Source organism: Salvelinus alpinus, chromosome 2 (genome assembly GCF_045679555.1).
Source record: "Salvelinus alpinus chromosome 2, SLU_Salpinus.1, whole genome shotgun sequence".
NCBI classification, from domain to species: Eukaryota; Metazoa; Chordata; class Actinopteri; order Salmoniformes; family Salmonidae; genus Salvelinus; species Salvelinus alpinus.
In genome coordinates, this window is record NC_092087.1 from 37,084,090 (window position 1) to 37,209,135 (window position 125,046).

At 43.6% G+C, this 125,046-nt stretch overlaps 2 protein-coding genes across 4 annotated transcripts in view; both read right to left on the reverse strand.

Moving 5' to 3' along the window:
* LOC139560122 (PAK4-inhibitor inka1-like) overlaps window positions 1–3,693 on the reverse strand; it is a 4,534-nt gene extending 841 nt beyond the window's left edge. Inside the window, exons 1-3 of the mRNA XM_071376649.1 lie at window positions 3,558–3,693; window positions 3,402–3,439; window positions 1–271 (exon numbers count right to left, since the gene is read on the reverse strand). The exon at window positions 1–271 is cut by the window's left edge and continues 841 nt beyond it. Of these exons, the coding sequence (XP_071232750.1) occupies window positions 1–271; window positions 3,402–3,404 (274 nt within the window). The 5' untranslated portion in view covers window positions 3,405–3,439; window positions 3,558–3,693. The remainder of the gene's footprint in view (window positions 272–3,401; window positions 3,440–3,557) is intronic.
* Window positions 3,694–19,100: 15,407 nt separating this feature from the next.
* On the reverse strand, window positions 19,101–121,625 carry LOC139542714 (guanine nucleotide-binding protein G(i) subunit alpha-2-like). 3 transcript variants are annotated; one of them, XM_071348495.1, is made up of 10 exons: window positions 121,441–121,625; window positions 120,775–120,918; window positions 37,021–37,063; window positions 34,940–35,081; window positions 30,266–30,426; window positions 22,651–22,779; window positions 20,961–21,090; window positions 20,643–20,796; window positions 20,147–20,356; window positions 19,101–19,990 (listed from the first exon to the last, which is right to left on the reverse strand). In XM_071348495.1, the coding sequence occupies exons 2-9, from the start codon at window positions 120,890–120,892 to the stop codon at window positions 20,166–20,168; spliced, it is 1,068 nt and encodes a 355-aa protein (XP_071204596.1). In that variant the 5' UTR covers window positions 120,893–120,918; window positions 121,441–121,625; the 3' UTR covers window positions 19,101–19,990; window positions 20,147–20,165. The 3 variants fall into 3 exon arrangements, with proteins under 3 accessions (XP_071204596.1, XP_071204587.1, XP_071204602.1); XM_071348486.1 differs by having other exon boundaries at window positions 120,775–121,624; XM_071348501.1 differs by lacking the exon at window positions 120,775–120,918 and having other exon boundaries at window positions 121,441–121,592.
* Window positions 121,626–125,046: the final 3,421 nt, after the last annotated feature.

A 125,046-nucleotide genomic window follows, 5' to 3' on the forward strand; every position in this document is an offset into this window, starting at 1 on the left:
GAGGACTGGCCAGACAGCAGGCTGAATCGTAGGTGCTGGCCGTACTGGCGTCAGAGATGCGCAGGCGGGTACGGCGCTCCCGCTGCAGTGCCCTCTGATAGCAGGCTCGTGCCACTGCAGAGCGGTGGACACGGGTGGGGGCAGGGGTGATGGCAGGGGCAGCAGGGGCAGCAGCAGGGCAGGTCCTTCTCAGGTGCTTCAGGTCCTGCAGGGACCTCATCATGTAGTGCATCTGGTCCCGCAGGCAATCTCCAGAGTCACGCAGACACAGCTGGGAGGGACAAGGGACGCAGTCAGACATAGGCTGGTACACACACACTTTGACACATTACTATGTTTAGATAAAGAAAACACAGTCAGTGGTTGAGTGCTATTATTTTGTGGTAGCAAAGATTTTCTATTAAGCCTGTGAATACAAAATCACACAATGCATGTTGTATGTCTAAATAAAGTCCAGCCTGCTGCAGATGTTTGATAGATGTTTGATGTTCGAACATTCTTAACAAAGTCTGAGCTGAACTCTTTCTAATAAGCACACTGCATTTGTTGGTGACTATAGTGGAGACCAGCTCTGTAGGGCAGGCTCAGACTTGAAGAGTGGGTGACTGCTGATAAGTTTCGACTGTCTGGAAGAGCTACGCCTCTTTTGTAAACTTGAACTCACACTGCCAAACGGACATAAATACTCCCCTCAAACATCCATCTGAGCGGTGAACAACACCCATGCTCTACCTGTCCTGCTCTACCTGTCCTGCTCTACCTGTCCTGCTCTACCTGCCCTGCTCCAACTGTCCTGCACCCTTCTCAGATACATAACTATCACACCACACTTGACCAGTTTTCATATGGATCCACCCAAGTTGTTTTAGCAACCACAACAAAAAGTTTAATTTTATTGTTGGACATAAAAGACTGTAAAAACACCAGCAAATCAGCTCCAAGTGATTTACATTTTGGAAATCTGTTCCAAAGTATTCCCACGCATAATAGAGAGATATATGTGATCACATACAACTGTTAGCATGGTTTGAAATAATTATGTTTTAGTCAAATATTATAAATGTTTGGGCTTCTTGCGGTCAATTTGCAGTATACAAATGATTTGTAATTATGTTCAGGCCTCCTGACCATCTGCTCAAGAAAAAATTGTGGCTGAATCTAGTTGATGATCCTTGCTCAAAGGGTGATCTGCATGGGGATTGAGGCTTCTCTGGCACATGCACAGGATGTAAGTATAACTGTGTGTGTCTCTTTAAGGGTGAGGGATGCCTACATATGGAAGTCAGCTGTGACACACTAAAGAGCATATACTCTCATTTCCTCTCCCTTTGATTCACAGGGACCAACTCCGATTGGTCCAAACCAACCAGTGAGCAGCGTCCACACTCAAAATCAAACAGGGTTGACTGAGCATAACGGTGCGCGAACCACGTACGACATTACCTCTGATTGAAAAAGGTGGCCTACAAAACAAACACAAACTGATACTTAAAAAAGTTGGATACATTTAATATAGAATAGAATAGTATAGAATAATAAGGATAGAAGAGTAAATCATGTAGTACTGACAGAAATGTTAACTTAGTTAAAAATAAAACATTGAGAGGATCCGTTAAGTCCTTTCATGACAGGGATAATACCTTTCGACAGTACCAAATAGCATGACAATATTAAGTTTCCAAAAATTTTGAAAATGTATTATACTTTAAATGTCCGGATGTCATACTAATTTCAGGTTTGACAACAGCAGATCAATTAGATATGGGGATTCACTACCGAATTGAACAAATAGCGGGAAACAACGCAATCACGCACAACGCATTCAAATAGTATTCAAAAAAATTTTTTGTATGGTTTAAATGCCAGAATGATAAAATCATTTCGGCTCTTCATCTAGTAATGAAAAGTCGATGCAGACTTTTCCACAATGCATTGGAAGAGTTGGGCTGTGAGTGATAGGCCCTAGTTCTCTTCAAGTAGACAACAACATAACTAAGATACTTAATTGCGAAGATGCCCGAAGCTTCTGCGGTGGTGTTCAAATGTAGGCTAAGTAGTTTTTGTTCTCCTTAAAATGATCAGGAGTATTGCATCATATGCTACATCTTTGAAAACAGTTTTTTTTTTGTCAAAGTGGATTTCTGTTTTCTCACTGAAAAGTGTTTCTTGTTCTTTTGGGCTTAGTCAGAGCTTTTAAACTAAATACCACCCGCATTCGGCCCCGCCACACCTACTCAGCCAATCAGGAGCTGCTACTGCGTTGCAGCCATGGAATACTGCATACTTTTGACTAAACAGTATGTCCTAAATAGTATGTGACAATGACTAAATAGTATGCAGTTTAAGTATGTAGTACAATAGTATGGGTATTCGAACTTGGCCACTGTACCTTTACCTTCCATACCTTTATGGGGGACTGATCTGACAGTGAGGTGAGAAATGTTTAGCAGACCAGAGGAGGAGAAACATGGAGCCCTCTGAGACACAGATTTATGTCTGACCATAGAGGTCACATCCAGTGAATGAACAGTTCTGTTCACGCCATAGTCCTCTCTTTCCTGTTCTGTCAGTGTGTGTGACCCTATGCCCTGTCATGCAGTGGGTAAGAGCCCAAACTCCTCTATTGTCCACTGAAGCATTTGGCCCTGTGCTAAGACCTTCTGCCTCTGTTTGCTTTCATCACAACAAAGTTAGATACAGTGGGAACTTGAGAATGCAGCCACAACACAGGTTGTGTGGTACACTCAGACACAACAGACACAAATTGCCTATAAAAGTCTGACTTATATAAAACATTATAATTTAGCTATAATAACCTTCCTGCAGGGATTGTTTTTTTGTTGCCAAAATGGACAAAGTGGTAAAATCACATCTATAGTTTCAAGAGATACTGTAGCCCTCCACAAAGGAAAATCCTCTTTACAATTACAGGAAATTATGATGCCCTTTTCATACAGTGAAAATGAAAAGTATATCTAACACTTTAGACACCCATCTGGCTCATAGATATAGAGTACATTAACTAACTGCCATGTGTTTGTTTACCCGACTCATGGCATAGCATCCCTCTGCAGATGCATTTGGGTATCTAGTCAGACATTATGCGTGATAACGCCGTCTTTGCACAGAGCATTGTTCCCTTGCAGATGTTGTCCCTATATGCTGGTATAAAACCCCATCATTTCAGGGACTGACATTTCATTTATTATCTTGAAATACAATTGACCTATTTAATTTTAAATATCGTAGGCCTATAGTTGATCTAATTCATTGCCATTTTACGCACAATTACAATTTGAGCAGACTGTGTATAAACCAATGTCAGTGCCATTTCCCACTACTGTACTGTATTGCTTGGCAATCTAATGTATGCTTAGGTTACAGAATAGAAAAATACTTACCATTTTATTTATTTCAGAGTGACCGTCACAATTAACTCCTAAAAGAGAAAATAGGAGGAGATCAATTCCTGCAAGTTTTTGTCTAAAATACAGTAAGAGCGAAATCCATCATAATTGTAGCCTATAATCCACTTGAACTAGTCTGTTAATACTCACATTTGATATGGCACGTTGCATCCAGTTTGACATGAATCCATAAAGGGTTGATATGTTCCCATAAGTAAGTCAATTTTGCGCACAGCTCTTGGTATGAATCCTCGGGACTGAAGGCGCACTGTGAAGTGTAGTGACTTTGTCTGATTCGTTTCTTTTCCAGCATGCGCTCTCCAGCCAGTTAGAGCGTTGCATCTCTGAAGCAGCCAATCCGAGTTTGAGATCTGAGCAAGTGAATTAACAAATCATCACCTCTTTACTATGCACATCTGGACATGCTGTATCATGCGCTGGACTGAATAGAAATAGATTCAGATAGTCATCGGTGGCATATATTGCATATTAAAATAGGTCAACTTGGTCATAAAAATGTAGCCTTTCATAGAGCTATGTATAAAATAATACACAATATTAAATACATGACAGATGTGTGCAAATATTTGTGTTCTTTTTTGTTGTTGTACTTAACATGCCCGTTTTTTTTATTTTATCCCTAGGGCATAGGCTACTATAATTATCCTCTGAACCCCCCACCCCACCCCCTAAAAAGTTTGGATTTATTAGGATTTTTTTTTTACATAAGTGTTTGGGGTGAGAGTAAAAGAAATAGAATATATTGTTATTTATCTTATATTGTAAATAAAATTTGTCCTTTGTAGTTGTCAGAGTCTAGGTGATGTGGGTAAGGCGGAGTCAGGCGCAGGACACAGAGATGAGTAATAATAGTAACTTTACTCAAAAATAATCTTCCAACAACAACGAAAAATCCAGAATCACATAAACGAGACAACTGACAACATTAAACACACACAAAACCATGATGGCTCCAGAGGGTTAAATAGGGAAATAATAAAAACGTAATGGGAACCAGGTGTGTACAATACAGACAAAACAAATGGAAAAAGAAATGTAGATCGGTGGAGGCTAGAAAGCCGATGACGTCGACCACCGAACGCCGCCGGAACAAGGAGAGGCACCAACTTTGGAGGAAGTCGTGACAGTACCCCCCCCCACCTTGACGCGCGGCTCCAGCAGCGCGCCGACACCGGCCTCGAGGACGACCCGGAGGACGAGGCGCAGGACGATCCGGATGGAGACGGTGAAATTCCTGCAGTAAGGAAGGATCCAGGATGTCCTCCACCGGCACCCAGCATCTCTCCTCCGGACCGTACCCCTCCCATTCCACGAGGTACCGAAGGCCCCTCACCCGACGCCTTGAGTCCATAATGGCTCGCACAGTATACGCCGGGGCCCCCTCGATGTCCAGAGGGGTGGAGGAACCGTGTTTCACCAGCCCGGTACCACCAGTGCCGGCCCCACGCACCGAGCTTCCGGCGACAGTTCCCAGTCCAGAGCTTCCGGCGACAGTTCCCAGTCCAGAGCTTCCGGCGACAGTTCCCAGTCCAGAGCTTCCGGCGACATTTCACAGTCCGGTACATCCAACGACAGTCCACAGTCCGGAACCTCCAACGACGGTCCACAGTCCGGAACCACCTACGACGGTCCACAGTCCGGAACCTCCTGAGACGGTCCACAGTCCGGAGCCTCCAGCGACGGTCTGCGGTCCAGAGCCTCCAGCGACGGTCTGCGGTCCAGAGCCTCCAGCGACGGTCTGCGGTCCAGAGCCACCTGCGAGGGTTCCCAGTCCGGAGCCTCAAGCGACGATCTACGGTCCGGAGTCCCCGGCGACGATCTACGGTCCAGAGTCCCCAGCGACAAACCACGGTCTGGTTCCTCCGGTGACGATCCACGGTCCGGAGTCCCCGACGATGATCTACGGTCCGGAGTCCCCGGCGACGATCCACGGTCCGTTGCCTCCGGCGACGTACCGCGGTCCAGTTCCTCTGGCGAAGATCCACGGTCCAGTTCCTCTGGCGAAGATCCACGATCTGGAGTACCCGGCGACGATCTACGGTCCGGTTCCTCCGGCGACGATCCACGGTCCGGAGCCACCGGCAACAACCCACGGTCCGGTTCTTCCGATGACGTATCCACGAGCAGAGTGGGTACTTCGCCCCGCACCGGAGCCGGCCCCGACTGTAGATTCCCACCCGGGACCCTTCCCTATTGAGTCAGGTTTTGCGGTCGGAGTCCGCACCTTTGGGGGTGGTACTGTCACGCCCTGACCATAGAGAGCTGTTTATTCTCTATGTTGGTTAGGTCGGGGTGTGATTAAGGGTGGGTTATCTAGGGGAATTATATATCTATGTTGGCCTGGTATGATCCCCAATCAGAGGCAGCTGTTTGTCGTTGTCTCTGATTGGGGATCATATTTAGGTAGCCATTTCCCCATTGTGCTTTGTGGGATCTTGTCTAGGCATAGTTGCCTGTGTGCACTATTTTGAGCTTCACGTTTCGTTTGTTCACTTTATTGTTTTTTTCCCTTTGAGTTTTCTATTCCAAATAAAAGGATGGAAACATACCACGCTGCGTCTTGGTCCAATCATTATGACGAGCGTGACAGATAAGCTGTTGAAAAGCTGTTGAAAAATTATTACACAGTTCTAACAACTCACTTAACTATTCCTGAGATACTCACCTTCTAGAAATAATTTGAATATCAAATTAATGTGCTAATTTTGATGGCAGCCATTTTTTTAAGAGCCAGGAAGATAAAGTTTTCAAGGGCACACATCCTGCACATGTGGTATCTTTGAAAAGCCCAGAATGTCCTCTCAACGGGAAAACATGACTTAATACAGTGGCTTTTATATCCTCAGAGATACGGTCCAAGAACTGATGTCCACTAGAGAAGACAAAAATGAATTGCTGGGTCTCAGGAGGATAAATATAGACCAGAAATGCTTTATGCATCTCTGCAGCCTGGTCTCATAGACTAGACATGACATAGTAAACGTAAATCCAGGACACTAAAATTAGTATGATGTGTTGCGTTTGGTATAGTTACATAAGACACAATGTTTCTTAAGGCAAAAACAACAGGTGGGATGTTAGTCGGGTTGGGTGTATAAAGAGAACATCTAGCAACCCAAAGGTTGTGTGTTGGAATCTCATCACGGACAACTTCATCGAATGATCTACTTTGCAACTACTTGCTAACTTTTAGATACTTTCCAACTACTAGCATGATAGCTAACCCTTTAACCTAACTCCTAACCTTAACTCTAACCCTAACCCATAACCCCTAGCCTAGCTAACATTAGCGTTAGCCACCTAGCTAACGGTAGCCACAACAAATTTGAATTCGTAACATATCATACGTTTTGCTCATTGTACAAATTGCATTTCAGAACATATTGTACTAATTGAATTTCATAACATATCATACGAATTGCAATTCGTAACATATCATTTTAAATGGATGATGGACATCCACAAATTAACACATACTATATTAAACATAGCATATCATACTAATGGGAGTGTATTGGATTTACATTTACTATGTTACATCTATCCCTGAGTCCAGGTTGGTCCCTGAGGTCACATGAGTTCAATTAGTCACAAGGATTAGTCTCTGGGAGAACCTTGCGAACCCAGCAATCCAAATGGGAAAAAGTTAAATCTTTAAAATATGTGAGGCTGCATTGTGCTCTTGCTGATGATTTTTACTTGAAGGATTGCAAATATTTTACAGTATGCCAGCAAACAGACTGGTCAAAATGAAATCAGCCCTGAAAACATTTTCAAATGTGCCCTATATTGTGGAGGCTCCAACAGAATGTCATCTACAGTATAAGTACATTATATACCATACATGTAAGTGCTTTAAAGCACCAAGTTGAAACAATATCAAATCATTTCCCATGCCCCTGTTTGGGTAAAAAGCTAAGGGATGGGGCTGGAGAAATGGAACCACTCTCAAATTCATAGACAGAGGTATGCAAGGACTGACCATCCATGATATTCAAATGATAGTTTTAACCATGTTTTCAGTCTGTATAGTGTTAGTTTACATGTCCTTTGTTTACAAACATTGGAGTAAAACAACCTTATATTTTGGGTTCTGATGGGGTACAACGGTTGCACTAAGCTCATGAAGCATTTATAAGTTATATTCTTCAAGAATCAATGGGCACATGTAATTAATTTACGTAGCAATGAATGTAGCAACTGCAGATTGCCCCTTTAAGTATATTGTGCAGCAAATATTACTGAAATGACAGATTCATTAAATATTTGAAAATTATAGCACCTGAAGGTTGCCACAGGAATAGAATTGTATAGGTCCACATATGTCGCCATCTAGTGAGATAGATGCTGTACTGTACAGAATGCCACTGAGCAGGAGATTATCATCTACTGTCAATGGGTCATCAGTACCCATTTGCAACATTCTTGTAATGTATTGTTATTCATGTCAGTGTTAAGGTGAGCAATGTACAACTGTTCACTGTTCATTGGACTAATCCGCATTTGATAGTCTACTATTCATGTGCAGATGTACACATCTCATCAACCATGATGTGACCAGACTGCGTAGAGTGCATCACACATGGCATGTCTCAACCTGCTTCTACAACTTGTTGTTTTTGGGGGGAAGTGAGTAGTTTATTCAGTCCATACATATTTTCCCATACAGTGCAAAATCAAATATATAACCTCGTTCTCCAGATGCCTGACAACTCTGTCCGGTAATGGTGTTTTACTAAGTAGACCTACTTCTAATGCAGCCTACTAAAACCAGCCCCGGCTTCCTCATTGACATCTTTATAGTGCCCATGGGGCTGATTTTATAATGATGTGGCATGTGTGTATTATTGTGTCAGTGTGAATTAAGTAATTCACAAGATGTTCCCATCTTTGCTTTTAGGGTCTTTTGTGTGTTTTTGTGAAAGGGCCTCTGCTTTCTATAAAAGGGTCCCTCTTCATAATTGAATAATGTCTCTGTCCATTAACAACTGCACACCTCAATGATAAACCTTTCTCTGTACATAATAGCAGCTGTAAATGCCTCTGCCCATACATTTTGGATCAATTATGTCTGTTTTTATCTACATGCATTAGGCCTAAGTAATTACACTGTGCCTCTTTGAGTGTGTTTTTGACCATTACTGCATTATGACGGATTGAAATGTGAATTTATTTTTGGAACATCCAGGCATGTCCTTCTCCCTGCTTGGTTTACAGAGCATATCTAATGTGTCAGTCAGTATACATGTGTTGCTATGGAGTTTTCATGTGTTGCCCAGTCTCTTTACTCAATACAACATGTTATCAGTTCATCTTGACTTTAGGATCATAAATGTGTCAAGACCAGGCAGAGTTGATATGGTCATGTACTTTACACCTGAGGAGGGGTACGTTTGTTTGGTAACCAGGGCTGAGGAACACAGAACACACAGCCTTACTAGCTCTACTAGGTCTTCCCAGTTCTACACAGTCCAGATAATCAGTTTCCCAGTTAACAACACCAGCCTTAACTTCCAACTATGGGTGTCTACAATCTCCTCTGTCTACTGCTCCTAACATCTTTTTTACAGCTTCACATTTTGACCGGTGAGTTCATTAAGAACTATCTATAACATACATCTTTGAAATCAAATTTCATTGGTCACATACACATGGTTAGCAGATGTTATTGCAAGTGTAGCGAAATGCTTGTAAAAGTTTCCTAAGGACTAGAAGCGAGGTAGCCCTCTCTGTCGACGCCATCTTACATCTTGCGTCAGTTGGAAATGTCGAATATCGAAGTATCAAAGTATGGAGGAATGGGTACTCGGGCTGGTGAAAATGTGGAAGTGTCTTCATGAATCTATTCCGATGGACAAGCTGTAGATGGACATCATAACTAAAAGCCCACCTTTCTCTATCAATTGAAAATAGGACTTCCGAAACAAGTTGAGACTATTACATTTTGTATATGTAGTGGAGATGTACCATGGAACCTGATTTTATACTGCCACAGTTGTACAATGTTGTGAAGTCAAAAGTCTGATGAGATACACTTCAAATGCTTGCAACCAAATTGATCAAGTGCTCTTATTAATTCATCTTATTCTGTGCTGTTCATGGTCCAAAGGAGCGTGTGTTTCCATAGCGACTGGTGAGTTACCTGTGTTTGTTGTCAGTAAAGGAGTTTGTGTCTAACTGTGTCTGCAGTGCTCCCCAGTGCACTGCTGTGTGCTTAAGTAATTCATCTTGTATTTCTAATACCATTGAATAAATATAATTTATTAATCCCCCTGTCTCGCTCTTTCTCCCTGAACAGTAGTCTATTACACCATGTATAATATGCCAGTATATCAGTAGCTATGCCCTACTACACTACATATTTCTATTCTGTGCAGTGGTGTATTCTGGTACTGGTACTCCCTGTATTTAGCTCAATTCTTGTGTATTTTATTTTACTCCTTGTGTAAATTACTATTTAATTTTGTATTATCTTTTAAACTCTGCATAATTGGGAAAGGTTTGTAAACAAGTATTTCACTGTAAAGTCTACACCAGTTGTATTTGGCAGATGTGATAAATACAATGTGATTTGATTTGGACAGGAGCTCTGAATGTTCTGTTTAGATTTTAGAGCTGCGTGGACTGTGCTGTGGCTCCCTCTAGGGTTCATAGGCCTCCCTGCCTCCGTGTCTGTATCGGAGAGCACCCGTCCCAGGAGTGTGGTGGTGGAGTTTCAGGTGCAGAGCTCCAGTCTTCTCCCCACAGTCAACATCCTCTCTGTCAACCCAGAGTTAGCAGTGTTTGAGACGCCCATCGTCAACCCTACTAACGTCTCTGGTATCTTCAATGTCCAGGTCGGAACAGCCAATTTTGTCAAATATCAGTTCTCAGGTATCTTTATTGTCATCTGCTTTTTATACTGATGAAGACGTAACATTTTTTTGACATTCTAACCTAACCCCAGCTTCATGTCCACAGCCCGGCTCAACCCTAGTCTCAACCCTAACCCCAGCTTCATGTCCACAGCCCGGCTCAACCCTAGTCTCAACCCTAACCCCAGCTTCATGTCCACAGCCCGGCTCAACCCTAGTCTCAACCCTAACCCCAGCTTCATGTCCACAGCCCGGCTCAACCCTAGTCTCAACCCTAACCCCAGCTTCATGTCCACAGCCCGGCTCAACCCTAGTCTCAACCCTAACCCCAGCTTCATGTCCACAGCCCGGCTCAACCCTAGTCTCAACCCTAACCCCAGCTTCATGTCCACAGCCCGGCTCAACCCTAGTCTCAACCCTAACCCCAGCTTCATGTCCACAGCCCGGCTCAACCCTAGTCTCAACCCTAACCCCAGCTTCATGTCCACAGCCCGGCTCAACCCTAGTCTCAACCCTAACCCCAGCTTCATGTCCACAGCCCGGCTCAACCCTAGTCTCAACCCTAACCCCAGCTTCATGTCCACAGCCCGGCTCAACCCTAGTCTCAACCCTAACCCCAGCTTCATGTCCACAGCCCGGCTCAACCCTAGTCTCAACCCTAACCCCAGCTTCATGTCCACAGCCCGGCTCAACCCTAGTCTCAACCCTAACCCCAGCTTCATGTCCACAGCCCGGCTCAACCCTAGTCTCAACCCTAACCCCAGCTTCATGTCCACAGCCCGGCTCAACCCTAGTCTCAACCCTAACCCCAGCTTCATGTCCACAGCCCGGCTCAACCCTAGTCTCAACCCTAACCCCAGCTTCATGTCCACAGCCCGGCTCAACCCTAGTCTCAACCCTAACCCCAGCTTCATGTCCACAGCCCGGCTCAACCCTAGTCTCAACCCTAACCCCAGCTTCATGTCCACAGCCCGGCTCAACCCTAGTCTCAACCCTAACCCCAGCTTCATGTCCACAGCCCGGCTCAACCCTAGTCTCAACCCTAACCCCAGCTTCATGTCCACAGCCCGGCTCAACCCTAGTCTCAACCCTAACCCCAGCTTCATGTCCACAGCCCGGCTCAACCCTAGTCTCAACCCTAACCCCAGCTTCATGTCCACAGCCCGGCTCAACCCTAGTCTCAACCCTAACCCCAGCTTCATGTCCACAGCCCGGCTCAACCCTAGTCTCAACCCTAACCCCAGCTTCATGTCCACAGCCCGGCTCAACCCTAGTCTCAACCCTAACCCCAGCTTCATGTCCACAGCCCGGCTCAACCCTAGTCTCAACCCTAACCCCAGCTTCATGTCCACAGCCCGGCTCAACCCTAGTCTCAACCCTAACCCCAGCTTCATGTCCACAGCCCGGCTCAACCCTAGTCTCAACCCTAACCCCAGCTTCATGTCCACAGCCCGGCTCAACCCTAGTCGCAACCCTAACCCCAGCTTCATGTCAACATCCCAGCTCAACCATAACCCTAGCCTCAGCTACAACTACAACCCTAAGCCTCAACCACAACATGTCCAGATCCCAGTTCAACCCTGACCTCTGTTTTGCACATGAACAAATGAGACATTAGTAAAGATAAATGTTTTGCATCTAATATGGTGTACATGTGTAGATAGTGTTGAGCGGTTCTCTGGATTATGAGAAGGCCAGCATGGTGAGTGTTCGTCTGGGCCTGGTCACCTCATCAGGCCATGCAGAGCAGACCTTCCATATCAGGGTGGTGGATGAGAACAACACGCCACAGTGTGAACCTCTGTTCCAGCTGCCTGGTAACACAACCTCACCTCAACCACTACACATACATTATACACTGTTTACAAGGCTATTACATGTTTATTACGGTGTTATTACTATGTTATAAGGTCAGTGTGTTGTTGAGGGACGTTGTAATGAGTAGATGGTCTGATGGGTGTTTGTGTACAGGAGTTGAGGTTCATGTCCCAGAGAACCTTCCTGTTCCTGTGACTCTCTACACTGTCCTGGCCTCCGACGCAGACCGCAATGACACACTCTCTGTAATAAACACACTACCTCCTCATTACTTTCTGATCTCAGCTGTATTACTGTACCAATACATTGCCTAATCCTATTCAGTATAGATTTAGACCAAGTGTTGACACCCGTTCTGGTTTGTGGGTTTGTGCTGCAGTTCTCTATCAGTCAGGTCTTGCCCAAATCCTCCAAAGGACAGTTCCACGTCAGTGGAGGCGGCAGCATCATCTCAAGCCAACCATTTGATTACCACACAGGGCCAAGGGTGAGGGTGTGATATTATGTATACCTTTATGTATAAAGACATGTTTTAGAAGTATGTTTTATCAGAATGATTTCCTCCTCGTGTGATGCTGTTGAACAGGAATTGATGCTGTCTGTGGTTGTGAGAGACAAACAGGGGGCTACCTGTACTGGGACAGTCAGGATCAAGGTGCTGAAAGTCTACAACCCTCCTCTGGATCTGCTGTGAGTTCAACGGAATGATGCCTTGCCTTCTTAATGTTTATCTATCACTCCCAGTCCTAAGAGGTTTCATTTATAGGGTTTATGATAGATATTGTGTTTATCAGATTTACATGTTAAAGGTGTGGTTAACCCAGATCTCTTGTCAGTCTTGTTTCCCAGGATGTGTCCATCTTTGAGAACCAAGGACCTGAGGATATTGTAGCTATCGTCAGAGCTAACCTCACCATCCCTGATGTACTCTACACTTTTGTAAAAGATTATCCCCATTTCAAGATTGGTAGAGGTTCAGATTTTCTCATTCTTATCTCACCAATATTATGTGATGAAAATCAATGTTTTTATAATATCCTCTATGCATTGAGATGCATAAATGGCTGAATCATAATTTGAGATTTCAACGTGAAACTCAATTTTCTTTGTGTAAATCCTCGACATCAGTGAATAATGATCTGTTCCCTATATACATTTAATTGTTAGGAAACTACTAATATCACTTAAATTGGTACAGGACTCTCACTAACTGGTGCAACAAATATAGCCTCAAAATATGTTCATGAGTGAGAAACAACAATACCATGCACCCACTGGTGTTCAAAAGGTTTTTGGTGCTCCAAAAATGAGGTATTATATTGTATTCTGAATTACAGTAAATTACTGGCAGCAATTGGTTACTGTAGAATTTCAGGACATGATTTGTAGAATTCCAAAAATACAGTATTTTACTTAATTCTGTGGTGGTACAGCATTCTCACTCATGGGTGCAACAAATATAGCCTCTTACAAGGCACGCCTTAATATGTTAATGAGCCAGAGACTTGTTACCCGCCCGCATTTTCCCACAATGCACCATAATTAATACCGTAAACACATTTATGATGTTTTACTGTGCATGTTACAGTATTTTACTGTTGAAATTACATAAAGGTCTTACAATGTGCTGTAACACAAATGTATGGTATTTTACTGTGCATTCTACGGTAATCTACTGTATACAGTTTATACAGTGTCATTTAGTCTATTAATACATCTGCTAACAGTGAATGATTTGCCCCCGAAGTGTTGAACTGTCTCTCTTCCTGTCTCTTATCCTATCAGAGGACGGTATCATCAGAACAGCCTATAACCTAGACCTGGAGGCGGAGCTGGCCCTGGCCCACAGTGTTCTATTGGTCAGAGCCTACAGCGTGGCAGTGGAACGCTCAGCTACCGCCACTGTCACGGTCAACGTTTTGGATCTCAATGAGTTCCCACCCTTCTGCTCCCCCTCAGTGTTTGTGTAAGTAACAGGACTCTACTGGATCACTGGCACATGACTAAAATCAGCCCTATATGTATATCTTTGATAGATTACATTAGGTCATGTCTATGGCCAGGAGTTTTCCATGACCACGACTATAACTCCCTGGGGTCCAGACCGCAGTGTCCCAAAGGCTGATTCACGGGGGGATTGGCGTAGAGAGGATATAGGGGTGTACGGTGTTAGAGTAATGGTGGTAATTAGGACAAGACAAGCACCATTAAGATGCAGTCTCCACTACAAATGAATGACCACCCAGTCTGTATGACCTACTTCATACCCACCATCATTATCACTATCCGACTACAGCCTAATTATGAATGATGATATGTATTATTGGACAGAAGTTGGAGATAATTGGGTCTGAATTACTGCTTTTAATCAGTGCAGAGAAATCCCATTTGGGTCTGGGATAAGGCTCTTATGCAGTGTGTGACATTAATTATTCTTATACATTTTAGCTAAAATAAAACAGATGTTTATAGAAATGTAGTCTAATAATCTAATTGAATTTAAACAGTTCAATCATTTCACCTTTTCTGTAAATGGTTTTGGAAATCCAAGTAGAACAGCAGTTTGCCAGATTGAACACAGACCGTGTGTCCTGTTGTGTTGTAGGCTGGAGGTGTCAGAGACCATTGAGGTGGGCAGCAGCCTGGGCTCACTGACCTGTGTTGACATTGACGTCAGTAACCAGAGTGTGTCGCTCACACTCGTCGATAACAGATTATCACTGCTCAAATTCCGCGTCAAAGACGGACAGCTCCAGGTAACCATGATAATGATTTAACAATGCATAATATTTGATGTACTATTACTATTCGAGTGTATGTCTTGATAAAGTGAGGGCTCGATTCAATCTGTCTGCCAGGTTAACAACACTCTGAACTACGACTCTGCTGAGATGGCCACCAATAACTTCCAGTATGAGGCCACCATCTTGGCTACGGACGCAGGCACCCCTCCTCTCACATGTCAGTTCACTTTGTGTTGTTCCCTGTGTGTCATGTACACAGTACACCATCATCTAATATATGTGGCAGTTTACTTCGAAGTTATAGGATGGCAGTGTAACACCGTTTCTCTCCGTATCCAGCCCAGGTGCGTGTTCTGGTCAGTGTGACCCCAGTCAATGAACATGATCCAGTGTTTCAGACTTTGTTCTTCAGTGTCCCAGAGGGCACCAGGCCTGGTACGGCAGTGGGGACGGTGGTGGCCAGAGACACAGACTGGCCCTTTGGCAACATCCGCTACTCAATCACTACAGGAGACGCCATGTTCACTATTGACCCTGAGGGAGGTGAGGCTACAGCTGAGCACACAGGGATCAGCTTAAGATTCTTAGTTAACATTTAACATCCATAAATAGGCTGCATCTCTCTCTCCAGGGGAGCTGTATCTGGGCGGAGAGCTGGACTTTGAGGAGCAGCAGGTGTATGTAGTGGGGGTTCAGGCTGAGGATTATGAGCAGGATATGGACCGTACCAACCACAAGAGAAGAACAGTGGACATCACCGTACAAGTGGAGGTGAGGAATGGACAGAGAGCTAAAGCACCATTGTACATGTATCTAGTACAGGATAACAGAGTACATACTTTCGGACATTTATCCATAGATTAAAAATGATAAAAAATTGTGAAAACTAATGATTACTCTGTATCCATTCCATCCTCTCTCTTCTCTGTCAGAATGTGAATGATAATGCTCCAGTGTGTGACCCAATCTCCTATGAGTCCACCATCTTCTCCACCTTGTCTAATAAACTCCCCATCCTCTCACTCAGCTGCGCTGATGCAGACAGCGACAGACTAACAGCTACCATCACTAATGGTACACAGTGTGTGTAACTGAGTGTATGTTTCAGTTTACACCAATATTCCCCACCACACTCTCAGGCTAAGTCAGCTAAAGATTTGTTGTTAATCAAAAGTATGTTTCCATATCGGAGCACGTGTGATTTCATTCACGACAGGTGCTGCAGTGGACCGGTTTCTGATGACCGGGTTGAGTCTCGTCTCCAAAAATGTGTTCTCCTACGTGGTGGATGGGGTTTATGACCGCACCATGTTTGAAGTCACCATCTCTGTGTCGGATGGCAGGCATCACACTGAGGCTGTGGCCTACATCTACGTAGTTCCCTGGACCACTACTGTTCCTACTACTACTACTACCACTACAGTAAGATCAGCCTTGTAGAGACATGGTACACACCCCTGTAACACAGCTACTTCATATGAAGGAAAACCTTTCACAACAGGAGACCCATAAGAGACTGTATCATCTCTTTGCTGTCCCTCCTCTAGGCTAAACCACCACACGTGGTCACAGTGATGTCAGACTACTGGGATCCAGAGCCTTGGTTTGTTGCTGTGGTGACGGTTACCGGCATCCTGCTCCTGCTGGTCACAAGTCTGCTCATCAGGGCCATTCTGAGCCGGTGATTTACCCCCCCACTCACTGACCACCTATGCCCAACTCTCTCGCTCTAGACTCTCTATAAAATAGATAAAAATAAGTCTGAAGTGATGATGTCGAGCAAGGTTGCATAACTGGTCCTTGACAACCTCTGTTCAGTTAATCCGCTCACTGTAGAGTTTACAAGATCTGCTCTCCCATGGAAGCAGCAGGGTTTTCAGCGGGGGTTAGGTTAGTGTAACAGTTCATAATAAGAATTCTATGTTTATGCCTGCAGCGTCTATGGTTGGGGACCAAAAGATGAGCCTGAACCTCCATCAAATAAGACGTGAGTACCATTAGAGAACCAAGTTTTGAATTATAAGCCATTATTAATTGTTATAAATATTTTACCACTAACTCACAACGTACTGTGTAATATGTTATCTGAGCAGGGAAGAGATCGGCAAAATGAACACAGAAGTGAGTCAAAATGGGGCCAGTGAAAATGACCAGGCAAGTTTGGATCAATGGTTTCCAATTCCATCCTGCTGAGAATAAATATGTGAAACAGCATGGGTTTACCTTTGAATGTGTTTCTCCAAGGCCTCACTAGATGGCACCCTCAGTCTGTCTAAAGTCAGCATACAAGACAACCTGCTGGTAGGTGTCCATTACCTATGGAAACTCTATGGGTTACAGTCAACATTGGGTCCAGGCTTAATAGAGATTTAACGGGTCATTTCTGTTCTCTCAGAGGTTTGATGGGAAGGCACAAGATCCAGGTAAGAGCTGGGCTTACAAACCACCAAAATGTTCCAATATTCATATTAAGCTAATCATCTTCTGGAATTTATCAAAACATATGAATTAATCCAATGTTGAGGTTTTCAGGCCTAAAATGTGAGAAGTAATTGGAAAACATGTTTTTTTGTTAGTTTCAGGGCGCAGTTACCTGTTCAACTCTTCCAGTGGTGAACGGCGTTGGTTGTAGGGGACGTCCAGTCTTACCATCAACGACCTGCACTGATTTATGTGCTGTTTATACCATCTGTAGCTGAAGAGGATTCATATGATGTGGATTCATATGATGTGTGCGATCAGGCATTTTAGCATAATTGTGATTTCAATTACAGGTCGATTTGAAGTTTGTAAGAGTGATATTGTAAAAGGTACTATTTAATACATAATCATGCTGACATGCTGTGTTGGAGGCTACTCCTTAATTACTATTCCTGTATGTGTACTCATGTAGTTCAGCATCAACAGTATACCTTATATATACAAAAGTATGTGGACACCCCTTCAAATGAGTGGATTTGGCTATTTCAGCCACACCCATTGCTGATTGGTGTATAAAATCTAGCACACAGCCATACAATGTCCATGGACACAGATTGGCAGTAGCATGGCCTTACTGAAGAGCTAAGTGACTTTTAATGTGGCACTGTCATAGGATGCCACCTTTCCAACAAGTCAGTTCATCAAATTTCTCCCCTGCTAGAGCTGCCCCAGTCAACTGTAAGTGCTGTTATTGTAAAGTGGAAACGTCTAGGAGCAACAACGGCTCAGCCGCAAAGTGGTAGACCACACAAGCTCACAGAACAGGACTGCTGAATGCTGAAGCACGTAAAAATCGTCAATCCTCGGTTGCAACACTCATTACTGAGTTCCAAACTGCCTCTGGAAGCAACATCAGCACAATAACTGTTTGTCAGGAGCTTCATGAAATGAGTTTCCATGGCCGAGCAGTCACACAAAAGTCTAAAATTACCATGCATAATGCCAAGCGTCGGCTGGAGTGGTGTAAAGCTCACCACATTTAGACTCTGGAGCACAGGAAACACGTTCTCTGTAGTGACGATTCACTCTTCACCATCTGGCAGTCCGACGGACAAATCTGGGTTTGGCGGATGCCAGGAGAACTCTACCTGCTCCAATGCATAGTGCCAACTGTAAAGATTGGTGGAAGAGGAATAATGATCTGGGGCTATTTTTCATGGTTCGGGCTAGGCCCATTAGTTAAAGTGAAGAGAAATCTTCGCTACAGCATACAATGACATTCTAGACGATTCTGTGCTTCCAAATTTGTTGCAACAGTTTGTTTCAGCATGACAATGCCCCCATGCACAAAGCGAGATCCATACAGAAATTATTTGTTGAGATCGGTGTGGAAGAACTTGACTGGCCAGCACAGAGCCCTAACCTCAACCGCATCAAACACCTTTGGGATGAATTGGAACGCCGACTGAGCCAGGCCTAATCGCCCAACATCAGTGCCGAACCTCACTAATGGCTCGTGGCTGAATGGAAGCAAGTCCCCACAGCAATGTTTCAACATCTAGTGGAATGCCGTGCCAGAAGAGCGGAGGCTGTTATAGCAGCAAAGGGAGGAGACCAACTCCATATTAATGCCCATGATTTATAAATGAGATTTTATTTTGGTCATGTAGTGTACGTTGTTTTGTCTGACTTCTGGAATAACAGTTTGTTTTGGTTTTATTACACCAACAGCTCTAACCTGATTTGAATGAAATTATCTGTTATGTTCTATGAAAAACCTGTCCATTAGTATGTGAAAATTACCTAAATAATGTGTAGGAAAACACAAGAGCAAGTAAATCAGGTGATCTTTATTTTTATTTAAATTAAATCATTATATAAGACTTTCAAAGCCTTTTAATATTGACCAAAAAACTAACCTTTCCCAATTAGATTTTGTCTTTCCTCAATCTATTTATCATTAAGATGTTGTGAGAAAAATGGAAGAAAAAAGTAGGCATACAGTCAGTCAAACAGTACTGATAAAAGCATATCTATGAATCGGCTGTAAACTTAAGTGAAGGCACAAACATACTGCAAAAGACATGGAATTGGTATTATAAAAAATTATGTTAGGTACACGCATACTTTATATCAGTTAGAATTTTTGCCATTCCTTCCCCTGGTTGTGAAGGTTTTTTGTTTTACTTTTTAATATTTTTATTTAGATTTTGTAAAAGGAATGTTAAAATATTCTGTGCAGATTACAGAGCTAATATATTTGCCATCTCGAGTCATGCAGGAAAAATATGCAGTTTGGCTATGAATGAGGAACATATGTAAACATGATAAAAAAAGCACGTCCTTTTTCCATTCATAATCTTTATCCATGCATGTTCTTCTTTTACAAAATAAGCTTTATGCGATTAAAAGTTTAATAGAATTTGCAATGCACATCAGATTTTCTAAAGTAAAATGAACACATTTATATAAAAACCTTTTCCAATGCCTCTAATAATTGAAAATAAACTAAGAAAAAACCCCAATAACAAATGTTTGATTTGTGGTCTTAGCCCAAAGAGTTAACAATATGAGCAACTGGATCAGCAATCGTTGAAATTCTGCAATGCTCTCCGAGTTCTCAGTCTCTTAGGTGCCTTTAAAAAAAGCAGAGCAAAGCCGAAATCGTGGTTGGCCAGTGCATTCCTTCACAACGTTTTTCTTCCAAACTTCCTTCTAGTCAGAGCTGTTCAAGTAATCGGAGGGAACACAGAGAGAGGGAGAGGTTAATGCATCCAAAGTTAACCTTGAAGTTTTATTCAAAACACATTAACTAGCTGGTTTCTGTGCATTTATGAACAGATCCCAGTGTGTGCTCTATTGTACATATGTAGAAGCTGACCTTGACTATTCCTCAGGCTCTAGAAGAGACCACAGTCCTTCAGGTTGTTCTTGATGATGACGTCGGTGACAGCGTCGAAGACAAACTGAACGTTCTTGGTGTCGGTGGCTTGGGTGAAGTGGCTGTAGATCTCCTTGGTGTCCTTCTTCTTGTTCAGGTCCTCAAACTTGGTCTGGATGTAGGCCTGCGCCTCCTCAAATTTGTTGGGACCTGGGCATAGGAGAGGAGGTTAAGAGGATTGTTGTGCCCATAGAATTAGAATGGTTGTGCTACTGAGTCTGTACGCGTCAGGAGAAAACTAGTATCAGGTGGAGAAGTTGATCTGTTCTACTGATGGGATTCATGGGGTTGTTGAGCTACACATCTTGCAACTAGACTCCTTTTACTGGTAAAAACGACACATCCTAGCCTGACATGAGAATTTCAGCGTAAAGCACTGCCAACTACAAGAGAACATGGAACATTCAGGGGACTCCAAGTTGTGTTGTGGTCTTACCAGAGTACTCCGGGAAGCAAATGGTCAGGGGGCTGTGTGTGATCTTCTCCTCAAACAGATCCTTCTTGTTGAGGAACAGGATGATGGAGGTCTCTGTGAACCACTTGTTGTTGCAGATGGAGTCAAACAGCTTCATGCTCTCATGCATACGGTTCTAAAGGGAGAGGGAGAGAATGAAAACAAAACATGATTTAATTCCAGTTGATCAAGACAACTCAAAATGAATGGGAGGTAATTTACTTTAGAAATAAAACTGCATTAAAAAGGGATAAGAGAGATCCAGTCAGTGGTACTTAAAACAGTCTCCTGCCTCCTCACCATCTCCTCATCCTCAGCCAGCACCAGATCGTAGGCACTCATGGCCACACAGAAGATGATGGCTGTGACTCCCTCAAAGCAGTGGATCCACTTCTTCCTCTCGGAACGCTGACCGCCCACGTCAAACATTCTGTAGGGACACAAGCAGCCAGTGAGGGTCACCCTTCTACTGCTGTTTACTAGTGGTACTGTACTGTATGCCCAACCTCAACTCTCAGAACAACCTCTAGTCTAACCCTGTATCTCCTTTGATGTGTGCATATTGTGAAGAAGTGGATAGGTGTAAACAATATGCTGCTGGCTCCACAGATTCATGGGCTTATGGGATTTACCCAATGTTTTTTTTTACACCTATCGACTCTATTGGGTCTGGAAACAGAGGAGAGGTTTTGTGCAGGGCCATTCATGTCCTCTGTATTGGGATCCATAATTACACCAATGAGAGGGAAGCACCATGATGATGTGACATTCCTGGAGGAGCCCCCACATTCCATTAAACCAGGATTGGCCCAGAGAAGGGAGGCTGAGGGTCTCTCTGTACTCATAGCACCTTCCCTGCACAGAACATGCCATTTTCCCTGGCATTTTGTCACCATTCTTGTACAGTGCAGTTGCCGTGGTTACAGGGCAGCTGGGGCTGAGTCGCTGAGGGAGCGGATCTGGGTTTGTTTGTTTGTTGTCACGATGGATCTCCGCATGACTTCTTCATGAGGACATAGCAAACCGATCGGGCACATGGGCGAAATGAGAAGATGCCTGCTGTGGAAGTGCCAGTCTCGGCTGTGGTGCCCGTTTAATCATCACCACAAGGGAGGTTGCTTTTGAAAACAGAGAATAGGAGGATATGCAGAGACAGTGGTCTGGAAGTCTTGTTTGGCAGACACCAGACAGACTGTCAGATTATTTTTTGTACTGTCAGCCCTGCTAGAAATTCTGCTGATATTTGGGTGAATTTCATATGTAATGGAGTGCTGCTATGCTATTTGTTAGTAGGCTGTGTAAGCATGCAAACACATAGGGCTGTAATGTTCAGGGCTGTAATTAGTAGTGCTCACCTCAACAGGGCTCTCATCAGCTCTAATATCACTCACTGTAGCCTGATTCCATCAGGCCAGCTAAACACTAGCTAACACTGCTGCAGGGCATGTTATTTGTGTGGGGTTGTTGGTGGTGTACAAATAGATGTATATGTATGTAGAGTATTCCCACATTCAAATGAACACAGATTTCGGAAGCCACTGCCATTGAACACATAAACCAGCCTGCAAACAGCCATGCAACCGGCCAGTCCATCAGTTTTTCACACAACTTCCCCACCATACACACAAACTGACACACACAGAGAACCAGACCAGATCAGTCAGCTGGAAATTGCCTTTTCAAAGTAACAACCAGACAAGATGGTGCCTTGGAGTGAAGAACAAAGACAGAGGAAAGAAACAGAGGTTCCTTTGCGTTTGGGCAGCGGTGCGGGCAGAGGGTTCAAAATGAACCAGATCCTGAAGCTAACTTATGAGACAGGATCAGGTTACCCATCTCACATTCACCATCAACAGACAGAAACTAAATCACTGCTTTCTGCTAGAACAATACAAATCAGAATATGGAGGAGGAATCTTTGATTCACAATAGGGAACTGGTGCACTGACACACAAGCGCACACACACCAGGGAGTCAGTGGTCCACTCACTTAAAGTGTAGGTCTTTGAAGGTGAAGTGTGTCTCCACAATGCCAGTGGTCTTCACTCTGGTCCGCAGCACGTCCTGCTGTGTGGGGATGTAGTCTGCTTTGGCTATCCTCTCCAGGTCATTCAGGTAGCTGACAGGGACAACACACACGGGTCAGAATACAGACACAGCTGTCAGATTAAAAACTAGGAGGACTTTCACCAAGTCTAGGGTCAGAGGATTTCAGGCATCTAACTCTCCACCACTGGTTTGACCACATTATTAAATGGTATTGGTGCAATCTGTTTATTTAACCTCCATCAATATAAACTCATCACTTAACAAGTACACACAAAGTAGATAAAGACCTATCATCATAAGTCTGAAGTGCCCTCTCAATGTTAGATACAATCCGCATCTGCACTCAAATCTGCCAGGAGACTCCGACAGACTGACTCTTAACCCATTTACACACACATACAGATGACAGTGGTATTAGATCATTGGGAAACCATCTGAGCCGCCTGTTGAGAGGGGAAACTATTGTGTCAGACCACTGTCCAGCCTGGTCTCAGACGATTTTGGTATTTTATTAGGATCCCCATTAGCTGTTGCAAAAGCAGCAGCTACTTTCCTGGGGTCCACACAACACATGAAACATAATACAGAACATCAAGACAAGAACAGCTACGTACAGACAAGGACAGAACTAAGTAAATGAAAAAAAAAAGGCACACGTAGCCTACACATCAATGCATACACACAAACTATCTCGGTCAAATAAGGGAGAGGCGTTGCGCCACGAGTGTTGCTTATCTGTTTTTGAAACCAGATTTGCTTTTTATTTGAGCAATATGAGATGGGAGGAAGTTCCATGCAATGAGGGCTCTATATAATACTGTACTCTTTCTTGAATTTGTTCTGGATTTGGGGACTGAATAGCATGTCAGGTGGCATGTCTGATGGGATAAGTGTATGTCAGAGCTGTGTGTAAGTTGACTACTGTATGCAAACAATTTGGGATTTAACACATTTTAAGAAACAAGAAGTGATGCAGTCAGTCTCTCCTCAACTCTTAGCCAAAAGAGACTGGCATGCATAACATTTATATCAGCCCTCTGATTACAATTAAGAGCAAAACGTGCTGCTCTGTTCTGGGCCAGCTGCAGCTTAACTAGGTCTTTCCTTGCAGCACTGGACCACACGACTGGACAATAATCAAGATTAGACAAAACTAGAGCCTGCAGAACTTGCTTTTTGGAGTGTGGTGTCAAAAAATCAGAGAATCTCTTTATTACGTCCAGACCGCTCCCCAACAACCATTGAATCTATATATATGTTTTGACCATGACAGTTTACAATCTAAGGTAACGGCAAGTAATTTAGTCACCTCAACTTGGTCAACAGCCACACCATTCATTTCCAGATTCAGCTGAGGTCTAGCGCTTAAGGAATGATTTGTACCAAATATAATGCTATTCGTTTTAGAGATGTTCAGGACCAATTTATTACTGGTCACCCATTCCAAAACAGACTGCAACTCTTTGTTAAGGGTTATAGTGACTTTATTAGCAGTAGTTGCTAATGCGTTTATGGTTGAATCGTCAGCATACATTGACACACATGCTTTGTTCAATGCCAGTGGCAGGTCAATTGGTAAACAATTAAAAATAGTAGAGGGCCTAGAAAGCTGCCCTGCGGTACACCACACTTTACATGCTTGACATTAGAGAAGCTTCCATTAAAGAAAACCCTTTGAGTTCAACAGGACAATGACCCAACACACCTCCAGGCTGTGTAAGGGCTATTTGACCAAGAATGACAGTGATGAGTGCTGCTTCAGATGACCTGGCCTCCACAAATCACCCGACCTCAACCCAATTGAGATGGTTTGGGAGTAGTTGGACCGCAGAGTGAAGGAAAAGCAGCCAAAAAGTGCTCAGCCTATGTGGGAACTACTTCAAGACTGTTGGAAAAGCATTCCAGGTGAAGCTGGTTGAGAGAATGCCAAGAGTGTGCAAAGCTGTCAAAGTAGCCACCCTTTGCCTTGAAGAATCTAAAATATGTTTTGATTTGTAAAACACTTTTTTGGTTACTACATGATTCCATACGTTTCATTTCATAGTTTTGGTGTCTTCACTATTATTCTACAATGTAGAAAATAGTACAAATAAAGAAAAACCCTTGAATGAGTAGGTGTGTCCAAACTTTTGACTGGTACTGTACGTATTGCAAATTCATATTATATTGTACGAATTACAATTCTTAACATATCATACAAAATTGGATGATGGACATCCACAAATTAACACATACCATATACCAAATGTAACATATAATACTAATTTGAGTGTCCTGGATTTTCGTTTACAATGTTACGTCTACCCGAGTCCAGGTTGTAGCATCAGATTCCTCATGTTGCATCAGCAGGACGGCCAGGAGTTAATTGAAAGATTTCATTAATTGAGATCTTCATGGCAACGGAGCTTTGCTTGTTGTCTGTTCATTTACTTAGCAGTAGGGCCCTGTGATGTAATTTTAATAGCACAGTTCTTGGCCCTCTGAGTATGATTGACTCCTATATCTGAATGTTGGAGATAGACGCTGGGAGGCTGGGCCTAGCGGGCTTCATATTTAAGATCAAATAAATGGCTTACACCCACCCAGTGGCCAGTTTAGGTACACCATCATGTTCAAGAAAATGGTAATGTGACCGTGGCTTGCTATATAAAGCAGACAGACAGGCAGAGCCATTTGGTTATGGTTCGACTGAACATTAGAATGGGAAAAACAAGTGACTTAAGTGGTATGATTGTCGGTTCCAGTATCTCAGAAACGAGCATCCTGGGCTTTTCACGCGGGACAGTGTATGTTTTACCGAGAATGGTGTTTAAAAAATAAATAAATAAAAATATATATGGCCCCAGAAGTGTACCAGAACGATACATGGCCCCAGAAGTGTACCTATGATGAAAATTACAGGCCTCATCTTTTTAAGTGGGAGAACTTGCACAATTGGTGGCTGACTAAATACTTTTTTGCCCCACTGTGTGTGTGTATATACACTGCTCAAAAAAATAAAGGGAACACTTAAACAACACAATGTAACTCCAAGTCAATCACACTTCTGTGAAATCAAACTGTCCACTTAGGAAGCAACACTGATTGACAATACATTTCACATGCTGTTGTGCAAATGGAATAGACAACAGGTGGAAATTATAGGCAATTAGCAAGACACCCCCAATAACGGAGTGGTTCTGCAGGTGGTGACCACAGACCACTTCTCAGTTCCTATGCTTCCTGGCTGATGTTTTGGTCATTTTTGAATGCTGGCGGTGCTTTCACTCTAGTGGTAGCATGAGACGGAGTCTACAACCCACACAAGTGGCTCAGGTAGCGCAGCTCATCCAGGATGGCACATCAATGCGAGCTGTGGCAAGAAGGTTTGCTGTGTCTGTCAGCGTAGTGTCCAGAGCATGGAGGCGCTACCAGGACACAGGCCAGTACATCAGGAGACGTGGAGGAGGTGAGAGTCTCTGATGAGAGTTCTTCAAACCGCTGTCTCTGATTAGAGTTCTTCAAACCGCATGCCCCACAGAGAAAGGCCTCCTTAGTTGTCTGCGATTCACATATTGAAACATTCCTTGATTTGAGATTTTTGAGAGGATACTAGTATCCAGAGCTTAATTGAATCCTGTGGGCTTACAGTTACAATTTACAAACCCAACTCCTCCACGCACTGGTTAAACATGTGTGGTTATCAGCTATATACTTAGATTAATTTGCACTGGGATTTGACCATTGGAGAGCAGGTGAGTTACAGTAGTGGAGCTGTAGAGCTGATTCTAGCCTGCTGAGAGGTGTAGCTGAGAGCTGATAGGGAATCTCCCAGTGCTCTGAGATAGATGACAGTATGGAGGCTGATATTGTTGGAGCACACAATAAGGATCTCTAAGTACAGCAGTCACAGTGCTCTGGAGAGCCCTGATGAAATAACATAAATCCTCGTCACTGCCACCTCCTCCCCAAAATCTCAGGGGCCATCGCAACAAAACGCTTACCAGAATGCCAGAGCTTTAATAAGAGTAGGGCGAGAGAGAATTAAAAAAAATAGTATTTGACTTCGTAATACAAAAGTGGGTGAGATCAATATCGCTCCTGCTACTCGTTCAATATTTAGTTGGCTGCCAGGCAATCATTTTGTGAAACACCATCCTGTCATGCCTTTTAGAGCCCATTTCCTTGGCGCTACGCAATCTCACCAATAGGCCTCGTGTCTAATGGACTGCCTTGAGAACAAATACAGCACTCTCTGCTGCAGGTGGGAATACATTAACAAGTGGTATTCCAGGCACATGGACGGTGAGTGTAACAGGAATAGGGGATGTATTGTGTTCTCTACATTTCCATATAGAGAGAATGAAGGGCCCTGTGTGCCCTGGTGATAAGGGCCTCTCACCTACACCACACGGCAGCAGCACAGAGAGCCTTGCAGCATTACTGTGCGTTTTTTCTTCAGTAGACTATCACCATAGCACTACATTAAACAGACGGAGCATGACCTTGACGCAGGGTCGTTCCACCTCAAAAAGCACAAGAAAGAGGATTGACACCCACCATCTCAGATGGTTCTGAAATCATTCCTGTAGTTAGTAACAGATATGATTAGCATTCCTGAAACATTATTTCATTAGGGGAGGGTTTGGCCGGGGGGCTTTACTTGGCTCATCGCGTTCTAGCGACTGCTTGTGGCGGGCCGGGCGCCTGCAGGCTGACTTCGGTCATCAGTTGAACACTGTTTCCTCCAACACATTGGTGCCGCTGGCAGTTGTTAAGAAGAGCGGTTAGGCAGGTCATGTTTCGGAAGACGCATGACCCGACCTACGCCTTTCCCGAGCCCGTTGGGGAGTTGCAGCGATGAGACAAGACCGTAATTGGGTCGCAAAATATTTTTTTAAGGGAATAAATCACACACAAAGATTCAATTTCCTGGACACAGACTAAGTGTAAAAGAATGACAAACTGATTTGCTTTCATGGAGGACTGGCTTGAATTGTGAGGATGACTACACAATTTATTTATTTTCATCATAACCTAAACCTATTGGCTTTCTACCCAAAGTTGAAAAGAAAATGTTGGTGATCTATTCAATAAATACAAGAGACCAGCAAAATGGATAAAAGAGTGTCAGTGGCTTCTAGCGGTCAGAACCTGGTATTTTCACACTACTTCATGGTTAATAATGCAAACAACTTCAATGACCTAATTTCTCTGAACAGGGGAAAAAAACATCTCCAGATTCACAGGGAATACATTACATAGTATGGAGAAGCAATACTCCAAGCCGCAGCTTCATACTACTTAGAGAACTGTTACTGTATACTGGTTGTTGGGGTGGGATTGTAATGGGGTGTGGAGGTCTATTGGGTGGCTTTGATATTTTTGGGAGATTCCTCATGTCTTACTCAATGGTGTTAGCAGTTGATGGTACTCTTCAATAACAGACCCCAAAGCAAAGCAGGGGGAGAAAAATAGGTTTATTCAAATAAGACAAATCATAGACGTTATACTGAGAGGTAGATGTTCATTCTCCCCTGTCCTCAGTGATTCTCTCCTCTGATTCTATCCACAGTGATTCTCTCCACAGAACAAAGGGACAGGATGTAGTGCTATAACCCAGCCCTAGCCTGTGGTTGACCAATTAGAATTCCTTGCAATAAAACTGGGCCAAAGGCCAAACCAACAAGTACCCTACTTCAGGCACAATGTATAAACAATTTGAACCAATGAGCGCTTGCAATGTAGCTATGCATCCCAGACTGAAATTCCTCCCATGTCTCTGACCCATAGATCATTAATCCCCTATTACAGAAAAAACACTATTTCCATTGATCATTAGTACCTCTTGACTTTTAGTCCTCTTGACCTTTAGTACTCTCGTCCTCTGTGTTGTGCATTTATCTTCTAAATATTCTTACAACGGTATGAAGAAGTTTGGTCCAAAATGGATGTCGGGTACTAGATTTATCAGATTTTATCTGAATCCTATAAATTAAAATGGCCAATTTGGGTGCGATCAATTAGCTTAATTTCCCTGAGAAAATTACATTCAAACAAAATAATGTTTCAGGAATGCCAATCTTACCTGTTTCGAACTACAGAAACAATTTCAGAACAATCTGATATGACATGGAACGACTCCTCAGTTAAAGGCCTCAGAGTGAAGGAGTGGCTCTGTGGAGAGGCTCCAGTCAGGGCATATAGTTGCTGGTATTACAGGCCGGCTATGCTGTGCTGTGGTCACACAGCAGCATGACTAAACCCATACGGGAAGTGACATGATACGTGTTGTTGTTCTACATAGAGGAATAAGTACAAAGGGAGTATCTATAAAGGACTATGCTGGGACACTAGCATACTGTAGCTTTACACTGTGGCACCTGTTGACTGATCGCTGTGAGAACAAGAGCATAGACAACTTCTAAAGCATTGCCATGCAAATCTGGGCCCAGAGGTAAATCGCACTGCTGGTTTCAGGGACTAACTCAGGCCTGGAACACCAGGTGAGTGGTCTCTCTGGCCAATCAATGACATCAATTAAGAGTCTGGTACAGTAGAAGAGAAAAGCAGCAGTACTGTGGACATGGAGCCAGGATTTTAATAGCCCTCGTCTAAAAGCCTCTACCAGGCATAACATGGCCTGTAACTAGCCAGGCAAACTGCCAGCAATCCCTGGAAACCCCAGAGACTTCCTCATTCAAAGCTACATTTTCCTGATGCCTCATGACAAGCAGAGAGGGAGAAGGAGTGAGGGAAAGTGGGAGAGGGGGAGTGACTGCATACAGTATGTGAGTAGTCACTGTGAAAACACACTGTCTTCAGAGATCTTGCTGCTATTCAGGGACGTTCCCACACACAGCGGGACAGGACATGACGGGATGGGACAGGACAGCTCTACTAGCATGGGTGGCTGACAACAACATATAAAACATATTGGAGGGCAGGGTACTGTGCAGGGGACTAGGCAAGTGCTAAAAAAATGACCACATTACAGTTAAGGTACACACTGTTCTCTAAACTGCTCTCTAAACAAACATGAGTCATCAGTTTCTAAACATGTTGGTTCTTTCTTTACTTCCATCATCAAAGTGGATTGATCCAATCTATTATCTCAGGAACTGGTCCTCTTCAGAAATTGATTCGAGGGAAATTAGGCATGGGAACATTCCTGGAAGTTCAGAGCTGTGCTAACCCCCATTTGAAAAGCAATTGGTTTCTCAACGAAGCGACAACACGTTGCACACGCTGCCTTGATCTTTTAATCCCCTTATGATATCGATGGGAGACTGAGGGAGGGATGGGGGGAGTTAGGGGGTCACTGTGCTGTGAAGCCATCAGTATCAGAACCTGCAGACTTACTGTGCTGCTTCTCCAAAACTCTTTGCCCTCAGATTCAGAAGGTAAATCCAGTAATATCACAGTTCGGCCTATTTAAACACAACTCAAAAAGGTGTGCGATCAAGGATAGATAGAGACCCAACAGTGACAGGGAGATGCGGCCAGTGACAAAGTAGACTATGAGCCTGGCACAGGTACGTAGCCAAGTGAGCAGAGTGTTGGTGGTCGTTACTCACTAGGCAGCAGAGTCGTTGAGCTGGTACTCGCGGGCGCGGGTGAAGCAGCCCTGCACCCCTCCGTCGGCCCACAGCCGGTGCATGGCATTGGACAGGTCATCTGGCAGGATGCCCTGCTCCTCAGCAGCTCCCGACAGGGCAAACAGCTGGCGGGCATCATCCTGGAGGGGGGAGACAGACAGACACAGGGTTAGAAATGAGTCAGACATCGTATCTAATCAACGTTAATAAACATGGCAGTGGTAACAGACAGTTAACAGAAGATGAAGATGCTTTGGGAAACCGGGCTCAGGTCTCACAAGGTCAATAAGACTGAAGGAGACAAATCAGACAGTCTGAACTACAAACTGAAGAACCATTAAACACAGTAATCATCCAATTTCACTGGAGAGACTGTCCTCACTGACTCATAGCTCTCTGTGCACACACACACGTGTTCTAACCAGCCATAAAGAGTAACCACAGGGCAGAGCACCCCTATAGAAGGGTCCATTTTAACAGGGTGGACACAGGTAATAATACCTATATTAGACACAGCCAGGTCTCAGCCATGATTTACACACACAATGGGGTGGAGGGCTTTCCCCTAGCATTGGCCTACACTGACGCACACACAAACACACGTAAAAACGTGCTCACACACACACACACACACACACACACACACACACACACACACACACACACACACACACACACACACACACACACACACAGAGAGAGAGCATGAAAAGGGCTGATTACACAGCTCCCACATCAGTTTAGCGCACCGCCCACACACCCCTCTTGACCCTCCCCATGTGCCTCGATGCTTTCCAAGGAAAACTCCAGCCTCCTGAAGCTGTATGACTGGGAGGAGAGGTGTGTGCGCCTGAGCTCCATACAACTGGTTAACCGGTCTGCCCAGTCTAACCCAGTCCAGCCCTCTGCCAGCAACAAGACTGGTTAATAAGTGAAGGGGAGTGATTAGAAGAGGAATCAAAACAACTCCTCACACCAGGTGATCTCTAGGCCTCTCTAAAGTGGGTCACAGGAAATGGAGTGTGACCTTGAGTGAGTGTATTGTAACTTAAGTATGTGATAGAGGAGTTTTATGGGGACTGAAGGACGATGTACAATAACGTGTCAAAAGTATGACATTTGAGCCCACTTCCTCCCTTCGAGGGCCCTTAAGGTGTGCACAGTGAAAGAAAGAAAAAAAAGTGTGTTTTTTCTGCTTATTCCCTCTGGATTACATGATTCCTCCAACAGGGACTTCTGGAAAACCTGGGGATTTGGGGAATGTTCCTGTAATTCCGGAACACTAAGTGGGTAAAATCAAAACTAAGGCAGATACGGGTTGTTACGTTAAGTCAACGACTTTTAACAGGCAATCTAAAGAACATGTAGTAAACCAAACTATCAGGCCCGAGAGAGTAAGACAATATTACATTTTAAATAGCACACCATCTTACAGATTCCCCTGAAGAGCCGCTGCAGTAGTGAATACAGCTGATATAAAAGTACACTGCAGTGGGGGACTAGCGAGAGAGCCCTGTCCCCTCCAGCACTACACACTCACAGTGAGCAGGAATAGATGAGCAAGCTGTAGTGTGTGTGTGTGTGTGTGTGTGTGTGTGTGTGTGTGTGTGTGTGTGTGTGCGCGCGCGCGCGCGCGCGCGCTTACAGATGGGTCTGAGACAGGAAATAAGCCTACAGCCCATTCCTACTCCATTTCAGTGTGGGTGCTGCACATTGGTAGTGAATGAGATGCGTTACCCCATACAATGTAAAGCTCTTTATCAACATACTATATTCACAGACGGAGCAACTATTCACCTAAATGAAAAAAAAAAAAAAAAAAAGTATGGCAACACTATAATAAATCCAAATATATTCCTTCACAAAGCAATCTTAAGCAACGTCCCTCAGTCCAGATATTGGAACAGTTCAAGCTATGTCAGTGAGCACTTCCTCTGCAAGAGTCATTCAATCTAGAGCCATACATCTAAATACATGACTCTGCTTGTAGAACAGCATAATCCACAAAGCTCATTGTACAAGAATATTTACATCATCATTCTGAACTCATTATGTTGATCAGGTTCAGTAATATGGTGAGAGAAGTGTGTTATGTAAACGAGGGCCTGAGGGGACAGTCTTCTATCAGTAGATGTGACAGTGTACTGGCTCTGATCTCTCTCTCGCGTCACCATTTACTGTCACTAATGACATATTTAGGACTCAAACATTGGCAACTCATTATATAAAACTACATAAACAAGATGACTTTAATGTACCACCTACCTCTCCCTCATTCACGTTAGAGTAGAGACTTGTAAAACATCTTTCTCTGTTGATCGCATCCCCTCAGGCTGTGTGAAAAATCTGTCTATTTGACTTAAATCTGTGAAACAGGCTATTTGAGGCTCTCTAGACAGCTGTGGTTATGGGGTTGGAGGAGAGAAATGTATTTAAGATGGTAAATTAATTCAAGACACACTGCCAGACTTGCATAGATTTGTAGCAGTAATATGTCTTGCAGCGCTAGCTACCTCTAATAAACCAACTCTGACACATAAGAGTGGGGGAACACCCTGCTCTCTCCATACCTCATTTCCACTCGCAAGTGGTACTGGCAAGTAGTACACAATAAGGTCTTTATCTCAACACTTGATTAAATCAAATACTGGACATTTTATAGTGGACAAATTGCTCTGCTATTAGAACTTCTGATAGTTTGGTAATAAAAAGGACAGGGACATCTTCCATAAGATTCCTATCTGCATAGAGAGGATGTGTAAATCATAATTGGAGAAACATAGGGGGCATGACTAAGTTGTCTCTCACTAAGAACAATGGATTATTTGTATTGCTGTGTCATCTCTCAGTAGTGCCCACTGGCCAGACAGGCAGCTCAGCAGTGGTCTCGCTAATCTAATGACACATACATGGGCAGCAGGACTGAGTAAACATGGAACATCACTTTATGGCACTCACTCAAACAACATTCTGGGACGCTATACTACTCAAAACTCTCAACTGTCTAGGGGCTATTGGTACTTAGCACTCCAGGAAGGAGAGATTTCCCCAGTCTCACAGACAGACTAGAGCTGGACTAGAGACTAGTACATGTGCATCAGAGACTGATAAACATCTATCTCCAGGCCATCAGACAGTTAAACCGTCAACACTAGCAGGCCTCCGCCCAGTACCCTGTCCCTGAACTTTAGTCACTGTTACTAGCCGGTTACCTTGCACCTTAGAGACTGCTTTGCCCTATATACACATAGGCCACTGAACACTGGTCACTTTAATAATGTTTACATATTGTTTTACCCACTTTATATGTATATACTGTTTTCTAGTCATGGCTCATCCGATATAACCACTGCTGTACACACCTTTTTATTCATATACTGTCCATACACACAATTATATATACACACATACATATATAGCCTCTTTCTATTTTTTATTTAACCTTTATTTAACTAGGCAAGTCAGTTAAGAAAACAATCTTATTTACAATGACGGCCTAGGAACAGTGGGTTAACTGCCTTGTTCAGGGGCAGAATGACAGATTTTTACCTTGTCAGCTCGGGGATTCGATCTAGCAACCTTTCGGTTACTTTCCCAATGATCTAACCACTAGGCTACCTTCCGCTCCAAAATGGATTCCGCTCCCCCTCATCAATCTACACACAATACCCCCATAATGACAAAGCAAAAACAGGTATTGGCTGTGTGCTTAGGGTTGTCATCCTGTTGGAAGCAAAACTGTCGCCCCAGTCTGAGGTCTTGAGCGCTCTGGAGCAGGTTTTCATCAAGGATCCTTCTGTACATTGCTCTGTTCATCAATCCTGACTAGTCTCCTAGTCCCTGCTGCTGAAAATCTGCATATATTGTTTTTCAACAGGACAACAGCTCCAGGCTGTGTAAGGGCTTTTTGACCAAGAGGGTGAGTGATGGAGTGCTGCTTCAGATGACCTGACCTCAACCCAATTGAGATGGTTTGGGATGAGTTGGACAGCAGAGCGAAGGAAAAGCAGCTAACAAGTGCCCAGCATATGTGGGAACTCCTTCAAGACGGTTGGAAAAGCATTCCAGGTGAAGCTGGTTGAGAAAATGCCAAGAGTGTGCACAGCTGTCATCAAGGCAAAGGGTGGCTACTATTTGGTTACTTTTTTGGTTACTACATGATTGCATATGTCATTTCATAGTTTTGATGACGTCACTATTATTCTACAATGTAGAACATAGTAAAAATAAAGAAAAACCCTTGAACGAGTAGGTATTTTCAAACTTGTGACTGGTACTGTATTTCTTTCTGGATTATGTGCATATTGCTCTGTTTAAAAAATGATTACTGCACTGTTGGAGCTAGAAACACAAGCATTTCGCTGCACCTGCGACAACATCTGCAAATACGTGTAGCGACCAACAAACTTTAATTTGATAAGAGGGACAGAGTGGAGAAGATGGTGTTCTGAGAAGAGTGGGAGCAGTTCAAGGTCTGGCTGACCTTTGGAGCAGCAGTAGGGTGTATGAAGAGAGAACAGTGGCAGCTCTGGTGGATAGACTCAGACACTGTGTGTGTGTGTGTGTGTGTGTGTGTGTGTGTGTGTGTGTGTGTGTGTGTGTGTGTGTGTGTGTGTGTGTGTGTGTGTGTGTGTGTGTGTGTGTGTGTGTTACCGCTCTGGCTGCGTCTTCGTAGTCGATCTTGAGGTTGGCCATGGCCTTGATGATGGCCATGATGGACTGAATTGTGTTGCTGTAGACCACAGCTCTGTACTGCTTACACTCCTCTTCTGAGTAGCCATCCTCATGGATGATCCTGACAGGCACAGGAAAAAGAGAGCGAGTTGGGTCACTCAAACACATGTACAGACACACTTGCACACGCAAGCGCAGCTCTTAAATATAACAACCCAGGTGTCACTAAAAATCGATATCTTTCTCAATAACCCTCAATGTCAGTGTTAACATCTCCATGTTTGTCCATCAGAAGGCACAGTTAGCATATTAATAATTGGTTGTATTATACAGATTACGGTACTATGCATGCTTAAGTCCAGACAGACATTACTGGTTGGAGGCTTGGGAGGCAGTTCAGGTCTCTGCTGAGAGCCAGGCAGCTGGAGAACACTACAACTGAAACAAATATTGACTACAGTATGGAGGAAGAACGAAAAAGATGTTGACAGTGAAAAAGTGGCCAGGCCAAGACAGGAGCCCCTAGGCTATGCATGAAACAAATATATTTTCTGTCTATTCACAATAATGCCTCCTAGGAGAGTGAGAGGCACTGCGAATGCCAGATGGATGCTGATTGGCTGTGAGGCGTTCTCAATCGAACCTCATTATAATGCAAGGGAGCCCACTAGGAAGAAGGCCAAAACAGACTTACAGAATAAGCCCACAGAAGTGTTTCTTCTCAAGTTCAATTGAAACAAATACAGGCAATCCTATCTTAGAGCCATGCTGGCTGGGAGGAAGGATGTAGGCCAGGGAGATTTTGTTGTGTAAAGTCATGTTCAATTTAACAAAAATGTAATTCCCAAAAACATCTCATTAGATGTCATGCAGAGACAGACATTTTCCAAGAACTGGATGATATTGCAAATTAAAAATGATAATAGTCAAGGAGAACCACGGCAGATTTATATCCTGAAATCGTAGTAAAATGTTCAAATTCCGAGTAAATCTTGAAGACTTTTCCTTGTAAGTGGAGCCCTGAAGTTATTTAAACATAACACAACTACAATCATTTTCAAGTCAAAATGAAGTACTTTCTAAGGGGCAATGTAGAAAGAGATTTCATCAGGACTGTTTTAACAAAGTGTTTACACAACTATTACAACACTTGGTGTGTGTGTCGAGTGAAGAGTGTGACTGTATATATATATATAAAGGATCATTGTGTGTGCTTGCATGGATCTGTTTGCATGTGTGGGGACAGTAGGTGTGTGCGCTTCGGTATTCCAGGCAGTGACGTCTGTGTATGTGTTCATGAATGTCCGTCAGAGGAATTGAGGGTTAAAGTGTGTGTTCACTTGTGAGATTGCGGCACTATACAGAGACAACGGTGACCCCAGAGCTGCTCCTGTAAAAACCTGCATGGGGTCAAGGACAGGTGAAGGGGGTATTATAATACACCCAGACAGTTTGGCATGATAACAAACATCAAGTAGTGATGTGCTACAGAACATACAGGTCCAGATCTGCTACCAGGCTATTAACCTGTATCCTCTCTATATGTTCCAAATGATCCAGCCTGTCTAATAGGGAGCATCCTGTAAAGCGTAGACTTAAGCTAACTGCATACTCTACTGTCTGCTTGGAATATCAGTTAGCAGGGAGTTAATGCCTTAATAATGGTGAGAAAAACTCAGAGTCCATAGGTATTAATCTGCTGATGTGTGGGGGAAGATACTGCTGCCTGCCTGCGTTTGTGTGCGTACACGGCTGTCCATTCCCGGGGAGGCTTCTAACCCATACGAATGTAACGGCTGAGAAAGAAACAGGCTTCAGACTGTAGGTATAGGAAGTAGTATGGTCTGTATAGATTATAGCATGAGGGCATGGACTCTGGGAGAAAGATACATAGAGAATTCCAGGAAACTAGCTTAAGAACGTACTGTCCCGGTCTGCTTGTGTTGATAATGACAGAGTCTGGGTACGATATTGGGTTAATTGCTCATGCTTGACGGGAACAGCAGCAAAACAACTAAAACAATGAGGGGTCAGGAAGCCAGGCAGGCAGCTCTACTTACTTCATCTGTTTCACAATAGTGCTCTTCCCCGACTCTCCAGCACCTGCACACAGAACAAAAAAATGCAGGGGTTAAAAATATGCTCCCATTAGTGGATAAATGTAAACAGGCAGCCAAGTGAAGCCACATCACATCTGGACTCCTGAGTACCCCACCATCCCTCCTCATCAGGACTCAACATTGCAATTGATCTCTCCCTCTTCCTTTCGCAGAGTGAATCTGCCTGCCAGGCGCTCCCTTTCAAGTTGCAGCTTAACAGGCATGTCAATCTACAGTAGTGTATACAGAGTATAAACGGTAGTGTCGCTTTGCCTGCAAGTAGAGATGGGGAAGAAAATCAATAGTTACATGTCGCAATATTATTTTGGGATGGCATTATAAAATCGATATTTGACTCAAAGTATCGATTTGTAAAAAAAAATAAAATAAAATAAAAAAAAGTTTGGACACACCGACTCATTCAAATAAATTTTTTGGGACTGTTTTCTACATTGTAGAATAGTAGTGAAGACATCAAAACTATGAAATGACATATGGAATCATGTGGTAATCAAAAAAAGTAACCAAAAAGTAGCCACCCTTTGCCTTGATGACAGCTTTGCACACTCTTGGTATTCTCTCCACCAGCTTTATCACCTGGAATGCATGTGACAAGGTGTGCCTTGTTAAAAGTCCATGTGGAATTTCTTTCCTTCTTAATGTGTTTGAGCCAATCAGTTGTGCTATTCAGAAGATAGCCCTATTTGATAGAAGACCAAGTCCATATTATGGCAAGAACAGCTCAAATAAGCAAAGAGAAACAACAGTCCATCATTACTTAAAGACATGAAGGTCAGTCAATATGGAACATTTCAAGACCTTTGACAGTTTCCTCAAGTGCAGTCACAAAAACCATCAAGTGCTATGTTCAAACTGGCTCTCATGAGGACCGCCACAGGAAAGGAAGACCCAGAGTTACCTCTGCTGCAGAGGATAAGTTACTTAGAGTTACCAGCCTCAGAAATTGCAGCCCAAATAAATTCTTCAGAGTTCAAGTAACAGACACATCTCAACATCAACTTTTCAGAGGAGACTGCATGAATCAGGCCTTCATGGTCAAATTGCTGCAAAGAAACCACTACTAAAGGATACCAATAATAAGAAGAGACTTGCTTGGGCCAAGAAACACGAGCCATTAGATCGGTGGAAATCTGTCTTTTGATCTGACAAGTCCAAATTTGCGATTCCTGGTTCCAACCGCCGTGTCTTTGTGAGCCGCAGAGTAAGGTGAACGGATGATCTCCACATGTGTGGTTCCCACCGTGAAGCATGGAGGTGCTGGTGTGATGGTGCTTTGCTGGTGACACTGATTTATTTAGAATTCAAAGCACACTTAACCAGCATGGCTACCACAGCATTATGCAGCGTTACGCCATCCCATCTGGTTTGCGCTTAGTGGGACTATCATTGTTTTTCAACAGAACAATGACCCAACACACCTCCAGGCTGTGTAAGGGCTATTTGACCAAGGAGAGTGATGGAGTGCTGCATCAGATGACCTGGCCTCAACCCAATTGAGATGGTTTGGGATGAGTTGGACTGCAGAATGACAGACAAGCAGCCAACAAGTGCTCAGCATATGTGGGAACTCCTCCTTCAAGACTGTTGGAAAAGCATTCCTCATGAAGCTGGTTGAGAGAATGCCAAGAGTGTGAAAAGCTGTCATCAAGGCAAAAGGTGGCTACTTTGAGGAAACTAAAACATTTTGATTTGTTTAACACTTTTTGGTTACTACATGATTTCATACGTGTTATTTCATAGTTTTGATGTCTTCACTGTATGTGTACATGCGCACACACTAAAATATAAACGCAATATGTAAATTGTTGGTCCAATGTGTCATGAGCTGAAATAAAATATCCCAGTAATGTTCCATACGCACCGAAGCTTATTTCAGATTTTGTGCACAAATTTGTTTACATCCCTGTTAGTGAGCATATCTCCTTTGCCAAGATAATCTATCCACCTGACAAGTGTGGAATATCAAGAACCTAATTAAACAGCATGAACATTACATAGGTGCACCTTGTGCTGAGACCATTGAAGTGGAATGGGACAACATTCCACAGGCCACAGTCAACAGCCTGATCAACTTTATGCGAATGAGATGTGTCGTGCTGCATGAAGCAAATGGTGGTCTCACCAGATACTGACTGGTTTTCTGATCCATGCCCCTAATGTATTTTTTTTTAAGTTCTGTGACCAACAGATGCATATCTGTATTCCCACTCATGTGAAATCCATCGATTAAGGCCTTATTTATTTCAATTAACTGATTTCCTTATATGAACTGTAACTCAGTAAAATCTAAGAAATTGTTGCATGTTATGTTTATATACTGAAAAATCTATCATTTTTATTTTGCTAGGTAGCGCTAGTCGTCTGTACCTGTGCCAAAACGCTGGTATTTTTCATCCTATAGCTTGTTCTTCATATTCATAAAAAAAATAGTGCGACAAAATGTTTTCGGCACTTTTAAAATACATGACTCATTAAAACTAACTTTTTTCATGCTCTCTCGTCTCTCTGTAGCAGACGTATAGTGATCATTATGTTTGAACATCAAACCGAAACCAAATCGCAGTATCAAATCACAATGCATATAGAATCGTGAGAATCGCAAAACATAATCGGCACCTAAGTATTATGATATCGTATCGTCAGGCGTGAGTCACTCACTCATAGGGTTTCACTGAGTTTCATAACTCCTGTGCCAACAGCACTTCCTGTGTCTAAACTTCAGAGGGACGCTGTCATGTTGTAACCTTCCCTCCCCACAGCCGCTGAGGCAAGGCACTTTATCATCATTAGCCTTGAGTGAAAACGTCTGAGTGCTTTCACAAACAGGATATTCCTGTTCTTATCGGCTCCCATATTTATTTTTGCAGTCCGGCCGGTGGTGAGGTGAGCTCATCTGCCACGGATCTCTCTCTGTCTTGGAGCACTGGCGTGAGCTATAACACTAGGCCAAAAGTATTTGGACACCTGCTTGAACGTCTCATTCCAAAATCATGGGCATTAATATGGAGTTGGTCCCCTCTTTGCTGCTATAAACAGCCTCCACTCTTCTGGGAAGGCTTTTCCACTAGATGTTGGAACATTGAATGGAAGCAAGTCCCCGCAGCAGCCACAAAAATCATTAGTGAGGTTGAACACAGATGTTGGGCAATTTGGCCTGGCTCGCAGTCGGTGTTCCAATTCATCCCAAAGGTATTCAATGGGGTTGAGGTCAGGGCTTTCCACACTGATCTCAACAAACCATTTCTATATGGATCTCGCTTTGTGCACGGGGGCATTGTCATGCTGAAACAGGAAAGGGCCTTCCCCAAACTGTTGCCACAGAGTTGAAATCACAGAACTGTATACAATGTCATTGTATGCTGAAGCATTAAGATTTCCCTTCACTGGAAATAAGGGGCCTAGCCCGAACCATGAAAAACAGCCCCAGACCATTAATCCTCATCCACCAAATTTTACAGTTGGCACTATGTATTCGGGCAGGCATCCTCCAAACCCAGATTCTTCCGTCGGACTGCCAGATGGTGAATAGTGATTCATCACTCCAGAGAACATGTTCCCACCGCTCCAGAGTACACATGAACACATTCTCACGTCGAAGTGGCGCACGCATACTTGAGTTTATTTTGTATGTACACACGGTTTATACATAAGGCCCCAAGGGTAGAGGAAGAGGAGATGCATTTTACTACCAGCTGTCAACCTACTGCCTTCATGCTATTTGACTTGTGACTGGAGAAGAGGAGAGAAGGAGAGGGCAGGCTGTTCAGGAGTGATAGTGTGGCCAGCCCTGCCTCCATCATACATCACGTAGCCTTAAGCAAGACTTAGATCAGGCGCCACAGGAAACGCATTAGGGTATTTTCCACTGTAATGTAGTTGGCTGTCTGGACAAGCTGGCAGGAAGAGAACAGTAGCACTGAGTTAACTGGTCACACAGCGCATGTAAATGATCCACAAACAGCAACCATATTCTTCCACCTACAATATGAGCCACTGACATTCTACCTTCCATCACAACAGTGATGTGAATACAGAACACAGAGCAGCAAATTACAGACTGGTTTTAAATGGAGAGTTTCAGACTAACTGGCCAATCTAGGAGACATGCTCTACTCTATTTCTCATTCTTAGAGGCCACTCTCAGCATACCGCAGTGAGCAAATCACCCTGCAATGAAGCATTCACTCATCTGTTACAGTATGTGGGCTGAACTGATGAGCTCAAATGAAGACAAGGGAGGAGAAGAGGAGATGCATCTCAGGCTCCAAGTCTTGAGCGAGAGGGAACTCAGAAGGAAGTGACTCAGAGACACAGTGGAAAGTGCGTGTGTGTGAGTGTGTGCGTGTGTGTGTATGCACCCTTGAGCATCTGTGAGTGGGTGTGTGCACATGCACTCTATATGGATTCATATTTGCTCAAGTGCATGGTGAGGTTGAAGCAACAGCACATCATAAAGAAATTAAATGAGACCGTGCTTCTACACCTGCATTGCTTGCTGTTTCGGGTTTTAGGCTGCGTTTCTGTACAGCACGGAGATATCAGCTGATGTAAGAAGGGCTATATAAATACATTTGATTTGATCTTGATGTGTGAGCCTGTGTTCGGTTTGCCTGACGACTCAAACTGAATTCTGCTCTAGGTTCGCTACATACTCTAGGACACTTCAGACTGCCATCGGTGAAGTCCTTTGTGGTGACGTCTAAATGATGTGTGTTGTACAAAAGTCAATCAGCGATTGGATGATCTCTAACCAATAAGAGTAGCAAAGCGCCACTTTAGCCACTTTTCAAAACGCTGCTTTAGCCATGTATGTTCTGGCGCAACCCTTCTGTTTCTCGGACCAATCAGAATGGTTAGAATGTGTTTGCGTTCTAGAAATCATCAGGGAGGTACTGAGATCAACAGATTTCAATGTTGATTTTCCTATAGCAGGGTTCCCCAAAGCATTTTTGTGATTTACACTTTGCAAATATGTTCCAAAGTATTCCCACGTATAATAGAGAGATATAATTGATAACATACACAAACGTAAGCATGGTTTGAAATGACTTTCAGACAGATATATTTGTTTGGGCTTCGAGGTCAATTTGCTCCGCCATCCTGACCATCCGCTCAAGAAACCAAATCGTCGAGCGGCTGAATCTAGCTGATGATCCCTGTCCTCCAGGATATTCCTCCTAGCAGACAGAGCAGACAGACAGAGTACGCCACCAGAGCCCCTAGAGAGAGTGCTACAGATACAGGTATATATGTCCAGTGACCACATAGAGCCAAGCTGCAAATACACTCCCGGAGAGTTCATAGAGCTGTTAGCACAGTGGCGTGATGTGACTGAACTCTACTGTAGGCCTCTCTCTCACCACATACACCCATTTCCTCCGCTGGATCTCCCCCTCTTTCTTTCTCTCACGCTGTCTCTCTCCGCCGCATCATGTTGTTGATTGTCAATAGACATTTGGAGTTTGTCCAGTGAAGCTGAGGACATTATGAGATGTAATGACAGGAAGAGTACGACACAGAGGTTTATGGCAACAAGAGAGAAGATATTAACTGTACACACACTTATCTCCTCTAGACGGATACCTCGTGTGTGTGTGTGTGCGTGTTAGACTGCACTCTAAAAAGGTGTGCCTTATATCTATTATTTTACCCCTGAGCTATGTGAAGGTTACTTTGAAAAGCAGTACAATGCATCCCCATAAAGAGCACTACTCTCCAACACTGTGCAGAAACAATCAACGTTTTTGCTGCCTTACTTGTTTAAATAGAAAAAACAGCCAAATTGCCTATGGGGAATGACCAGTTAACCACAATATAAACTGACTCACTGGTGAAGCTTGAGGTACTTCCTACACACACGTGTGTTATCATACTGCTGAGCCATTCTCCTGCATTAATAAATGCACCCTCAGTCAGCCCGCACACACACACACACACACACAGTGTACAAACCAGCAATGCACTGGAGAGCTTTAATATTTCATGTACCTGCCAACCTGCAAAAGACCACTATGATGTTCACAGCACACATTTGCATGCCCTCTTGCAGTACAGTCATACACAAGCATGTGTGCAAGCACATGCACATAAACGCAAGCATACATGAGACTAGTGCAAACACACGTATACAGACACACACTTGACCAAAGCCATTCAGACTACAAGTGGAGCCACATAAACGTATAGAAGCCTGGTGCCATTTGCTTTTTCAACTAGAACAGGTCTTTTTGAATTCTGTAAAGTCAGCGTGGAAGAGGTGAACAAAATGATTGTTGTCTATTAACAATAACAAGCCACAGGGGTTTGGCATCCAGATTATCAACAATGACAAGCCACCGGGGTCTGACAGACAACAATAATTTTTTCACCTCTTCCACAATGACTTCATGGAATTCAAAGCTCTCCGTACCTTGGTAGCAGCTAATGGGGATCCCTAATAAATAAAAAAACAAACACACACAAAAAACTATTAAAACGCTGCCCCAGGCTTCTATCAGCACGGACTCTCAGAGCTTCTCTCGCCCTCCACTCCAGCTGGAGGAAGGCCAGGGTCAGCCCCAATAGGGACTACTCTCTCTAACGAAACAAACAGCCTTAATCACATTCTAACTATAATCACTTTTACTTATTCACTTTCACTCTACAAGGATAAAACAATCTGAGCCTAGGTCCTGACGGTCTCTTTCAACACATCAGCCTTTGAATAAAAGCAGTAATATGATGGCTGGCCGGTTGTTGGGCAGATGAAAGCTGTGCAGAGGGAAGTTATTACGAGGAGACTGATTTAGTCTTCCTGCCTTATAGCGTGACTCAGATTGGAGGATGAGTGTGTGAGTGGATATAGGGCCATTGAGAGGATGAGTGGATATAGGGCCATTGAGAGGATGAGTGGATATAGGGCCATTGAGAGGATGAGTGGATATAGGGCCATTGAGAGGATGAGTGGATATAGGGCCATTGAGAGGATGAGTGGATATAGGGCCATTGAGAGGATGAGTGGATATAGGGCCATTGAGAGAATGAGTGGATATAGGGCCATTGAGAGAATGAGTGGATATAGGGCCATTGAGAGGATGAGTGGATATAGGGCCATTGAGAGCGTCCCTCTACTGTAATAAAAGCATGATGACAGCGGCATGGGGAGACAGTGGTTGTTCTCTGTAGGTTTCTGTAACACTGATCCTGTGGTTATTATTGCTCCACACACTGTCCCGCCCCCTCATATCTGTGGCTAATTTCCCTATGGACTAGCAGAGCCCTACAGTGACAGCCTGGACACACACACACACACACACCAGGGTTTCATTTAGCTGGTAATCAACGGTTTTCGGCCGATAAAATAAATAAAAAGCCGATAAATTGTAGAAGCCCAAATTGTCCGGGGCTGCCCTGCTGCTGAGGAGAGAGAGAGAAAGCGAGAGTTGCCTTGGCCTAGGTTACTGTTGATTGCGAAGATGGAGGCCTTTTTTATTTCAAGTAAAATGAAAAGTGAAAAGCCTACATGGCAGGGCACCAGACTGCGACCATTTAGTCACCTTAGTGACCCTTTGACTTGGCTGTGAGAGTCAAAAAATGTATACGGTTGCGTCGGTGCTGGCTACACCTTCATTCACCTTGCTAAAAACTTCCTATTGGCCTCCCGAGTGGCGCAGCGGTCTAAGGCACTGCATCCCAGAGCTAGAGGCGTCACTACAGATCCGGGACCATGAGGAGGCACACAAGCCACACTAGGACCCCGCCACACTGCTCGCTTAACCCGGAAGCCAGCCGCACCGATGTGACAGAGGAAACACTGTAATGCTATACCAGAAGATTTCAGGTATATGAGGAAAATAAATACTGCCCGCTGCCAAGCAACCATTCAATGGAGGAGATAGTTGTGGTCGCATCCATTGACTAAAGCTGAGTAGAGAGGGCATTTTCCAAAAAGCGTGAAAGAGGGAAAAAGAGGGGGCAAGGGAAAAGGGCCAGCGCAGCTGAATGAGATTAGCGAGGATTTGAATGTCCGTCACACTTACCTCACGTCCCCTTCATTGATTAAACAAAAAGGATTGAGAGGAGTATGTGTGTGTGTGTGTGTGTGTGTGTGTGTGTGTGTGTGTGTAAGGGGAGGTCATTCGTCTGATGCGGGCAGAAGGGGGGGGGTCTCCTTTACTCCAGTGGGCACCCTGGCACAGGCTCCTATAAGTTGGTTGTGGTCCCTGCCTCTGCTCCAGTCCTCCCTCTCCTCCCCTGCCAAGACCCAGGAAATTGCCTCATTATCAAATCAGGCCCAGTGTGGACTCACAGGGGAGGAGAGGGAGGACTGGAGCAGAGGCAGGGACCACAAACAACATATAGGAGAATGTGCCAGAGGTGGCTGTGCCAGGGTGCCCACTGGAGTAAATGAGACCCAGCTGCAGCAGTACAGAGCCAGGTCTATGAAGGGTAGAGCGAAACAACACGGAGCATTGACATTATCACAGCAGCAAGGGAGAGCGGCAGCTCACGAATGCACAGTTCGAAGGAGTTGAGGAGCTGGGAGCTGTTCTAGAGAACATGGGTACAATACAGACAATAACACCCACCACACAGCAACAGACAAAGAAACAAAAACAGACAAGCTCACACGCACACTTAACTCAACTGTCCTGGTGGGCAAATCCATATTGTATCTTTTGCAAAAAACACGTGGGACTCCATGTCTCAGGAGAGGAACCAGAGCTGGCCGTACAAAGGAGCTGTTTATATTGTGAGGTTCCTGATAGCACACATGTCCCCTCTGAGCACCCAGCCCACAGAGCTACAACACAAACAGCATAAGGGGAGAAACTATTGATCCCTGAGGTAGAGGAAGACATAAAAAACTCTCTATATTTGACCCAAGGGAGGGAGCAGGATCTCATTAATTAAAATGCATACACTAGGTGGTTAGGGAGAGGCTGTGGCCCTTATTATAGGCCTACGTGGGACTTATTGATTAATGTTCTGTGCTTTATTAGGGCTCTGAGGAGCCTGCATAACAGTAATTGGCCGTGGACCGAGAAAACAGCAGGATGAGGGCTCAGGTCTTGGTAAATGAGGATTATATTATAAGAGCAACTGTAGCTAGAGTATAAGACAAGAAAAACATGGCCACTTGTGTTGCCATCCTGTGGTTCACTACTGTTAACAGGTTTCCGGTATTGCCAAGTGACTGCCGGTATTGCCAAGTGACTGCCGGTATTGCCAAGTGACTGCCGGTAGTGCCAAGTGACTGCCGGTAGTGCCAAGTGACTGCCGGTAGTGCCAAGTGACTGCCGGTATTGCCAAGTGACTGTCGGTATTGGTAACAGCCAGTTGCTGTCATCCAGCGTTGGATTCATTTCAGAACGTCCATATCCACAAAGTTTATAATAATAGGTAAATGCTAAGAGTTTTAATAATAGAAGGCATTGATCTGTTCAACAGCACTTCAATTGAAAAATTGTATGGTTGAGAGGAATGAGGCAAAAGGTATGGCAAATGAGTCTGGCAGCACAACAGATTGGCAAACGTACTGCAAATTGAGAAATCATGTGACTAATCTAAATAAAAAGAACAAACTATACTATGAAACAAAAATAAATTATATAGAAGAATGATAGTAAAAGCTTTGGAGCACCTTAAATGACATTTTGGGCAAAGGGCAAACTCGGCTCCATCATTCATTGAATCAGATAGCTCATTCATCACAAAACCCAAAGATATTGCCAATTACTTTAATTATTTTTTAATTGGCAAGATTAGCAAATTTAGGCATGACATGCCAGCAACAAACGCTGAAAATACACATCCAAGTATAATTGACCAAATTATGAAAGACGAGCACTGTACTTTTGAATTCAGTAAAGTGAGTGTGGATGTGGTGAGTGATGTACTGTTTAATCTTTTGTCATATATTTATGGAGGTGCCTTAATGTGTTTGGACCCCAGAAAGAGCAGCTGGGGATCCCTAATAAATACAAATCAATTCACAGGTTTGTTGAAACAAGGAATAATAGCAGTGTTGTAGTTTCAAGGCCAGTCATTCCAAGGAGACACTGTCTGTCCTGCTTGTCTGTTCAGTCTAGTGAACTTATCAAGAGCTAACACAGACAAATGGTAGAGGAAAAGTATTATATCGACACTGACCCTCAAGCTCTAAGCAGTGTTTTTCAAAGACTTTGTATACAGAACCTGCATGTACTACTACAGCTGTTCATTTTATTATTTCACCTTTACCAGGTAGGCTAGTTCAGAACAAGTTCTCATTTACAACTGCGACCTGGCCAAGATAAAGCAAAGTGACACAAACAACAACAGAGTTACACATGGAATAAACAAACATAGAGACAATAACACAATATAAAAAAATAGTCTATGTACAGTGTGTGCAAATGAGGTAAGATAAGGGAGGTAAGGCAATAAATAGGATATGGCGGCAAAATAATTACAATTTAGCAATTTAAACACTGGAGTGAGATGTGCAGAAGATGAATGTGCAAGTAGAGATACGGGGGTGCAAAGGAGCAAAAAATATATATAAAAGTATGGGGATGAGGTAGTTGGATGGGCTATTTACAGATGGGCTATGTACAGGTGCAGTGATCTGTGAGATGCTCTGACAGCTGGTGCTTAAAGTTAGTGAGGGAGATACAAGTCTCCAGCTTCAGTGATTTTTGCAATTCGTTCCAGTCATTGGCAGCAGAGAACTGGAAGGAAAGGCGGCCAAAGGAGGAATTGGCTTTGGGGGTGACCAGTGAAATATACCTGCTGGAGCGCGTGCTACGGGTGGGTGCTGCTATGGTGACCAGTGAGCTGAGAAGGCGGGGCTTTACCTAGCAAAGACTTATATGATGACCTGGAGCCAGTGGGTTTGGCGAATAATATGAAGCGAGGGCCAGCCAACAAGAGCATACAGGTCGCAGTGGTGGGTAGTATATGGGGCTTTGGTGACAAAACGGATGGCACTGTGACAGACTGCATCCAATTTATTGAGTAGAGTGTGAGGCTATTTTGTAAATGACATCGAAGTCAAGGATCGGCAGGATAGTCAGTTTTACAAGGGTATGTTTGGCAGCATGAGTGAAGGATGCTTTGTTGCGAAATAGGAAGCCGATTCTAGATTTAATTTTGAACTGGAGATGCTTAATGTGAGTCTGGAAGGAGAGTTAGTCTAACCAGACACCTAGGTATTTGTAATTGTCCACATATTCTATGTCAGAACCATCTAGAGTAGTGATGCTGGACGGGCTGGCAGGTGCGGACAGCGATCGGTTGAAGAGCATGCATTTAGTTTTACTTGCATTTAAGAGCAGTTGGAGGCCACGGAAGGAGAACTGTATATCATTGAAGCTTGTCTGGAGGTTAGTTTACACAGTGTCCAAAGGAGGGCCAGAAGTATACAGAAAGTTGTCGTCTGCGTAGAGGTGGATTAGAGAATCACCAGCAGCAAGAGCGACATCATTGTTGTATACAGAGAGAAAGAGTCGGCCCAAGAATTGAACCCTGTGGCACCCCATAGAGACTGCCAGAGATCCGGACAACAGGCCCTCCGAATTGACATACTGAACTCTATCTGAGAAGTAGTTGGTGAACCAAGCGAGGCAATCATTTGAGAAACCAAGGCGGTTGAGTCTGCCGATAAGAATGTGGTGATTGACAGAGTCGAAAGCCTTGGCCAGGTCGATGAATACAGCTGCACAGTATTGTCTCTTATCGATAGCGGTGATTATGATATCGTTTAGGACCTTGAGCGTGGCTGAGGTGCACCCATGACCAGCTCGGAAACCAGATTGCATAGCGGAGAAGGTACGGTGGGATTCGAAATAGTCGGTGATCAGGTTAACTTGGCTTTCAAAGACCTTAGAAAGGCAGGGTAGGATAGATATAGGTCTGTAGCAGTTTGGGTCTAGAGTATCTCCCCCTTTGAAAAGGGGGATGACCGCGGCAGCTTTCCAATCTTTGGGGATCTCAGATGATACGAAAGAGGTTGAACATGCTAGTAATTGGGGTTGCAACAATTTCGGCAGATCATTTTAGAAAGAGAGGGTCCAGATTGTCTAGCCCGGCTGATTAGTAGGGGTCCAGATTTTGCAGCTCTTTCAGAACATCAGCTATCTGGATTTGGGTGAAGGAGAAATGGGGGAGGCTTGGGCAAGTTGCTGTGGGGGGGTGCAGGGCTGTTGACCAGGGGAGGGGTGGCCAGGTGGAAAGCATGGCCAGCCGTAGAAAAATACTTATTGAAATTCTCAATTATTGTGGATTTAATCGGTGGTGACAGTGTTTCCTAGCCTCAGTGCAGTGGGCAGCTGGGAGGAGATGCTCTTATTCTCCATGGACTTTACAGTCTTCCAGAACTTTTTGGAGTTTGTGCTGCAGGATGAAAATGTATTTTTGAAAAATGCTAGCCTTTTCTTTCCTAACTGCCTGTGTATATTGGTTCCTAACTTCCCTGAAAAGTTGCATATTGCGGGGGTATTGGATGCTAATGCCGTACGCCACAGGATATTTTTGTGCTGGTCAAGGGCAGTCAGGATATCACATCCAACAATATGTCTAGGAAAATAGTTTTACTTCCAGAGGCAGCGATTGAGTTGTTCAGATCTTTCAGCAAAGGGGGATGTTTTGGGATCATGGAAAGTCTACCTAAAATAGACAGATTGCCCAGCTATGCCATTGATATAGCAGAGAGTTGGAAAGATGGCTGTGATCCGAGTCAGCAGGAGAGGAGCTGATAAGTCATTAGTCGTCTGTACAGAACTCTGTAGCAAACTGGGTTGAACCCTCGGTTGCCTCCTCACTTGGCACTGCTTGTGAATGAAGCCTTTTATACTAGGCTATGCCTGTGGGTGTATTAGCCTAGCATATCACTAGCACCCTGAATAATGCCTATATGTCGGTTCGTATGTTAGCGTGTAGCTAGTTCTGCTGCATGATTAGAGGGTGGTGACAATCGGAGCTGAACACCTCCACATCTCCTTCACTACCCCTGTGCTGTGACTGGTCGCATTCATTACCACTAATACAGCTCTCTGGCCTCTGTTGTTTAGTGTGACACAGCACTATACTCTATATGAATAGGTTGTGTGGTGTTAAATGTGTTTTTTGCATATACCAGTCCCCCTGAGACACCATTGGAGAGTGGGGTCACGGCCAGGGATTAGCCCTTATTGACAGCGACCCTGCAGCAATTAGGGTCAAGTGCCTTGCTCAAGGGCAGATCGACAGAGTTTTCACCTCATCTGCTTTTCAGTTACTCGCTTTAACCGCTAGGCTACCTGGCAGATTTGCTGAAACAAGGAATAATGGCAGTGTTGTACAGTAGTTTCAAGGCCAGTCGTTTCAAGGAGACACTGCCTGTCCTGCTTGTCTGTTCAGTCTAGTAAACTTATCAGGAGCTAACACAGAGAAATGGTTCTGAGGAAAAGTATTGTATCGATGCTGACCTTCCTCAAGCTCTATTTTTTTACCTTTAACTAGGCAAGTCAGTTAAGAACAAATTCTTATTTACAATGACGCCTACACCGTCCAAACCCGGACGACGCTGGGCCAATTGTACGCCGCCCTATGGGACTCCCAATCACGGCCGGTTGTGATACAGCCTGGATTCGAACCAGGGCATCTGTAGTGATGCCTCCAGCACTGAGATGCAGTGCCTTAGACCGCTGCACCACTCGGCTCTAAGCAGTGTTTTTCAAAGACTTTGTATACAGCACCTGTATGTACTACTACAGCTGTTTATCACATTCAACAATGTGTCTACTTGCCACCCTGTATATTTGTAACCCGGAGCTTTGTGGTTGGTGTGGCCAGCCGTTCGGAGTTAAGTGGTGTGCTTCCTCTTTGCCATAGCATCTCTTCCCCCTTTGTCCGACTATGCCAAGAGGATTTATAGTGGTGCTTTACATCATCATCCTCATCATCATCAATTGCTTTCTCTCATCTGTCCCTAACAGGGGGATGGATGCAGTTCCACTTGCCATTGTGTCGCCATCCTATATCCTCCTACATTCAAATGATGCCATGGTTGAGTATCTGTGCTTTCCATGGCAGGATGTTGGTGTTGGCTCTGTGTGTCTCTCTCTCCTGGTAGAACTGAGAGGGGGACAAAGGAAGCAGTGATGGGTCTCGTGCTGGCACAGAGCACAGGGACACTACTGTTGATTGTCATTTAGGCCACTGCCACCTCACATCCCCTCAGTCACATCCCCTGACTGTCTTCATCTGTGATTATCAAAGCAACCTCGCCAAGTCACTCTGCATCACTTAGTGGCAGACACAGAGGTGGACAGAACATATAGAAGATGACAAGGTCTAAGCACCGTAGCAGTTAGTAATTTACCAGTCTTGGACATGGAGCTCAATGAGATGACTTTGGGCCAGATTCCCAGACACAGATTAAGCCTAGTCCTGGACTAAAAATATACATTTTTGGTCCTGGACTGGATTTAATCTATGTCTGTAAAAACCACTCTAGAAGTTAGAAGCAGCACTATAATCTAAATGTAACTGTATGCAGTACAAGCACTCCAGCAGCTGTTGATTGTGTCGGTCTTGGTACAGATCTCCATTCTGAAGGTTTTTTTCATTTTTATAATCAGTGGGATCACATGTTTAAACAAAGAATAAATGAAAGTACAAAACATGGATGAAGTGGATTATTTACACATGCACTGTACTACTGAGAGAAAAAGAGAACAATACTTGGAAAACAGAGGCATTTCTTAATGCTGATTTTAATCATGCTTTTCTGTGATCCGGATAAACAAGTTTTCAAAATTATCCAATATACTAAATATAAGCTGGTTGTTTTGCTGCACTCATACTGTTAGGTATAGGACATTTATACTGTATTTGTTACCCTTTTTACTATTTTATACATTGTAGAATAAGAGTGAAGACATCAAAATTATAAAATAACATATGGAATCATGTAGTTACCCCCCAAAAAATTCAACAAATCAAAATATATTTGACCAAGAGGGAGGGTGATGGAGTACTGCATCAGATGATCTGGCCTCCACAATCACACAACCTCAACCCATTTGAGATGGTTTGGGATCAGTTGGAGTGAAGGGAAAACAGCCAACAAGTGCTCAGCATATGTGGGAACTCCTCCTTCAAGACTGTTGGAAAAGCATTCCTCATGAAGCTGGTTGAGAGAATGCCAAGAGTGTGCAAAGCTGTCAAAGCGAAGGGTGGCTACTTTGAAGAATCTCAAATATATTTTGATTTGTTTAACACTTTGTTACTACCTGATTCCATATGTGTTCGCAATGTTTTGATTTCTTCACTATTATACAATGTAGAAAATTGTAAAAATTAAGAAAAACCCTGGAATGAGTAGGTGTCCAAACTTTTGACTGGTACTGTACAAAGTTGGATTTCTGCATTCCACAACAGCCTTTCTACATGCCCAAACAGCTTGAGCCTAATTCTGTTGTAACTTGTAACCACATTACCTGAGTCATGTTTACTAGGCTACCCTCCAGCAAACAGGAGCTAACCTTCTCAAACTGACAATGTATTGAACATATGAACTGCTCGTCTCTCACCAGCGCATATTGTGGTATTGTGTAAATGATCGTGATGTGGGTTTTTCTCCTTACTACCCAGTCCTTTAAAAGACACTGCAATGGTTCTTCCAGTTACAATATTGACAAGATTTTTCTACTGTCTGACAGGACTACCCAGCTGAGCTCTGTTGTCCAGCTTATTGTAGTAGCAGGAGAGATTAGTTCTCCAGGGCACAGAGACAGCGGAATGAAAAGGGAATTGTTTGTCAAAGAGGCTCTAGTTTGTCAAATAATTAGCACCACAAGCCAGGAAAGCTGGATGGAGGCTGTTTTTCAATCTTCATATTTTGAGTAAGGACATAGCTGAAAACAGACTGGCATATTCAGGAGCCGCGCGGTCAGGTCTTTCCTTTGAATCCCCTATGGGATGAAAGTTCCCTTTGGTCCTATGATCTGTCTCAGAACTGAGGGTGAATGTTAGGTTCAGGTTGTAAAGAAGCCAAGGATTCAGTTTGCTGGACCGAATCCCCGAGCTGACAAGGTAAAGATCTGTCGTTCTGCCGCTAAGCACGGCAGTTAACCCACTGTTCCCCAGGCACCGAAGACGTGGATGTCGATTAAGGCAGCCAGCCGCACCTCTCTGATTCAGAGGGGTTGGGTTAAATGCGGAAGACACATTTCAGTTGAAGGCATTCAGTTGTACAACTGACTAGGTATTTCCCTTTCCAAAGGCGATCACACATCCTTTGGTTTTCACATCAGAGTAACGAGATTAGATGTGGTGAATAACGCAATATCTGACCTGCAGTGTACACCTGACCCATGGAATACCTTCTATATTATTACATACAGCAGCTACTTTAGTCTCTGTCTACCTTCTCCCCCTCCCCTACTTTTACCATGTTCAGCATTAATGCATGTCTTAATGCCTCCAGTAGTTTATAGTCTTTCAGCGTCTGACACTCACATCTAAAAGTGTGTGTGCATCCGGTTTGTGTGTGTGTGTGTAAATTGTTAGACCTCCAGCGAGTGTGTGGATGCCTGCTGAGGGAGAATATTCAGAAAACACAGCGCTTGGTGGTAAAATATGACAGCAAAATAGAAAGGCCTGTATTCACCAGCCAGCACTTTAGAGGCACAATAAATGGCCCTCAAATGAGCCAAACAGCATTTAGTCCTCTCCTGCTTCCCTACATGGGTATTGATTTAACACATCATAACCCTGGGGCTTTCTCTCCCCTTTTCCCTCCTCCCTCTGATCGTGCTTTGAAAAGCGCTGCGTTTGCAGGAGAGCCTCCAGCTGCCGCTAGCGAAAGGAGAGCTTCCCTCTGCCTTCCAGCCAGCACTGCCACACACACACACACACACACATGGCTCGAATGCAACAAAGTGGCTCATACTTCTCTTCCCTCTTTGTTGTTCCTATCTCTGTTTCTTCCACACACACACTTCCTCTTTCTTGCCCAGGCTGCGTTCCTTCCTGCCCAGAGCAGACTTTGGTCTGAAGTCACTGGAGGCGTACAGCAGCAGGTCTGTGAAGGAAAAATTCTCTCCCTGCTTCCCTCCCCTGGTTCAGTTCATTCAATTCCTTCCCAAGGCTGCAGGGAGGGAAGAAATGGAGGGAACGAGATCCTTTGTTGGATCTGTGCTGCAGTGCATAAACACACACACACACACACACACACACCAGGGTTTCCATTAGCTATCCATTACCCCCAAAAAAGCTCAGACTGGGAAAAATATTTTAACAGTCATCCATCAAGGCCTCTTTCTAGAGTTCCGACTTTCCAACCTGAAGATCACTGACATCGTGATTTGACATTGTATTTTTCTGAGTTCCCAGTTGTTTTGAATGCACCAAGATACAGAGCCTTCACGTGGAAAATCTGTCAGACAGCGCAAAAGCTGCTGCAGCATCTTCTGGAAACTCTGAAAAAATAAGAGGTAAAATCATGAGATAAGTGATCTTCAGGTCAGAAAGTCGGAGCTCTAGAAAGAGGCCCGCGTTGGAATTCCGAGTAGGATTGTTCAAAAAAAATATTCCCCAGCCGGAGTACATTTTTTTGCCAGTTGTCTTGAACGCAATGAAGTCGGAAGTAGGAGTTTCGTGTTCCCAGTTGTTTTGAACACGGCATCAAATGGCATCGGAAGACAGGCTTCATCAGCGCGTCACACACCACTGCAATGAGCTGGAGGCAGTATGCATTTTGAAAACATTGACTTCATTGTTTGAAACATGAACATTTTAACACGAGGCCTGTCTTACCTTGCTTCAAAGTAGCCCTCTAAATGTATAACAGATATTTCCTTCTCTGTCACGTGACACTGCTCGCATGTGTAGTGCCCTTTTGACAACAGTGCTTTCCTGCTAATTGCATTATGGAACGAACCTTTGCACGTAGCCTACTGTGCATTGCTGCGCTTATAATGTGAATATTTACAAACGCGTGCATGCACTAACAAACAACTAATTTGTTGTTGGGTATTACAGGGGACATCTTGTCCCCACTGTATTTGGTGGAAACACTTTACCCTGAGATAGTTGTTTATTTCCTCTAGCAGGTCTCCAGGGCCTGCGTTGGCCTGAAATGCCTGCTCCAGATGCGTCATGTTATCAGCAGCAGCTAACACACATGGCTGTTTTCACTAACAAACACTCAGCGTCCATTATAGATGTATCCTTTCCATCTGTTTCCCCTGATTAGTATTATAGGGGTTACAGCACATTGATCACTAAGTTATATAGTACTCACCGTTACACCTGAGGGCACAGAGGCAGGATAGCAGATTGAACATGAGCTGAGAAATGAGGTCTGTGTCAGTCAGGCCAAACACTCAGTATACGTAGACCTAGGAGCCAGAGTTCCTGCACTTGTGGTTACAGTCAGGAAAAACTTGGCACTTTTATGCATTACTATAAAGAGCTGAAAATATGATGCAGACAGTGAAAGTACTATTTTTAATGAACCAACGGTAGCATAGATAGTGGTGATTATATAGAAATTCAAGTGTTTGTACAGTTAGAGTACTGGTAGTTTAGTGTGGCAACCTGGAAGGAAGAATGTCTCAGCAGAGAGCGGTGTAGCCTCTTAAGGGAGTTAGACAGTCCCAGGCTAGGGAGTTAATTAGGAAGCCCACAGTGGGGTTTCTATTGTCTCAAAGTCTCTCACCCTCCTCCTTTCCCTCTCCTCTGTTTTGTTGTTCTTCCTCTCTTCTGTCTGCCAGGATTAATGGGCTGCTGTCCCATCCTCTGACTCCGATTAGCACCCTTTCTACCCACTCCCTCTCTCCTACTTCTCCCCAGTCTTTTACTCTTTCCCTACTGTCCGTTCCCCTTGCCCCCTCTTCCCCCACTTTCTGGCCTGACTTCCCCTCGCCCCGTGGATAGGAAGGCAGGTGGTGAGAGATATTACCTGCTTCACATCCTCCCCTCAGTCACTCTAATTAGACTAACACATTGTTTCCTAATTACTTAAACAGGGCCACCAGAGAAAGAGTGTGTGTGTGTGTGTGTGAGAGGGTGGGGGTATGTGTGTGGGGCAGGGTAGCTGTAGGGTAGGGCGGCCCAAGAGGAAAGGCTCTAGCCAGGGGAACAGGGAAAGATTGCTTTAGGAGAGAAATACTTCAAAACGAACTTTAAAGTACTCCATCCTTTGGGGTGATGACAAGAAAAAGTTATATTTTTCTCTCTGCCATCAAATCTAACTTACAACACTGTTGCTAAGTAGACTTGGGAAACATACCATTTATACCGTATACCGAGGTATTTCGAAATACCACCGTTATGAATTTCAATACTGTTAAAAAATAAAATTTAAAAATAAATCAATTTAAAAAGGGGGGGGGGGGGGTTTGGGGGAACCCCCACCTCGCAGGGGTGCGTGCTATGCCACTGCTTATAACTAACTATAAGTTAAGTGTAAGTTAACTATAAGTTAAAATCGAATGTGTCAAATGCATTATATCCAGCTCAGGGCTCCAGCTATGCATTTGGTTTGCTAACTTGCTAGCTAAGTGGCTAGAGGTCAAAATCAAGCTTCTTGGTTACAGCAGAGACATTCAATCTCCTCATGGATCAAGATCCCTGTTGCCTAAATTGCTTTGTGCATCAAAATAGCGCCTCTTGTTCTTCATTCGGTAATACCGTATACCCCGGTCTGGTACAGAAACAGTATGATTATATGAAAATCTGGATACCGCCCAAAACGATAGCTAAACTCTATTCCAGTTTGATATGTTGATATTCTGTAATTAATGGACAGAGATAATATACCGGCACCTCCAGCTTTAAAAATATTGAAAGAAAAGTGCAGTGAAATGGTGGAGCGCTGTCAGTGGCCATCACAAACGGGCGGGCATTAAGACAGGCAGGGGAATAGTACTGTGTCTCTGGTCCCACCAGCCTGTCAGAACACATTACCACCCAGACACTTCAGATGGGACTGTGTCCTTTGTGTGAAATGACCGCCCCCTCCAACTCCTCTTCCTTTTTGACGCGCTATGAAGTCACGACATTGCAGAAAGACTCTAGGGTCTGCTGTGTTGTACAGTAGGCTGAACAGTTCACAAGCCACACTTGTTCCACACATCTTTCTGCCTCTCCATTTTCTCTTTTTCATATCCCCTCATCTACTCTCCTTGTGTTCCTCCTCCTCCTTTCACCACCCTCCCACTACTGTCCATCTTGTGGACTTCATGAGAAGGGTGTCATGTTTTGATGCTCCAGCGCCGTGAGTGAGGAGGCCGCTACAGGGCTTCTCTGTTTTAGGAGAGGAAGCAGGTTTTTATGGGGGATCAGAAATGTACATGGCCCTCCCTGCCTTAGGCCTCTCCAGGGACTAATCCCAGCCCACTTCAGGGCCAGGGAGGGTAGTACCTTTGTCCTTCTGCTACAGAAAGGCCTATTGATCTACTTCCTGTTGATGACCATTACCGTCAGGACTCAGGAGTGTTGCATGTATAGTTATACTTCCTCTCGCGCCTGCACTCCCTGACCTTGTCACCTTGTCACCTTATCCTTTTATCATGGTTAAACCCCTGTATACATTTCCTAGGTTTAGACTCAGGGTTGGGTTAGGTGACCCTTGGGCCCTGACCTTTAAAGCAGCAGTAGTGAGATTGGGCGTATGGGTCGAAAGTGCCAGAGAGAGTGAGATGACCACAACATCCTTCATCTGGATAGAGAAACACATACGAGGGGCATGGGCCAGATGCTGCTGCTGTTCTAATGTCCTTAATTCTCAAGTACATTGACCTCCCCTACACAGGAGATTTGGGCAACATGTTCAAGGAACACCACTGAAAAACAATGACATTTCCTGTCTGGATTCTCCATATGGTTCTGTGTTAGGAAACCCCTGGACAGTTAAAAATAGCATGACTTCGCATACTTACTCCCACAAAGAACCGCTCAGCTCCACACACACAACCGTTCCCTGACCTCAGATCTCACACCAAATAGCTGGGAGCACACCAACCATCTTGGCTATTGATATTAATTTATTTAACATTTCTTAAAGTAACTGTCCAGTGTTAAGATTTCTATGAAATATGACCTATAATTAATTATAATGAGTGAAATAGTTTTCCTCCAAAAAATGGTAATGAAGTATGTTAAAAAGCAGCTTTTATTTGTTGTAATGGTGTGAGCTTATACCGGCCATAAAAAATATTATAGTAGACAGCCGATTGGCCAGCTCAACCTCCTCAGGAAATAGCAAGCATTTTCTGTCTGTTTCAGATATAGGTGGGGCTTTTGTGTTTTTTCTCCAAGTTATGCTCTGGCCACAAATATGAGTATAAGATGAGTCAACAACAGTATTTGGTTATGAGTTAAAATAATAACTTTAAAAAAAGGGAGACTTTCACTGGCCAGTTACTTTAAAAGCCATCATGTCCAAACATTCACAATCATTAAATCCAAAAATGTTGAGTCAATTGTGAGTGGACTTTTTAAAAATGTTCATTCTGTGAGATTGTTCCCTGGCTTATAGCAAGCAGCCTTTAAACAATATTTTCTTTCATGAACTAAGAGTTGAACATGTCCTCTCTCCATCGCTTTCCCTTCCCGCCTGGTCAGGGATTGGTGGACAGGTAAAGCTGCACATGAACAGCACATCAACTGACGAGGGAGTGGGGGAGAGAGAGAGGAATGGAGTAAGATGTGTTCACTGGAGGCTGCTGGTGCATGATGGGCCACTGCAAATGTACTGGTGTTGCATTATATATACACACAGCTCCATTAGCAGCCCCCTGTTCTCACACAAACACGGTCACTCTTTGATTTGAATTATGGAGCAGCGTGGCAGGGCAGGGGAGACGATCAACAGAACAGTACGACTGAGCCCGCTCCATGGAAAGAAGCATCAGAGGTATTGAGGCTAGGGTTGCAGAAGGTCGGAAACTTTCCGGTAAATTTCCGGAATTTTCCCCAAAATTTTCCATGGGAAGTTAAGCCTGGGAATTTGGCTAAAATTCATATATATATATATATAAAAAAAAAAAAAAGTTAGCTTATAACAGTGAACCTCTTTTGTGGGATACACATAAGGCAATTCTAGGTCGTGGCATATTTTGGTTGAACTATCCCCAATTCAATAGAATTGCAACCCTTTGCATGCACAGTGCATTTTTCCTTCACATGAACAGCTGATTCTCAAGATCTTGCACACTAATGAGATGCTATTGAGCCCACACTACTACACTGTCTGAGCCAAGGACTACATGCTTTCTGGTAAGTTTTGATTACAATACTGGGTGGGGTGAATATATTATATGACATACATGATTTTTTGTTAACTAGTAAATAGTAGCCTACAGCAAAGTGTGTTTAAATCATTTCTAACTTGTTACCAATTTCTGCTAGTTAGTTTTTGCTACCGTGTGGGTTTTAGCTTGCTTGAGCCTGCTAACTGGAATGTTAATTCACTTGTTTCCATACATATTTCATTTTAAAACCATTTATCTTACAAAGGATTTGTTTAATCTAACTGCTTAACTATTTATCTGTACATGGAACTGTATGTTGAAGTTTTTTTCTAATCTTCACAGGAAAATGCCACGGGCACTACCTGATGTGTGGAGACATTTCACTGCAGCTAATGTAGAAGGAAAAGCTGTGTACATTTGCAAATACTGTGCTAAATCATATGTGAAGAATGCAACAAAGATGCAGAATCATCTGGCCAAGTGCATAAAGTTCCCTCTGCGCTCACAACAAGCAACCTCCTGACAAAAGTCCCTCTACTTCTATTCGAGGTCAAAATTATGAATCAGACACCTTATCTATAGCAACAGCTCATGGTCCTCCTGGAATCAGAAGTTTTTTTTGACTCAATGGAGGAACGTAGTCAGAGAAATGCTGATGAATGTCTTACTCTAGCTGTGTATGCAACTGGTTCACCTCTTATGCGCACAGGCAATGTGTATTGGAAGAGATTTCTGAATGTTCTTCGCCTAGCATACACCCCTCCAACCAGACATGCTTGAGTTCAACAAAGTTCAAGTGAAGGTTAAGCAAATCATAGAGAAAGCACACTGTATTGCAATCATCTCTGATGGGTGGTCGAATATTCGTGGGCAAGGAATAATTATCTACATGATCTCCACCCCTCAACCAGTATTCTACAAGAGCACAGACAAGGGACAACAGACACACCGGTCTCTACATTGCAGATGAGCTGAAGGCAGTCAATGACCTTGGACCACAGAAGGTATTTGCACTGGTCACAGACAATGCTGCGTACATGAAGACTGCTTGGTCCTACCTAAAGTGGAGGGGTCCTACCCTCACATCCCACACATTGGCTGTGCTGCTCATGCATTGAATCTGCTCCTCAAGGACATCATGGCACCGAAAACAATGGATACACTCTACAAGAGAGTGTATTATATGCCACGACCTAGAAATGCCTTATGTTTCACACAGGACTGCATGGCCAAACACGACTCCAACACCATCATTAAGTTTGCCGACGACAACAGTGGTAGGTAGGCCTGATCACCGAAAACAATGAGACGGCCTATAGGAAGGAGGTCAGAGAACTGCAGTGTGGTGCCAGGACAACAACCCCTCCCTCAACGTGAGCAAGACAAAGTAGCTGATTGTGGACTACAGGAAAAGGCAGGCCGAACAAGCTCCCATTAACATCGACGGGGCTGTAGTGGAGCGGGTCGAGAGTTAAGTTCCTTGGTGTCTACATCATCAACGAACTATCATGGTCCAAACATACCAAGACAGTCATGAGCACGACAAAACCGTTCCCCCCCAGGAGACTGAAAAGATTTGGCATGGGTCACCAGACCCTTAAAAGGGTTCTATAACTGCACCATCGAGAGCATCCTGACCGGTTGCATCACTGCCTGGTATGGCAACTGCTCGGCCTCCGACCGTAGGCACTACAGAAGGTAGATCACTGGAGCCAAACTTCCTGCCATCCAGGACCTATATAATAGACGTTGTCAGAGGAAAGACCATAAAATTGTCAAAGACTCCAGTCACCAAAGTCAGACTGTTCTCCCTACTACCGTATGGCAAGTTTAGGACCAAAAGGCTCCTCAACAGCTTCTACTCACACGCCATAAGACTGCTGAACAAATAATAAAATCGCCACCAGACTATTTACATTGACCCCCCCTTCCCTTTCGTACACTGCTGCTACTTGTTGTTTATTATCTACGCAGTCACTTCATCCCTACCTACATGTAAAAATTACCTCACCTAACCTGTACCCCCACACACTGACTCGGTACTGGTACCCCCTGTATATAGCCTCAATATTGTTATTGTTATTGTGTTACTTTTTATAATTTTTTAAAACTTTACTCTATTTGGTAAATATGTTCTTAACTCTTCTTGAAATGCACTGTTGGTTAAGGGCTTGTAAGTAAGCATTTCACAGTAAGGTCTACACGATGTATTCGGCGCATGTGACAAATAAAGTTTGATTTGATCTGGGAGTGTAAATATGGATGAGTTGAGTTTGTTTTCAGCTTGCTTGAATTCAGCAACCTCCGGTGTAACCTCCCGCTGTCAACTCGTCCACGTACATTTGCTAGGGCGCATTCACACATCCACGATAATTACTCCAAACTGAAAGGCCATCGATCAAAGGACAGATGAGGCAACAGAGGCTGCCAGTGGCAACCATCAAGTAGTTTACAGCCCACCAATCAGAACCTCTCATGGCACCATCGGGGAAACTGGTTGCCTTGAAGCCCACTGAGAGAAAAAAGAAGGCGCCGGGTAATGCGCACAAGGTCATCCGAGAGTAGACATCATCCCTCACCATCTCAACTGAACTTATTCAAATGTGACATTAAAACCCAGTCACTTTTATGAGACCTTCAGTTCCCCGATGCTGTAAACTCTTTGAAGGTAGTTTGTTTGTTTGTGAAAGGGTGCCTGACCTCTGAAGCCAAACTTTGTGTATGCAAGAGTATTAAACATTCTGGCCCACTGACATCAGTGATTAGTGAAACCAAAGATTATACACGTCAGAAATTGTTGCTACTGTAATGCAAGATAGTTCCAGAAATGTGATTTGACAGAGTGCTTCCCAGTAAGTATGTTGTCTTATGTTAGGACAACATCAGAATAGAGGCTAAATCTGATGGAGGAAAAAAATAAAAAAACACATGCCTTTGAGACTGGGTGAATCCTGTCACAAATAATAAGAGCTTACCTTGCTGTTGTCCATTAGGTAGACAGGTGGCTAAACAGGAGCGGACCATGTGTTAAGAATGTTGTGTAACAGCAAACATTTTGTTGGGTTGTAAATTGTGTTATAATAGGTTTGTTTTTGGTATGCTGACCCTGCATATTATGACACTCAAAAACATGAGCTGGCGCACACCAAGAAAAAATGGTTTGTGTGGAGGTGTTGACTAACGGTGAATAAACTATAAGAGAGTGGCACAATCCTTATATAAACTCCCAGTAAGTTATTGGGTTTTTACCAACGTTTCGGCATCACTGTGCTTTCTTCAGGGTGATGTCATGAATACTTGAACCAGGTTATGTAGACAAACAGTGCAATTAGTGCAACCAATGACAATATTGAGACGTGTGTCATAATGATTAGTTATTTAGAATAAATTAAACTGGTAAAAAACAAACAATAGTTTGCCATATTAAATATATTAGGCTATTGTTATCATATAGAAACATATTTAATATTGTACATAATATTAGCATCAACATACATTGTTGAATTCAATTTCACATATTTAATTGTTACGCATTTCATATTTGTTACAGCTTTTGGTTCAACCTTAATGCATAAGCATCATCAACAGGGGGAACATACTGGTGTACGCTAATAAGCTGTAGAAGGAATATGTCAAATTATAAGACTTGTTCATAAAATTATTTTATGAACTGAGATCAAAGTCAATATTCAGACCAATAGGGGTCAATGTTTTCAGACAGGATATCCAGGAAGCCTCCCTTTGTAGTAGTAGGATCTCGATGTTACCTCTCCTAGGTAGAGTAACATGCTAAATGCCTGTGTATTTGAGGGAGGAGGTTGGATGGTTAGCTTCAACAAAGTGAGCTGCTACTGGATAGTCAATGTTCTTACACCTGATTTGATCTGCGGTGTTCAGCTATGCGTTGTTTTAATTGTCTTTTCGTTTGTCCTACGTAGGCTTTTCCACATGAACAGGTGATGAGGTAGATGTTTACTCCCTTGGTGTTGCATGGGTATATTCTGACAGTCAGAAGGCTTAGTGTGAGGAGATATCATCTCTTCACCAGACAGAGACCATGTCCGTCACTGTCAACAGTCAGGACGGAGGTCACAGAGGTTAAGGACACATCTGTGTGTTTTCATAAAGACTGAGTGAAGGAATTACGAAAGACCACACACACTTAGAACTTCTCACTTCCTCCATATATATAATCCTCCTTTATAACCACTCTGCTTTTTCATGGCCATTGTGGCAGGAAAGTGCAATTCAACTTTTTTATATAAAAAAATACAGCTGTAAGAGCAGGGCATTGATTAAAACACTCCCTGCAGATTCCGTTCAGGTCTTCCTTATTAATGACTGAAATGGCTCAGTCAAGGCAGATAAATACACTCTTGAAAACAACACAGCCACCAACAGGAAGTTCCTATTACAATGTGTTTTACAGCAGTAGCTGGGCCCCGTCTAAGCTGGCCACTTCACCAGTACAGTCCCGAATGCCTTAATGACAGATCTGTCACTCAATCGGACCGCTGTTCCTCCATCATCGTCATTCCTATTATTTCTCAGATGAAAATCGGCTAGCTGGAGCTAGGCGTTTATTTTTTACCCCGTCAAAGTAGTGTGTGACATTGGGCATGACATTGGGAGCGGTTTAAAAGCTGCGCAGCAGCCAGCGTTCACTGCTGTATGGCAGGGAGAGGGGGAGCAGGACTGCAGGATTAAACTCATGGATAATGAAAAAGTAAAATGGTCTATTTTTAGACGAGACACTCAGCATGCCCACACAGTGTGGCCCTCTGAAACAGGAAAGGTGTACTGCCAGCGCTCAACATAACTGTCAGCTCACAAACTCTCATACTGACTGGAGAAATAACAGAGGGACGAGGTCCGGTGAAAAACTATTCAAAATGTCCACAGTTGAGTGAGAGGACCTGTGATATGTATAAAAAAAAAGGCTTGCTTGTTTACAGAAAGACTACATCAGAAAAGCCTCCATCGCTGTAGCCCAAGACAACACTGAAATGGACTAGAGATACTTTTTCAATAACAGGCTGTCACCATGAAATGAAATGGAGCTATACGGAAAAAAAGATCAAGCTGTCTTACGGATCTGACCGAGGTCATGTACAAGTGATAATTCATCCATTCGATACTCTTCAGAAGCAAACACAACAAGAGTCTTGAGCCTAACCAATGCATTCTGTGAAGTGCACATTCATGATGACAATGTAGCATACACTAGACTGAGGCTTGAGATGCTGATGAGCCATACAGTGTGAAATCAATTTGTTTGAAGAGTACAGGGGCACTTGAGAATGATCACAAGAGGAGCCCAAAGAGAGCAGTCAACCACAAGGAACTGACAGGTAGTTGATTTTCTACTCCATGTTGTCATGGTAACCCCTTCCCGTAAAGTCTGCTAGAAAAAAAACACCGGAAATGAAAAGAGTAGGGAGTGGGATCAAGGGGAGTGAGGATTTTTTCATCTCCCTCAGAGTACACAGGACTGAGCCAGCTCACTAAAACCTTTCCCTGAATGAAATAGTTAATTGTTGAGACGTGTCATGAAAGCAGAGGTGTTAAACTAGCTGTCAGTTGTTTCTCTTCTCTCTACAGTATAGTCCTATCTATCCTCTGGTGCTGTTTCCATGCGTTTTAGTGTGAGTGGGTTTGAAACCCTCTATGACTCCATCATGTGTCATGTTCAGGAGGATGCAATTGCACATTCGGAAAGTATCAGACCCCTTGACATTTTTCCACATTGTTACGTTACAGCCTTATTCTGAAATGTATTAAAATTACCCCCCCTAAATTTCGAGTCTCTATAGCAAAGGGTCTAAATACTTATGTAAATAAGGTATCTGTTTTTTTAAATAATTAATACATTTGCTAAATTACTAAAAAACTGTTTTTTGCTTTTATTCATTCTGGGCTATTGTGTGTAGATTGCTGAGGGGAAAAAAATATTTGATCCATTTCAGAATAAGGCTGTAACGTAACAAAAGGAAAGGGGCCTGAAAACGTTCCGAATGCACTGTATATCCCTTAGTCTAAATTTAGTGAAATATGTTCTGAACTATCTGAACTTTCTAGGATGTTGTGCCCTTCTGAAATTGACTGTGACTTAAGCACACATTATGACCACTTTGTTACACTGAATATCTAGGAACCATATAGCTGTATAAGCATACAACATACTGATGTCATAGTGGTTAATCTGACTAATACAATTAGCATGAGAAAATAGCTTCCTCTCAGTTCACAATCTCAATGAGGACGGTTACATGCACACAATAATAAGATTGTGGATAGTCAGACTAATATAGTTTGTTGAAAACTTTTACATGCTATACAAGAAAAACGATTTCCCTAATAAGCCTGTTTATATGAACACATCTGAAATCAGGCTACTGATGGGACTTTTGATAAATGCAGAAATCACCAATCCAAATAAACGCTCTACCACAGTGACCATGTTATTTCTTCGAAGACTATTTGATTCACGTCACTCACGCATGGAGCATGCCACAGCTCTTCAGCATACACAGTCATGCCTGTTGACCATTACAAGATCTGATCTGTATGCGACTGCAGTGAAGACAGCAGGATGGTGTGACTGTAGCATTATTCCCAGACAGTTGGAGTCTCCCCTGCCTGCTCCATTAGAAGTGCTGGAGGTTGAGAATAGAAGGTCCATTCCATCACAATGTGAGCATGTGAGGCCCTGCCTGGAAACCAGGGAGAGGCTCCAATCCAGCTCAGTCTCGCTCTACCGGGCTCCCCAGTTTTGCCTCGCTCTACCCCACCCCAAGGCCAGACCGCTCTTCCTGCCCCATCTACTCTCCCGCGTTGGTCCCAGGCCAAGTCTTGGCTTCACAACCACAGCAGTAACTCATCCATCTGCTCCACTCCCACCCAGTTTCACTGGTTTAACTGCCCAGTACTAAACCCCTGACATCCAAACTGTGAAACAACACATTCCAAAGGCAACACACCCTCTCACAGCAGACAGAAATTCCATTTAATTTCACCCAAAGGCTGTGGTTTAAGCTATAAAACTGCACCTTTATTTCAGCTTCTCAGACTCAGAGTTTGGTTCGGGAACTTTGTGAGTGGTGTCTGAGACAGTCTCCTGGCTGGTGTTTTCCTGGTCATTAGTTGCTGTATAAGTGCCCTCTGGGGCCCGGAGACGGCTCAGGCTCAGTGGATGGGGTAATAAAGTAGAGTGAAAAACAACTTCAGTAGCAAGTTAGTGTTTACGGAGGAGCCGCCGTTACTGATCCCTCCAGACCACTGGAGTACCACCATCAGGGATCCATTAATCAGAGGAGAGCGAGCGCGCGCGAGCGCGAGAAAGAGCGAGCGGGAGAAAGAGCTAGCGGGAGAAAGCAGGAGAAAGCGCAAGCGGGAGCAAGCAGGAGAAAGCGCAAGCGCGAGCGGGAGAAAGCGCAAGCGCGAGCGGGAGAAAGCGCAAGCGCGAGCGGGAGAAAGCGCAAGCGCGAGAAAGCGCAAGCGGGAGAAAGCGCAAGCGGGAGAAAGCGGGAGAAAGCGCAAGCGGGAGAAAGCGCAAGCGGGAGAAAGCGGGAGAAAGCGCAAGCGGGAGAAAGCGGGAGAAAGCGCAAGCGGGAGAAAGCGCAAGCGGGAGAAAGCGCAAGCGGGAGAAAGCGCAAGCGGGAGAAAGCGGGAGAAAGCGCAAGCGGGAGAAAGCGGGAGAAAGCGCAAGCGGGAGAAAGCGCAAGCGGGAGAAAGCCCAAGCGGGAGAAAGCCGCAAGCGCGAGCGGGAGAAAGCGCAAGCGCGAGCGGGAGAAAGCGCAAGCGGGAGAAAGCGCAAGCGCGAGCGGGAGAAAGCGCAAGCGCGAGCGGGAGAAAGCGCTAGCGAGCGGGAGAAAGCGCTAGCGAGCGGGAGAAAGCGCTAGCGAGCGGGAGAAAGCGCTAGCGAGCGGGAGAAAGCGCTAGCGAGCGGGAGAAAGCGCTAGCGAGCGGGAGAAAGCGCTAGCGAGCGGGAGAAAGCGTTAGCGAGCGGGAGAAAGCGCTAGCGAGCGGGAGAAAGAGCGAGGGAGCGGGAGAAAGAGCGAGGGAGCGGGAGAAAGAGCGAGCGGGAGCGGGAGAAAGAGCGAGCGGGAGCGGGAGAAAGAGCGAGCGGGAGCGGGAGAAAGCGCAAGAGCCAGCCTAATAAAATCTCAAGTCAATTGTCTACTGTTTGCTGATAAACTGGTGCTTCTGTCCCCAACCGAGGAGGGCTTACAGCAACACCTACAGTTGACGTCGGAAGTTTTCATACACTTATAATGACTCCAAACTAACTTGTTTTTCATCCACGCCACAAACTTCTTGTTGACAAACTATAGTTTTGGCAAGTCGGTTAGGACATCTACTTTGTGCATGACGCAAGTAATTTTTCCAACAATAGTTTCCAGACAGATTATTTCACTGTATCACAATTCCAGTGGGTCAGAAGTTTACATACACAAAGTTGACATGTGCCTTTAAACAGCATGGAAAATTTCAGAAAATGATGTCATGCTTTAGAAGCTTCTGATTGACTCAAATGATGTCAATTAGCCTATTGGAGGTGTACCTGTGGATGTATTTCAAGGCCTACCTTCAAACTCACTGCATCTTTGCTTGACATCATAGGAAAATCAAAAGAAATCAGCCAAAAAAATTGCAGACCTCCACAAGTCTGGTTCATCCTTGGGAGCAATTTCCAAATGCCTGAAGGCACCACGTTCATCTGTACAAACAATAGTACGCAAGTATAAACACCATGGGACCACACAGCTGTCATACCGCTCAGGAAGGAGACGCGTTCTGTCTCCTAGAGATGAACGTACTTTGGCGCGAAAAGTGCAAATCAATCCCAGAACAAGAGCAAAGGACCTTGTAAGGATGCTGGAGGAAACAAGTACAAAAGTATCTATATCCACAGTAAAACGAGTCCTATATCGACATAACCTGAAAGGCCGCTCAGCAAGGAAGAAGCCACTGCTTCAAAACAGCCATAAAAAAGCCACTGCTTCAAAACAGCCATAAAAAAGCCAGACTACGGTTGGCAACTGCACATGGGGACAAAGATCGTACTTTTTGGAGAAATGTCCTCTGGGCTGATGAAACAAAAATAGAACTGTTTGGTCATAATGACCATCGTTATGTTTGGAGGAAAAAGGGGGTGGCTTGCAAGCCGAAGAACACCATCCCAACCGTGAAGCACGGGGGTGGCAGCATCATGTTGTGGGGGTGCTTTGCTGCAGGAGGGACTGGTGAACTTCACAAAATAGATGGCACCATGAGGAAGGAAAATTGTGTGGATATATATTGAAGCAACATCTCAAGACATCAGTCAGCAAGTTAAAGCTTGGTCTCAAATGGGTCTTCCAAATGGACAATGACCCCAAGCATACTTGCAAAGTTGTGGTAAAAGGACAACAAAGTCAAGGTATTGGAGTGGCTATTACAAAGCCCTGACCTCAACCCTATAGAAAATTTGTGACCTGAAAATTTGTGAGCAGCAAGATTTGTGACCTGTTGCCACAAGAAAAAGAGCAACCAGTGAAGAACACCATTGTAAATACAACCCATATTTATGTTTATTTTCCCTTTTGTATTTTAACTATTTGCACATATGACCTTTGAAATGTCTTTATTATTTATTATTTTGGAACTTGAGTGTAATGTTTACTGTAAATAAAATAAAAAAGTGAAATCAACAAGTAGTATCAACTTCACTTACTTTGGCAATGTTAACATATGTTTCCCATGCCAATACAGCCCTTAAATTGAATTTAATGTTCATTCTTTCCAATTGAATTAAGAGAGAGAGTGATTCATTGCTAGTAGAGGAGGCCTGAGAGGAAGGCACAGAGATCCAGCTAGAGCAGATCCTATCTCCTTTCTCTCCCAAGCTGTGCAGTGAAAGTCTAGCCACCTGCATCCACAACACTAGGAGTTACTGGTGGATAGGGGGGAGGGCCAGGGCTGGTGTGAGGAGCTCAGCTTAGCAGCGCATTACACTAGCAGTCAGAAGCCAGGGTGCAATTCAGCTCAGGGGTCTTTAATTACAGCTCTGATCAGAGAAACAAGCTGCCCAGAAAAGGAGAGACAATTTATCAGTGTTAACAGGCAAGTAATAACACTTAAAGCAGCCTGACAGTATGTGTGTTGCTAATGGACAGAGAGCACTGTTAAATAGTGTCATTTTACTTTAACTAGGCAAGTCTGATCAGAACAAATTCTTATTTACAATGACGGCCTACCCCGGCCAAACCCGGGTGACGCTGGGCCAATTGTGCACCGCCCTATGGGACTCCCAATCAGTCAGTTGTGATACAGCCTGGAATCGAACCAGGGTCTGTAGTGACACCTCTAGCACTGAGATGCAGTGCCTTAGACCGCTGCGCCACTCGGGAGCTGTGTTGGTCATTCAGAAGACGCCACTCTAATTATTTACTGTCAGACTTACTGTCAGGCAGTATAAAATCACCTGAACAAACCAACAACCGAAAGATAAAAATCCTTCACTGTTCTTTTCTTATTCAATGTTTCATTTTATTCTTAAGCCTGCAGCTTCCTACTCATGATGATTTGGGAAATGCAGCCACAACAGCGACTGAGAAAGAGGGGGTCTACTTGTCTGTTGAGGGGGGTGGGTGTTCAGTCTGTACCCGCTGTGTGTGAGTGAGTGAGTGTGTGTGTATAAGTACTCTGCAGGAATACGGAGCGGGTTACGCCACCACTCTGACAGAGAGCTCTTTGTGTTGAGCACACTGCCTCTGGACCACTAAAGCCTTGCTAGCTAGCTGCAGCTTGGTTTGCTTTTGTTGATCCCAGTTCCTTTCAGACCTCCCTCTGCAGCTGACCGGAGTGACTTGTGCAATACGTTAGGAGATAAAGTAGATCGCTTTATTCATTTCACCGGTCACATTATTTTACGTAATGAAGCACACCGTAGTTCCCCAGACCAGTTGAGCCAGTCACGTGTTTGTTTGTATATAGCACAATGGGAGAACGTGAGCTGGTGAGCCCACAGCGTTCTATATCTATCGAGTCTCTGTTGTGCGACATACATGAGGTGATGAAGTTACACTTGTATTCAATTCACTATGAAATGTTTGCCATCAGATATCTTTTAACCTTTTCTCAATAGGGGGGCGCCATTTCGACTTTGTAAAAATTCGTTCCCAAATTAAACTGCCTCGTACTCAATTCTTGCTCGTACAATATGCATATTATTATTACTATTGGATAGAAAACACTCTAGTTTCTAAAACCGTTTGAATTATATCTGTGAGTAAAACAGAACTCATTTTGCAGCAAACTTCCTGTCAGGAACTGAAAAATCTGAAATCGGGGGCTCTGTTCCAGGGTCAGTTTATAAATTTGCATGTAATCTATGGGTCTACATGCACTGCATACGCCTTCCCCTAGATGTCAGTAAGCAGTGAGAATTGGAATGGGGTGTCTAGGTAGATCTGAGGCCGAACAAGAGCTCTTGGAACCGGGTGTGCAGTCTTTTCTACGTTCGTCATGACGCGAGGCAGACCTCAGGATTGCGTCCTGAAAAGCTGTTGTTATAGGCGCTAGATATATCCGGCTCTGATTTTATTCGATATAGGTGTTAAAAACATCATAATGTAGTTATTTTAAACCGAGTTATATCAGTTTATATCAGTATATTGCGATTTTCGGGATTTTCTTTGTTCTGCGTTATGCTGAGTTGGACATGTCTGCACCACATGGCTAACGTTTGCTGCTAATTCCACAGTTGAAGACGACCTTCTACAACCGAGCAACGATTATTCTGGACAAATGACAACTTGTACAAGATTCTGATGGAAGCTCATCAAATAGTAAGAACTATTTATGATGTTAATTCGTAATTTCTGTTGAAAAAGTTAAACTATTATTCCGCCATTAATTTCGGTGCGGTCTCGCTTTAAACGCACGCTGTATGTCGTAGTAACGTTAATTTTAAAAATCTAACACAGCGGTTGCATTAAGAACTAATGTATCTTTAATTTGCTGTCCAACCTGTATTTTTTAGTCAAGTTTATGATTAGTTATTGATTAGATTAGGTGCCTCTCCCAAGATTTCTCCCGACATTTTGTTTGCAGTTTGGCTACTATTCTCATTGTATAACCACGATTTGTGCCGCTAAATATGCACATTTTCGAACAAACCATATATGTATTGTGTAATATGATGTTATAGGACTGTCATCTGATGAAGTTTTGAGAAGGTTAGTGAAATAATTAATATCTTTTGCTGGTTTATTCGCTATCGCTAACGTGCATGAATCAATGCTGCTGTGCGGTTGGCTATTGTAGTAAGCTAATATAATGCTATATTGTGTTTTCGCTGTAAAACACTTAAAAAATCTGAAATATTGGCTGGATTCACAAGATGTTTGTCTTTCATTTGCTGTACACTGTGTATTTTTCCATAAATGTTTTATGATGAGTATTTAGGTAATTCACGTTGGTCTCTGTAGTTATTCTAGCTGCTTTGGTGAGATTTTGTGATGGTGGCTGCAATGTAAAACTATGATTTATACCTGAAATATGCACATTTTTCGAACAAAACATATGCTATACAATAAATATGTTATCAGACTGTCATCTGATGAAGTTGTTTCTTGGTTAGTGACTATTTATATCTTTATTTGGTCGAATTTGTGATAGCTACCTATGCAGTAAAAAAATGGTGGAGAAAAAAAAAAGTTGTCTTTTGCTATCGTGGTTAGCTAATAGAAATACATAGTGTCTTCCCTGTAAAACATTTTAAAAATCAGAAATGATGGCTGGATTCACAAGATGTGTATCTTTCATCTGGTGTCTTGGACTTGTGATTTCATGATATTTAGATGCTAGTATTTACTTGTGGCGCTATGCTAGGCTATGCTAGTCAGCTTTTTTACTGATGAGGGTGCTCCCGGATCCGGGATGAGTACCAAGTAAAAGTTAATGGCTTTCTGCCAAAAGTCAAAGAGCTCTGGATGAATTCTGTACAGCTGCCATTTTCCCCCTGTTCATACCATTTGTTTTTTGACTCTGTTCTCCCATCTGCTCAGTGTACACATGCTGCTCTTCCTTCAGAAAAGCATGCATCACAACTTTGTTCATTTGGACACTCTCTCGTTCACTTTCGCTTGTAAATGTCCACGAACACCGGAAATTATTTTCCGAAGCAACTAGCTATGCTTGTATAACTTTATGAGCTCGATTTACCTGTCTTTGTAATTAGTTTGTTCGTTTTAGTTCGTTAGCATTTAGCGAACATAATCTATGTGATTTCGCTATTATTGTGTGTCAACATTCTGATAATAGAGGCCCAATGGGTTTTTCTTGTGTGCTATACCAGTTACACCGTAAATCGCAGGATGAGAGAAGGACGGTATGACATGAAAATCTGGATACCGCCCAAGCCTACATAATTTTAAACACTATTATTGCACACAGAGTGAGTCCATGCAACTTATTCAGGCTTGACATAAAGGGGTTGAATACTTATTTATTGAAGACATTTCAGCTTTTCCATTTATGAATTTATAAAATTTCTCAAAACATAACTCCACTAACATTACTGGGTATTGCGTGTAGACCAGTGACAAAATCTAAATTGAAGCAATTTAAAGTTCAGGCTGTAACACAACAAAAATGTGGAAAAAGCCAAGGGGTGTGAATACTTTCTGAAGGCACCGTATATACAGTTGAAGTCGGAAGTTTACATAAATTGAGTTTAAATGTATGTGGCTAAAGTGTATCACAATTCCTGACATTTAATCCTAGAAAAAATTCCCTGTCTTAGGTCAGTTAGGATCACCACTTTATTTTAAGAATGTGAAATGTCAGAATAATAGTAGAGGTAATGATTTATTTCAGCTTTGATTTCTTTCATCACATTCCCAGTGGGTCAGAAGTTTACATACACCCAATTAGTATTTGGTGGCATTGCCCTTAAATTGTTTAACTTGGGTCAAACGTTTAAGGTAGCCTTCCACAAGCTTCCCACAATAAGTTGGGTGAATTTTGGCCCATTCCTCCTGACAGAGCTGGTGGAACTGAGTCACGTTTTTGGCCTCCTTGCTCGCACATGCTTTTTCAGTTCTGCCCACAAATGTTCTATAGGGTTGAGGTCAGGGCTTTGTGATGGCACTCCAATATCTTGACTTTGTTGTCCTTAAACCATTTTGCCACAACTTTGGAAGTATGCTTGGGGTCATTGTCCATTTGAAAGACCCATTTGCAACCAAACTTTAACTTTCTGACTGATGTCTTGAGATGTTGCTATAATATATCCGCAATTCTTCTTCCTCATGATGCCATCTATTTTGTTAAGTGCACCAGCCCTTCCTGCAGCAAAGCACCCCCACAACATGATACTGCCTCCCCCATGCTTCACGGTTGGGATGGTGTTCTTCGGCTTGCAAGCTTCCCCTTTTTTCCTCCAAACATAACGATGGTCATTATGGCCAAACAGTTCTATTTTTGTTTCATCAGACCAGAGGACATTTCTCCAAAAAGTACGATCTTTGTCCCCATGTGCAGTTGAAAACCGCAGTTTTTCTATGGCGGTTTTGGAGCAGTGGCTTCTTCCTTGCTGAGCGGCCTTCCAGGTGATTTTGATATAGGACTCGTTTTACTGTGGATATAGATACTTTTGTACCCGTTTCCTCCAGCATCCTCACAAGGTCCTTTGCTGTTGTTCTGGGATTGTTTTGCATTTTTTGCACCAAGTACATTCGTCTCTAGGAGACAGAACGCGTCTCCTTCCTGAGCGGTATGCCGGCTGCGTGGTCCCATGGTGTTTATACTGGCGTACTATTGTTTGTACAGATGACCGTGGTACCTTCAGGCATTTGGAAATTGTTCCCAAGGATGAACCAGACTTGTGGAGGTCTATAATTTTTTTTCTGAGGTCTTGGTGGATTTCTTTTGATTTTCCCATGATGTCAAGCAAAGAGGCACTGAGTTTGAAGGTAGGCCTTGAAATACATCCACAGGTACACATCAAATTGACTCAAATTATGTCAATTAGCCTATCAGAAGCTTCTAAAGCCATGACATCATTTTCTGAAATTTTCTAAGCTGATTAAAGGCACAGTCAACTTAGTGTATGTAAACTTCTGACCCACTGGAATTGTGATACAGTGAATTATAAGTGAAATAATCTGTCTGTAAACAATTGCTAGAAAAATTACTTGTCATTCACAAAGTAGATGTCCTAACCAACATGCCAAAACTATAGTTTGTTAACAGGAAATTTGTGGAGTGGTTGAAAAACGAGTTTTAAATGACTCCAACCTTAGTGTATGTAAACTTCCGACTTCAACTGTGTAGCTGTTAGCTACTGCCTGCTCTCCACACAACTAATACTGCTCCTGGGCTGAGGAGCAGTTGGGGACTCTACACTTTAACTACCAAGGCATAGGGCTGAGAGGAGAGGAAACGTTACACACATCCTGGAGCTGACCTTCCGTTGCTGTGTGACTCAGTGTGATGGTGTGGAGGAGAGAATAATAAAAAGGACAACTTGAAATGTACTGAGGAAGTGGATCAAACATGACTTTGAAATGTCACGTGTATGACTGATCCATACAATACAGCTAGGACATCCTGAGTGTGTGTGAGTGAGAGAGAGAGAGAGGAAGTGTGTGCGGTGTGTGTAAAGCCTACCAGCTGTAACACAACAGTATGAGGAAGTATTACGCAGACAGACAACCTGACAAAGAACTGTCCAACTCACTTTCTTACCCCTCAGCTGGTTAAGGCAGAAACCAATAATGTCCACGGAGAATACCAAACATTAGGAACACCTGCGTTCCACAGGGATTGCTAGGCAATTTTGACTCCAATGCTTCCCACAGTTGTGTCAAGTTGGCTGGATGACTTTTGGCTGGTGGACCAATCTGATACACACGGGAAACAATTGAGCATGAAAAACCCAGCATTCGTAGCAGTTCTTGACACAAACCAGTGCGCCTAGAACCTACCATACCTCATTCAAAGGCACTTAAAAATGTTGTTTTGCCCATTCACCCTCTGAATGGCACTCATACACAATCCATGTCTCAATTATTAAATAGGCCTGACTCCTCCTCCTCATCTACACTGATTAAAGTGAATTTAACAAGTGACATCAATAAGGGATCAACGCTTTCACCTGGATTCACCTGGTCAGTCTGTCATGGAAAAAGCAGGTGTTCTTAATGTTTTGTACTCATTGTTAGGGCTGACCCCAATTAGTCAACTGGTCGATAGGCTGTTGGTCGACCGAGATTTCTTTAGTCGAGCAGTCGCAAAATAATGTATAATGATTCTGTCTTGATTTGTGTCTGTCTCAGTGGACTAATCTATTGCGGAGGCCACGGGGATGACACAGTAAGACTGAAATTGTACATGGTTTTATAATATAAAAATGGTGCAACACTAATAAATCAAATATTTAACAAACACACTCTCTCCCGCATTGTATATGGTCGCTGTCCACAGTGCTGAAATATAATCTTTAGTGCACTGTAGAATTGCCACCTTTCCCTTTGTTGCTATGTGCATAATAGCAAAGTTAACCAGCCTATTGCGCTTGAGAACAGGCAGCAGCAGCAATGAGGAAACAGCCCTTGCCTTAGCCTCATTGTCTAAGAAAAATGAAGAGCGGAAACCCCAACTTCATTAGGTCTATAATCAATAGCCTAACTGTTAAACGTGCCTGGCTTTAGACATCATCCATATATAGCTACAGAAGACAGAGCTTCATTCTGTTGCCTGTGAGTGTTTAACAGCCTACTGATTTCGTGAGCCTCATGCAATGGCAAAATGTCAGATAAAGCAATTTCAGATTCGGCTGTTTTTAATATTTGCTATGCTGCAATAAAGACTAAAACATTTTTAGTTTCAACAGACCGGTATTATTTATAATTTCTTTGTTGTATACACTTAGAAACAAGAATACAAAAATTGTAATCTAACAGCAGCTGTTTGTCACAATCTGCATGCAGCTCACTCCTATACCCTCCTTTTTCTCCTTACTGTTATTACTTATTATTATATTGATAATCCTAATAAGTAATGTCGTTATCAGTAGTAGGCTTTGTATAACCACCATCGAGCTGTAGTCCTAAGAGCGCTTCCTGTTTAGTTTTAATACCGCAACTTACTTATATTTCAATATACAGTGGGGCAAAAAAGTAGTTAGTCAGCCACCAATTGTGCAAGTTCTCCCACTTAAAAAGATGAGGCCTGTAATTTTCATCATAGGTACACTTCAACTATGACAGACAAAATGAGAAGAAAAAATCCAGAAAATCACATTGTAGGATTTTTTATGAATTTATTTGCAAATTATGGTGGAAAATAAGTATTTGGTCACCTACAAACAAGCAAGATTTCTGGCTCTCACAGACCTGTAACAACTTCTTTAAGAGGCTCCTCTGTCCTCCACTCGTTACCTGTATTAATGGCACCCGTCTGAACTTGTTATCAGTATAAAAGACACCTAGTAGAGAGGAGAGCGAGACAACGTGCACCAGTCACACAGGCATTCGCTGCCATTTTTCTTTTATACAGTGTTGACCACCAGGTTGAGTCATTTGTGTGTATTAGTTACATAATAAAACAGTTTGCTTAAAGCATCAGACAAGCTCAGTGCATATGTAGTGCATACGCAAGGCACCCTCTGTAGTGGCTTGCGTTCGGAAGCCGAGCAGTTGCCATACCCGGCAGTGATGCAACCAGTCACGATGCTCTCGATGGTGCAGCTGTAGAACCTTTTGAGGATCCATGCCAAATCTTTTCAGTCTCCTAAGGGGGAAAAGGCTTTGTCATGTCCTCTGCATGACTGCCTTGATGTGTTTGAACCATGTTCGTTTGTTTGTGTTGTGGACACCAAGGAACTTAAAGCTCTCAACCTGCTCCACTGCAGCCCCGTCGATGAGAATGGGGACTCGCTCAGTTCTCCTTTTCCTGTAGTCCACAATCATCTCCTTTGTCTTGATTACGTTGAGGGAGAAGTTGTTATCCTGGCACCACACGGCCAGGTCTCTGACCTCCTCCCTATTGGCGGTCTCATCATTGTCGGTGATCAGGCCTACCACTGTTGTGTCATCGGCAAACTTAAATATGGTGTTAGAGTCGTGCCTGGCTATGCAGTCATGAGTGAACAGGGAGTACAGGAGGGGACTGAGCACGTACCCCTGAGGGGCCCCAGTGTTGAGGATCAGCGTGTTTTTTTTAATTGAACCTTTATTTAACTAGGCAAGTCAGTTAAGAACACATTATTTACAATGGGATAACTGGGGGTTACATGCCTTGTTCAAGGGCAGAACGACAGATTTTTACCTTCTCAGCTCTGGGATTCGATCCAGCAACATTTCGGTTACCGGCCCAACGCTCTAACCTGCCTAGTGGTTACCTACCCTTACCACCTGGGGGCGGCCCGCCAGGAAGTCCAGGATCCAGTTGCAGAGGGAGGTGTTAAGTCCCAAGGTCCTTAGCTTAGTGATGAGCTTTGAAGGCACTATGATGTTGAACGCTGAGCTGTAGTCAATGAATAGCATTCTCACATAGGTGTTCCTTTTGTCCAGGTGGGAAAGGGCAGTGTTGAGTGCAAAAGCGATCACATCATCTGTGGATCTGTTGGGACGGTATGCAAAGTGGGTCTTGGGTTTCTGGGATAATGGTGTTGATGTCAGCCATAACCAGCCTTTCAAAGCACTTCATGGCTACAGACGTGAGTGCTACGGGTCGGTAGTCATTTAGGCAGGTTACCTTAGTGTTCTTGGGCACAGGGACTATGGTGGTCTGCTTGAAACATGTCGGTATTATATGTGACCAACAGATGCATATCTATATTCCCAGTCATGTGAAATCCATAGATTAGGGCCTAATTCATTCGTTTCAATTGATTTTCCTTATATGAACAGTAACTCAGCAAAATCTTTGAAATTCTTGCGTTTATATTTTTGTTCACTATGAAAGTATTGCATTAGTGTTGTATTTTTTTACTTCACACACTCACCATCTCCAGCATCATCGCAACATCAACATGTGAAAATGGCGCATTTCTATGTTTTGTAGTAAAGACAGCAGAAGATGTGTTTTTTACTACAAAACATACCAAAAACGCACAATTTTCCCCTATGTTGATATTATAGTGGGTGCTGGAGATGAATATGAAGTTGACATTTTGGGGAATTTCCCTTTAAGGTGTCTAATAGTAAATGTGTCAAAAACAAACATAGACATTAATAAATGCATTTCTAAAGCTTCCAAAATATTTTTTTTTACAATGGAGCCACGGTGGTTTCAAAATGCACCAGTCAGTCATTTAGTGTATACATGTAAATCATTGGCCATCAGACATGTTTGCTTTCAAAACACAATCATCCACAGCGATAAATGCTATGGCAACCACATGGAGCAAAACCCATCGCTGCCAAAGACTTTCCAAACGTTCACCATAAGGACCTCACTGAACCGGAGACCGCACACAGGCAGCACTCAAATATTGAAGTACAGATGGACAGAGAAAGCAGATAAACTGGCCTAAACAAACTGCTTCACTGAGAGCCACCAGTGAGAGTCGACTTTCCCTTCAGATAACCCACTTCCTTGGCAACCTGTACAATTAGGCCTGGCAAAGAGCATTCTAAACACATGGAGGAGAACATGTAAAGGGAAAGGCTGTGTGCGATAAGAGATGCCTTTGTTGTCCCTAACGGACAGTCTTAACACTCATCAGTGTTCCAATGAGCTCCATGGCCCTAAGCTTCCATAAACCTGATACTGTACAAAGGAGCAGTGATGAGTGAGTGAACTCTACTGCAGTCTCAGAGAGGAGATGAAACAAAGACAGGTGAAGTACATCTGTCTCAAGCTTTACATGGAGATACTGTCACACACACAAAACACTAAAAGGATTCCATGAAAATAATTATGTCAGGTCTGCTACAGAGCACTCACTATGCCCACTGTCTTTTTAAACACAACAGCTCATTGGCGCCAATCAAAGTGATCCAAGAGGCTTAGTCATGTCAGTTGTGCTCTTGTATCAAAGAGTTTGTCATACAAGCTGTAGTATACAGTGTAGTTCTCATCCTCTAAAGTTTGTGTTGTGTCTCAAAGAGAAAGACAGACTGGTCTGTAGTGCTGGTCTGGCACATTGTAGCTCACTGTTGAAGGGAAATTGATGCTGAGGGAGAAAAGTAACAAACAAAAAAATTAAAATGCAATGTATATATACTAAATGAAACGTCAGAACTGTGTTCGTTCTAAATTTGACAATTTAATAAATTAGCTGGCTCACAATAGGCCTGTGTGAGAGATGAATTGGAGAAGAAATTATACACAATTTAGTTGTGAATGATGAGGTTAATACACCAGCCGTCCCCTTCCCTTTCCGGCATAGTCAACAGGAAGCAGAGCACATTGCAGTAGCAGTTCCTCTCAGGGACTCTACAGTGGGCAGGGCTTAAACACACACGTGGCAGATCAGATGGAATGAGATGTCACATGCTATATACAGTAGTTTTGATGTCTTCATTATTATTCTACTATGTAGAAAATAGTAAAAATAAATTAAAACCCTGGAATGAGTAGGTATGTCCAAACTTTGGACTGGCACTGTTGTCATGATTCACTCTCCTTGGTGAGAATCAAAGGTGCCAGATCAGCTTGGCACATGGTGGACAGATAGCCCTAAACCGCCTCTTTCCCACAGGAGGGGAGAGGGGGAGTTGGGCCGGTTTTATGACTCAACTGGTCATAAATACCTTGCAAAAACTCTCCCTTTGGCTTTTTAGTATGAGAAGGGAAAGAAATCCCTGTGTTAGAGAGACTCTTGCCCAAAACTTCAACATCAATGAACACTGGGACAATATATTTCAACATCCCAATGTTGGGAATGATGAGACTTGGAATATGGAAAATGTATATTTTGTGATGTCATTAATATTGATAGAAATACATTGTAACGGGAGCATTGTAACTTGAAGAGCTTGTACACGGTGTATATCAGGTTTACATCTAAATGTTGTTAATACAATATGAGGAAGGATGAAACAATTTTTGAAAAGTTAAACATTTGATTTTAGCCTTCTAAATGCATGCAAACTTGTTCCCAGTCAGTAGCCACACCCAAGTGAGTTCAGAGTTTGTGTCAACATGACGGAACGCCCTCCAAGGCCAGAGTGCTTAAAAGGACTCGCTACCGAAATTTACACTTGACCAAAACATGCCAGGGTGCTGCTGGCATGTAAAGTAGTCCTAGCTGTACCCTGAATAATCAACCATTGAGAGCAGAAAATGTGAGGCGGTGGTCCACACGTTGAAATGGTTAGAAACTTAGAAAACCAGACCAAAACATGCAGACTCTGCAGCTGTGCATGTAAAGTAGTCTAGGACATTTGACCAAAGACTACAGGGAAGGGTAGATCACTTTGAACACCATGTGGTACATCTGAACTATTCTAACGAACACTCTAGAACAAAAGAAGCCTACAACTAAGGACATTGTGAACTCTGGTGGACAACATACATCGAACCACTTCCCATAGAACCCTCGAGTTCAACAGATAGACGACAAAGACATCTACGCGTAAATATATATATTGCATCTCTTTTCCGAATGAGCGGTCGTTCATGTGCAAAGTATTCATATTCCCGTGAGCATAGCTTCCAAATGTATGTACGATAAGTTAACTCCGTTTCTCCCGATCCTTACATACCCTTCCCTTTCCATTGTGTAACCGAACGGTCATGCTTTGTTAGTCCACTAGGGACCTGTGTTCATTGTATTATGCATGTAATCAATAACCTATGCTGTGTGTGTTTACGTGTTCTGTGTGATGACTTAGTGAATAAATAATTTGGCCAATCACTTAGGCTAGGGTTTGTGCAGATATCCAAGAATTGTGTGACATTCAGAATGAGACTGATGAGGTAATAATTAGACTGTTATTGACGTAAGAGATATTTTTGGAGTTTAAGTCGGGAGATAGTAACTCGTTAAATAACTTTTCCCATGGTGCCACAAACTCCTAATGAGTTAATTTTTACATTATTAATTTAATACAGTAATAATTAAACGTAGTAAGTAATTATTTGATAAATAGCAGTCATCACATTAATGATAGTCACATCACTACACTGTATATACACATACACTTCTCTAACCTCATGGTTGGACCGCAACCTCTCACAGCGTTCATGAAAAGCGCAAGGTTTTACCCAGAATAATTGTATCAAACATTAAAGGGGATATCCAGTGATGGTCTGCATGTTCATTAGTTAGAGACCTTTTTCAGAACGGGAGGAGAGAAGTATGGTGGAGAGAATAAATATGAAGGGAATATACATTCTAAAATACACATCTATACTCCAGATCTCTCACAACAGAATCAAATTGCCCTGAGGGGGGAAACGAAGTCTAACTCTTATCTTATATTTCGCCACTCCCACCTCTGTAAATTAAACATGCTCAGGCAAAGTTGACAAATTTCACATAAAACACTAAACAGTGCATGAAGATATATCGAGCCAAGGGGAAAGGCACACATATTCCAAAACCATACTTCAGCGATCTCTGTCAGACTCAGACAAATACATACACACCTGTTGTGTTCTGGTGTGTGTGTTCCCTCACTTTTAATGTCAACGTAAACAGAACAAACACGAGTCCCAAGCCTCTGCATCATCTCTCTGCTTTCTTCCTCCTCCCCTCATTTTATCCAGAAGGTCACAGACGGTTTTCTCCGTCAACAAACTAATGTCAAGTTAGTCTCCCTACTGATAGGCTCATTTCCGTCAACAGGTGGTGAAATGTTAATGCAGAACAGCACACTGGCATAAATACATAATGGTATTTGCGTTGCCAAATGAATCAGTGTGCCACTGCCATCCCTAGACGTGTGGTATCATCCAGGCTCAGCCTATTGATTAGCGTCACTCCTAATAGACGCTGGGTCTCAGTGGGTTGCCATACTGTTGCATCATGGTGGCTCCCAATCAGGATCAAGTGATAGTCAAAGTGAACTTAGCAGTAGCTACCATCAAAGGGAAGGAGCAAAACCTTTAAGGTGAACAAATCATTTGATGTTTAAAGATAGGTTAAACGTGTGTTTAATAGGAGTAGCTTTAGTCTCTCCCTGTGCTCATTTCTCCCCCTCTCCCCCTCTGGGTTTCAGTCAGTCAGTGGTAGAGTGTGAGCGAAGGGTCAGGTGTCAGCGGGGAGTTTGTTTTGGGCCAGTGTCAAGCATTAATTTACTTCCTCTTTCTCACTATATGTCTCAACCTGCATCACTTCCTTCCTGGCAGGAAACGCTGCTCGGCTCTACTGCTCGGCTCAGCCATACCCTTCCTGAGCCACGGCTCAAAGTCAGGCACTTACCACTGTCATACTCTGTCTTTCTTCCTCCCTCTGTTGCTCGCTCATTCTCTCCCTCCCGTTATCCCTCGACATCCATTTCTCTGCAACGTATATTACTTCTCTCTTCTGTCACTGCTGTATCATTAACAGTTAACACTACTATATGGATTACTGAAATGTTACTGTGAGGTGATAGCCACCCTGTCTCCCTCCTCTCTGGTCAACTTATTGAAGTAAAATCTAGCTCAGGGCTCTCCTACCCTGTTCCTGAAGAGCTACCGTCTTGTAGGTTTTTCCTCCACTAATTTAGAGCACCTGATTGTAATAATTACCTGGTTGATAAACTGAATCAACTGGGGTTGGAGTGAAAACCTAGAAGAGGGTAGCTCTCCAGAAACAGGGCTGGAGACACTTGATCTAGCCCAACACCTGAGCCCCCTTGGCCTAGACAGTGAAACCAAGGCTCTCTAGTCCCTTGCTTCCTTCCCCTTCAGTAGTCCAATCCCCAAACACCTTGCCTTAGCTCCTCAACCATTGAGTCACGTGGCTCATTGCATCTGCTGAAATGTTGAGGCAGACAGACCCTTGAAAAACATCAGGATTACACATGTGGCCGGGTGGAACTGCATGCACAGGGGTGGAACTGCATGCACAGGGGTGGAACTGCATGCACAGGGGTGGAACTGCATGCACAGGGGTGGAACTGCATGCACAGGGGTGGAACTGCATGCACAGGGCTGTAATTGCATGGTGATCATGTTAACAAAAACATGTGTCTGTGAGTCACATGGAATCAAGGATATCAGCACATTTACTTTAATCTACTCTAAACACATAAACCACATCAATGGCTGTGAATTAGTGCATATTTTTGTGGGGGAGTGTGTGTGTGTGTGTGTGTGTGTGTCTAAAGTCAGAAAGTTTGCAAGAACAGAGACACTTCAATCACTGTGTGAAAACTTTAGGTACGAGGCAGTACAACCACAGACCTGAAGAAAAACAGGATATTAAACCGCTACAATTGCCAGGGGTTGGCAGACAAACTACACTCAATGCATACTACTGCCTCTATCTGGACTTTGCTTTTTTTATTATCGAATCCAGACTTTTACAAGGAGGCTGATCAATGTGAGAATATCAGGCAACTAACACTGAATCAATCTCTATTAACATCAGATAAGCATTGATACTCTTGCTAGCTGCATGGATGGCTTTGTTGTAGGCTACAACACTGCTTCACAGACTGCCGATACAACACTGCTAAACATATAGATATGGTGGAGCTCAGTAGGACTTCAGACTGCAGTCCCAGTCCAGACCAGTAGAAATGGAGCAGCTATGCAGAACATGGAGGACATTTTGGCTCTTAAATTCAGCAGACCACAATTAGACGAGCATGAGGGGACTTGGAGCATGAGGGGACTTGGAGCATGAGGGGACTTGGAGCATGAGGGGACTTGGAGCATGAGGGGACTTGGAGCATGAGGGGACTTGGAGCATGAGGGGACTTGGAGCATGAGGGGACTTGGAGCATGAGGGGACTTGGAGCATGAGGGGACTTGGAGCCAGGGACGGTACTTTGGAGAAGTCCATGGAGGACAGCTGTCCACATGCCTCAAGACAGCTAGCAGTACTGACAGACAGAAAGACTGATAGCACCACAACAAACCAGCATTCCACAACCCAATTTCAAATTTGGCTTCTACTCCTCCCCCCCAGTCTCCCCCTGGCCATTTCCTGTTAATTTTCATCAGGGGAACACTGACTTAGTCTCTCTATTTTTCAGTCAGCACGGGCGTGAGGAAACCAGAGCCATCCTCCATTACACTGCCATCACTCAAACACACCTCCCTACATACACAAATCCCCCCCACACACACACACACACATACCCCCCCCACACACACACATACCCCCCCCACACACACACATACCCCCCCCCACACACACACATACCCCCCCCCACACACACACATACCCCCCCACACACACACATACCCCCCCCCCCACACCCACACATACCCCCCCCCCCACACCCACACATACCCCCCCCTACACACATACCCCCCCTACACACATACCCCCCCCTACACACATACCCCCCCCTACACACATACCCCCCCCTACACACATACCCCCCCCTACACACATACCCCCCCCTACACACATACCCCCCCCTACACACATACACACATACCCCCCTACACACATACCCCCCTACACACATACACACATACCCCCCTACACACATACACACATACCCTACACACACAAATCAAATCAAATGTTATTTGTCACATACACATGGTTAGCAGATGTTAATGCGAGTGTGGCGAAATGCTTGTGCTTCTAGTTCCGACAATGCAGTAATAACCAACGAGTAATCTAACCTAACAATTCCACAACTACTACCTTATACACACAAGTGTAAAGGGATAAAGAATATGTACATAAAGATATATGAATGAGTGATGGTACAGAACGGCATAGGCAAGATGCAGTAGATGGTATCGAGTACAGTATATACATATGAGATGAGTAATGTAGGGTATGTAAACATTATATTAAGTGGCATTGTTTAAAGTGGCTAGTGATACATATATTACATAAAGATGGCAAGATGCAGTAGATGATATTGAGTACAGTATATACATATATATATTATTAAGTGGCACGTACCCCCTACACACACACACACACATACCCCCTACACACACACATACTACACACTCACACACCCCTACGCACAAATGTACCCCCAAACACGTACCCCCTACACACACACACGTACCCCCTACACACACACACACACGTACACGTACGCCCCTACACACTCACGTACCCCCCTACACACTCACGTACCCCCCTACACACTCACGTACCCCCCTACACACTCACGTACCCCCCTACACACACACGTACCCCCCTACACACACACGTACCCCCCTACACACACGTACCCCCTACACACACGTACCCCCCTACACACGACCACACACGTACCCCCCCTACACACAAATGTACCCCCCCCCCCCACACACACACTCACACCTGTACCCCCCCACACACACACTCACTCCTGTACCCCCCCACACACACCCCCTACACACAAATGTCCCCCCAGACACCCACGTACCCTCCCACGCACACAAATGTACCCCCCTACACACACACACATGCACGAATGTACCCCTCCCACGCACACAAATGTACCCCCCTACACACACGTACTCCCACCCACACACAAATGTACCCCCCAAACACACACCCCCCCCCACACACACCTGCACAACCGCACCCCCCCTCCCACACATGTACCCCCTACACACGCACCCCCCCCCCCCCCTATGACCACACACGTACCCCTACCCAACCTCCTACACGCGTACCCCCTACACACACACACGCGCTTACAACCGCCCTACACACACACACACTTAGCCCCCCTACACACACATGCGCGCACCCCTACTACACACACACACACACACACGCACACACACACACGCGCACCTTGGATGCAGCATAATCCACCTCATCCGCCAATGTCGCACTTCAAATCTGCGGTGAAAGTTGAGAGTACTAGAGGGGTGTTTGTCAGACCATGAGACATCCCAGAAATGGGTCTTTTCACAAAAAAGTCTGTAGCGTCCGAACGGTTTGGTCTACAAACTTATGACAGCCCTTGCTTTACGGAAGTTGTGTGCCATTGCTCTCGGAAGTAGTGCAACCAACTCAGTCTCCTCCATTCCAAAAACACTGAATCTTACAAAAGTCAATTCCTGGCAGAAACTAATCTTGACACAGAAAGGGGAGTTGACACGGAGTCGAGAAAAATTATTTCAGAGTTGACACCACCAATACGTCACCGTCATCAGCGTTGGGAAAACTGGAGGAGAAAGGCAAGCAACAGCAGCAAAGTCCTGTATGGCAATACTTTGAGAAGGAAATGCAAACTTGGTGAGGTGGAATTCAGGTACAGTAGTTGTAGTAGAGGTGCAATGCTTAACCAGATGAAAGAGATGCATCGTGAGACCCAAACTGTTGCTAGCAGCACAGCTGCATTGTGATTTTTGTTTTAAAGGAAAATCATTAAGAAAAACTTCCCATTTGTCACTTCCCGACTCTGTTCCCTCAATTTTAACTTTCCCCCAAAAAAACATCTGGGTCAGATGGTTTAGACACTTTCTTCTTTAAGGTTACTGCCCCTATCGTCACCAAGCCTGTCTCTCTTCTCTGGGGAGGTTCCCATTGCTTGGAAGGCAGCCTCGGTTTGTCCTTTATTTAATGGGGGAGATCAGGCTGTAAGGCCTATTTCTATTTTGCCCTGTTGATCAAGTGTTGAAAAACTTGTCAATAATGAACTGACTGGCTTGCTTGATGTCTATAGTATTCTCTCGGGTATGCAAACTGGTTTCCACTCAGGTTTTGGATGTGTCACTGCAACCTTAAAAAGGTCCTCAATGACATCACCATTACCCTTGATTCTAAGCAATATTGTGCTGCCATTTTTATTGACTTGGCCAAAGCTTTTGATACGGTAGACCATTCTACTCTTGTGGGCCAGCTAAGGAGTATTGGTGTCTGAGGGGTCTTTGGCCTGGTTTGCCAACTACCTCTCTCAAAGAGTGCAGTGTATAATGTCAGAATATCTGCTGGCTCAGCCACTGCCTGTCACCAAGGGTGTACCCCAAGGCTCAATCCTAGGCCCCATGCTCTTATCTATTTACATCAACATAGCTCAGGCAGTAAGAAGCTCTCTCATCCATTTATATGCAGATGATATGCAGTCTTATACTCAGCTGGCCCCTCCCCAGATTGTGTTAAACGCTCTACAAAAAAGCTTTCTTAGTGTCCAACAAGCTTTCTCTGCCCTTAACCTCGTTCTGAACACCTCCAAAACAAAAGGTCATGTGGTTTGGTAAGAAGAATGCCCCTCTCCCCACAGGTGTTATTACTACTATTACTAGGGTTTAGAGCTTGAGGTAGTCAACTCATACAAGTACTTGGGAGTATGGCTAGACAGTGCACGGTCCTCTCAGCACATATCAAAGCTGCAGGCTGAAGTTAAATCTAGACTTGGTTTCCTATATCGTAAATCACCCCTCTTTCACCCCAGCTACCAAACTAACCATGATTCAGATGACCATCCTACCCATGCTAGATTACAGAGACGTCGTTTATAGATCGGCAGGTACGGGTGCTCTTGAGCGGCTAGATTTTCCTCACCAGTCGGTCATCAGATTTGTCACCAATGCTCCTTATAGGACACATCACTGCACTCTATACTCCTCTGTAAACTGGTCATCTCTCTATACCCGTCGCAAGACCCACTGGTTGATGCTTATTTATAAAACCCTCTTAGGCCTCACTCCCTCCTATCTGAGATATCTACTGCAGCTCTCATCCTCCACATACTGGCAGAACGGGTGTTGTCACATTCTGTTAAAGTTCCCCAAAGCACCAACATCCCTAGGTCACTCCCCTTTCAGTTGGCTGTAGCTAGCGACTGGAATGAGCTGCAAAAAACTGCCAAACAGGACAGTTTCATCTCAATCTCTTCATTCAAAGACTCAATAATGGACACTTACTGACAGTTGTGGCTGCTGTGTATGAAGTATTGTTGTCTCTACCTTCTTGCCATGTTGTTGCTGCGATGTAGTGTTGTCTTCAATCTCTTTATGTAGTGTTGTGTCTTGTAGTAATGTGTGTTTTGTCCTAACAAAAGCCCTTTTGACTTTTGGTAGGCAGTCATTGTAAATAAGAATTTGTTCTTAACTGACTTGCGTAGTTAAATAAAAAAGGTTAAATAAATAAAATAAGGGGGGAGCTAGCTGTCTGGGAGAGTCAACGCCGCCCCCTCCTTCCCTCTGTTCCCTCTTTCTTTTGGTTTCCCAGTCTCCTCCGACTAAAAACAAAAAGTGTGGGAGACCAGTAAACTGAGGCCCCACAGTAAAACCACATAATTACACATCACAAAGCCCTCAGTGTTGTGTGCCTGCCTGCCTGACCTGCCAGAGGCTCAGCTGCACCATACCCCGCACCAACTCCTGCCCCCTCTATTCCTCCCCTCCTTTCTCAGTCTTCCCTTTGCTCAAGCCACAGCTCTCCCCCCTCTCATTCGCTCTAGTCTCAACGCGAGCCAAGGCTGGGGCTGCTTCCTACCATCTGTGTCCTCAGCAACACAGACAACTGGGAGCTGTACTGGGCTATTGCTATGCTGCCTAGTGACAGCCCTGGTGGCTGTGAGCTCTCAACACGGTCTGTGATCTTTGCTAAAATCGAAACAAGGAGAACTTCACTTCCCAGCGAGCGCTACGATATAATTAGTCTCAGAAAAAAAATGCGAGCACATGCTGTGGTTGATGTGAAGAGAGCCACATTATCCCTGCGTGACTCTCAGAGGGAACTCGAACAGGAATGTACTTCCATTAGTCATGCTATGAGTCTGCACACAAATTAGGAACTAATACAAAGCCAAACATACCTGTGTGTGTGTTTGTGTACAGACGGACGGTGGCCATTAAGTCATGTTGAAATGTAGCAGATGGAGCTGCTCCAAATTAAAACACCAATTAAAAAAGGTAAATTATTCAAATGGCAGGTTAGCAGCAGACAGAGTCCCTTGTCAGATCCAGACAGATGGAGTCAAGTGAGGAGAGCACGCTAGACATCCTTAAATTGCCATGCTTGTTAGGTTCATGAGATGGACAGAGGCCAAGTCCAGAACAGACAAAGTTCTAAGTGATGACCAAGCAACTCTTGAGCGTGTTATGGGCGGCGCCCTGCTTGTGATTGGTCCTCAAACTGTTTGCGGTTTAAAAAATAATAATAATAAAAAGTGACACGGTTCAGGAAACTAGGCGTAGTCGCAAGTCACGACTTCACAGGAGAGCCTGTGATATTTTTTTTACCCAAATTAGTTTTTGGGCAGAAATGCCTTCTTGAACATGTGAACTTTCATATGCCATCTGTACATACGAATAAAATTGTTAAAATACGAGCATTGTTGGTTAAGCCACAGAAAAAGCGAGCAACCTTCACTATAGCCATGATTGGCTGAAATCATGAGGGGGCTGGACATGCGGAGAGAGGAGTTCGGATTGGTCTGCCATATTGAAGGCTTTTATTTATTTGAGCTCGTCAGTCTGTTGGTAATCCTGTCGAACGTGACATTTTAAAAAATGTATTGTGTAGTGGAGCTGCATAAGTGTTACTCTACACTTTCTGGAGGATCAAGTTCTGAAATAAGAAACGTGTAATATCTGAAAATGTAGCTATCAATCTTACCTGTATACCGTTGAAGTCAGAAGTTTACATACACTTAGGTTGTAGTCATTAAAACTCATTCTTCAACCACTCCACAAATTTCTTGTTAACAAACTACAGTTTTGGCAAGTCAGTTATGACATCTACTTCGTGCATGATACAAGTAAGCTTTCCGACAATTGTTTACAGACTGAATTATAAGTGAAATAATCTATGTATCTTAATTCCAGTGTGTCAGAAGTGTACATACACTAAGTTGATTGTGCCTTTAAACATCTTGGAAAATTCCAGAAAATTATGTCATGGCTTGATAACCTGCTGATAGGCTAATTGACATCATTTGAGTCAATTGGAGGTGTACCTGTGGATGCATTTCAAGGCCTACCTTCAAACTCAGTGCTTCTTTGCTTGACATCATGGGAAAATCAAAAGATACCAGCCAAGACCCCAGAAATTGTAGACCTCCACAAGTCTGGTTCATCCTTGGAAGCAATTTCCAAACGCCTGAAGGTACCACGTTCATCTGTACAAACAATAGTACGCAAGTATAAACACCATGGGACCACACAGCCGTCATACCGCTCAGGAAGGAGACGTGTTCTGTCTCCTAGAGATGAACGTACTTTGGTACGAAAAGTGCAAATCAATCCCAGAACAGCAGCAAAACGACCTTGTGAAGATGCTGGAGGAAACCGGTACCAAAGTATTTATATCTACAGTAAAACAAGTCCTATATCGACATAACCTGAAAGGCCGCTCAGCAAGGAAGAAGCCACTGCTCCAAAACCGCCATTAAAAAAAAGCCAGACTACGGTTTGCAACTGCACATGGGGACAAAGATCGTACTTTTTGGAGAAATGTCCTCTGGGCTGATGAAACAAAAACAGAACTGTTTAGCCATAATGACCATCGTCATGTTTGGAGGAAAAAGGGGGATGCTTGCAAGCCGAAGAACACCATCCCAACCGTGAAGCACGGGGGTGGCAGCGTCATGTTGTGGGGGTGCTTTGCTGCAGGAGGGACTGGTGAACTTCACAAAATAGATGGCATCATGAGGAAGTAAATTATGTGTCAGTCAGTCAGCAAGTTAAAGCTTGGGTCGCAAATGGGTCTTCCAAATGGACAATGACCCCAAGCATACTTCCAAAGTTGTGGCAAAATGGCTTAAGGACAACAAAGTCAAGGTATTGGAGTGGCCATCACAAAGCCCTAACCTCAATCCTATAGACAATTTGTGGACAGAACTGAAAAAGCATGTGCGAGCAAGGAGGCCTACAAACCTGTCTGTTCCACCAGCTCTGTCAGGAGGAATGGGACAAAATTCACCCATTGTGGGAAGCTTGTTGAAGGCTACCCGAAACCTTTGACCCAAGTTAAACAATTTAAATGCAATGCTACCAAATACTAATTGAGTGTATGTTACTACGATTAAATGTCAGGAATTGTGAAAAACTGAGTTTAAATGTATTTGGCTAAAGTGTATGTAAACTTCCGACTTCAACTGTACATCATGCATGATGGAAGCGTCTCCCTGTCAGGAATGCCATAGCACAGTTGACGAAATCAGTGGAATTAGAGAGTATGATAGTTAGAGATGGAGAAATCTCCTTTCTCCGGATTACATCTTCAAACTCAGGGCAACCGTGGTATGACATTCCTGACCAGGTAAGATAGCTAGCTACATTCAGATATTACACGTTTCTAATTTTGACAGAAAGTTGTTTCATTTCAAGCTAAAGGGTACTGATAGCTAGCTAACGTTAGCTGGCTGGCTCCCTAGCTGACATGATGTTTCCCCAGAGTCGTTTGCTTTTCTAGTTAGAGCCTAATGTTTAGCTAGCTAACATTGGACCTGGTTGGTTAGCTCCCAGCACTGTGGCATTGTTGGCACGTTGTTCATTGTTGTTTAACTAGCTAACTTTAACTGGCTGGCTTGTTAGCTAACATTACGTGTGTGATCTTAAACATTTACCTAGCTAGGTTCATTGTTTACCTAGCTAGCTAACTACATGTCTTAAGCTAAAGTTACCTGTTAGCTAGCTAACCTTAGCTGGTTGCCTCCCTAGTGGAGGTTATTATTCGTTTCCCAGAGCGGTTTGCTTTTCTAGTTATAGCCAAATGTTTGGCATTGTTGGCACACTTTGTTCATTGTTGTTTAACTAGCCAAACTTAGCTGGCTGGCTCTTTAGCTAATGTTATCTGACGTGTGTACAACACCCGTTGAATATGGCAGGTGTCAGTAAACGTCTGCAAAAAACCATAATGAAACGGTTGCCAGCAGAGCTGGTTAGGCTGTTTGTCATCCATCGGTAAACAAATCATCGGCCAGAGCATCAAGCGCTCTGAACGTGCCGAGGGCGAAACAAGATGGGTGGGGCTAAAGCTTAAGAGGGTGTGAACGATGCTGAATGGGTGTAGACAAAGAGCTCTTCACTCAAAAGAACATTCAAAGGCGAAAAAGGATTCGCCTTTGATTTTCTCAAAAGTGAGTTTACAAGTTGATCAACTTCCAAAGCAGAATTACTTTCCCCATTGTTTGTCAAATGCAGTGTATGATATACCATTGTGTAGCTCTGAGTCTATACTTCTATTCAATGTAAAAAATAAAAAATAAAAACATTTCAATTTTGCAACAAGACTGAATCCAGGTGGTGAGTCACATATATTGTTCAAAACAAGCTGTTCAGTTGCAACTCTGCCCCTCAGTCACCGCCAGCAACCACTTAGGCAATGCAAACATTGCTTGGATTGTTTTGCCAGCTATTTGTTTTGGGGAAGGAACTTCCCCAATGAAATCGCAGGTTTTCAGAGGATAAATTAATAACAGCACATAGTAAATGGATTATCCTGGGGGGGCTCAGTCAGAACTTCCAGGTCTGCTCTAGTCTCCCTTCCAATGAGTCTCTGGCACCAGACAACACGCGAGACTAGATCTGCTCTCAGGTACAGACGGCACTAAAGCAAATTAACTTGTAAATAAATAACTCATTACAGTCATGGGAGCCTGGGACCGCAAACTGGTCAACTACATCCAACAGGAGTCAAAAGAGATGAGTCCACCTAGAACATTCTCATCATGGATCTGGTAGGACAAAAGAAAAAGCATAGTTTTTTCCCCCCTTATGGTGTTCATCAGGTTAGGTGACAGGGCGACATATGTACGAAAACCAAATATTTTGGGGTTAAATAAACCAGTTACCTACCTTTGATAAGCAGCTAGCTAGCTAGCTCCCATGCCAATTTCAAGTCTTTCTATACTAATACAGTATTGACTAACTCGGAAATATGGAGTTATATCAGAAGGAAAGTTAACTGGCTAGCGCATCAAGCGTTGTGACATGTCAACTAGCTATCCCAAGTTAGATAATGAGTTCACATATTGCATCTGCATGCTTGTTGCGTTTTCCCTGGTGCACTCGGTCGCACATGAGCTGACTGCTTGTTCTAAATAGTATAATCTAACCTGTTCAAAAGTGACAGCATGTGCAGCAGTGGTCATTTGTTTTTTTTATCCAAAAGTGAAATGGGTGTATTTATGCTGCTGTTCAAATGCACAGACTAATTTCCAAAAGCACTGTATATAAAGCATTCAGACCCCTCGACTTTTTCAAAATGTTGTTACGTTACAGCCTTATTCTAAAATTGATTCAATTGTTTTTCCCCCCCCTCATTAAATCAACACACAATACCCCAAAATGACAAAGGAAAAACAAGTTAACATTTTTGCAAATGTACACTACCGGTCAAACGTTAACACACCTACTCGTTCAAGGGTTTCTTTATTTTTCATATTTTCTACAGTGTAGAATAATAGTGAAGACATCAAAACACACATATGGAATCATGTAGTAACCAACAACAACAAAAAAGTGTTAAATCAAAACATACGAGATTCTTCAAATTGCCACCCTTCGCATTGATCACAGCTTTGCACACTCCAACAGTCTTGAATGAGTTCCTACATATAATGAGCACTTGTTGGCTGCTTTTCCTTCACTCTGCGGTCCAACTCATCCCAAACCATCTCAAATTGGGTTGAGGTCGGGTGATTGTGGAGGCCAGGTCATCTGAAGCAGCACTCACTGTCATTCTTGGTCAAATAGCCCTTACACAGCCTGGAGGTGTGTTGTGTCATTGTCCTGTTGAAAAACAAATGATAGTGGGACTAAAGGCAAACCAGATGTGATGGAGTATCGCTGCAGAATGCTTTGGTAGACATGCTGGGTAAGTGTACATTGAATTCTAAATAAATCACGAACAGTGTCAACAGCAAAACACCCCCACACCTTAACACCTCCATGCTTTAGTGGTAAATACACATGCAGAGATCATCCACACAAAGTGTCTCACAAAGACACAGCGGTTGGAACCAAAATTCTCAAATTTGTAATCCAGACTAAAAGGACAAATTTCCACCGGTCTAATGTCCATTGCTCGTGTTTCTTGGCCCAAGCAAGTCTCTTCTTCTTATTGGTGTCCTTTAGTAGTGGTTTCTTTGCAGCAATCCAACCATGAATGCCTGATTTCACACAGTCTCCTCTGAACAGTTGATGTTGAGATGTGTCTGTTACTTGAACTCTAAAGCATTTATTTGGGCTGCAATTTCTGAGACGGGTAACTTTTTTATTTCACCTTTATTTAACTAGGCAAGTCAGTTAAGAACAAAGTCTTATTTTCAATGATGGCCTAGGAACAGTGGGTTAACTGCCTTGTTCAGGGGCAGTACAACAGGTTTTTACCTTGTCAGCAAGGGGATTCGATCTTGCAACCTTTCGGTTACTAGTCCAACGCTCTAACCACTAGGTTACCTGCCGCCCCTAATGAACTTATCTTCTGCATCCAACTCTGGGTCTTCCTTTCCTGTGGCGGTCCTCATGAGAGCCAGTTTCATCATAGCGCTTGATGTTTTTTGTGGCTGCACTTGAAGAAATGTTCAAAGTTCTTGAAATGTTCCATATTGACTGACCTTCATGTAATGTACTGTCGTTTCTCTTTGCTTATTTGAACTGTTCTTGCCATAATATGGACTTGGTCTTTTACCAAATAGCCCCATCTTTTGTATACCCCCCCCTTTTAACAACACAACTGATTGGCTCAAAAGCATAAAGGAAAGAAATTCCACATATTACCTTAAAGGAACACCTGTTAATTTCAATGCATGCCAGGTGACTACCTCATGAAAGGTGGCTGAGAGAATGCCAAGAGTGTGCAAAGCTGTCATCAAGGCAAAGGGTGGCTATTTGAAGAATCTAAAACATAAAATATATTTTGATTTGTTTAACACCTTTTTGGTTACTACATGATTCCATATGTGTTATTTCATAGTTTTGATGTCTTCACTATTATTCTACAATGAAGAATCAGTAAAAATAAAGAAAAACCCTTGAATGAGTAGGGGTTCTAAAAATTGACCGGTAGTGTAAATATAAAATATTACATTAAGTATTCAGACCCTTTAGTCAGTACATTGTTGAAGCACCCTTGGCAGCAATTACAGAGTTCAATCTTGGTCTCATTAGACCAGAGAATCTTGTTTCTGGTGGGGGGGAGCAGGTAACCTAGTGGTGGTTAGAGCATTGGACTAGTAACCGGAAGGTTGCAGGATCGAATCCCCGAGCTAAGAAGGTAAAAATCTGTCGTTCTGCCCCTGAACAAAGCAGTTAACCCACTGTTCCTAGGCCGTCATTGAAAATAAGAATTTGTTCTTAACTGACTTGCCTAGTTAAATAAAGGATCAATAAAAAAAAAATCCTTTATTTATTAGAGTCCTTTATTAGGTGCATCTTGGAAAACTCCAAGTGAGCTGTCATGTGCCTTTTACTGAGGAGTGGCTTCCATCTGGCCACTACCATAAAGGCCTGATTGGTGGAGTGCTGCAGAGATGGTTGTCCTTCTGGAAGGTTCTCCCATCTCCACAGAGGAACTCTGGAGCCACGACAGTGACCATTGGGTTCTTGGTCACCTCCCTGACGAAGGCCCTTCTAGGAAGAGTCTTGGTGTTTCCAAACATCTTCCATTTAAATGGAGGCCACTGTGTTCTTGGGGACCTTCAATGCTGCAGACATTTTTTGGTACCCTTCCCCAGATCTGTGCCGACAATCCTGTCTGAGCTCCACGAACGATTCCCTTGACCTCATGGCTTGGTTTTTGCTATGACATGCACTGTGGGACCTTGTATAGACAGGCATGTGCCTTTCCAAATCATGTCCAACAATTGAATTTACCACAGGTGGGCTCCAATCAAGTTGTAGAAACAAAGATCGACGGAAACAGGATACACCCGAGCTCAATTTCAAGTCAATTTCAAGTCTTCAAGTCTGAATACTTATGTAAATAAGGTAGTTCAGTTTGTTTTTAATGCATTTGCAAAAATTTCTAAAAAATGGTTTTCGCTTTGTCATTATGGGGTATTGGATGTAGATTGAGGATTTTTTTTAATTTAAATACATTTTAGAATAAGACTAACGTAACAAAATGCAGAAAAAGTCAAGGGGTCTGAATACTGTTTCTTCTCAGCCAAACAGTGGTCACCACTGTAAATTACCTTAAGTTACACAGAGACAGAGCTCTATGTATAGACAGCAATAGCATCATTTAAAGTCTGGTCAACTAACCTGGAGAAGCCTGGGGGATGGTGAAGTGTATGCTGGCTGGGTTAGAATGAGTATGATGGTGCAGCTTTCTAAAGAGGATCTAATGGCCCACCATTACACCACTCTCTTTCTCTGAGATATATAGATACACACACACACTGCCTGAAGTTCTGTGGGCTTTTCTCTATGTTCTTTGACGTGACTGAGAATTGTAAGTGTTTCCAAGTGTACACACCTTACATAAGCTGTTCCCTCTAAATGGGAAAAATAGACTTAGGATGGATGGTGTGTCAGGAATAATACTCCCCCTGTTTCAACTCAGTGAGGTCTTCACCATACATCAGTATCAGAGGAACAACAAGGCCTGGCTGGCATGGCTCAATAGAGTGGCTGACTGGCATGGCTCAATAGAGGGGCTGGCTGGCATGGCTCAATACTGGGTTGTTAGACAATGCATGAGAGAAGGCCTCAGTGTTCCACTATTGAGTGACTGAGCACAGTGATTATCTCTGAGTGCTATAAGTGTTCTAACATCTTCCACTCATTTCTGCTTCAGTCAAATCATCACCATCATTGTACAGTGTTGTCCATGCTGCCACCTCTAAATTGGCTGACGGCCTCAGGGTCAAGCCACCAGGGTCAAAGGGTGAAAAGTTCAGTGAATGACAAGGCTCTGGGATACATGTATGGCACGGCCGTATAGTACACAGCTTTCCCGACCAGTCAGTCACCTAGCCCAACCAGCCAGCCAAGCAGACCAGGGAAACCGGCAGGGCCACGCTTCACTGTGCAAGTATCCCAATTACTCCTGCTTTGCCATAATGGCTGTTTTAGAGCTGCTGTCGTACACCAACACTGTAAAACCAGCATCCTGCCTGCATCACTATGGCATATACAGTGGCACTCTGCTCTCTTATTGAGTCTTTCGCTCTCTCTCCGCACCCTCTTCCATTAACGCCGTTCTCATTTTCTCTCTGCCTTTCTGAAGTATAGAGGCACCATTCCTGGGTAATATAGGTCTCCCAGGTATCCCATTATTAATAATAATAAAATGGGAAATTCCACAATATCGGAATTACGCTGAGCCTAAAACGCATTTAAAATGTATGCCAATCAAAAAACATTTCAAAGTTTCAAAACCGTACGACTACTTTGAACAATTTATACAGTAAAAAACAAATCTAAATACTGGAAAAATTGTGCAGATGCAAAGTTTGACAGAATCCGGTAAATGTCCCTCAGTTTTATTCTGTTACCAAACATTGTATCTGCACAGCTCTTCCTCTCAATGTGTTCTTGTAAAACGTTCAGTGGAAATTGTTAAAAGTAGTCCTTGTGTATGTATACAATTTGTTTTGTTTTTTTTAAGTGAAAAACCTTGAGTCTCAGCTTAAATTCTGTTACCATAGAATTACGACACCGACAACATCAGCTCAAACTGCCTTGAACTCTGCTGTCCTTGGGAAAATAATTACTTAAAATGAGGATGAGCCGGTTACGTAATGTGTAGTAAGAGGTTTCCTAACCCCGGAGAAGAGACCAACTCAAATGGTAATACTCCTTGTCAACTCTTAGAGTATAACGAGTGAGATGTAGAGAGAAAGGTCATGGCTTGCAGTCCTGAAACATCCACATCTGGATAAAAAGAGGAAAAGCAAGTTCAGCGGTCAGAGTTCACATTCAAATAGCTACTTTTAAGAATGAGGCATAGTGGAAAAACTGCTTTTATGATATCTAGTGGATCTCGTTTCAGTAGCTCTCAACTGTTTTGAAGGAAGCAAGGACGAGTAGTGATCTGTGCTCAGAGTCAATCTCAGTTCTGACCCCTTCACCTCCCATCCATGGCTAATGAGAAGTGGGTTAGGTTTCAGTTTAACCTGGGGCTTCACAATAGAACAGGGGCTCAGCCAGGGTTTGGTCAGGTTTCAGGGTATTATCTGGGTGTGCCTAGGTGGGGCTGAGATCAAAGAGGAGACACTACCCATAAACCCCTCTTCTGTGTGCTTCAATGTCTTTTTATGAGCACACACATACACACACTTTAAAAAGGCCACGCTGACATTGAGTTGGGTGGGGCCGCTCTAGTCCAGTTTATGGCGCTAGCGGGGTCATCCTGGGACCTCAGGGCACGCACACACACAGCTGGTGGCAGAGTGCCTGTAGCCTCCTGCTTGCCAGTTTGGCTGATTGAAGCCTTCCTCGGAGAAGACATAATTCGGGTCGATAACGGTGCTATTCAGACCCAGAATTATCAGCAACACTTCCCCTTAAAATCTCTTTATACCCAACTTACTTGTTTTCTGCCAACAAAATGGTGTGTGTGGAACACTAGCGAAATATAATAGGCATAATAACACACTTCAGAGACTTACACTTTTCTGCAGCTCTCTGTTAGTTGCGTGTAAAGTGAAGTCTGGGGTGCAAGCAGAAAATGTGGAGTTTAGACTCTCTGGATCAGTCACTGTCAGAGTGCCATCCACCCCCTCAAATCTCACTCTCCCTCACACACCTGCTTTAGCACTACACACTCTCTGGGCTGGGCCAAATGTGGCAGCAGGCCCAGCATGAGACCTCACACACAGCTCCTTGCTGTTTCAAGAGCTGCTTTTATGGGGTGGAAAACAAAACAGCACACCAACGTACAAAACCTCATTATGGGCCTCACATTCTTCCCAAAATCATTAATAGCCCGGGGAGAGTTTTCATTCAACAAACTAAAGACTAAGGCTCAATAATGCGCAATAGAGAAGTTGTTAGGAGAATTCTCACTTGTCAAATAGAGGATGGAACAGTTGTCAACATCATGCTTGGTCCTATACAAAAGGGGAACGTGTAACGTCTTGTCATGGCAAATCCATGAGAAATGATCTGTAGCACCCGGTGCGATTCAGTTCCCAAGAGCAAATCTGTTTTCCCAGGAAACCCACCATTCTGATTCACACACAGCTTTACCCACAATTCTAGTAAACCAATCATACAAATGACTGGAGAATCATATACTGTATACACACAGTACTTCCCACAGCCCTGGCTATAAATGACAGTTCATGAATCATGAGCGAGCACATGGAGGCATTGAGAAACAATCAGTGTCAGGGGCCAGAGACTCTGACCCCAAAGTCAACAGTTTAGCAAAGTTTAAGTCAAATAGTTTATCCAGCTGTGGTCTGGTCAGTGACCCAGAGTAATGCACACATACACATGTTACAGAGAAGAGGAAGATGTTTTGGGTTAACATGTCAAATGTGGGTCTACTCCAAAGATGAGAATAAAAACTACTAAACAGACACTAAGACATCCAGCTGATTCAGAATGGATAGACAGCAGTCATTGGGTGTTTTACGTGAGTGTTAAAAAGCTAATAGCACTTAAAGGAGAAAGAGTTTTAGTTGTGTGTCAGTTGGAGTCAGCCTGTAGCTGTGCATGGCTCAGCCAACTGACACAGGATGGGTGTGCTGGTTTCCTGAGCCAGCCAAACAAAGGATAAGCATCTACTTCTGTTTTACTTGTAACTGCAGCCAGCCGAAGGAGGAAGTAAGACATGGGGGGGGGGGGGGGCAGGAAATGACATCATCTGTTCGACAGCAGCAAAACATTCAAACGAAAGAAAAAAGGCACGGCTATGGGCAAGAGCCTTTAAATCTTGTGTGGAACAGAGAGTCAAAAGCCTTGAAGGTGGAATGTCAGGCTGAACATAATCAAAAAAAGTAGAGGAAGCTCACTACTTGAGATGAATATTTAGGTGATATAGCAGTGTTTTTTTTTATCAACATCTGCACTAGGCAGTTATTTTAACAACCTTAAGAGTTAACAAAAAATGCTTCCATGTGAGTAAAGACAGACAGAAAAAGAGAATGTACTGAAAAGATGTGCTGATACATAGTGATGGCTTGGGCTAGAGGGCTGCATTCCCACGAGCATTAATCTTTCTGCTTTGTAGACTACGCGTTAGCCTACTTATTGTATTAAAAAGCACCTCCATCGCATTATTCACACACTCAGCACTCGCTGCTTCAAGTTCCTCACCTAGTTGGGCATGCGAGTTAAAGTACACCTTCAGTATAGGTATGTGTGGTCAAAATGAAATAGTAGACTGCCTATTTATTTATTTATTTTTCACCTTTATTTAACCAGGTAGGAAAGTTGAGAACAAGTTCTCATTTACAATTGCAACCTGGCCAAGATAAAGCAAAGCAGTTCGACACATACAACACAGAGTTACACATGGAATAAACAAACATACAGTCAATAATACAGTAGAAAAATAAGTCTATATACAATGTGAACAAGTGAGGTGAGATAAGGGAGGTAAAGGTAAAAAAAGGCCATGGTGGCGAAGTAAATACAATATAGCAAGTAAAACACTGGAATTGTAGATTTGCAGTGGAAGAATGTGCAAAGTAGAAATAATGGGGTGCAAAGGAGCAAAATAAATAAATAAATAAATAAAAGTAGGGGAAGAGGTAGTTTTTTGGGCTAAATTATAGATGGGCTATGTACAGGTGCAGTAATCTGTGAGCTATGCACGTCATAGTTATCTTTCCAATAAATTAACTTAAATATTAGGCTATAGTTTACTAGTGTCTGTAAATAAATATTGATCATGGAAAGAAGTGGAGGGCGCTCAACCAATGTTAGTCAAGGTGCAGGAGCAGGTGAGCAAGCCTTGCACTTACCTTTTTAATAAATATTGATTCCACCATTTGTCTCTGCCTGCAAACCGTCCTGCTCCTAAAAGGTAGGCTATATATCCTATATGCAAAATGTAGCTCAAGAGAAAGTGCAAGTGTCTGCTCTCTCCAACAACATGCTCTTCAAATGATGTCTAGCCTATTGGCTGATAGGCCTATGGCCCAGTAATACCGATAGCCTAATATAAAATGGCCCACATGAGAATCTCTGGTAATTTAACCAATTTCGTAGGTTATTTTTGCGCGTTCTGATATTGCTGGGACCATGGCCGGCAAGTGAGCTGCATCACATACACCTAAAATAACATTGCGGGACTGCGGTCGGGTTCGGGACAAGTTCTTGCAGGAGTGGGTGGGAGTCGGCCAGAAAGCCAGCGAGAGCGGGATGAAGAAATCAGTCCCACGCAGACCTCAAGTTTGGGGCTTAATTTACTCCATCTTTGCACGACTAATTCTACAACCGTAAAATTGTTAACTATCCAGGGAGGATCTTTATACAGTGTGAGGGAGCTGTGGTTAGTTTCAATTAAATAATTTCCACATCGAAAATCCCATGTTTAAATTTCAAACAAAGTCTAATTTTGTGCTCTCAAATTGATTTCTTGCAGCCTTTTGGAACATCGGGGGAATATTTAAAATGATTAGGTCATTTGGCAGGGGTGCTCATAGAGTATGAGTTTTTCACAAGAGCCCAACAGCACCAATGTCCTGTATGGTTTTCTAAACCGAAGAAAATGAGAGGTCAGTTACATTAAAGGATAGAATACCAGCCAGTAAAAATAAAATGATTATTCTGGTTAATATGAGCTGGATGGAACGGTATGACTTGTGGCTAATTTAATCCCTGTCCCATTCCCACTGGTCCATATTGGTCCAGTTGCCAGACAGGATCTCCTGCAACAGGACTGCACTATCAAAACAAATTGACCTATCAATTACTGTCTTGACGGGCCAGCTGTCACAACATTAACACAACATTAACACCTAGGCACCCTGGCCTGCTGCAGTCCAGGCATACCTCCCGCAGATATACAAGCTATTCCCACTGACTCTGCAAATAGCACTGCTGGGTGATTTGAAAAGTCATAGTCAAATCGATCAAGAATACTTTGATTTAATAGGATCCCCGTTAACCGACGCCAATGGTGACAGCTAGTCTTACTGGGGTCCAGACAAAGACAAATACTTTTTTTTACAATTGAAATACATTATAAAAACATTAACATGTAGTGTGTGTGTGCACGCATCTAACACGTGCATGTCAGTACATACTTTACACACAACAAGTAGGTCACATGGGGAGAGGTGCTGTGCCGTGAGGTGCTTCATTTGTTTTTGGAAACCAGGTTTGCTGTTCACTTGCGCTATATAAGATGGTAGGTAATTTCATGCACTCATGGCTCTGCATAATACTGTACGTTTCCTTGAATTTGTTCTGGACCTGGGGACTGTGAAAAGACCCCTGGTGGCATGTCTGGTGGGGTAAGTGTGTGTGCTATGCAAACAATTTGGAATTTCCAACACACGTTTCTTACAAAAACAAGTGACGATGTCTTTCCTCAACTTTTAGCCAAGAGAGACTGGTATGAATAGTATTAATATTAGCCCTATGATTACAATGACGAGCCACTTTGTCCTGGAACAGCTGCAGCTTAACTAGGTCTTTCTTTGCAGCACTTGACCATATGACTGGACAATAATCAAGATAAGATAAAACTAGAGTCCGCAGGAGTGTAAAGTCAAAAAAGCAATCTTTGGCCTCCCGGGTGGCGCAGTGGTCTAGAGCACTGCATCGCAGTGCTATGCTGCGCCACCAGAGTCTGGGTTCGCGCCCAGGCTCTGTCGCAGCCGGCCGCGACCGGGAGGTCCGTGGGGCGACGCACAATTGGCTTAGCGTCGTCCGGGTTAGGGAGGGTTTGGCCGGTAGGGATATCCTTGTCTCATCGCGCTCCAGCGACTCCTGTGGCGGGCCGGGCGCAGTGCGCGCTAACTGAGGGGGGCGGGTGCACGGTGTTTCCTCCGACACATTGGTGCGGCTGGCTTCCGGGTTGGAGGCGCGCTGTGTTAAGAAGCAGTGCGGCTTGGTTGGGTTGTGCTTCGGAGGACGCATGACTTTCGACCTTCGTCTCTCCCGAGCCCGTACGGGAGTTGTAGCGATGAGACAAGATAGTAATTACTAGCGATTGGATACCACGAAAATTGGGGAGAAAAGGGGATAAAATAAAAAAAATAAAATAAAAAAAAAGCAATCTTTATTATGGACAGACTTCTCCCCATCTTTACAACCATTGTGAATCTATATGTTAATAATACTCTTAGCAAAACAATCTCTTTAATTTATAATATGTATAAACTATGAGATTAGAAAGGTTCAGGACTTTTGTGTAACATCACAGCACAATTGAAAACTATATGGCTAATAGAAACTGGATGGTGTTCAGAGATAGATGGGAGGGGGTGAGGGGAGCTGAAGGGTGGGATAAATATTTGTTTAACTAAAGTAAAATATACTGTGTCCATAACATGTATAACCTGGAAGTAGAAGCCTAAGTTCTGTTGTCCATTAGTTTACTCCAATTAGGGGCATATAAAGGAAAATATATATTAACCAAAAGAAATATGGGGGATTGGAAATGATGCAGACAATTACATTGATAGAAGCCACAATCTGCCATAAAGCTGATCTTTGTATAGTTTTTTCAAATGCAGGAACTGAGAAAGTTGTCCCCATAACACTTACCTGACCAGGAAAAGTCCTTATAAAACAGTCATAGTAGACCCTGGCTATGGGTTATAGCCGATCAAGACTTCTCAGAGCAGTAGTGTACTGTAGATGGCTCAGTTGTATCAAGGTTCAGGTTAGGTGTGGGGCTTAAGTTCTACCACCAGATACATTAAAATGCTCCCTCTGGGAGAGGGTTGACGAGTGAAAAGTAACAGGACTAGGACAGTGATTATCAGCACATTACCAGCACCACCTTACGCTCTTCCTTTGTTAGAGATAGGTTTCTTACAGGTCCATCATATCACGCTGGTACCCACCAAGAACAGAAATACACACAGCAAGAGATGCTTCAAATAATTTGAGATGGTCTAAGAGTGAGCATCGCTCTTCTGCTCTGGCGGCTACTTAAACTCTGTGGTCCCTCTGACACACACACACGTCTCAATTATTGTATTGAAGGAGGGAAAAGACGACACTTGAGAAGATCAGATTAGGGCTGAGCTGTGAACAATGGCAGCAGTGAGGGCTGTGGTTTGGCAAAGCCACCCTGCTGATTAAACAGCTCAACCCCGGCCCCAGGCGCTATACACAGGAGCACTGACACCTCACCACAGAGATACTATCCTCCCGTCAAAGCCCTTCTCTATTCTCCTCATCCAGCCTCTTCTTCTCTGCCCTTCCATCCTCTCCAGCCATCTTCACGCTCCTTTTATCCTATCCCCTCCAAGTGTCTTCACTGACATTTTCAACCTGTCCCTGACCCAGTCTGTAATACCTACATGCGTCGAGCAGACCACCATAGTCCCTGTGCCCAAGAACACATATGTAACCTGTTTAAATGATTACCGCTCCGTAGCACTCACATTTGTAGCCATGAAAACAGCCACAATAGATCCACAGATGATGCATGCTCTATTGCACTCAACACTGCCCTTTCCTACTTGGACAAAAGGAACACTTACGTGAGAATGCTGTTCATTGACTATAGTTCAGTGTTCAACACCAGTGCCCTCCAAGCTCATCACTAAGCTAAAGTCCCTGGTACTGAACACGTCCCTCTGCAACTGGATCCTGGAATTCCGGACGGAATTCCCCCGGTGGTAAGGGTAGGCAACGACAGTCACCACGTTGACCCTCAAAAAGGAGGGCCCCTCAGGGGTGCGTGCTTAGTCCCCTTGTGTACTCCCGGTTCACCCATGACTACTTGTCCGCGCACGACTCCAACACCATCATTAAGTTTGCCGACAGCACGACGGTGGCCAAATCAATCAATGACGATATGACAGCCTATAGGGAGGAGGTAGGAGACCTGACATTTTGGTGGCAACACACAAAACCTCTCCCTCAACATCAGCAAAACAAAGGAGGTGATCATGGACTGCAGGAAACGGAGAGCCGAGCACACCATCACATTGACGGGGTGGTAGTGGAGCGGGAGCGCCAAGTTCCTCGGGGTCCACATCACTAAGAATCTATCATGGTCCAAACACACCAACACAGTCGTGAAGACAGACAACGCAGTGTTCCCTTCAGGAGGCTGAAAAATTAAATGTGGCATGGTCCTGCAGATCCTCAAAAGTTCTACAGCTGCACCACAGAGCATCTTGACTGGCTGCATAACCGCTTGGTATGGCAACTGCTTGGCATCTGATCGCAAGGCGCTACAGAGGGTAGGCGTATGGCCCAGTACATCACTGGGACTGAGCTCCCTGCCATCCAGGACCTCTATACCAGTTGGTGTCAGACAGAAGGCCCTAGAAATGTTCAAAGACTCCAGCCAGCCAACCAAGGTCATAGACTGTTCTCTCTGCTACCACACGGCAAGCAGTACCAATGTACCAAGTCTGGAACCAACAGGACCCTGAACAGCTTCTACTCAAGTCATAAGACTTAAATAGTTAGTTAAAAAATAGTTTACCAAATAGCTACCCGGACTATCTGCATTGATCCTTTTCCCCTGACCTTTGACTCATCACATACGCTGCTGCTACTGTTAACTATCTGCCACTTTATTCCTAGTTCTATGTACATTTCTACCTACATTACCTCATACCCCTGCACTGGTACCCTGTGTATATAGCCAAGTTATCATTAATCAGTGTATTTTTTTTGAGGAGAGGGGATGGAGGGAGTTGTCATAATGGAGCGGAGGGGTGCTGTGTGTGGTGAGAGAGGAGAGATTACATGCATAGTCCCTTAAGACCTTCGTTTGGAAAACTAGAAAAAGCAGCAGCAATAGTACTGTTTGTGCATTTCAAGAGGCTGTAGTCAGTATACACTTCCACAAAATGGTCCCAGTTAATCAAAGAAATCTGTCATTCATTTTGATGTTTTTGCAGTGGAGATCTTAGTCACACAATTTTACATCTAAGATGTTCCGTCCAGTATTTGGCAAAACAAAAAAAATTAAGTTAATGAAAATGAGTCGTCTCTCATTGAATGACAACAAAGACTTTATTGAAGAACCCCTCTGTTGACCAAATCACCAACGGAAGTCGCGTAGACTTATTGCTACCTACTTCAGCTTGCCTCCAGAAAACATTGTGTGCCCGAAACGAACAAAAGACATGACAAAATGTCATAATATATGCACAAACTCTTCCCGAACTCTTTTGGCTGGGAAGCATGAGGACGCCTTTAAGAGGTTGTGGACTCGGGATTCAATAGGTGTTTGTAGCCGTTGGCAAATCTGTTGCGATTTCAGCGTGGTCCCGAGATTGAAAGGGTCATGCTAGTGTATGGTGGCAGGCAAGGAAACCAGGGCTATATCTGGAACAGACAAAGGCTTCTCTTGTCCTGGGGCCACATGACAGAACTGTGGAGCAAAGTAGACTTTTGGTAGAATGTTGCCTACTGGCCAAGAAAGAAAAAAAACTTTTGTAATGAGTCAACAGTTCCTATACTGCTGTACAGGCTCATCTGCAGACTAGCTAACATGCAGCAGTGCCCACTTTGCTCTCCCACACAGAGACAGAAGTAAACGGCACAGCCAAATGAGCCCTGTCCCTGCCTCTCACACCACAGCGTGACCAGAGCAGAGCCTAGCTCAGCAGAACACAGCACAGGGCTGTCTGGGTATGTGTTTAGTACAGCTACTGCTGACATCTTTACATACAATAAACAAAAATATAAGAACGCAATATGAAACTCAGATTTTACTGAGTTACAGTTCATAAGGAAATCAATTAGGCTCTAATCTATGGATTTCACATGACTAGGTAGGGGTGCACCTACTGGGGAACCAGGCCCAGCCAATCAGTATGGGTTTTTTCCTACAAAAGGGGCTTTATTACAGACAGAAATACTCCTCAGCATCCCCCCCCAAACCCCTTTAGACAATCCTGCAGGTGAAGCTGGATACGGAGGTCCTGGGCTGGCGTGGTTACATGTGGTCTGCAGTTGTGAAGCCAGATGGACGTACTGCCAAATTCTCCAAAACGACATGAGGCAACTTATGGTAGAGAAATGTCAAATCTCCGGCAACAGCTCTGGTGGACATTCCTGCAGTCAGGATGACAATTGCACACTCCCTCAACTTGAGATCTATGGCATTGTGTTGTGTGACTAAACTGCACATTTTAAAGTGGGCTTTTATTGTCCCCAATGTAAGGTGCACCTGTGTAATGATCATGCTGTTTAATCATGTTCTTAATATGCCACACCTGTCAGGTGGATGTATTATCTTGGCAAAGGAGAAATGCTCACTAACAGGGACAAATTTGTGCACAAACAAAGAAAAAAATAATCTATCTGTGCATATGGAACATTTCTGGGATTTTTTTTATTTCAGCTCATGAAACATGGGACCAACACTTTACATGCCCAGATACAAAACAGCAAGCCCAAATGGGCCCCAATGGCCTTTTCTCATCACTGAAATCGTCAGGATGATATTCTGGTGTTCTTATTAAACAACCAGGGAGAATTGAAGATATTGTCAGTGTATGTTGAGGCAGAGAGGGAAGGTGGAGGAAGGGAGGGAGATGAGGAGAGTAGAGGATTCAGCAGCAGAGTATCTATCCAGTTATCAGTGCTGTTAGTTGGAGGGTCCCAGCGGACCCACACGGAGACCTAGTGTCTGCAGGACCAGGCTTTAACCTCACAACTCGCACTGTAATTACAGGATGTTTACCTCCCCCTTGGCACAGATGATCTCATAACCACCACGTCTCACTGCAAATTGGGTGGCACTACAAATGGAACGCTGCAAATATAGCCTACTTGTAAACAGTATGTGCTGGAGCTAACTTGCTGAACATATCTTCCTCTAAAGCTTTGTCGTCATTTCAGCACCCATCTGTGAATAGTAATAATACAACATGAGACTAGACTGATTTCACTAGATCTTTATTGTCATCTCTGGGTGTGCCCTCAGTCATGTCTGAGTCGCTGGGAGCAGCAGTCATACAGAGGGACGTTTGTTGATGTCAGCAGACAGGGTCAGACCAACTCTGTTCCTTACAGAAACACTGCTCCATCTGTAATCAGTGTACTGTAATTACCCTCCAGCCCACAGAACCCTGCTACCAGCTGTAATAAGGGGGACTAAGCCTGGATTATGCAGGGCTCATACAGGTAGCTATAGAACATGTCTCCTCATGTAGCTATTATAGCATGACATCTACACTCAACATCTTTCATTTGTTTGCATTGTATTTAACCAGGCAAGTCAGTTCACTTAAGAACAAATTCTTATTTACAACGATGGCCTACTCCGGCCAAACCCAAACGATGCTGTGCCAATTGTGCGCCGCCCTACGGGACTCCCAATCATGGCCAGTTGTGATACAGCCTGGAATCAAACCAGGGCCTGTAGTGACGCCTTTAGCACTGAGATGCAGTGCCTTAGACTGCTGCGCCACTCGGGGGCCCAACAGTTCTGGAATGGTGTCTTACTTTCACACCACTCTGGAGTGGGCTGCTACTGGAAACTCCACTCAACCTCATCCATCCAATTAAATAAAGCGTCTAGGCTACATACTTCAGCTAAAACTCAACTGTGCCTCAATTGTTATATTGGTGAGGAAACTGTTAGAAAAGCAGCTAGGTCTGACAAAAAAACGTTTTCCAGGAAGAACCAATCTAACCACACACACATAGCCAATAGGTGTCTGCAGGTTTATGTTCAAAGTGAGGACGGCAGCCATGCTCTAGCACTCTGGTCTTAAGATCACACCATGGCCGTTTCTCAGGTTTCAGTCTGGGCCTCGCTCCAGTTGATGATGACGCTCACCACCAGCAGGTAGGTCAATACAGCCTCTCAGTGTGATCAATAGAGTGTTTGGAAGAGACTCAATCAAGGCAATTAGAGAAATAAAGGCAGCCGTTTGTTCTCCATGAAGCTACAGGAGGATATTGCCTGCTTAGATGTGTCAAAGCTGTTCTTCTAATCAAGTTAGCTCAGCAAACGTCTTATCCTGCAGCCATCGGCTTTCTTCTCAGAGAGAACGAACACACACACAGCCACAACAATTGATGTTGAGTTCTGGGCGGAAAAGCACCCCCAGAAAAGGAGAGGTATGTGCATCAAACGTGGTACTTGGCTGGTGTAGTGTTTCCCCAGTGATAGATATGGGTGGTGCCTGGGAGGTGGTCACAGACAGCTCATCTCCCTACATTCAAATGGCAGCTCAATCTATAAATCAGTTAGCTAGCATTGATTTCTGCACTCAGAGGCAATGTATATGGGAGGTGGCAACTGTATTAACAGTAATAGGCTTGAGCGATTTCCTCTAGGTTGCCCTGAGCTCAACATCCAGGGAGAACCACCATGAGGGGGACAGAAGACAGGTCCATCCTTTAGGGCAGACAGCCTCAGATGTTGTGGAAAGCTGAAGAAAAGAAAAAGAGGAAGAGGGAATGAATGCTGATTTGGTGTTGTGTTAATCCCCCTGTCTGTGGGCAGGAGAGTCAAGGCTGGTGAGGAAGAGAGAAGTAATTGCTGCTTGAAGCGATCCTACGTCAGCAGTCCCCCTTTCTAGAGCAGCAACAGTGGTGTGTCAAAGTATGCCTCAACACTGACGCATACTCACACGCAAAAACAGGCTTTTCTGAAAGCTCTCCTTTTCTATTGCAATCAAAACTTCTCTCAAATGTGAATGAGCTGCATCATAAATTGAGTCATGTCACCACAGTGCACTCACACAGAACAGAAGGCCTGATACATTTGGCCTGGAAGCACAAAAAGTCTGGTCGAGTTACGTTTCAGGCCTTATGGTTTCCTGTAACACAATGAAGTACATGTGGTGTATGTCATGTCATAAAAGAACACTCCTATAGTTTCATTACCATTGGAAATAAATAACAGGGCTGCCATATCAGTTCTCCCAACTTAAAATAGACAAGGTTTCTTCCCCCGAGACCAGCATTCCTCATCCATAGTCCAATAAAAAAAATAAAAACATCTAGTCATGTCCTGTGAAGAAGCAGTCCTTTGTTTTCGCCTTGCTTCCTTTATCACCTCATCCCTGTCAAGCAGACAGCAGGGGAGGAACGTGGATGTACACAGTGCATACTTTCAGACATTAAATAACCTTGCTTAGACATAACAGCACTTACATTGCCTTGCCCGCATATCGTGTGGCCATGCAAGCATGTGTCTGTATTTACATAAATGCAAGGCATGCCTATAAGCAATGTGTTCATGAGTGTGTCTCATATATATATATATATATAGACAGAGCGTGAGAGAGAAAGTGTGTGTGTGTCTTAAGCAAAGCCTGTGAACTGTTCAGACATGTTCACACAAACCGAGCTGCCGCTCTCACACAGTTTAAAGGAGAGGAAGAAGCTGCCAAGGGAAATTTCCATCCCAGCTTAACTGAAAATGGGAGGTTAAAAAAATGTCAATAACAAACCAAAAAAATACAAATAATCGAAGAACATAAAAAATAAATAGTGACGGAATTCACAGATGCTCAAGTTGCTGGGGGTAGGAGATTAAATGTCAATCAAAGCCCAAAATCTGAAGGGAAGTCATTGAACGTGTGCTTCCTGTTAATGAACACTGGAGCCTTTGAGGGATAAACTCAATATATTGCAATAAATTACTCTAGCTACAAACACCCATGTAAAAGCTGAGGTTCTTAACGTAGTAGATGTCCTTTAAGCAGCCCCAACTCCTGGGTCAGCCCCAACTCCTGGGTCAGCCCCAACTCCTAGGTCAGCCCCAACTCCTGGGTCAGCCCCAACTCCTGGGTCAGCCCCAACTCCTGGGTCAGCCCCAACTCCTGGGTCAGCCCCAACTCCTGGGTCAGGGAGAAAAGAGATCCATCATTCCCGTCTATCTGCCACAAGTCCAAAAATAGCATCTGGTGAGGGGTGGTGGTGGTGGGGGGTGGGAATAGTTCAGAAGACACTTATCACAGACAAACAGGGAGGAGGAGATTTCTCCCTGGAGTCGTCAAGCCAACAGGATACAGTAGTAAGGCTTTTCTCAGCTGTTCTGCAGGTTACCACAGCACCATATGAGGGACCTAAAAGGGTTTCTAGGAAGAGGTGAGATGTTGCACTTCTGAGAGGATGTCACACTGATGGCTGCACACTGACTTTAGTTTACAAGTCCAAGCCAAGGAGGGAATGTGTGATTGTAACCTGTCAAGAACTGATCCAACACACTTTATCCTGCAAGCTCCTCCAGTGATACACCTTGAATAAAGACAATGCAGCCTTATTTATTTTAGGGCTGAGATTCAATTCGATTGCACTTTTCGGCAATTCACCTTTTAAAGGCAAAGTTCCCGCTTTCGCATATATAGCATTCTCGGAAAACGCTGCATATGTTGGCTCAATCTGTATTTACCTCGAAACCCTGGTTAATGCATTTAACAAAGGCAATGTTTACAGTGTAAAACAAAAACTAGTCTGAATGTTAATTCAAACATGCATTCTAGCTGTAGAGGAAGAATGCTCTGACTTAATCCCAAATATGAGTCACTGGACCTGATCGAATAGAGTCCAAGGCCGGGATTCAATCTGATAACGCTTTGTAGGGGCAATGCAGCAATTAATCCAAAAATGCAATGTCCTCAGGAAATTGTACATGTCATAGCTTTAGAAGCTTCTGATAGGCTAATTGACATGAGTTGAGTCAATTGGAGGAGTACCTGTGGATGTATTTCAAGGCCTACTTTCAAACTCAATGCCTCTTTGCTTGACATAATGGGAAAATCAAAAGAAATCAGCCAAGACCTCAGAAAAAAAAGTGTAGACCTCCAGAAGTCTGGTTCATCCTTGGGAGCAATTTCCAGATGCCTGAAGGTACCACGTTCATCTGTACAAACAAAAGTTCACAAGTATAAACACCATGGGACCACGTAGCCGTCATACCGCTCAGGAAGGAGATGCGTTCTGTCTGCTAGAGATGAACGTACTTTTGTGCGAAAAGTGCAAATCACTCCCAGAACAGCAGCAAAGGACCCTGTGAAGATGTTGGAGGAAACAGGTACCAAAGTATCTATATCCACAGTAAAACAAGTCCTGAATCGACATAACCTGAAAGGCCGCTCAGCAAGGAAGAAGCCACTGCTCCAAAACCTCCATAAAAAAGCCAGACTACAGTTTGCAACTGCACATGGGGACAAAGATTGTACTTTTTGGAGAAATGTCCTCTGGTCTGATGAAACAAAAATAGAACTTTTTGGCCATAATGACCATCGTTATGTTTGGAGGAAAAAGGGGGAGGCTTGCAAGCCGAAGAACACCATCCCAACCGTGAAGCACGGGGGTGGCAGCATTATGTTGTGGGGGTGCTTTGCTGCAGGAGGGACTGGTGCACTCCACAAAATAGATGGCATCACGAGGATGGCCTATGGCCTATTTATTGCCTACCTCATGCCTTTTGCACACAATGTATATAGACTCATTTTGTTTTTTTCCCCTACTGTGTTATTGACTTGTTTACTCCATGTGTAACTCTGTGTTATTGTCTGTTCACACTGCTATGCTTTATCTTGGCCAGGTCGCAGTTGTAAATGAGAACTTGTTCTCAACTAGCCTACCTGGTTAAATAAAGGTGAAATAAAAATAAATAAAAAAAATTGAAAATGATGTGGATATATTGAAGCATCATCTCAAGACATCAGTCAGGAAGTTAAAGCTTGGTCGCAAATGGGTCTTCCAAATGGACAATGACCCCAAGCATACTGCCAAAGTTGTGGCAAAATGGCTTAACCTGTTGGGGATGGGGGCGCTGTTTAGACTATTTATGCTAACTTGGCTAATTTTTGAAACGGCTTCCCACAAAATCCTTGATCGTACAATATGCATATTATTATTATTATTGGATAGAAAACAGTCTATAGTTTCTATAGGAGTTGAAATTTTGTCTCTAAGTGGAACAGAGCCCATTCTACAGCAATTTCCCTGACATGGAGTCAGATTTGAGAAATGTTGGCCACTCTTCTGAACTCAGTTAAAAGGGCACTGTCGTTGCTATGACTATACGGACACTTCTTACGTCTTCCCCTGGATGCCTTTACGTGATGACGATTCCAACGGGATCGATTGCACGTTCACAGGACCTACAAATGAAAAAACTCTGAAGCTAGTCATTCTTTGGGAGCTGCGTCATGAGCCTAGAGGACACCGGCGCGCACCTGTTCCAAGCGTTAGTTTAGCCTGTTATATTTCTCCGGTCATCTTTTCACTCGTTATAGGAGTTAAAAACATCATAAGGTAGTTAATTTAAAGCGTTTTATAGCAATTTATATCCGTTTAGTGCGATTTTGGGACATTTATTTTTGCAACGATGTGAAAAGTTGGGCACGCTTTTCAGTTCATCCCGAACGCAGTTGACATTTCCACATGGCAAGAGGACAGCTTTCCACCAAAAGATGATTTCTCCCAAGAAAGGATCCTTTGCCCAAGATACTGATGGAAGAACAGCTCAAGGTAGGACATTTTTATTATGATAAATCGTGTTTCTGTCGAACCATTTTAGTGGCTTCGGACGCCATGTTTTTTGACGTAGCATCGCTTGGCGCAAGCTGTATTGAAAAGTAAGGATAATTTAAAAAATGTAATTCCGCGATTGTATTAAGAATTAAATTGTCTATCAATCCCTGTCCACCCTATATTTTTTAGTCACGTTTATGAGTATTTATGTATAAGAGTAGATCACTGTCTAAGTGGCGCACAGACTTTTTCTGACCAGCTGAGCTACATTCCACATTGTCTAACCATGATTTTGGTGGCTAAATATAAACATTTTCGATCAAACTCTATATGGATTGTGTAATATGATGTTACAGGAGTGTCATCTGAAGAATTCTGAGAAGGTTAGTGAAAAAATTAATATATTTTGGCGATGTTTACTTTTATCGCTCACTTTGGCTAGAATCAATGCTGGGCTGCTATGTGCTATGTGCTATGCTAATATAACGATTTATTGTGTTTTCGCTGTAAGACACTTAGAAAATCTGAAATATTGTCTGTATTCACAGGATCTGTGTCTTTCGATTCGTGTATGCTGTGTATTTTTACGAAATGTTTGATGATTAGTAAGTAGGTAAACACGTTGCTCTAAGTAGTTTGTCTATTCCATTTGTGACGGTGGGTGCAATTGTAACCGATGCCATCTACCTGAAATATGCACTTTTTTCTAACAAAACCTATCCCATACCATAAATATGTTATCAGACTGTCATCTGATTAGTTTTTTTCTTGGTTAGGGGCTATAAATATCTTAGTTTAGCCGAATTGGTGATAGCTACTGGTGTTGGTGGACAAATAAAAGATGGTGGATTATGCTAATGTGTTTTTAGGTGCTAATGTGTACATCTTTACATATTGTGTCTTCCCTGTAAAACATTTAAAAAATCGGACATGTTGACTGGATTCACAAGATCTGCGTCTTTCATTAGCTGTATTGGACTTTAATGTGTGAAAGTTAAATATTTAAAAAAAATATTTTTTTTGAATTTCGCGGCACTGGTTTTTCAGTGGGGGTGGGGGGGGAGTGCCGCTAGCGCCACTCTCATCCTAGACAGGTTAAGGACAACAAAGTCAAGGTATTGGAGTGGCCATCACAAAGCCCTGACCTCAATCCTATAGACAATTTGTGGGCAGAACTGAAAAGGCGTGTGCGAGCAAGGAGGCCTACAAACCTGACTCTGTTCCACCAGCTCTGTCAGGAGGAATGGGACAAAATTCACCCAACTTATTGTGGGAAGCTTGTGGAAGGCTATCAGAAATGTTTGACCCAAGTTAAACAATTTAAAAAGGCAATGCTATCAAATACTAATTGAGAAATAACACGTAAACTTCTGACCCACTGGGGATGCGATGAAAGAAATAAAAGCTGAAAAAAAATCATTCTCTACTATTATTCTGACATTTCACATTCTTAAAATAAAGTGGTGATCCTAACTGACCTAAAACAGGGATTTTTACTAGGATTAAATTTCAGGAATTGTGAAAAACTGAGTTTAAATGTATTTGGCTAAGGTGTATGTAAACTTCCGACTTCAACCCTATATATATATATATATATGATATGATTACTTTAAGGAATGATAAATAAAATAATCAAATAAACATACACAACTGAAATATTTTATTTATAATCACCTATTTTTCTATTGTTGTCTACCCAATGTGGACCTTATCAGAGACAATGGAATATTGTCAATGTTTTGGCAAGCTCTAAAACCATTGTGACGTCATTATTTTTAAGTTAATGCCAGCATTCCCTCTTACCTCACAGTTCTCAGGAAGTATTTAGAGTCATAAGCTTATTTTCTGACGCTCATGCCGATCACCATTCGTCAGAACATTAACAGAGTATTTGGTTTTGGCTCAAGCACACGCTTTGTCTGGCTGTTTGGGCTCCAACATATTCAAAAAAATCCTAACAGGAGCCCTGTGTTTCTGTCAAAACAATACAGAGAATGGGAGCAAAGTGCACATGAAGCAAGACTTCACTGTCACTGTTCAGCATGGGGGGGTTAAGAGGGTGGCTATGATATGACCTCAATCAAAAAAACCTGGCAGAGAAGTCATGGCACTAGACTCCGAGGATCCAAATGACTGTCTTTCATGACAGTCCCTACTCCGTCACACTCAGACCAGTCCTCTGAGAAGGTGATAAAGGTGGTCAAGTTCCGGCGCCGACAGAGATGGCCGCCTCGCTTCGCGTTCCTAGGAAACTATGCAGTATTTAGTTTTTTTACGTGTTATTTCTTACATTGGTACGCCAGGTAATCTTAGGTTTTATTACATACAGTCAGGAGGAACTACTGGATATAAGAGCAACGTCAACTCACCATCATTACGACCAGGAATACGACTTTCCCGAAGCGGATCCTCTGTTTTGCCCACCACCCAGGACAATGGATCGGATCCCAGCCGGCGAACCAAAACAACGACGACGTAAAAGGGGCAGACGAAGCGGTCTTCTGGTCAGGCTCCGGAGACCACCGCTCGCGCACCGCTCCCGAGCATACTACTCGCCAATGTCCAGTCTCCTGACAACAAGGTTGATGAAATCCGAGCATGGGTAGCATTCCAGAGACATAAGAGACTAACGTTCTTTGCATCACAGAAACATTGCTCACTCGAGACAAGCTATTGGAGTCGGTACAGCCACCTGGTTACTTCACGCATCGCGCCGACAAACAAGAATCTTTCTGGTAAGAAGAGGGGCGGGGGGGTATGATTAACGAGACGTGGTGTGATCATAACAACATACAGGAACTCAAGTCCTTCTGTTCACCTGACTTAGAATTCCTCACAATCAAATGTCGACCGCATTATCTACCAAGAGAATTCTCTTCGATTATAATCACAGCCGCATATATTCCCACCCAAGCAGACACATTGATGGCCCTGAACGAACTTTATTTGACTATGTAAACCACATATCCTGAGGCTGCATTCATTGTAGCTGGGGATTTTAACAAGGCTAATCTGAAAACAAGACTCCCTAAATTCTATCAGCATATCGATTGTGCTACCAGGGCTGGTAAAACCTTAGATCATTGTTATTCTAACTTGCGCGACGCATATAAGGCCTTCCCCCGCCCTCCTTTCAGAAAAGCTGACCACGACTCCATTTTGTTGCTCCCTGCCTATAGACAGAGACTAAAACAGGAAGCTCCCGCGCTCAGGTCTGTTCAACGCTGGTCCGACCAATCTGATTCCACGCTTCAAGACTGCTTCGATCACGTGGATTGGGATGTGTTCCGCATTGCGTCAAACAACAACATTGACGAATACGCTGATTCGGTGAGCGAGTTTATTAGCAAGTGCATCGGCGATGTCGTACCCACAGCAACTATTAAAACATTTCCAAACCAGAAACCGTGGATTGATGGCAGCATTCGCGCGAAACTGAAAGCGGGCACCACTGCTTTTAACCAGGGCAAGGTGACCGGAAACATGACCGAATACAAACAGTGTAGCTATTCCCTCCGCAAGGCAATCAAACAAGCTAAGCGTCAGTATAGAGACAAGTGGAGTCGCAATTCAACGGCTCAGACACAAGAGGAATGTGGCAGGGTCTACAGTCAATCACGGATTACAAAAAGAAAACCAGCCCTGTCGCAGACCAGGATGTCATGCTCCCAGACAGACTAAACAACTTCTTTGCTTGCTTTGAGGACAACATAGTGTCACTGACACGGCCCGCTACCAAAATCTGGAGACTCTCCTTCACTGCAGCCGACGTGAGTAAAACATTTAAACGTGTTAACCCTCGCAAGGCTGCAGGCCCAGACGGCATCCCCAGCCGCGTCCTCAGAGCATGCGCAGACCAGCTGGCTGGCGTGTTTACGGACATATTCAATCAATCCTTATCCCAGTCTGCTGTTCCCACATGCTTCAAGAGGGCCACCATTGTTCCTGTTCCCAAGAAAGCTAAGGTAACTGAGCTAAATGACTACCGCCCCGTAGCACTCACTTCCGTCTGTCATGAAGTGCTTTGAGAGACTAGTCAAGGACCATATCACCTCCACCCTACCTGACACCCTAGACCCACTCCAATTTGCTTATCGCCCCAATAGGTCCACAGACGACGCAATCGCACCCACACTGCCCTAACCCATCTCAACAAGAGGAATACCTATGTGAGAATGCTGTTCATCAACTAGAGCTCAGCATTTAACACCACAGTACCCTCCAAACTCGTCATCAAGCTCGAGACCCTGGGTCTCGACCCCGCCCTGTGCAATTGGGTACTAGACTTCCTGACGAGCCGCCCCCAGGTGGTGAGGGTAGGTAACAACATCTCCACCCCGCTGATCCTCAACACTGGGGCCCCACAAGGGTGCGTTCTGAGCCCCCTCCTGTACTTCCTGTTCACCCACGACTGCGTGGCCATGCACGCCTCCAACTCAATCATCAAGTTTGCAGACGACACTACAGTGGTAGGCTTGATTACCAACAACGACGAGACGGCCTACAGGGAGGAGGTGAGGGCCCTCGGAGTGTGGTGTCAGGAAAATAACCTCACACTCAACGTCAACAAAACAAAGGAGATGATCGTAGACTTCAGGAAACAGCAGAGGGAGCACCCCCCTATCCACATCGATGGGACAGTAGTGGAGACGGTAGTAAGTTAATTTCCTCGGCGTACACATCACAGACAAACTGAATTGGTCCACCCACACAGACAGCGTGGTGAAGAAGGCGCAGCAGCGCCTCTTCAACCTCAGGAGGCTGAAGAAATTCAGCTTGTCACCAAAAGCACTCACAAACCTTTACAGATGCACAATCGAGAGCATCCTGTCGGGCTGTATCACCACCTGGTACGGCAACTGCTCTGCCCACAACCTTAAGGCTCTCCAGAGGGTAGTGAGGTCTGCACAAACGCATCACCGGGGGCAAACGGCCTGCCCTCCAGGACACCTACACCCCCGATGTTACAGGAAGGCCATAAAGATCATCAAGGACAACAACCACCCGAGCCACTGCCTGTTCACCCCGCTATCATCCAGAAGGCGAGGTCAGTACAGGTGCATCAAAGCAGGGACCGAGAGACTGAAAAACAGCTTCTATCTCAAGGCCATCAGACTGTTAAACAGCCACCACTAACATTTAGTGGCCGCTGCCAACATACTGACTCAACTCCAGCCACTTTAATAATTGAAAAATGTATGTATTTTTTTTAATCACTAGCCACTTTAAACAATGCCACTTAATATAATGTTTACATGCCCTACATTACTCATCTCATTTGTATATACTGTACTCGATACCATCTACTGCATCTTGCCTATGCAGTTCTGTACCATCACTCATTCATATATCTTTATGTACATATTCTTTATCCCTTTACACTTGTGTGTATAAGGTAGTTGTTGTGAAATTGTTATGTTTGATTACGCGTTGGTTATTACTGCATTGTCGGAACTAGAAGCACAAGCATTTCGCTACACTCGCATTAACATCTGCTAACCATGTGTATGTGACAAATAAAATGTGATTTGATTCATTTGACAGCGCGAACACACCCACTTACACCACGTTAATTAAAAAATGTATTACAGTGCCCTAAGGTGGCCACAGCTTGTTTTTGTACACGCTGGTATTACCGAAGAACCTGACTAACCAAAGTCACTATCAAATCAGCTTTGACGCAACCTTGAGGTTTACGTTGATTGCAACAAGTAGGGGTGTTTTGAGTTAGAGGAGCGAAATGAACAGATCCAGAGTACAGACAACAGAGCAAAATGGAGCCAACCAAAGATATTTGTAATGGTTCAATTCTAACATAGTGAGCACTTCACAGGCTGCAATACTGTAAGCCAGAGTCTATTGCTTGCGGTTAATCATTATCGATTAGGACCTACATTGAACCATGCGGTGAATGATCTGCCATTGCTTGGAGAGGTCTGGAGAACCCATTACATCCATGAGGTGGTTATCATTATTAGGCACAGCTGAAGAGTAATGAAAGCAAATCAGGAATATTCCCTTAGCTTACAATATTATTATTTATCCTGCCTACATTTACATACTTTAATTCAAATATTGCAGTATCCCTGCACATTGTAAATGTGGTACTGGTACTGACCCTGTATACACTGTAGCTCACATTCAGCTTAAAATTGTATTTACTTTAAAAAATATATATAATAATTGTTACAGTATTTTGATATTGAATACTGCACTGTTGGGTAAGGCTTGCAAGTTAATTATTTCACTATACTTGACATGTTCAGACCTTAGGTTGTAGACTGTTAAGTGATTGATAACTCTTTCAGGCCTGGGCCTAAAGGCTACATTATGCTGGTATCATTTAGAAACCACCAGATTGTTGGTGTCATTATATGTTAGTTTTTACAGTCTGCTACTTAACTGTAATAAAACCTTGACATAACTTGGTGTCAACGCACGACTTTTCTATTTTGAATACTTGAAGAGTTGAGAAAATTCTGGCGGTGAGGCATTCCCCTAATGTATGACAGAAGCAGGAGCGCGGGCTTAAATTTATGTTTACTGGTTCTGACTAGCCTACTCTGTTCCAGTTGCGCACTGGAGGCTAGAGAACCTTCTATGAAATTAGACAAAAACGCGGCTATGTAACTAGCTGTACATCAAAATGGTTAATGAGAAAGATTCCGTAGCGTCGCAGGATACATGGCCTAGTCCTCCGCGCACACTCTGGACCTCAAAGCTTTACCACGAAAATGTCATCTATGCATCATGACGCATAGTCTTGGAAACCCGAACCTAGGCAACAGTCAAACTGTGAGGCTTATGATTGGGTTTTCGAGACTAATCAACGCCCGTTACGTCGCAAAATTACAATTCAATTAAAATATCGCCAGCTCACAACACCGTAACTGCATACAATGTAGCAAGTGTTCATGCGATTCTACATCGATTGGATTCAGACATTAAGAATGGAATGCTTGATGGTACATACCCAACAGGAGCAGTTTCACTTCTCTCGCCGCCTTCTCCCCATCTTCTCGAAGGTTTTTGTCAATCATTTTGGACCGCTCTTGTGCAGCTTTATCTTCCTGACTCACTGTGCACCCCATGGTTCCAAGTGCACGCTTCAGGACTGCTGTTTTTCGGACAATATCACACACAAAAATGTTGCCTATTTAGGGCTGTATGCCTGGGAGCGTTTTTTTTTTAAAGCGTTCCCAGAACAGTGTTGTGAGGTTGAGAAATTAAACTTCCCCTTTGAGAAAAACGGCTGGGATATAAGTTTGATTCGCTCACAAACCAGCAAACAAATACTTTATTCGACTTAGTCCCAATTCAGTTCTATTCCAGATGTTTACTCGTATTTAATATTCCAAAAACAAATTTGACGCCTATTTTTTCAACCCCAGTGACATGCTATCCAAGCCAACACGGAAAAGTAATTTGTCTGTCATTACGTGGACACTATTTCAGCAACAACAATTTATTTTGAGGCGCGTCAATAAAATCAGTCAAGTTCACTTTTCAAGATCAGCCTCGCAGGTTACAACGCAAGGAAATGGGCCCACGGAACTTCAGCAAAAAGTATTCCAGCTGTGAAGACGGCAGAGCAGATGGATTCCGTTGCCAACTTGCAATGTAACCAAAATTCACATACCCACTGTGAAGAAGCTATTCTATTTTTTTCCTTCTTCCGCTGTGTTTAATTTAGTCGTTCAGTGTGTGAGTGCCGTTATGCATTCTTCTCTTCGTAAAGATTTATCACGTATAAAGCCACACCCGTAACAGCGTGAAGTTTCTCAGTCTGGCCGACAAACCGAAGACAGTTCTGTCACCTCCCAATCCCCTATGCTCCCAATTTAGCAGTGCCAGCCCGTTGCGAAAAACGCCCACCTACTTTGCTTCATGGAAAATGTAGTGTTTCCTTGAAATTGTAGTCTCACTCCTCCGTTCAAATCAAATCACATTTTATTTGTCACATACACATGGTTAGCAGATGTTAATGCGAGTGTAGCGAAATGCTTGTGCTTGTAGTTCTGACAGTGCAGTAATATCTAACAAGTAATCTAACAATTCCCCAAACTCTACCTAATACACACAAATCTAAAGGGGTGAATGAGAATATGTACATGTAAGTATATGGATGAGCAATGGCTGAGCGGCATAGGCAAAGTGCAATAGATGGTATAAAATACAGTATATACATGTGATATGAGTCATGTAAGATATGTAAACATTATTAAAATGACATTATTTAGAGTGCATTGTATAAAGTGACTAGTTATCAATTTATTAAAGTGGCCAGTGACTGGGTCTCAATGTGGGCAGCAGCCTCTCTGAGTTAGTGATTGCTTTTTAGCAGTCTGATGACCTTGAGATAGAAGCTTTTTTTCAGTCTCTCGGTCCCAGCTTTGATGCACCTGTACTGACCTCGCCTTCTGGATGGTAGCGGTGTGAACAGATCGTGGCTCAGATGGTTGATGTCCTTGATGATCTTTTTGGCCTTCCTGTGACATCAGGTGCTGTAGGTGTCATGGAGGGCAGGTAGTTTTTGCCCCTGGTGATGCGTTGTGTAGAAGCCACCACCCTCTGGAGAGCCTTGCGGTTGAGGGCGTTGCAGTTGCCGTACCAGGCAGTGCTACAGCCCGGCAGGATGCTCTTGATTGTGCATCAGTAAAGGTTTGTCAGGGTTTTGGTGACAAGCCAAATTTCTTCAGCCTCCTGAGGTTGAATAGGCGCTGTTCCTCCTTCTTCACCACACTGTTTGTGTGAGTGGACCATTTCAGTTTGTCTGTGATGTGTACGCCGAGGAACTTAAAACTTTCCACCTTCTCCACTGCTGTCCCTTCGATGTGGATAGGGGGGTGCTCTCTCTGATGTTTCCTGAAGTCCATGTTCATCTCCTTTGTTTTGTTGACGTTGAGTGAGAGGTTGTTTTCCTGACACCACACTCCGAGTGCCCTCACCTGCTCCCTGTCGGCTGTCTTGTCATTGTTGGTAATCAAGCCCACTACTGTTGTTTCGTCTGCACACTTGATGATTGAGTTGGAGGCGGACATGGCTACGCAGTCGTGGGTGAACAGGGAGTACAGGAGGGGGCTGAACACGCACCATTGTGGGGTAGTGTTGAGGGTCAGCGAAATGGAGATGTTGTTTCCTACCTTCACCACCTGGGGACGGCCAGTCAGAAAGTCCAGGACCCAATTGCACAGGAAGGGGTTGAGACCCAGGGCCTCCAGCTTGATGATGAGCTTGGAGGGTACTATGGTGTTGAATGCTGAGCTGTAGTCAATGAACAGCATTCTTACGTATTCCTTTTGTCCAGATGGGATAGGGCAGTGTGCAGTGTGATGGCAATTGCGTCGTCTGTGGACCTGTTGGGGCAGTATGCAAACTGAAGTGGGTCTAGGGTGGCCGGTAAGGTGGAGGTGATATGATCCTTGACTAGTCTCTCGAAGCACTTCATGATGACAGAAGTGAGTGCTACGGAGTGCTACGGTAGTCATTTAGTTCAGTTATGTTTGTCTTCTTGGGTACAGGAACCATGGTAGCCATCTTGAAGCATGTGGGGACAACAGATTGGGATAGGGAGCGATTGAATATGTCCGTAAACACACCAGCCAGCTGGTCTGCGCATGCTCTGAGGACGCGGCTAGGGATGCCTTCTGGGCCAGCTGCCTTGCGAGGGTTAACACGTTTAAATGTTTTACTCAAGAGTGAGAAAAGCTGTCATCAAGGCAAAGGGTGGCTTCTTTGAAGAATCTAAAATATAAAATATATTTTGATTTGTTGAACACTTTTTTGGTTACTACAGGATTCCCCATGGGTTATCTCATAGTTTTGATGTCTTCACTATTATTCTACAATGTAGAAAATTGTAAAAAATAAAGAAAAACCCTTGATTGAATAGGTGTGTCCAAACTTTTGACTGGTACTGTAAATCAAAACATTTAATACATGACTGGGAGCATATTCATTTGATATCTCATTAACTCTAGGTTTGAGTTATCTAATTTAATTTGGCAAAAATCCGTTATTGCCGATTACATTTTTCTCATTGCACAGAATAGGATAAGGCCAATTTCATTAGAGTGATAATTGCTTACAGGACTCATCTATTTCTTCTTGTAGGGGAAATTAAATAAAACTAGTGATTCAAGGCTTTACAACTAGATGCACATTGTTAGGTCTATCTAGTTTTTTTTGTTGAGTTTTTACTTGTATTTATTTTAAGCTTGTTACAAGACTAACTCATCATCTTAAGAGACCTGTCAACATTGCTCTGATTGTTTAACAGTTGTAAATAGATACAGAATAAATTACTCCACTGTATTTGTTTATTCAAAGCTCTAAATTCAGTGCCATAAAACTTCAATTAGTAGCCTGGGTGTTTATTTGCTTCAATCACTGAACACAACCGGCGCTTATTATAGACAGGCTTCTATTTGAGCCAGGTGGCTATTTCCTTAATGCACACAGCTTCTGCTCAATAAAATGTTGAAAAGACTACCACAGTTTATTGGGACCGGTATAAACATGATAAAGTCCATTCTCTCAATTGTTGCACCTTGTATCACCACCTAGTTGAGCTGACCATGTCAAACCACATAGCTGTCTCCTCCATGGCAATGATGTTGCTTTCCGCAATCTTCTTTTGCGTAATCTGTACGGTACTCACTGAAGTTCACTCGTAAACAATTTATTTAGACCTGATGTTTATTTGAAACAGCCGTTTATTTGCGGAAATATGTGCCGATGGCTGGCTATTAAAAGGGACGGACGACTACGTTTCATTGAAGTTTTACGGTATGCATAGTTTGTAAGCATCTCACTTATGGCTCTTGGGTGTCCCCTTGTGGTCTTTGGTGTGCACACAAGTCTGTATGATCAGAATGAAAACATAAATTCCAGATACTAACCCTTTTCATTAATTGACTCAGGATGCATTATTTATCTTAATCATTGAATCAGAGCTCAAAAGCTCAAGACACTGAATGTCAGCTATTAAGATCAGATCAATTAGACTGTATACTCTACGTGGTAGTATGCCTACTGGTCATTTCCTCACAGCCAACTGATATGGCAGGGACTGTATCTGAATGTTAGTGAACCATATTGGACTGAAAGATATTCCAGTTGATGAGCTCTCCTGAGCAGAGTAGCTGTGTTAGCTTGTTGTCAGCATAGAAGACATGCCACTTCAGCTTAAGCACAGCAGCCTACACTCATTAATCCCCAAGGCCCCTTTTCAAAGTTAATTACA

What these genes read in the sequence shown, in the direction of transcription:
- LOC139542714 (XM_071348495.1), bottom strand. Translation starts at nt 120,892, where the DNA reads ATGGGGTGCACAGTGAGTCAGGAAGATAAAGCTGCACAAGAGCGGTCC. An exon ending in ACTATTGTGAAACAGATGAA is followed by an intron (nt 35,082 to 37,020) that starts GTAAGTAGAGCT and finishes TGTGCCTGTCAG; the next exon opens with GATCATCCATGAGGATGGCT. An exon ending in ACGAAGACGCAGCCAGAGCG is followed by an intron (nt 30,427 to 34,939) that starts GTAACACACACA and finishes TCCCCCCTCCAG; the next exon opens with GATGATGCCCGCCAGCTGTT.